The sequence below is a fragment of the Pistacia vera genome, unplaced genomic scaffold (genome assembly GCF_008641045.1).
Source record: "Pistacia vera cultivar Batoury unplaced genomic scaffold, PisVer_v2 Contig512, whole genome shotgun sequence".
Classification (NCBI taxonomy): Eukaryota; Viridiplantae; Streptophyta; class Magnoliopsida; order Sapindales; family Anacardiaceae; genus Pistacia; species Pistacia vera.
This window is the reverse complement of record NW_022196349.1, coordinates 847,704-991,072: the sequence shown is the minus strand read 5'-3', so window position 1 is coordinate 991,072 and position 143,369 is coordinate 847,704. Positions and strand designations below refer to the sequence as shown.

The following is a 143,369-nucleotide window of genomic DNA, read 5'->3' as shown; positions in this document are numbered from 1 at the left end:
CTTAATTTGTTAGATTCTTTGAATGCATCTTTACTAATTACTACTATTCAATTCAACTTTGTACGTTCGTATATGCAACTCTACGCTTTTGGGAAAGTTTTTACGTTTCCCATAATTTATATTTTGAAATATTTTGAATTCAAGTTTAAATTTAGTATTTTTCTAGTTGGTTTGAAAATGAAAGTTAAAAAGACACTTATATTAAAAATTAAGTTATATAAACTCTTTGAATGCCAAGATTAGTAATGTTCTATTTCCAAATATTTTTTATCCTTTTTATAAAAATCAGCTTTCCGAAATAAAAATTTTGAAAAATATTACTAAATGCCTATTCAGTTGGAATTTTAAAAAACTCTTTTACCAACTTCCAACATAAAGCTAAAAGAAACACATAGGTTATGATTAAGTTTTAAAATGGCATTTCTTTTGTTAAAATTCAAAAAATATAATTTCAAATTTCAAATTTATACATTTTTACTAAATAAGTTACAAACGAATCCTTCATATACTGGTTCCTCTCCCATTTTAAGTTAAAGTTAGTAAAAAGCCTGTATCTAGATTAAAAAACTTATGTGTTTGCAAGCTAGCTTATGACAATAATAGAGAAACGAAGTTTCCCATTTCTATATCCCAAAATGTTTACAGTAAACCCCAAGGGATTAATTTGATAGTCAAAGAGGTTTGTTCAATTTCTTTACTTCTTCAATTCAAACATTAGGGCCACTTATCAAAATAACATTGTGGTTTATCTAGTCCTTTAAGTTTGTAGAGTGTTCAATGGACATTGAGAACTTGTTGAGGTGCACGCAAGCTAACATAGACATCCCGATTATCAAAAAAAAAAAAAAAGAAAGTTCATAGTGCACGTAAACAAATTTTAAGTTTTTTATGATGCTACAGTTCTATATTAAAAAAATTTCTAATTTTTCTTCAAACTATAATCTATAGATAGATTATACCCCTACTTATTTGTAAGAAGTCAAATTATTTTTCTTATACCTGAGGTGAAAAGCACTACAATTAATTGCAAAACAAGAACAATTAATCATCTTAGCAAATGTATCCCAAACGTGAGCCTGGATGTCTTCTGTGGGGCTCTTAATGAATAATCGAAATCCAAAGTCAGATTGTTCATTAAGAATCCCACAGAAGATATTTAGGCATAAAACTTGTTACCATATATTATATGGAATGATATCATAATTTACATAGTCATCACTAGAAAATTGGTCTCTGTCGACGCAATTTCCCAATGCAGTAAATGTGGTCAGAGTTCTGTTTATCCTCCGATGACATATTACGCCAATGTAGACTACTCTATTGCTTACGCTGCTGACATTGGCAGACGGTGATGGCCCGACGCGTAGCCTACCTTGGCCTTGATCAGCTTCCCCCAACGCCTTTATGCACCAGAGATTGGCCTTTGGCTTTGTTGACCAAAAGGGATGAAAGTGTAAAGCTGTTTAGTGATAGGAGTTTAACAACATTAGCCAAAGTGATGCTGTTTTGTTTAAGATAAGAAAAGCAGTTAATGGTTAGTTCGTTAGTTTCAGCTAAAATGTAAAGAGTATAAAAAGGGAAAATGTTCCCACTGTCAGTAGTTACAAACTCAATACAAAAGACTTTTTGTTCTTCTAATATGTTCTTTTACAAATTCACATGGTATCAGAGCTGTGACTCACGTCAATGGCTAAAGATCCTTCCTCTTCTCAATTGTTTAACAAAACCAAAGATATGTTGCGAGATTCACCAAATCGTACTACCTCTGCTCTTGCTTTGAGCTTACAAGTCATAAACCCTAAGTTGACAAGGAACAATTATCTGTTCTAGAGCTCTCAATTATTATCAGCTGTCGGCTCTCATGAATTGGAAGATCATCTCTTAGGTAGAGTTCCTTGTCCCTCACCAATTTTAATTGATGACTCTGCAATTAAAGAAGAATTAAGTCAAATGAAGGGCGAAATTAAGGTTAGTATTGTGAGTGAAAGACTTAATCCAATTTATGTAATGTGGAAAAGAACAGACAAATTCTTAGTGAGTGGGTTGCTTGCATAAATTTATGAGAGTATGTTTTACTATGTCTAAAAGTGTCGGTTTTCAACTGAAATATGGCTAGCTCTAGAAAATGAGTTCATAACAAATTCCATGGCTAGAGCATTAAATCTTAAAAACTTGGTTCAAACCACTCACAAAGGCAATTTAAGTATTGGAGATTATTTCAAAAAGATGAAAGAAATTGTTGAGAGTTTAGCTGCCAGTGGACTGATTGTGTCAGATGAGGATTTACTTCAATATGTGTTAGGTGGATTAGGGCCTGAATATGATGCTACTATTATGACTCTTACTTCTAGATTAGAGTTCAAAATAGATACTATTACACAACAAGAGGCACAATTTCTACTTCAAAAGTATGAGATAAGGCTTGAAAAGTTCAATTCAGATGATCTTTATAACAACTCAGCTAACATAGCTTTAACTAATAACTCTGGTAGTTTTAATGGCTCTAGTGCAAATGTCCAATCCTGCCAAACACTGTTAAATCAATTGATTTTTTTCTTAACACTATACCGTCACTGGATTCACTTGGTAATCATCATTGTTCACAAACTTATATCACTCCACCAGCTTATACAACTTCACCTACTCAATCCTTTATACCTTACAATTCCAATGGATTCAATCCTAAAATGTTTGATCTTGCTGTTTATGGAAGAGGTAGAGGCTAATGAGGTAATAGAAGGAATAGACCCATCTGTCAAGTATGTAACAAGGTTGGACACTCAACTGTCCAATACTATCATTGATTTTATTCAACCTATAATGGCACTTTACAACAGTCTGTACCTACACCTCAAAGTTATCAAAGTTCCCATTACGTTGATCCATCAACTCAACAGTTTCATAATCCTGTTTTCTCTTATCCTAATCAGTTGAATAATGCTGGCTCACAGCAAATCAATGGTATTGGGATACCCTCTCATCAACATTATGGTTCTCCTCAATAGAACTATAGTCCAATCCTAGTCCTCAGCAAAATTACGTACAGTCCCAACACTGGTTTTTCAAGCAATAACTTCAGTCCCTCTCTAGGATTTGGAGTTCCTAGTAAGCAAATATCAGGATATAGTCAAGCAAATTTTGCTTCCACTAGACCAAGACCTAGAGTTAGAACTGATGTTAGTCCTGCATTTGGACATTTTGCAACATATCACAGTTAGCAATTCCATTCTTAATGTGTTGTTATAACTTTCTCTCCAACTGGTCAACATGGATTCTGGAGCTACATATCTTGTGAACTTTGATCTGAGTCACTTGAATATCTGCAAGAATTATGATGGTGATACACAACTTCAAGTTGGTAGTGGTGAGCATCTCTCTAGATCTATTTCCAATACTGGCCATTCTTATTTTCCTAGTTCACTACATTTTAAATGTTTACATCTTAGGAATATACTTTGTGTAACAAAAATTACAAGAAACCTTCTTAGCATTTCTAGGTTCACAAAAGATAACAATGTTATTGTGGAATTTGATGCTAATTGTTGTGTTGTTAAGGACAAGTCCACAAGAGCAATGTTACTGCAAGGGGGCCTTAAAAGTTCATATCAATTGAACATACTATCTATTCCATCCACTTCTCCTTCCTCCCATGTGTTACCTACCTCTTGTTCACCAGACCAATATGTAGCCCTTACACAGTCTTCTCATTCTTTAGGGAACTCACTGTTTAGTTTACCTAATAGGTCTAGTTGTCATGTGGAGTCTGTTTACTCTAAAAATCCTGGTTCACATTGTAAAGAGTCTCTAGTACATTCAAATACTAGTCAGTCTTCATGCATACAATGTAGTGCACCTAATAAAGCTTATCCTACTTGTAACTTGCAATGTAATTTTCTTGTTAATAATAAACCTAGTTGTTTGCATTCTAATGGTAGTTTTGACTTGTATATTGATCATGATGTGTGCCATATTGATGACTCTTATTCTGATCATGATGTGTGCCACACTGCTGTGAATTACTTTGCCGTTTCCAATGCTAACTACTTTGCTGTCAACAAACATTCCAATTCATATATGGTTTGGCACAAAAGACTAAGCCATCCAAATTCTTCTGTCCTTCACAAAATCACGTCTCTCATTAATAAGTCTTCATCACCCTTACAATCTTCACAATTGCAGAGGTTAGAGCCCTCATTTTGTGATGCCTGTCAATTAAGAAAGTTACATCAAAATAGTTTTCCTCCTTCTCAATCTCATTCCTTTGTACCACTTGATTTAGTTCATAATGATGTGTAGGGTCCTGCCCTTATTTCTTCTGCAGAAGGTTTCAAGTATTATGTCCAGTTTTTAGATGACTTCAACATATTTACTTTGTTGTTTCCTCTCAAAACAAAAGTTAAAGTTAAGTCCATCTTTATCAAATTTTATCACCTTGTTGAAAGGCAATTTGAAACCAAACTAAAGTGTACAATCTGACCAAGGAGAGGAGTACAAGGCTCTTCTTATTCCTTTTCTTAATGAAACATGTATTCAGTTTAGACACTCTTGTGCTTATGTCCACCAATAAAATGGTCAAAGTGAAAAGAAACATAGGTAGATAGTAGAAACAGGACTCGCATTGCTTGCTCAAGCTTACATGCCCTTAAAGTATTGGTGGCTAACATTTGAAACTGTAGCTTTTCTTATCAATAGAATGCCTACTGATGTTCTGAAAAATGAAACTCCTTATCACAAATTGTTCCAAAAATCTCCTTCCTATGAGAGTCTCAAAGTGTTTAGTTGCTCTTGCTTTCCTTATCTTAGGAGTTTTAATAGTCACAAATGCAATTTTTATTCTTCCAAGTGTGTATTTATAGGGTATAGTCTAGTGCATAAGGGTTACAAGTGTTTGAGAAATGATGGGAAAATTTTTATTACTCCTAGTGTGAAGTTCAATGAAACTGAGTTTTCATTCTTCAATAGCCAGTTTGTTGATCTTGTTGTCAATCCTTCCACTGATCTACAAACTAGTCACATCAGTCACACCACACCTTCCTTTCCATGTGTTATCATTCATGGTAAATCCTTCCCAGTTGCTCCTGCCACCGAAGTAGTAACTAGCCTTTAAGACAAGACTGTTCTTAATAACTCAACAATTGGTAATCATTCTCTTTCTCTAGTTTTCTTTGTCATCTCCTACAAACATTACAAACATTGCAGACTCTCAACACCACCAATTTCTTTGCCCTCTCCTACAACCAACACAAACACTACGAACTTTACAACACCACGTGCCAAAAAAAATTCTTCAAACTATTCTTCACTACCCTCACCTTTATCATCAACTCCTCATTCAGTATCCTCTTTACTTGTTATTAACTCAGATTGTGCTCTACCTACTTGTTTACTTGAGGTTGATCTTTCATCATCACAATCCTCTAACATTTCAATGTCTCTGCCTCATTTTATAAATAATTCACATCATATGCTTACAAGAGCAAAAATAGTTGATGGTTTGTTGGAAACAACTACTGGTTTATCTGAAATCAGTACTACAAGAGCAAAAAAGCTGTCGATTTATCTGAAATTAGTGCTACAAAAGCAAAAATAGCTGCTGGTTTGTCTGAAAAAGCTGTTGGTTTATCTAAAATTAGTGTTGACAACTTAGTTCATACAACTTACCTCACTACAGGTCAGACTCTTGTAGAGTCTAAACATACTTCAGTCATTGAAGCCCTTGCTAATCTTACTTGGAAAGCAACAATGTAAGGGGAATTTGATGCCTTTATCCAAAATAACACATGGACACTTGTACCTTCATCTCTAGACATGAATATTGCTAGGAATAAGTGGGTTTTTATAACCAAATTCAATGCAGATGGTACTCTCTAGAAATACAAAGCCAGATTAGTGGCTAAGGGGTTTCAGTAAACCCTTAAGCTGAATTATTTTGAAACCTTCAGTCCAGTTATCAAACCATCCACAATTCTAATTATTCTCACCTTAGCAGTCACCAATGCTTGGGACATTCAACAAATTGATGTGAATAATGCATTTCTAAATGACATTCTCAATGAGACAGTGTATATCAAACAACCAATTGGTTTTGAAGCCACTGATCAACCTTCTTTTGTCTGTAAGTTAAACAAAGCATTTTATGGACTAAAGCAGGCTCCTAGAGCCTGGTTTTACAAGTTGAAAACTGCTCTTCAGCTCAAGGGCTTTCAGAACTCTATCTCATATTCTAACCTCTTCTTTTTCAAACAGTTATCTAGTATTACTTATGCGCTTGTGTATGTAGATGACATTCTTATTATAGGTTCAGACTTTGGTTACATCACTCAACTGATGAAGGACCTTAATGAGGAGTTTGCATTGAAAACTTTAGGTTCTTTAAAGTATTTCTTGGGACTGGGAACAACCAGGACATCTGCTAGTATTCATCTTAAGCAAACCAAGTATGCTTCTGACTTGCTTGTCAAAACCAAAGTGTTAAAAGCTCATGCCTGCTCAACTCTAATGGTTGTTAGCACCATATTATTATCTATTGGTAGTTCTTTATTTGAGAATCCTAGCTTGTATAAAAGCACTATAGGTGCTTTGCAGTATTTGACACTCACTAGATCGACCTGATATAAGCTTTACAGTAAACAAGCTTAGTCGATTTTTGCAAGCTCCAACTTACCTACAATGGCAAGCTTGCAAAAGAGTCTGTATATTAAAGGTACCTTGCATTGTGGACTGCAATGCAAACCAGCTAGCTTTCTACATATTGAGTGCTATGTTAATGCAGACTAGGTAGTAATCCTAAAGACAGAAGGTCAACTAGTGGGTATTCTGTCTACTTGGGGCCAAATTTAATTAAGTGAAGTTCCTTAAAGCAAAAGGTGGTAGCTCTTTCCTCCACTAAAGTTAAATACAGAGCACTAGTTCATACTGCCACAAAAGTAGCATGGTTGCAGAGTATGTTTTCTGAGTTAGGCATCAATCTTCCCATAACCCTTCTCATCTGGTGTGATAATGTGAGTGTAGGGGCCTTAGCAGCTAATCTAGTTTTCTATGCAAGGACAAAACATATCGAAATTGATATATGCTCAGTACATAAGAGAGCAAGTTTTAGCCAAAAAACTGATTATGTAGTATGTTCCATCTAAGCTCTAGATAGTTGGTCTCTTGACAAAGCCATTATTAGCTGCTTAGTTTACTGAGTTAAGATGCAAACTAAATGTCATTACTTCTAATAATTCATCACTCTGAATAGTTCACATTTGGAACTGATTGTGTGCATTAAGTTGATTTGTTTGACTGCCTAGTAAAATGTTTGTCTTGTTGGAAGAAAATGGTGAAATGTTTAGACTATTGGAAGCTACTCAGCTTTGTGTGGTGTAGATGGTGAAATGCTTGGCTTGTTGGAAGGTATTGTATTAAGCTGATTTATTTTATTGCTTGGTAAAATGTTTGTCTTGTTGGAAGAAAATGGTGAAATGTTTGGCTTGTTGGAAGCTACTTAGCTTTGTGCGGTGTAGATGGTGAATTGTGAGGTACTGTATTTGGCAAAATGGTGAACTGGTTTTTCTACTGCCAACTACTAAGTTTGTGCTATTAAAGTGCTGAGTTATGATGTTCTTTACTGATCTGCGTGTTATGTTTTTCCTCACTAATCTGCGGTCAAGTATTGAAAGCAATAACTACCATAGTCATAGTCTTCTTGTGATGCCTTATTGTTGGTATTGTTCAAAGTGCAGTTGTAATTTTTCAAGACTTACTGTTTGGTTTTAGGGGAGATGTTATAAAAAAAGATGATTGTTGTGTTGTTAAAATGCAGCTGTAGTGTCAAAACTTAGACCAGTTTGTTTGAGGGGAGATGTTTACCAAAAGTAACCTAGCAAAACGGGTCCAAACCCGCAGTTGACCCTAAACTCGGAAAAATATATAGGTAGGGTCCATACATTGGACTTGTTTTTGTCAGTCCCATACCGACCCTACCGTTTTTTCCAACGGGTTATGTAGGTTCACCTGCGGGCAAACCTGGCAAAACGGGTCTGGACCCGGGGTTGACCGTACCCGTAATAATATAGGTACGTCCAATTTATTAAACCCCTTTTTTAGACCCGTACCCTACCCGACCTAAAAACAAACGGTTTATACGGGTGAACCCGCGCACCTGTATTTGCAGAAATGAACTTTTTCATTTTTGTTGAATCCCTAATTTTTCACTCCTTCGCCATTCACGCACAGATGCACTCACGTCTCTCACTCTCTCAGTCTCATCTCATCTCAGTCATCTCTGATCTCTCACATCTCTGATCTCTCACTCTCATCTCATCTCTGATTTCTCACTCTCAGATTCTCAGCAACCTTATCGCAGCCGCATCTTCTTCGTCTGAAGTTCAACTGAATCAACTCCCTATCTCTGTGTCTCCATCTTCGATTAATAGTCAGTTCGTCACTCGTCGGCTGGTAATGAATCCCTAACCCCTAATTTTGTGTGTTTGTTTTTGTTTTTTTGACAGATTTTGTGTTTTCTTTTTTGTTTGAATGGTTATATTTGTATTTTAATTTTTGTTTGTGAGATTAACATTGTTACTTGTTACTTGTGATTTTTGGTTTTAATGACTGGCATGTTGCCATGCAGAATGGGAACACATATTCAAGAGAATATTTTGCAGACAGGATGCACGGGTTTGGAGTTTATCAATTTGGGAATGGACATCGGTATGAGGGGGCCTGACATAAGGGGAGAAGGCAGGGTCTTGGTATGTATACTTCAGAATGGTAAGACAGAGTGTGGTCACTGGCAAAATGGGGTTCTTGATGTTCCAAGCACACGAAACACGCATCCTGGACCTCCCTATCCTGTCAACCATTTCAAGGTTCTGAATGCTGTCCAGGTAACTTTGTTTTTTGCCTCCTTGTGAAAATGATGATGTTGTGGAATATCAAAAGATTATTCAGCGCAACACTTGAAGTCTAGAAAATAAAATGCAAGTGTGAAGAGCTTTTTACATGAAGGAGATGACTAAAATTCCATTGCTTCCATTAGTTTTTTGTCATATCATCAGAAAATTGTATCTTAGATTCTAAATCAATCAATGTATAGCAGAAATCTAGCTTGCTAGATCAAATATTTAGAAATACTAAGCATGCCTGTTTGTACTTGGGCATGCTGAGAATTGAGGTTAAATTATGGTAATATGTGTTTTTTGCAAAATTATGTGATTAAACTTAGATTGGGCTGATTCAGATCTGATTAGCATCAAATAGCTTATTACACTTTATGTTCTGTAGGGTAGCTCATGTCTATGCTTTAAAAGTTAGGTTAAAAAGTGAAACATGGTTTGTTACATGATTACACTTAGCCAGAACCACTTGAGCATATGGTTGATTTAGTATTTGCAATGACTTTACATATTGTCAGCCATGATCATACAATATTTGGTGCTTTTTGGCTTTTAACTTATTAACATGTTCTAAGTTGGTGCTTGTGACCCTTGGATGAAATGTTTAAACATTTTTAGTTTATGTTGGAATTATTATAATACTAGTATTCGCCTTTTAAGCAGGAATCACAGCGAGCTGCTGCAAAAGCATTGACATTGCAAAGGTGGACAAAAGAGTGAATAAGCAGTTGCCGCTGCCAATAAAGTAGCCAATTCGGCGAGAGTTGCATCTGTAAAGGCTGTTCAAAATCAAAGGCACCAACTGACACTGATGTATGCCGACTCTTAATCCTTAAAGGCAAATGGTTTCAGAATCACGTTTATGCAATTAACTATAAGCATTTCAGTTTTTTCTTTCATTTTCCAGAAAAAAGAGTGAACATGAGAGCGCTGAGAAAGTGGGATTTTTTCTCCTCTTTCACTACGTTGTTCCTTAGATTTTTGGTGTAGTTGTTATTTTCTTCCATTAGCAAGAGGTACATGCTTGGAACCACATTCCGTCATGAGATAAGATGGCGAATGTGGAGCAAGATGGGGTTCCTCTTTTCTAGCCTGAATAACATGTACATAAGTTGAGAGGTTTGAAAGATGGCACGAAGGTTTTTTGTCGAATATTGGATTATGTATTGTTATTTTAATTAGTATTTATAGTTTATTGACTTATTTTGTTTGTTTATGTGTAATTGTGTATTAGTGATTTGTATTGTTTATTTTGGTGTATTTGTAGTTTTGTATATATGTTATTATTTGTTTAGTGTTATTTATTTATTTTGGTTCATATTTGTTTATATTCTTAATTGAATTGAATTTAGAGTAGTTGATTTAGGGGGTGTAAATGTAAAAAATTAAAACTGTAGGAATTTTGGGTGTAATTGTCATAATTGAAAACTATTAGGGGTAAAAAAAAACTAAAATCTGGAGAGAGAAAAAACGGGTCTACCCGCGGTCCACCCGTACCCGTATAGGGTAGGGCACGGGTGCAAAATATTGGACCCGTATAGATCGACCCGTATAAGGACCCTACCCGTTTACCCGACCGTACCCGGCCCACCCACCCGTTTTGCCAGGTCTACCTGTGGTACCTTTTTTTTTTTTTACTTAAAAAAAAAAAAACCTTTTCATTTTAGGGCAAATTGAAATCGCGAGTTCCCACCATAGACCCAATTTCCATTTCCAAATCCCTAACTTCTCTCCTAGTCATCTTCTTCTCTATTGCATTAAAAAAAAAAAAAAAACCTTTTCATTTTAGGGCAAATTGAAATCGCGAGTTCCCACCATAGACCCAATTTCCATTTCCAAATCCCTAACTCCTCTCCTAGTCATCCTCTTCTCTATTGCAACTCCTTTCTCAAAATTAATCCGACAAACACAGAACGACCATCGCCAGTCTCCACCATCGCTGTCGATTCAAACTCACACTCACCCACTGTCATCAGTCTCCATCGTCGCCGTATCTCCAATAGCCATGTTTCCAAACACCAATCTCCATGTTGCTGCAACTCTACATCACTCATCCAAGGTATGTGTACCCTTATTCCTAAATCCTAACTCATTCATACTGGTCTCTCACTCTCACACTCACCAACTGACCACTATCGTCCTCTACTCTCTTATTTAGCATTCAACCATTCACTTACTCTATCACACTCACTAACTGTAGTCTATGTTTTCAAGATAAGAGCTTCACGAAGATTGTCCAAAGAGTGAAGACCCCTCCTGCTTTTGTTTTGCTCCTCCAAGTGAAGGCTGCCAGTATGTTTAATTTGCTGTTTTGTGGAAACTAATGAGGACTTTCATATATATTATTTTTTGACTTTGGATTTTGAAACATAATATTTCATATGCTTTATTATTTACATTTATTAATATTTGTAGTTGATAATTATAGATGATGATGTGAATGCTGATTCAGATGAGGATCTTGATGTGTCATTGACTACTTCGAGGATTGCGGAATCAAGAGACTCTACTATCACCCCCATTGTGGAATGAACATGAGCTGGACAAGATTTTATCTTATGTTTTTGTGTTTCTTTTTGTGTATTAGTGATGCATGATGATGTATTTCAGTATTTGTTTATGTGTACTAGTAATTATGTATTTGTTTATGTGTACTAGTAATTATGTATTTGTTTATTGTCGTTGGTATTTTTTATGTGTATTAGTGATTATGTATTTCTCTATGGTGTTTGGTATTTGTTTATGTGAATTGAATTGATTTTAGAGTAGTTGATTGTGGGGGTGTAATTGTAAAAACTGAAAACTGCAAGAATTTTAGGGGTGTAACTACAAAAATTGAAAACTAGAGAGAGAAAAAATGGGTACCCATGGGTCCACCCATACCCGTATAGGGTAGGGTCCAAGTCCAATATTTTGGACCTGTATAACTTGACCTGTTTTGGGCCTATACCTGTATTAACCCGACCCCAACCCAGCTCACCCGCTCGTTTTGCCAGGTTTAACTGTCCAAAAGGGATGAAAGTGTAAAGCTGTTAAGTGATAGGAGTTTAATAGTATTAGCCAAAGTGATGCTATTTTGTTTAAGCTAAGAAAAGCAGTTAATTGTTAGTTTGTTAGTTTCAACTAAAATTTAAAAAGTATAAAAAGGGAAAATGTTCCCACTCTCAATAGTTACAAACTCCATACAAAAGACATTTTTGTTCTTCAAATTCTTTCTTTAAATTCCTTTCTTTATTCTCTTATAAATTCACAGGCTTGATGTAGATTCATGACTGTGGGTTCATAGTAAGAATTTTTCTAGTCACTATCATAACAAGAATATACTTTAATTCACATTATTCAAATACTTGAATTTATGATTTCTTTTTATTTCATTATTTTTTAGAATTTAATATAATTTTCTTATTTTTTGTCTCTTAAAAGGAAATTTTGAAAAATCCAAGCTTTTAGGGGAAATTTTGTCATTTATCGGTCAAAATCAGACAAAAACTAACGGCAAGGGTGGTATTGCGTAATACCGCAAATATTGGACCACATGAAGTTCGCAAACCTGAGGGTTACCGAATGGTCTTAATCCCATAAATATTGGGCCCGACCAGCCCAGCCCAGCCCATTTCAGCCCGTCTATAACAATCCATTTTCTTCCTCCCGTACTTCATTCCATAAAATTGAAACCGAACTTTCAATGTAATCTGAAGAACAGAGCCTCAAGAAGAACAAAACATGGTTGGTACGTACAATTATTCCTAATTTTTTTATTAATTCGTAGTTTAACTGTAATTTTAATTAAATAATGAATTTCCTTTTCTGGGTTTAGGGACTCAATCGGAGAGAGATGACAAGGTCTCGTTGGAACTCAGTGAAGAGATTCTTCAAAGCATGGAAGTGGGCATGGCGTTCAGAGATTATGTAAGAATTTCCCAGCTCGTGATGTCGTTTTTTCTGCTATTTGAGTGTCGTTTTGGTGTATTTTATGGGGTTTGTAACTTGTAATAGTGATTATGAACAGAATGGGAGAATTAGTTCAATGGACTTCCACAAAACATCAAGTTTCCTGGTGACTGCTAGTGATGATGAATCCATTCGTCTGTACGATGTTAGCACTGCTACGTAAGTTACTACTTTCGTTCTAATGATTTCGGTTTGTTAAATGTGTCATTCTATGATATTGGACTGGTAATGTTACTAGAAAGCCGTGTTTTTGGTGACGTGAAACGTCATATGCCTAATCTACAAATGCTATATTACTGAATGCATTGTCAATTGTTATGAATTATTGACAAATATTTGGATTCTTTGTTAGATGATGTATTTTCTAATGTGATGTGTAATGTCACTGAAAGAGACTGTGTTCTGCTAAGGTTACTGGGATTTTTCTCTTTGTTATATAGTAATATCCCTATTATATTTATACATATGATAGATGTCTTTAGTGCAATGAAGTGCGTTTTTGTAAAAGGCAGTGAAGAGTAGCTCTTCTGTTATGCAAGAAAAGCACAATGTGAGAATGCTCCGATCAAGTACAATTTGAGAGTACTTGAGTAATCTTCTTATCTAAAAGTGTTTTATGAAAAACAATTATAATTTGCTCATTAAAAATTACCATATTTGCATTTTGATCCTATAAAGTTATTTTAGCCAAATTCTACAAAATATCTGGTTTTGGTTATTTGAAAGTACTTTTGATTACGGCATAGGCATTCCTGGACACAGCCATCATTTTTTTTGATGTTGGCATGTAATGATGAAACCTCTATTTGGTTTTCAGATGTTTGAAGACAATTAATAGCAAAAAGTATGGAGTGGATCTTGTTTGCTTTACCGCTCAACCTACAACAGTAATATACTCATCAAAAAATGGATGGGATGGTATGTTTATTAGAACATGTGTGTATGTCTTAATAGGCTGTTCTGGAACACTTATTTATATTGTTCATTTTATCAGAATCTTTGCGACTTCTTTCCTTGCACGACAACAAGTACTTGCGGTATTTCAAAGGTCACCATGACAGGTCTGATTTCTGATATATGTTAGCATGTCATTTACTCTCAAGTGACTGCTTCTAACTAACATATTGTTCACTGATATTGGCTGTATATCTGTTTTCATGCTTCTAGGGTTGTTTCACTTAGCTTGTGCTCTCGCAAGGAGTGCTTTATCTCAGGTTCTCTGGATCGAACTGTTTTGCTTTGGGATCAACGGGCTGAGAAGTGTCAGGTAGGTTTTGTGGCTCTGTTGGCACATTACTAAATATATGTTAATTTTCAGTTGAATTTATGATCTATCATCCACGTATCAGGGTCTTTTACGCATACAAGGAAGGCCTGCTACAGCATATGATGAGCAAGGGCTCGTCTTTGCAGTGGCTTTTGGAGGATACATAAGAATGTTTGATGCTCGAAAGTATGAAAAGGTTGAAAATTGATATATAAAGGATTTGAGAGGTCTAATCGTTGCATCTACTTTGTCTTCTGATAACAATCATTTAGCTAGTGCTCATTTCTCACAGTTCAAATAATTTTAGGGTCCTTTTGAAATCTTTTCTGTTGGTGGAGATGTATCAGATGCAAATGTTGTGCAGTTCAGCAATGATGGGAGACTTATGCTTCTAACAACTATGGGTGGACATATTCATGTGCTTGATTCATTCCGTGGCACACTTGTGAGTTCTTTTTTATCCTCCTACACTTTAAAATATTTCACATAAATTTCCACTTAATTTAATTGATAAGATCTTAAGTTGGTAGTCCTTGTCACCAGATTTTTAATGTGCCGTTGTTACTGTTGTTTTAGTTGTCTACATACAATGTGAAGCCAGTTTCTAGCAATTCTACTTTGGAGGCATCTTTCAGCCCAGAGGGAATGTTTGTTGTATCAGGTAATATTTCTATTCATTTTTCAGGAGACATTAACTCAGAATAATGTTGTTTGAATATTTCCTTCCAGTTATTTAAATACTTTATAATATGCTTATTGCATTTATGCTGTATATGGTTCTCTAATAAATTCTTTACCATCTTGTCAGTGCTACAAATTATGCATGACTTGAAATGTGGAGCTGCACGCATGTTTTCGTGTAGCTTTCTTATTATATTCATATTCAGGAGTCTTCATTTAAACCCATCCTACTATTCCAAATCTGAACACAAGCATTAGAATGTCAAAATAGAGGGATGGTGGTAGACTAGAGGCACTTATTTTATAATATCATACAAGTCCATCCCACACCATGGACAAACATAAATTAATTACCTGCTGATCTATTTATGCTAATCTGACTTTCTTGGTTTTCGCAGGTTCTGGTGACGGTAGTGTTTATGCTTGGAGTGTACGGAGCGGAAAAGAAGTATGATAAGAAAATTCCTTGATTCTCTTGCCTCTTGGCTTAATACTTTGTTGCTATTCATTGTAACATTTGTTTCTTTTGTTCTCCATCCAGGTTGCGAGTTGGATGAGTACTGAAAATGAGCCTCCCGTCATAAAATGGGCTCCTGGAAATCTAATGTTTGTTACTGGTTCATCAGAGCTATCATTTTGGATTCCTGATTTGTCTAAATTGGGAGCTTATGTTGGAAGGAAGTAATATCAAGCGTAATTGGTGAAACTCCAATCTTACAACTAACAGCCTGATGTACCTTATTTCTGTTGTCTTTTCCCCGTTAACTCTGTTGAGTAACATGTGTACACTGTACAGGAACCTCTGTAATTGCTGGAAGAAGAATTGTCTATAAAATTCTGTTATAAGTTATACCTTTAATATAAGGAACTGTTTACCATGTATCTGTAGATGTATCATGTATGTATTGGTAAATTTTTCAGCAGAAAGTAGCCTTGCACGAGGTGTTCCTGGAATTAATCAAGCTGTTATGTTATCAGTCCGATAGCGTTACCAAATCGGTTCAAGTCATTGGATTGAAATCTGTACCATTGCATAGTATTCTTTAGATCAGTTGAAGTATAATTTTTCTATCTAGATCGGTTATCGAATTATATTCTCTACAACAGTTCACTATGTATGGACTAGTCATTGGATTGAAAGAGGATTCTGTTATTTTTTAAATGCAAGCTAAATAAGAAATGTCTAAGCAGAATTCTCTGAAATGGATAGTCTGTATAACCGATAGTAAGATCAGTAATATACATAGTGCTTCTGTCGTACTTATTCAACTCTTTTGTAGCTCAAATTGCTTCGGCAAATCTGATTAGCCAAGGAGTCAGGATAGGCGACCAAATGCAACCAAATCTGCATAACTTTCTGCAATAGCCTTGTTACCATTCTCTCTATTGTAGCCTCCAGCTACAATGAAAGTACCCTTAAAAGCCATCCTGATAGGAAGTAAACTCTGCAGAATTTCATACTCATCTTCAGTTTTAATCCTCCGCTGCTCGATTATGTGCAGATAAGCAATCCCAAACTTGTTAAGTGCATTGGCCATGTCCAAGCCTAATGCTTCAGGATTCGAGTCAACAGCTTCCATGTAATGTTCATAAGGTGATAGTCTTATGCCAACTTTATCAGCTCCAATTTCATTTACCACAGCTTCAACTATTTCCAGAGTAAAACGACACCGGTTCTCCAAGCTCCCACCATACTTATCAGTTCTGTCATTTACTTTATCTTTCATGAACTGATCGATCAAGTATCCGTTTGCTCCATGGATTTCAACCCCATCAAAACCTGGGAAATTCTAAATTTTTGGTTACAAAATAAGGGAAAAGGGGTTGTTTGAGTTAGGGAAGATGTGAAATGGAGTCACCTGCTTCAATGGCATTACGTGCGGCAAGCCTGAAATCATTAACAATTTGAGGGATTTCATCGGTTCTCAATGAACGAGGAGGTGACCAATCTCCTCCTTCCAGGCCAGACGTCACTCCCTTATTGGTACATGAGATTGGAGCTTCACCATTTGGCTGATATGCTATAATGAAATCGATGTAAATATCCAACAAGGAAAGTAAATCAAGTAAAATAATTTGTTTGTTCTGATTGTTTCCACTCTTTTAGATGTTGGGTTTAAAGTATATATGTACTCTTGCATATCCGAATTAATGATACTATCTCTTTCATCCATGGATGCAAAGAGTTTATGCTGAATCATGTTAAATATTGTGTGTCTCTGTGATGTGATTTTATATCCATGTTATTAATGTCGATATTTCACTACAAGACTTTTAACAGAAGTTTTGATCATACCATAATTCGAGACTCGGCGGACATGACAAATATGGCAAAAGAAGATGCCTCCCTTCTCATGTGCAACTTTCACAATCAGTTTCCAAGCTTCAACTTGCTCTTTTGTCCAAATTCCAGGTGTGTTTGGGTACCTTCGAATAAATTTCTCGATAAAATTAACATCATTTTTTTGTTGAATTAATGAGATTTAAGGGAAAAATAAAGAATAAAAAAATACCCTCGTGCAGTAACAGAGACTCCGGTTGCTTCAGCAATGAGAAACCCACCATTAGTTGTGCGCTGAGAGTAATATAAGATGGCATGAGGATGAGAGTAATATAAAAGGCAAGTTAAAGAAGAAGAAAATCAGGATTTTGGTTAGTCATTAAGGCATTATTGGAAGTTAACCAATTAAATACCAGATTCATGCCGAGAATCTTACAAATTTTTATGTTTTTATATGAAATTCAACTAGTTAATTTTAACACAAGAAATTGTTAGATTGTTAGATTCTGAATGACTGTGTGACCAGAATGCTTTTGAAATCAAGATGCCGACAATCTAACTAGAAATACTATTTATAGTGCTCAATATGTCAACGATATACTGTTTTGGATATAATTTGATTTAAGCTGGTCCATGATGGCAGCTTCATGATAAAAGAAGCCTTAACATCCTGCCTCCAAAAAATAGCAAGTCTTCGTTCAATTTTTTATGGATTTTTATTTTATTATTTTGGATCATTTGGAACGTCCATGCATGGACAATTAAAATCAGCTTATTTGTTCTCTTGTCAAGTACTTTACTGCTATTTTTACTTGGAAAATAACCATAATGAATAAAAAAAATTGGATCCTTTATGAAAGCGGAAAAAAGAATGTTCAGAAGTTACACAGCGATAACTTTTATATATTACACTTGAAATTAATGAAGAAAAAATACAAAACAGAAGTATGCATTCTGGAATGCCACTCTTACTTAAGGCGTCCCTTATTGATTCTAGAAAATGAACCACAATCAATTGAATCAGCACATTTACAATTTACAATTGAAATTTTCAAAAAAATATGAAAGCAATTTAATTAACAGCATAGCATAACTTTCGTATTTGCCCTTCAGAACCAGTAAGAGGGTTGATATCTCCCATCTTTATCATGGCAGCTGCAAAATCAGATTTGAATTTTGTTGGGTTCTTACTATATTCATTAACAATGCTATCAGTAGATCCTCCGCTAAAGAGTACTTGATCTGATGCAAGAAGACCCTTTTTCTGAATAAGATTCTTGAAGTAGTTATTATCGAAAGAATTGGGTGTGACCAATTCAAGCGGTGCAAGATTTGCATTCCCACCGGTAGCTGGACATTGACGTCTTCGAGTACTAGCAAAGCCGGCATCGATATCACTTGCATTGCTATAAATCCTATTACGGAAGGTGAAACATTGTGCTTGTCCAATTGTATGCGAACCTGAAAGAGCGACCATGTCCCTTGCACTCAAACCTTTGGCACCAACACGAAATAAGTCTATCAATGCTATCTCCAAAGCCGGCAGTTCGGTATTAGCTGAGCTTAAACTTGCGGTGGTAGAGTCTCTTCTTCCAAGTTTAACTGTCCATGATGGTCCACCAACCTATTTAATTGTCACTATTAAAAATCCATTTTTCACAAAAGTTGGATGTATATAGTAAGAAAAATGATTTGAAATATATTATACTTACTGCAAATGATCACTCACGGGCTGCAACAGTAAGAATATCTGCACACGAAACAACACCGACAAACTTTCTCCACTTGAGACTTTGCATTATCTATGACTTCGTATCCGCTGAATTCAAATTGGGCAGGGCATTTTTCTCAGTGGTGATTGTGGAGGAATCATTCAACAAGATGGATGCATCACAGCCCTACAATTAATTAACCAACTCTTATAAAAAAATTGATCAAAAGAAACTGCTTAATTCCTCTTCAAGCTTTATATATACTGAACAAAGCAGTCATGAAAATGGAACGAATGAAGAAGCTGCCATCTACGCTCTCGAAATGGCATTCCTAATAGCAGTGCGGATTGTAGTGAGACATTAGGACATGTAAGTCATAGTTGTTGAAGAGAGTTGAGCTTCACTTTGATACAAATAATCAACATATGGTGACAACCATAAACATGTATAACTAATAAATGAAGCCATTTTAATTAGCAACTGAAAGCAAAAAAACTAAATTGGTAGACTGAGAGAATAATGTTGAAAGAGATTTATGGATGGATGAATTAATGAATAATCTTAACGTTAACATGTGTTGATGCTCGTTTAAGCACCAACGAATTCTCAGGTGCGTAACGTTGATTGGCCATTAAATATACGTGAAAATGGATATATAAGCGAAATAAATGCAAAGGATTTTTTTAAGTGTTCGGATGCTGAGGTAGCAAGTCCTACGTCCTGATTTGTATTGATATTAGTGTGGGTTAGGTCGCGACTGCGGGCTCTTACATAAGTTGAAAAAGTAAAAAATGTTTACAGGAGAGAGAGAGATTTCTTGTACGAAAAATGGCCGAATCCCTAATGAAGGGGTCTTCTTCATTATATCAAGCTGAAGCGTGTAATCATCATTAAATCCATGGTTTTGTGATTGTCGATATTATCCGGCTTTACGTCCCATTTTCCTTTTCTAGCTGACTTCGCACGACTTATTACAGGGAAATGGACACGTGTGAGCTCCATATTATTTGCAGGTCTGACGTGTGCGTGTTGCTCTGACGGGAGCAGGTCACCTCACGTGACTTTCCCACGTCAGCCCTTTACCTTCCCAGGCAAATAGAAGCCCCTTAGTTTTTAAGGTTTGAGGAATGAACCTTGGAAACGGAGTCGTATGAGTTTTTGTTGCTCCACCTGAATGGATGAGCTCGCACGGTTCTCCTGGCGAACAGGATCTTGCACAATTCCTAAGCGACCTGACAATCTACAATCTAGCGACCTGGATTTGATGGATACTCCTTCCTGTGCCTCAGAGATTTAACGAACCTGGTTCTGGACTGTCAGGCACCTGCACGCGCTGATGCGTCTGTCAGACATTAATGTATCGGGTGCTGACACGACACCGTTTTGCCAGCATTAGTTGCGCACGCATTCGAAACGACGACTATCATCTCGGCATTTAATGCGACGTGGGGGCGCATTTAATGCGGGGAGAGAGAGTGGGCTGTCGTTTCAGTTTCGAGGGGAGGTAACCGTCGATTCGCATTTCATATATAACTTGCACTTTTCAGATGAGTTACCGAAATTTCCTTTGTTTCGAGTGACAAATCTTCGCAAACCAGAAACCACTATTTTCCAATCGCGCTCTCAGGCAACTGAAACGAGTTTCGACCTCGGTCCTTATCCCAAGGTAGATTCTCTCTCTTTTTTTTTTTTTTTTTTGGATTTGCTTGATTGGGCGAAGGCGTTGAGTCTCCTGTGTTTTCTCCAGAGACGCGACGCCGTCATTGGATTCGAGCCGTGGACGGCGGCTCGAGGTATTGTTAGGGTTTAAAAATTTGTCCCGCCGTCGCACAGGACAAGCACAAAGGCCTAAATGACCGTGTCTGTCGGTGTTGCAACTGGAATGGAATCGTCAACATCCAGACCCGAGGAAGGAGCCGGCTCGTCCTCGGGGGGAGCTCCAAGGACGCAGCCCTCGATGTCTACTTGGTCCTCACCACCGGAGTATAATAGAATAAAGGCAGTTTGACATCGCGAATGGAGGTGTTCCTCGACCACACTAGGCCGTCACGGCGCCCGGCTGAGGCCTTGCCGCGATCTCTGAGGAGATCTTCAAGGGTGGAGGGAGATTCCCTTCCATCCTTTTATCAGGTCGGTCTTGGATCTTTCGGGATCGCACCGATGCAGCTGACGCCAAACGCATACGTCATCGCTGTCGCGATGTATATTGCGTGCTGCGAAAACGGCTTGGTGAGCCGACGGCAGTGGAGCTCGGCATCGCCTATTATCTTAAAAGAGCAGGGATAAGGACTCGTACTATTTGTCTCGGCGACCTACCATTGCCGCGGGGATACACAGCTATCCCAGCAACGCGGGGGCTTACGAGACAAAGTTCTTCTTTTTCTTTTACAACGGCCACTGCCTTTTCAGGACCCAATAGGTTTCCTTTCGTTGGGTTCATTATTGCTCGTTTGATCAGTAGTACGACCTCTTTTCTTTTGCAGTTAATAGAACGACCAGCGAAAACTTGCTCGCCGACCCAAACAGGCTCGTATCCTTTGGAGTACTGGACGAGGAGAGCCGGGACGCGAGGAAGCTTGTGACGATCGCTAACTTGCGGAAGTACGGGTTCTTCAGCGACAAGGCGTCTTTAGAACCCCGGAAGGTAAATATACGGTTCCCCTCTGGTCGGAGAATGATTTCGTTTTCTAACAACTTAAATGCAGGACGATGCCTCCGAAGGAATCCAGGCAGCCCCGCCGAGCACCCTTTGTCTTTCCTAGATCGAGGAGAGAGAGAGAGAGAGAGCGAACTGCTCGCCCAATCCCGGCACAGCCGTTGCAACGCGTTCCGGCTTCCCAACCCCGTCCTGTGCAAGAAGCAACAAGGACGGAACAGGCTGCTCAGGCGCCGACTGCGCGCCAAAGCGGAAGGCTCCGGCCCAGAGGTCGAAAAGAGGACAGATTCAGCCCGAAGAGTCAGAGACTAAATCTGAGGAACAGTCTCTGAGTCGCGCCAGCAACCCAGGAGATCGGCAAGGACCGTGGGCAGGCGGTCGCTGCCGGCAAGGCGAAGGACACACCGTTCTAGCCTCATTGGGGAGTCTGCCCGAATACTTCAGCAATAGTCTATGGCCTGCTCGATTGCGAGCTATCGGACGTCACGACGAATTTGCAGACACGGGCGACAACCTGATGGCCACATCGTTCCAACATCTGAGCAAGGTAAACTAGCTTGCATGAGGATGTCCATGGAAAAATGCGGCTGGGGACCGCAAAGGGGACGAGCGACCTGTAGGAGGAGGTCCGCGAAGCTGAAGCAGAGTTTGGAGTCCGTTGAAGCGGAAAGGACTCAAGCGTTTGAAGCGGCAACAGGTATCTGAACCAAAAGCGCTGCTCAACGAACAGTGGACTTCCGAAAGCAGAGCTCGATCGGCGTGCGAAGGAAGTCAGAGAACTTCAAAGGACAACCGCCAGCTCTCTAAGGAGGTCGGAGAAAAGACCAGGAGCTCCAGGCGACCTTCGCACGGCTCAGCGAGCTAAAGAAGTATAGGGACCTCGAACAAGAAAGGTTGGCTCTCGAGGCTGAGCTCCAGGAGAATTGGGAGAGATCGCTACTCTGACTGAAGAGATGCAGAATCAGTCAGAGGAGATGGAGGAGAAGGCCGCAGACTGGGCGGTCGAGTCCATTTACATCCTGCGAGCAAGGAACCCAGATCTGGATTTGTCCGACCTCCCGGAGGGTTGGCAGATGACCTTGCGGATCATGGCCGAGGAGGACGACCAGGCCGCCACGGCCGCTCAGGGACCCGACCAGGCAAGTGCTTCCGGCTCGAAAGATCCCCCGACCAGCCTTAATGTAATGAATTGTCTTCATTGTAACCGGTCTGGACTTTTTGTTCATAAATAAAGACATTTTTCTTTACAATTGCATTTCGCTTTTTCTATATATGTGCACTTTACATTTGTGATTACATATAGTTCTTATACGCGACAGAACATATGCGAACTGTTTCGAGCGAATAAAGTAATACTTAAAAGAAACTAACAAAACTGAGAGCTGAGTTCGGGATTACTGATAGTATGGCCGGAGGTGCTCGGCATTCAAGCTCGGGGTACCTTGGAGCTGTTCAATCTTTTGAGATGGTAGGTCCCCGGTCTGATCACTTTGTCGACCCGTCGGACCTTCTAGTTAGGCCCTAGTACTCCCCACTTGGCTCTCTGGTCCCGAGGAGAACTTCCTTTAGCACAAGGTCTCCGACCTGGAAGTCTCTTCGCCTCCTTTGAGTCGAAGAACCTTTTCGCTCGCTGCTGGTAGGCTGCTATCCTCAGCGAAGCCTTGCTGCGATGCTCTTCGACCAGATCCAAACTTGCTCTCATCAACGCTTCGTTTTCATTCTCATTGTACAAGTCCCTCCGAAGAGAACCAGTTCCGACCTCTACAGGGTCATTGCTTCGCACCATAGGTTAGCGAAAATGGGGTTTCCGAGGTGGAGGTCCTTGGAGTTGCCTGTACGCCCATAAGACTTCGGGAGATCGTCAGCTCAATTTCCCTTGGCTGCCCTGAGCTTGGCCTTTAGAGTGTGCTTGATGGTCTTGTTGACTGCTTTAACTTGCCTTTGCTTGCGGCCTGGCGACTGAGACAATTTTTTATGGATGCCCAGCTCGTCGCAGAACTGCTTGAACCCTCATTATCGAATGCTTTCCATTATCTGAGATGAAGGTGTGAGGAATTCCGTTAGCGGCATACTATGTTCTTGAAAACGAAGTCCTTAGCTTCCTGATCGGATTGCGCTAGTGGCTCGGCTTCGACCCATTTTGTGAAATAGTCTACTGCGACCACGGCATATTGACCTCTCCCTTCCAACTGGCATGGGGCCGATAAGGTCGATCCCCCACATGAAAACGGCCAGGGGCTAGACATAGTAATCAGCTCGTGTGATGGCTCGCGAATGTCGCGAACCGTTGGCATTTGTCGCACTTCTTGACAAAGTTTGGCATCTTCCTGGATCCGGGCCAATAATTCCTTGGCGAACAACTTTGTTCGCAAGAGATCGACTGCTGTGTGTTACGCAGATCCCTTCATGAATTCCCTCATGATGTAGTCTGCTTCTTCACTGGTTACACATCGGAGGAGAGGGCACTGAACCCTCTCCTGTACAGCTGATCCCCGATAATGTGAAACGAGCGGACCTTACTCGCGGACCCTGCCTCAACCTTGTTGCTCGGCAAGATCCATCCTTGAGGTACTGGACAATGGGAGTCATCCAGAATCTGGGGGAACCACATTCATAGCCTGTTCATTCGACTGATGGTGGAGCATCGAAAAAGAACAGGAATGTTATCAGACCTCAAATCTAATGATGAGGCTATCTTTGCCAAGGCGTCCGCTATAGAGTTGCTCTCCCTGGGGATCTGAGCGATCTCGAAGTGCTTAAACGACCCAGAGAGACTTAGCTTCTTTCAGATAACGGACCATGTTCTCTTCCTTGGCTTGGTATTCCCCTAGAATCTGGTTGGACCAGCAAGAGTCGCTATAACGCTGATCGCGGTTGCACCCATTTCTTTGGCGAGTCCCAACCCAGCGAGCAGAGCTTCGTATTCGGTATCATTGTTGGTCGCCTTAACCTGAACTGGAGGATACCATGGATTCGAGCCCCCTCGGCTCACCAGGAGAAGACCCGCGCCGGCCCTGTTCCTGTTTGATGATCCATCGACGTAGAGGTTCCAGGTCGACAGGTTCTGAATAGTCTCTTGCCCGACTTCGCTAGACTGTGTCGCTTGGGAGATAGGAAAATTCCGAGATGAAGTCTGCAACAGCCTGCCCTTTGATAGTCGACCTAGGCATATACTTTAAGTCGAACTGGCTCAGCTCCATGGTCCATTTGAGCAGTTTACCTGAGGCCTCCGATTTCTGAGGACCTGCTTAAGGGGTAACTTGTCATTACATTGATCGTATGGGCATGGAAGTAAGGTCGCAGCTTTCTGGATGCGACCAGCAGAGCGAAAGCTAGTCGCTCCATTTTCGGATACCGCATCTCGGCGTCCGATAGACGCACTTGCATAATATACTGGCCACTGAGCCTTTTCCTCTTCCCGTATTAAAGTTGTACTGACCGTGAACTGAGACACGGACAGGTAGATGAGCAGGATTCTTGTGGAAGAGGCTAGAGAGGAAAGTGGCTCCCTGAGATGCTCTTATACTCTGGAACGCCTGCTCGCATTCGGGAGTCCACTCGAATTTCTTATTGGCCTTTAGCACATTGAAGAATGGTAAACAGCGGTCTGTTAGCCTTGATATGAAGCGACTAAGTGCCGCTATTCGCCCGTTCAGACTTATGACCTGCTTTTTGCTGATCGGGCTCTCCATATCGAGCAGAGCTTGATCTTTTCGGGGTTTATTTCTATGCCCCGCTGATTGACCATATATCCCAGAACTTCCCTGACGATACCCCGAATGAACATTTGAGAGGGTTCAGCTTCATCCTGTAGAGCCGGAGTGTGTCAAACATCTCAGCAGATGCGTAATATGCTCTGAGGCGACCTGGGATTTGACCAGCATGTCGTCCACGTAGACCTCCATTGTCTTCCCGATCTGGTCGGCGAACATTCGGTTGACTAACCTCTGATAGGTCGCTCCTGCATTCTTAAGGCCGAAGGGCATGACTTTGTAACAGTACAGCCCTCGGTCCATTATGAAGGTTGTATCTCCTCGTCCGGTTTATACTCGGATTTGATTGTATCCTGAATATGCATCCATGAGCTTAACAGCTCGTGCCCCGAGGTGGCATCAACGAGTTGGTCGATCCTTGGTAAGGGAAGCTGTCCTTTGGGCAAGCTTTGTTCAGGTCGCTGAAGTCCACGCAGGTCCCACTGCCATTCGGCTTCTTCACCAAGACCGGGTTAGCACCCAGGTCGGGTATAGAGCCTCGCGAATGGATCCGTTGCAGAAAGGTTCTCCACTTCGATTTTAATGCGGCGTACCGCTCCGGATCCATCGTCCTTCCTTTTGGCGAACCGGCTTAGCTTCACTGCTGACGTTCAGTGAATGGCAAATAACGTTGGGCTGATCCCGACCATATCTGCGTGCGACTAGGCCACATCAATGTTCTCTTCAAGAAGCTTACCAGCTCAGAGGCAAGCTGAGGGTTGAGACAGCTCCCGATCTTTAGCACTCGGCTCGCTCTTTTGGATCAACCGAGATTTCAGACAGATCCTCAACCGGCCGCGCTCGGGGGATTTCCTGAATCCGCGGTTCTATATTATCCTCCGTCGACTAGGCTATGGCTCGATCCGGCTGATCGCCATAGCTTGGCAGGGTGCACACCGCGAAATGCCCTTCCTTTGTCGCCATTTGGACTGATTATACATAGCATTCACGAGATGCGCTTTGCGATCGCTTACCTCCCTATCCCCGTTGGAGTGGGAACTCATCTTGAGATGATAAATAGAGTGACTGCCCGAAAGTTTTCAGTAGAGGTCGCCCTAAGATTCCATTAAGGCGATGGGTAGTCCACGACCAGAATTCTATAACCCTAGTCACCTCGTCGTAGTCCCAAGCGTGACTGGAGCTGGATTGTCCGCTGGGGATCAGGTGATCCGTAAAACCGTACAGAGGCATCGAGGCTGGCTTCAGGTCGGCCTCGGCCAGTTCATTCTATCAAAAGCGGATTTGAACAGAATGTTCACAGCGCTCCCATGTCCACAAGCATTCTGCAGACATATGACACCCTATCAGGGGGTGATCACCAGAGCATCCTCGTGAGGATGGTGCAAGCGAGCTGCCTCCTTCTCGTGGAGGAGATTGGTTCCTCTTTACGGCTTTTTGAGGTCGCTGCGAAGTGTTCATTACCCGATCGGATCGTGGTGCGCTTCGCGAGCATATCTTTCTACGCTCCTCGCGTGTTTCCCGCGTGCGGTCCTCCGAAAATTATGTTAACACTATCGTACCCGCTGCGATCACGGCGCTTTTTCTTTCGCTCCCCTTGGCTTTCTTTTGGAGAGTCGTCAATGTACTCCTTGAAGTGCCCCTTCTTGATGAGCTGTTCGATAGCCTCTTTAGGGCTCGGCATTCATCGGTGTGGTGCCCATTGCCCGATGGTAACGGCAGTACTTTTTGCTGTTTTTGGCCGTAGCAGGGGTTTTCATGGGTTCGGGCTCACCGAGCAGGCTGGCCTCCTGATTTATCGAGGTTCGCGATACGACACATTCAGCGGAGTATATTGAGCCTCGTCGCGGTCGCGACGAGGAACAGGGGCATAGGACTTTTCCTCGTAGCGGGGTTTCTTCCCTTTCGCCGATCGTCAGTGACTCCTTTGCGATCACTCGCCTGTTATCTCCCCGACCACGTACTACTGGAAGTGCCGTGATCACGACGGCGGAGTGCCGCCAGCGAATTCTCTATCCGAGATACTTTTCTGCCAGGTTATAGAACCTGGTGAGGGAAATGTCGTCCTCACCTGCAGTTCTTTCCACAGGTCGTTTGCGGGCGAACTCCGCTATTATAAGGGTTCGGATGGACTCTTCTGGAGCGTGCGCCACTTTGTTGAGTTCCCTGTAGAAGCGGTCAATGTAGACTGCAGGGATTCGTCTCTTTCTTGCCTTATGTTGCTGAGGTAGCTCAAAGGCATTGAAAATTTTCGGTTGGCTTGAAATGCCGCAGGAACTCGTGCTCATCTGAGGCCACGAACTGATCGATCCCGCTGGGAGCGACCTTAACCACCGTTTGGCATGAGAAGTCAGCGTCACGGCAAAACAACGGCATTTCGCGAGGTCGTAACCTGGTGGAGCTCCATCAGGTCGTTGAACTCATACAAATGATCCTGTGGGTCATAGTTTCCATCAAACAGCCGCATATCTGGCATTCTGAACCCTGGTGGAAGTGGAGCAGCTAGCACTTCAGGAGAAAATGGGGATGTTGAGGCGACCTGCGCCTGTTCGTTTTGTTGCTTCCTTAACCTGTCCAGAGCTCGCTGCAACTCTTCAATTTGTGGTAACGGAGCCAACCCAGGGTTGCTTTCACCCATGCGAGCCCGGCCTTCCCTATTGTGGTTCAGGAGAGTTTGGAGGTCGGATCCCTCCTCGCCTCGGCCGGTATTTCCAGCTGCGCTTGACACACGCTGACTAGAGGCGTGTGAAGGTGATGTGTTGTACGGGGCATTTTCACGACCCTCGCGGTGGTACGAACCGCCCCGCGAGGTGTGGGGGCCACCCGCATGGGAACGATCGGGATCGTTCTGCTGGTGGTGATCGGAATCATCGCGCCCAGCATTTTCGCTTGGGTTTACCTGCGACGTGGCATGGGACAGCTCGGGATTTACTTTTTCACCGAGTCTCAGCTTTGCCGACACCCTGCTCGGGGCGCCTTTTGTATTCGCTGGCCCTTGGGAGCTCGTAGGCTTATTTTTTGCCACTTGCTTACCCTTGCGCTTACGCGCTGCAGTGCTCGCGGCACGGGCTATCGCCCTTTGCCGGGCTTTCGCGCGACCTGCAGGCGTTTTTGGCGGTTGTACTGCTCCGGCTGTCGTAGATGACATGCCCTGGTCCAAACGGTCCAACCTCTGGTTGACCGTCTGGAGAGTATTGTCGAACCTCTCCAGGTAGCTTCTGATAGCAGGGTCCAGTTGCGGAGCTGCTGGGGTATTCCCAGCGGCATTTTGCGAAACTGGAGGTATGTTGGAAGGGGTGTCCCTCTGGGCCCGGGGGACTCCCTCGGCATGCTGGTTCACCTGCTCAGGTTCAGATTGGCGGGCCATTATAGCTGCGAGACCAGTAGGTCCAAGATTCTCCTGATGAAGGGCAGACACTAAATCAGCCCTCCTTCTAGCGCCAAACTGTTGATGCTCGGTTTAAGCACCAACGAATTCTCAGGTGCGTAACGTTGATTGGCCATTAAATATACGTGAAAATGGAATATATAAAGCGAAATAAATGCAAAGGGAGTTTTTTAAGTGGTTCGGATGCTGAGGTAGCAAGTCCTACGTCCACTGATTTGTATTGATATTAGTGTGGGTTAGGTCGCGACTGCGGGCTGACTTACATAAGTTGAAAAAGTAAAAAATGTTTACAGGAGAGAGAGAGATTTCTTTGTACGAAAAATGGCCGAATCCCCTTAATGAAGGGGTCTTCTTCATTTTATATCAAGCTGAAGCGTGTAATCATCATTAAATCCATGGTTTGGTGTGATTGTCAGGATATTATCCGGCTTTACGTCCCATTTTCCTTTTCTAAGCTGACTTCGCACGACTTATTACAGGGAAATGGACACGTGTGAGCTCCATATTATTTGTCAGGTCTGACGTGTGCGTGTTGCTCTGACGGGAGCAGGTCACCCTTCACGTGACTTTCCCACGTCAGCCCTTTACCTTCCCAGGCATAATAGAAGCCCCTTAGTTTTTAAGGTTTGAGGAATGAACCTTGGAAACTGAGTCGTATGGGAAGTTTTTGTTGCTCCGACCTGAATGGGATGAGCTCGGCACAGGTCTCCTGGCGAACACGATCTTGCACAATTCCTAAGCGACCTGACAATCTACAATCTAGCGACCTGGATTTGATGGATACTCCTTCCTGTGCCTCAGAGATTTAACGAACCTGGTTCTGGACTGTCAGGCACTCTGCACGCGCTGATGCGTCTGTCAGACACATTAAATGTATCGTGTGCTGACACGACACCGTTTTGCCAGCATTAGTTGCGCAGCGCATTCGAAACGACGACTATCATCTCGGCATTTAATGCGACGTGGGGCGCATTTAATGCGGGGAGAGAGAGTGGGCTGTCGTTTCAGTTTCGAGGGGAGGTAACCGTCGATTCGCATTTCATATAAAAACTCGCATTTTTCAGATGAGGTTACCGAAATTTCCTTTGTTTCGAGTGACAAATCTTCGCAAACCAGAAACCACTATTTTCCAATCGGCGCTTCTCAGGCAACTGAAACGAGTTTCGACCTCGGTCACTTATCCCAGAAGGTAAGATTCTCTCTCTTTTTTTTTTTTTTTTTTTTGGATTGCTTGATGGGCGGAAGGCGTTGAGTCTCCTGGGTTTCTCCAGAGACGCGACGCTCATTGGATTGAGCGGGACGGCGGCTCGAGGTATGTTAGGGTTTAAAAATTTGTCCCCTGCGTCGACAGGACAGAAACAAAGGCCCAAATGACGTGGCTGTCGGTGTTGCAGACTGGATGGAACGTCAACATCAGACCCGAGGAAGGAGCCGGCTCGTCCTCGGGGGGAGCTCCCAAGGACGCAGCCCTCGATGTCTACTGTGTCCTCACCACGAGGAGTATAATAGAATAAGAGGCAGTTTGACATTCGCATGGAGGTGTTCCTGACAACACATAGGCCGTCACGGCCGCCGGCTGATGGCCTTGCCGCGATCTCTGAGGAGATCTTCAAGGGTGGAGGGAGGATTCCCTTCCATCCTTATCAGGTCGGTCTTGGATATTCGGGATCGCACCGATGCAGCTGACGCCAAACGCATACGTCATCGCTGTCGCGATGTATATTGCGTGCTGCGGAAAACGGCTGGGGGGAGCCGACGGCAGTGGAGCTCGGCATCGCCTATTATCTTAAAAAGAGCAGGGATAAGGACTCGTACTATTTGTCTCGGCGACCTACCATTGCCGCGGGGATACACAGCATCCCAGCAACGCGGGGGCTACGAGACAAAGTTCTTCTTTTTCTTTTACAACGGCCACTGCCGTTTTCAGGACCCAAGTAGGTTTCCTTTCGTTGGGTTCATTATCTGCTCGTTTGATCAGTAGTAACGACCTCTTTTCTTTTGCAGTTAATAGAACGACCAGCGAAAACTTGCTCGCCGACCCAAACAGGCTCGTATCCTTTGGAGTACTGGACGAGGAGAGCCGGGACGCGAGGAAGCTTGTGACGATCGCTAACTTGCGGAAGTACGGGTTCTTCAGCGACAAGGCGTCTTTAGAACCCCGGAAGGTAAATTATACTGGTTCCCCTCTGGTCGGAGAATGATTTCGTTTTCTAACGAACTTAAATGCAGGAACGATGCCTCCGAAGGAATCCAGGCAGCCCCGCCGAGCACCCTTTGTCTTTCCTAGATCGAGGAGAGAGAGAGAGAGAGAGCGAAGCTGCTCGCCCAATCCCGGCACAGCCGGTGCAAGCGGTTCCGGCTTCCCAACCCCGTCCTGTGCAAGAAGCAACAAGGACGGAACAGGCTGCTCAGGCGCCGACTGCGCGCCCAAAGCGGAAGGCTCCGGCCCAGAGGTCGAAAAAGAGGAAGCAGATTCAGCCCGAAGAGTCAGAGACTAAATCTGAGGAACAGTCTCTGAGGTCGCGCCAGCAACCCAGGAGATCGGGCAAGGAGCCCGTGGGCGAGGCGGTCGCTGCCGGCAAGGCGAAGGACACACCGGTTCTAGCCTCATTGGGGAGTCTGCCCGAATACTTGCAGCCAATAGTCTATGGCCTGCTCGATTGCGAGCTATCGGAGTCGTACGACGAATTTGCAGACACGGGCGACAACCTGATGGCCACATCGTTCCAACATCTGAGCAAGGTAAACTAGCTTGCGATGAGGATGTCCATGGAAAAGATGCGGCTGGGGACCGCAAAGGGGACGAGCGACCTGTAGGAGGAGGTCGCGAAGCTGAAGCAGAGTTTGGAGTCCGTTGAAGCGGAAAGGACTCAAGCGTTTGAAGCGGCGAACAGGTATCTGAACCAAAAGGACGCTGCTCAACGAACAGTGGACTTCCAGAAAGCAGAGCTCGATCGGCGTGCGAAGGAAGTCAGAGAACTTCAAAGGACAACCGCCAGGCTCTCTAAGGAGGTCGGAGAAAAGGACCAGGAGCTCCAGGCGACCTTCGCACGGGCTCAGCGAGCTAAAGAAGATAGGGAGGCCTCCGAACAAGAAAGGTTGGCTCTCGAGGCTGAGCTCCAGGAGAATTGGGAGAGAATCGCTACTCTGACTGAAGAGATGCAGAATCAGTCAGAGGAGATGGAGGAGAAGGCCGCAGACTGGGCGGTCGAGTCCATTTACATCCTGCGAGCAAGGAACCCAGATCTGGATTTGTCCGACCTCCCGGAGGGTTGGCAGATGACCTTGCGGATCATGGCCGAGGAGGACGACCAGGCCGCCACGGCCGCTCAGGGACCCGACCAGGCAAGTGCTTCCGGCTCGAAAGATCCCCCCGACCAGCCTTAATGTAATGAATTGTCTTCATTGTAACCGGGTCTGGACTTTTTGTTCATAAATAAAGACATATTTTCTTTACAATTGCATTTCGCTTTTTCATATATATGTGCACTTTACATTTGTGATTACATATAAGTTCTTATACGCGAACAGAACATATGCGAACTGTTTCGAGCGAATAAAGTAATACTTAAAAGAAACTAACAAAACTGAGAGCTGAGTTCGGGATTACTGATAGTATGGCCGGAGGTGCTCGGCATTCCAAGCTCGGGGTACNGTCTGCCTTAAGTGAATCCCCTCATCAGTTCTTGTAACCTCTATGCCAAGAAAATATGTGACAGACGCCAAGGTTTTTAAAGCAAATTGGCTTTTTAATTCATGAACCAACTGAAGAATAGCAGAAGTATTGGACCCAATAATCAATATATCATCTACATAGATGAGCACACAAAGAACTTGACATGCATCCTTGAGAATAAAAAAACTCTTGTCAGAGACTGAATTATGGAATCCTTTGACTAGTAAGGCTTGTTTTAGTTTGTCAAAGCAGACCCTTGGGGCTTACTTAAGACCAAAGAGTGCTTTATTAAGCTTATAAACATGTAAAGGATATGCAGAATTCTCAAACCCTTCAGGTTGTTGCATGTAGACAGTTGCACTTAAAGTGTCATTCAAAAAGGCATTATTTACATCAATTTGTTGTATATCTTAGCCATGAGAAACAGCAAGTGTAAAAATAATTCGAATGGTACAAGGTTTGATGACATGCTGAAGGTTTCAAAGTAATCTAAATCAAGGGTTTTTTGAAAACCCTTTGCCACCAACCTAACTTTAGATTGTTGTAGGGAGCCATTAGCATGAAACTTAATCCTAAAAACCCACTTATTTCCAACAACGCTCATATTAGATGTTTTTGGAACAAGAGTTTATGTATGGTTTCTTTATAAGTGCTTTAAATTCATCTTGCACAGTATCTTTCCATTCAACACTAGCTAGAGCTCCAAGAACAGAAGTAGGTTCTGATTGTATGGCTAATGATTTGGATGAAAGCAGGACTGTTGTAGTTGGACCAACAGCTTTTGTTCTAGTTATCATGGGATGAGTATTTTTGGATAAAGAAAGAATATGAGTTGATGGGGTAGGCAATAATTTGGATGATGAAATGAGAGGAGAGGAGTTTGAGAATTGTGATGGTGTTAAATCAACTACAAAAGGACAAGTAGGCAACTTCTCTATAGAGGTTGGAAAGGATGACATATTGGATGGCTAAAAGGATTTCGAAACTGAAGTTTTTGGTTTATAACAAGTAAGGTCAATATCAAGTGAACAAGTTGGTGGTATGGAAGTAGAACTACTAGCTGAGGATCCTAGTGTTTGAGAGCTGGAAAGAGGAGTAGAAGATTCCTATGGTATCTGTGTGTCAGAATTATGTGGAACAAGTGTGGAAAGCTGTGTAGGAAACAACTAATGTGACTTAGAGCTTTGAAAAGAAGAGGAAGAGTGGATACGAATAGATAGAGAATTTTGTTTGTCAAATCCAGTGCAAGGAGTAGCTACAGAACATACATTATTTGGGACGACTTTCTTGTTGGGATCAGTTGTGGTTGCACAGAAATAAAGAGAAAACTAGACACTGGATTGTTGGTACTTTCATGATTGAATTGTTCTGAAGGTGTTATTGGCAAGCTAGAATTAGTAAAAGTGGAACTAAAACCTTTTAAAAAGAGAAATTCTAACTCGTTAAAATGGACATTAGGATTGACAAACATCTTGCCTTTATAATTGATACATTTGTACCCTTTGTGAATGAGATTGTAGCCAACAAAAACACATTTAGAGGAGTGGAAACTAAGCTTATGTTTGTTGAAATCTCTTAGATAAGGAAAACAAGTGCAACCAAAGATTTTAAAAGAAGAATAAACTGGGGGAGTACCAAATAAAACTTCATATGGTGAAAGAAATTTCAAGACAAAGGTGGGCATTCTGTTTATAAGAAACACAGCAATATCAAAAACAAGCCTCCAATAATGCAAATGCATGAATGCATGTGCTAACAATGTGAGACTAGTTTCAACAATATGTCTGTGTTTCCACTCATTTCTCCCATTTTGTTGGTAGACATATGCACATGAATGCCTAAATTGGATTCCAGCAGTAGTAAGGAAAGAGAGTAAGCCCTTATGCTTTTTTCCTTGGTCTGATTACAAGCATTTGAGCTTGCAATTGAATTACCTTTCAACTAAGAGGTGAACTTTAATAAAGACAAATTGGACTTTAGCCTTTGTTCTTAAAGGAAACATCAAAGTGAATCGACTGTAGTCATCAATAAAATGGATGTAATACCTATAACTTTCTAAGGAAACAACTAGAGCTGGTCCCCAAACATCACTATGACCTATTTCAAGTGGCTATGTTGCTCTAGATTATGACATAAGAAAGCTATTTTTGTGCAGTTTGCCCTAATTACAGGCATCACAAAAAGGCAATCGAGACATGCATTCAACATAGCCTTTATGTATATGAGTCATGATTTTGTGTAAGGCTTCAGTATGTGGATGGTCTAACCTATTATGCCAAAGAGACAACTGATTTTTTTTACTATTACTAACTTCAAGAGCACATGATGTGTTATGTAATGAAGTCTGATTCTTACAAGCAGAACTCAACTAATTAATTATGATGCTCACAAGACAACTGATTTTCTTTACTATTGCTAACTTGAAGAGCACATGATGTGTTATGCAATGAAATCTGATTCTCACAAGCAAAACTCAATTGATTATTATGCACAATAGCATTATTGATGTTTTCATTTAAGTCACAGCAAGATAAACAAGAAGAAGACAAATGTGGTGACATTTTATTTGACAAAGATGTGTTACATGAGTGAGATGATGTAAAAGAATCTGAGGTAATAGGACCTGAAGTACAACTGCTATTAGAAGATTTCAACTCAGTCATGATGACATTTTTATTAATAGAATTGGACTCGTTAATGCTTTGCGAAACAAACTCTAAAGACTTATTGGCAACTGAAGTAACAATAGACTTAGGTGCGACAAAATCAAGCTGATTATTAGAACCTACAACATAAGATGGCAAGTTAGGAGGAATGTGCAACTAATATAGACTAGCTTTAAGTCCTCCCTAAAGTAACACTATTCTAGTAGCTTTGTCCTTGACAGTACAACAATCAGAGTCAAATTCGAGTACAACTTTATTGTCTCTAGTGAGTTTTGAAATGCTAAATAACTTCTTAGTAATCCTAGGTACACAGAGTACATTTTTCAAGTAAACACACTTAGATTGCAAAAAAACTGGATAACAAAGTAAAACCAACATGAGAAATGTTTAGAGACTCACCATTGCCCATTTGTAGTTGATCATTACCATCATAGCTCCGGCTGATTGTCAACTGGTTTAGATCTGAGGTAACATGGTCAGTGGCACCTAAATCCATGTACCATGCTAGATCAGGAGGTGTGTTGGGGGTAATGGTTATAGGATTGAATGAATTCATGTTTTGAAAAGGTGCAGCTAAATGAGACGCAAAGTAAACTTGATTTGAGGATTGCATTTGTTGGCTAGGAACCTTGAAGCCTAGCTGTTGAGTTGAGAAGGAAAAATGATTTTGCTGATCAAAAAATTGATGCTATTAACATTGTGAGTTATTACTTCCATCTTGCTGTGAATGAGAGCCATTGGAATTATTAGTGAGATAAAGACCTTGTTGACCACCGATAGAAACACTAGAAGCTGGATGAGAATTGTGATTAAAGTTGCCAGGACTAGTACCAAAGCCTTGAGAAAAACCAGTAGTGAATTGATGTGTAGTCCCATTGTAACTTGAGTTGTATCAATGATAACATTGAATGGTTGTGTGACCTATTTTGCTACTCATTTGGCAGATTGGTTTGCCTCTTCCATTGCTTTTACCTCAACCTCCGCCACTTCCAGCATAACCAAATGGTCTATAAGAAGGAAAGGGTTCATTGAACTAACCAAATTGACTTATAGGTTCAAAAGGATAGTGAGAAACACTCTAATAAACTAGTAGTCCACGAGGTAGAGAATAAACTTGTGAAGGTACATGTAAAGTGTTTTGCAATGAAGTCATGTGGTTTAATGATCCAAGATTTCCAACAGATCCTTCAGTAGAGACTGATGACACTAGTGTAGAATTAGTGAGTAGAGGTTTACTAGTGGTAATACTAAGTGAAGCTACATTCACTAAGCTATGTGGAAAAACCACAAAATTGAATTTCTCAAGCCTTAGTTCATACTTCTACAACAAGAACTGAGCTTCCTATAAAGTAATTGAATCAAACTTGGATTCAATCCTGGAAGTCAAATTAACAAGAACCACATCATACTCTGGTTCAAGGCCATCTAAAACATGCTGCAGCAGATCTTTGTCTAAAATAACCTAACCACTGGCTGGCAAGCTCTCAGCAATTCCCTTCATTTTTTAACAAACTCACTGACACTCATATATGTTACCTTTTTGTGTATTTTGAAGTTTTCAAGTGCAAAGCTCTAGCTCTGGAATCAGTTAGGAACTCATTTTCATGTGCAAACCAGATATTAGAGACAAATTTGCACTTTGACACATGACTGAACATACATTCAGAGATTGACGCTAGGAGCCATGTAACAAGAAACTTATCTGTCTTTTTCTAGGCTACATACGCCAGGTTGATCTTTTCTTTCCCTAGGGTTTCTTTAATCTCATTTTCACTCAATTCATTCAACTCATCAACATCTGAAACAATAAGAGGTTCAAGACATGTAATTAAACTCGTTAGGTGTTCTTTAAGGTCACGAGCTCCTACTGTGGAGAGAACTTGAGATCTCTAGAAACGATAATTGTCCCAGTAATTATCTCTAGTTAATTTTGGACTAATTACTTGAAGACTGGATCTAAAAATTGAAGAATGAGTACTGGCTGAGCTAATAAGCATCTTCTCTGCACTTTTGTTATAGAAATTACTACCAGGAACTTTCGCCATTGACTTATGTCTTCAACTCTGATACCATGTGGAAGTTGCGAGAAGAAAAAATAATCTACGAAAAGTTTAAGAGAATGTGTTTATTTCAATAAGCACAAAAAGCGTGTAATTACAAAGCTTAGCTCACGTTTTATACTAAACTGAGCTAAAGAAGCTTAACAAGAATTAGCAACTATTTACAGTTGCCAGTGTAAAAGGAAAACGACACTGTATACACAACACAAATGAAATATTACAAATTGGTCCTCTAGCTTTGATCTTTGACCAATAAGTTGTTCTCCTATAATTACCTTGTATGTAAAGTAAATACTGAGCAATAATATAACAATGGAGGTAAGCTTGGTTCTAACCCACTGAACCACTTTAAAAATCTCTTTTGTTCTTACTTTTTAGATTCTTCAATCCACTCGTAGCTAATTAATCTTAATCACACATGCATCCTATCCAGTCCGACCATGGTGGATTGGGTATCTCTGGTTGTTGCAGGTTTTTTGTAACAACAAACTTATTTGCATTATCTTTCTTTAGGAGATTGTGAATTTAGGGTCACCTTTTTCAGAAACAATTAAAAAGGGGTCACAAACTCTAAAACTCAATGAAAAGAGCCATTTAACAACCTAAAAATGTTAAATTTAACATCCTTCTCCTGTAACTACTAAAGTACCATCAATTATTATTAAAAATAAAATAAAATTTGTGTTTCCTTTTAAATTAAAACCTTTTTTTATTTGTCATTTTAAAGGAAAAAAAAAACTAAAGATAAAAAAAAGAGTAATCTGCTCACTGCCAGACATGAAGACCTGATGATTTCGGGTTTATAAACAAAATAGGTCTCCTGGATGATTAAAAAGAAACCTTAATTTTTTAATGTGTTTTAAAACCTTTTTTTTTTTTTTCGGTTGCTTTTTAAAAAAGTGACCCCGAATTAATAATTTCCCTTTCTCAAGGTATTCTACTTGAGAATTTTCATCATATAAATATATAAGAGAGCTAAATAATTTTAATTCACATTAATTACAAATAATTAATCACAGAAATAAGTGAAAAAATAATTTTTAAGAACTATAATTTTAATTGGGAAATGGAACTTTTTCTACCTGCTATGGCTAAAACTTGCAACTTCTGGCTGCTCTCACTGCTCCATTGGGTAGACCGGCCAGCGATCTACCCAATGGAGTGGCCGGTGTTGCAAGACGTGCCTTTGGCGATGGGGTTTGATTACCACCAACAGCTAATGTCCGACGACCATCCTGTCGACCAGTTTTAAAGTTTTTTATTTTTATTTTTTTATTATATAATTCACTTAATTTAAAAAATCATTTATAAAAAAATAGAATTTAAGGTAACCTTATGGTGTTTTTTGTAATTAACCCTTTCAAGAACAACTTTTGAATTTAGAAAGCTACAAATATCTGCTTTTGAAATGCTTTAGGGTCCGTTTGGTTTGTTATTTTGGATAGGATTTTGAAAATAGTATTGGGTAGTTGAGTAGGGTGATTATTACGAGGTAAAATTTAAAAATTAACAAAAAAAACTCCCTAGGTTTGCTAATTTAACTAAACACCTCAATATATAAAAATTTTATAAGATGACAAAAACACCCCCACACACCCACAGTGCCAGATTCCGGCCACCACCGCCGGAATCTGGCGTTACGATGCATACCAATCAGATCTGACCGGTCGTGCGTTGATCTGGCCTTTTTTGGCCAGATCTGTAGTTTGTACGTCGTTGTGACAGATTCCGGATACCACCGACGGTGGTTGCCGGAATCTGGCAATTATAGGTCAATAGGGGTGTTTTTGTTAATTTTTAAACTTTTTTCTGGGAGTGTTTAATTAAATTAATAAACTTAAGGGGTCTAAAAATAATTAAATAAAATATAATAGTATTTCCTAAATAATGAAACAAACAGTTATTTTGATAATAGGATTGAGAATAGAGTATGAAATAAAGAACCAAATAAACCTTATTATTAGATGGTTATATCAAGATGGTCTTGACTAGAGAATATATATATATATATATAATGAGAAAAATAGGTGAGATGAGTATCAAGGTGAGTTTGTGGTTGTTGCAGCTTCTCTCATAATTACTTATTATATATATATATATATATATATATATAAAAGTCTCGGCTATATTGTTTGGGATAAATCTTACAATTGACAAAACTCATTCTACTTACGAAAGATATACAAAGATAAAGTCAATGTTCCAAGATTTTCATCAGTATCAAGTTTTATAGAAGCAACAATTAATAACAGCAGAACATGAAAACCTTTCATATATTCCGGATCCCATGCATGCATGCAGCAAAGCTTTTGACTTTTTCGAAATTATAGAACGAACTGAACATTTCTTTTTTTGGCATGAAGCCGCCACCATGGACAGAGCCAAAGCAGTATTTGATTGACAATTTTGTAGCACTATAAATGATAAGCAAAGACTTGAGGTTCTCAATAATCTTAAAATTTTCAAAATGCTTGTCGAGAATCATTTGTTTTTAAGAATATATTTATAATGAGAAAAAATGGTGAATGAGTACCAGTGGGGGCTGGTGACTTCTTCACTCAAACAAAAAGAAAATTCATTAATTTTGCTTACTTTAGGGTTTTAACCAGGCTGTAATTGTGTTTGACCGTATGCACTTACTTTTCCTATATGTATATTAAATTAGTTACAATTTCACTCACATCATTTTCTTAAAATTATATTAAATTACTTAACTTATTCTCCTAACATTAATCCTGTATCCGTAACAATTCTTTCTTGGTTGACCCTATTATCAAATTTCAGTATTCCAATTGTTTAATTTTATAGTGGCTTAAAAAGAAGCTAAATTGCAAAACAGAAGAGACTATAGAAACCTCTTTCCAAATGCACAGAACAAAGTACGGAAGATAATAGCCCAAGTCAAGATAGTTGTATTTATAGGTAAAAGGGGTGTCAACCATTCACCATTCTTGAACTGTCATCATAATCGCCGTTTCAATATGCCTGGAGAAAAGGTACAAATGTTCTCTCACCATTCCCAACTGCCATCATTTCCAATGCCTGTACGCTTGAGGAAGGTGAACAGGCACATCTCCATTTATTGCGCCATCAAAGGGTCAGCTATAAAGACCCTAGATGGACTAAGCAACACAAGCAAAAGATGTCAAGCGTGACATATCTCAGGCAACATCAGACTTGACGAGATAGCCAAAGGTCACCCCAATGGTCGGGCGCCACACTCACACTTCATTTGTCATAAATTGCCAAAGGAAAGTTTTTGAAGCCCAACTTCGACCTCCAAAATTGGAGAGTTAATGTTATGCATGATTTTCCAACTGACAGATTTGTGCCACCTATCCATCCCCCATACTGGGACTTAGCAATCAAGATAATCCCACGTGTCGCTCTCACAACAGATGACTTCACCAATAAGCTCATTAGTATTAGCATGGGTGTTTAGACTTAAGCATGGAGGGGCTAACTAGATTTGGATTACGGGGTTATGCATGTAATCCACACTCTAACAACTCTTAACCACTATCAACTGTGTGTAAAGGAAGGCACCACCTTCTTTTTGGGGATGATTATTCTAGAAGCATAGGAAACTACTTAGAAAGAGTTTTAACTCGTTATTATGTATGTGGAAGTTACGACAAGAAGAAAGAATCTAAGAAAAGTTTAAGAGAATGTGTTTATTTCAATAAGCACAAAATGTGTATTACAAAGCTTAGCTCAGTTTTATACTAAACTTGGTTGAAGAAGTTAACAAGAATTAGCAATTGTTTACAATTGTAAGTGTAAAAGGAAAACGACACTGTATACATAACACAAATGAAATATTACAAATTGATCTTCCAGCTTTGACCTTTAACCAATACTTCCCCTTTAACTATACTACAATTGTCTAGCTTCAAATCTTGGCCTTCTAACCAACATTCCCCCTTAGACCAAGCCACATTGGGCAACTTAAGTCTGCTCCTGCTACTAACAGCTTAATCATTTGAGCTTAGATCTTATTGTTCAACTCTTCTAAGTTTCTGCTTCATAATTCTATTAAGATAAGCTTTGAGCTAAATTGAGCTTTGAGCTTCTTAATCACCACAACTGTACGTCTTTAGTTCCCATCAACTACTTCTAATACTACTGAATTATGCATGAAACATCAGCTGGTAAGCATAGCTAAACCAAGTTGAAGCACTTCACATTTGTTGCTTAGAACATAACTACATATACACAATACTAAATCAACCTTAAAATATAGCTAACCCCTTATTATCACTAAACAAACTTAGAGACCGGTTGGACCAAGCTTTGAACCTTCATTTTTGGCTTCAAAACTGATCAAAAACTTTTTAGAATTGGCTTTAGACTTGATCTAGACATCTAAATTAGTACAAACTGAACTCATCACAAATTCAGGACTAGAAACACTTAAAGCAATACATTTTTACTTCGATCATAGTAAGTTTCTGAATCTATCTCAACCAATAAACTGATCAGTCTTCAGTCATATCAAGACAACTTTACTTCAACCACAGTAATTTATGTTTCAATTCCTAAATGGAGAAATTGGAGTGCCTTTGTCAAAACATTATCTATTTGCAGTTTAGAAGGAGATATATTGCACTATAACCTTCTTAGCTAGAACATAATCTCTTATGTTGTGCATTTGTCTCAATCACTTACATATCACATCAAATTATAGGGTAGAGCTTGATTGCACATCTAATTCAGAGAACACTTTCTAGCCATGTCAACTCAGTTGCTGTTTGTGCTAAGACCCTATACTCAGCTTCATAGATGAAGTGCAACCACCTTTTTCTTGCTGGAACTCCATTGGACTAGATTAGGACCTAGATAAACACAATACCTACTTGTAGATCCCTGTCAGCTAAGTTACTCCCCCAATCAACATCAACATAAACATAACACTCACAACAAAGAGAGGCAACTAGCTTAAGTGAAGACCATGAAATTGGTGCCTTTAGTGTATCTTAACACACGTTTACAAGCCTACCATTGAGTTCTATGGGGGCCTAGAGGAATTGACTCAGTTTGATGACTAATAAACTAATGTTTAGTCTAGTTAAGGTCAAATACTTAGGCTCCAATGGTGCTTCTATAGAATACTCCTTAATAACTCACTATCTAAACAAAAAGTTTAGTCCCACAACCATGGGAGTAAGACAAGAATGAGTATCTTGCATTTTTGTTTTGGCAAGCAGTCAGATATGTCTTAGTCTGCCTTAAGTGAATCCCCTCATCAGTTCTTGTAACCTCTATGCCAAGAAAATATGGACAGACGCCAAGGTTTTTAAAGCAAATGGCTATTTAAATCATGAACCAACTGAAGAATACAGAAGTATTGGACCCAATAATCAATATATCATCTCCATAGATGAGCACACAAAGAACTGACATGCATCCTTGAGAATAAAAAAACTCTTGTCAAGACTGAATTATGGAATCCTTTGACTATGAGGCTTGTTTTAGTTTGTCAAAGCAGACCCTTGGGCTTACTTAAGACCAAAGAGTGCTTTATTAAGCTAAAACATGTAAAGGATATGCAAATTCTCAACCCTTCAGGTTGTTGCATGTAGACAGTTGCACTTAAAGTGTCATTCAAAAAGGCATTATTTACATCAATTTGTTGTATATCTTAGCCATGAGAAACGCAAGTGTAAAAAATATTCGAATGGTACAAGGTTTGATGACATGCGGAAGGTTTCAAAGTAATCTAAATCAAGGGTTTTTTGAAAACCCTTTGCCACCAACCTAACTTTAGATTGTTGGAGGAGCCATTACATGAACTTAATCCTAAACCCACTTATTTCCAACAACGCTCATATTAGATGTTTTTGGAACAAAGTTTATGTATGGTTCTTTATAAGTGCTTTAAATTCATCTTGCACAGTATCTTCCCATTCACACTAGCTAGAGCTCCAAGAACAGAAGTAGGTTCTGATTGTATGGCTATGATTTGGATGAAAGCAGACTGTTGTAGTTGGCCCAACAGCTTTTGTTCTAGTTATCATGGGATGAGTATTTTGGATAAAGAAAGATATGAGTTGATGGGGTAGGCAATAATTTGGATGATAAATGAGAGGAGAGGAGTTTGAAATTGGGATGGTGTTAAATCACTACAAAGGACAAGTAGCAACTCCTCTATAGAGGTTGGAAAGGATGACATATTGGATGGCTAAAAGGATTTCGAAACTGAAGTTTTTTGTTATAACAAGTAAGGTCAATATCAATGAACAAGTTGGTGGTATGGAAGTAGAATCTACAGCTGAGGATCCTAGTGTTTGAGACTGGAAAGAGGAGTAAAAGATTCCTATGGTTCTGTGTGTCAGAATTAGTGGAACAAGTGTGGAAAGCTGTGTAGGAAACAACTTGTGACTTAGAGCTTTGAAAGAAGGATAGTGGATAGAATAGACAGAGAATTTTGTTTGGCAAATCCAGTGCAAGAGTGCTACAGAACATACATTATTTGGGATGACTTTCTTGTTGGGATCAGTTGTGGTTGCACAGAAATAAAGAAAACTAGACACTGGATTGTTGGTACTTTCATGATTGAATTGTTCTGAAGGTGTTATTAGCAGCTAGAATTAGTAAAAGTGGAACTAAAACCTTTAAAAAGAGAAATTCTAACTCGTTAAAATGGACATTAGGAGTGACAAACATCTTGCCTTTAGAATTGATACATTTGTACCCTTTGTGAATGAGATTGTCCAACAAAACACATTTAGAGGGTGGAAACTAAGCTTTAGGTTTGTGAAATCTCTTAGATAAGGAAAACAAGTGTAACCAAAGATTTTAAAGAAGAATAAACTGGGGGAGTACCAAATAAAACTTCATATGGTGAAAGAAATTTCAAGACAAAGGTGGCATTCTGTTTATAGACACAGCAATATCAAAAACAAGCCTCCAATAATGCAAATGCTGAATGCATGTGCTAACAATGTGAGACTAGTTTCAACAATATGTCTGTGTTTCCACTCATTTCTCCCATTTTGTTGGTATACTGCACATGAATGCCTAAATTGGATTCCAGCAGTAGTAAGGAAAGAGAGTGCCCTTATGCTTTTTCCTTGGTCTGATTACAAGCATTGAGCTTGCAATTGAATTACCTTTCAACTAAGAGGTGAACTTTAATAAAGACAAATTGGACTTTGCCTTTGTTCTTAAAGGAAACATCAAAGTGAATCGACTGTAGTCATCAATAAAATGGATGTAATACCTATAACTTTCTAAGGAACAACTAGAGCTGGTCCCAAACATCACTATGACCTATTTCAAGTGGCTATGTTGCTCTAGATTATGACATAAGAAAGCTATTTTTGTGCAGTTTGCCCTAATTACAGGCATCACAAAAGGCAATCGAGACATGCATTCAACATAGCCTTTATGTATATGAGTCATGATTTTGTGTAAGGCTTCAGTATGTGGATGGTCTACCTATTATGCCAAAGAGACAACTGATTTTCTTTACTATTCTAACTTCAAGAGCACATGATGTGTTGTAATGAGTCTGATTCTTACAGCAGAACTCAACTAATTAATATGATGCTCACAAGACAACTGATTTTCTTTACTATTGCTAACTTGAAGAGCACATGATGTGTTATGCAATGAAATCTGATTCTCACAAGCAAAACTCAATTGATTATTATGCACAATAGCATTATTGATGTTTTCATTTAAGTCACAGCAAGATAACAAGAAAAACATGTTAACTTTTATTTGACAAAGATGTGTTACATGAGTGAGATGATGAAAAGAATCTGAGGTAATAGGACCTGAAGACAACTGCTATTAGAAATTTCAACTCAGTCATGATATTTTTATTAATAGAATTGGACTCGTTAATGCTTGCAAACAAACTCTAAAGACTTATTGGCAACTGAAGTAACAATAGACTTAGGTGCGACAAAATCAAGCTGATTATAGAACCTACAACATAAGATGGCAAGTTAGGAATGTGCAACTGATATAGACTAGCTTTAAGTCCTCCCAAGTAACACTATTCTAGTAGCTTTGTCCTTGACAGTACAACAATCAGAGTCAAATTCGAGTACAACTTTTTGTCTCTAGTGAGTTTGAAATGCTAAATAACTTCTTAATCCTAGGTACACAGAGTACTTTTTCAAGTAAACACTTAGATTGCAAAAAAACTGAATAACAAAGTAAACCACATGAGAAGTTTAGAGACTCACCATTGCCCATTTGTAGTTGATCATTACCATCATAGCTCCGGCTGATTGTCAACTGGTTTGAGCTGAGGTAACATGGTCAGTGGCACCTAAATCCATGTACCATGCTAGATCAGGTGTGTTGGGGGTAATGTCATAGGATTGAATGAATTCATGTTTTGAAAAGGTGCAGCTAAATGAGACGCAAAGTAAACTTGATTTGAGGATTGCATTTGTTGGCTAGGAACCTTGAAGCCAGCTGTTGGTTGAGAGGAAAATGATTTTGCTGATCAAAAATTGATGCTATTAACATTGTGAGTTATTACTTCCATCTTGCTGTGAGAGAGCCATGGAATTATTAGTGAATAAAGACCTTGTTACCACCGATAGAAACACTAAAGCTGGATGAGAATGTGATTAATTTGCCAGGACTAGTACCAAAGCCTTGAGAAAAACCAGTAGTGAATTGATGTGTAGTCCCATTGTAACTTGATTTGTATCAATTAACATGAATGGTGTGTGACCTATTTGCTACTCATTTGGCAGATTGGTTTGCCTCTTCCATTGCTTTTACCTCAACCTCCGCCACTTCCGCATAACCAAATGGTCTATAAAGAAAGGTTCATTGAACTAACCAAATTGACTTAGGTTCAAAAGGATAGTGAGAACACTCTAATAAACTAGTAGTCCACGGGTAGAGATAAACTTGTGAAGGTACATGTAAAGTGTTTTGCAATGAAGTCATGTGGTTAATGATCCAGATTTCCAACAGATCCTTCATGTAGACTGATGACACTAGTGTAATTAGTGAGTAGAGGTTTACTATGGTAATACTAAGTGAAGCTACATTCACTAAGCTAGTGTAAAACCACAAAATTGAATTTCTCAAGCCTTAGTTCATACTTCTACAACAAGAACTGAGCTTCCTATAAAGTATTGAATCAAACTTGGATTCATCCTGGAAGTCAAATTAACAAGAACCACATCATACTCTGGTTCAAGGCCATCTAAAACATGCTGCAGCAGATCTTGTCTAAAATAACCTAACCACTATGGCTGGCAACTCTCAGCAATTCCCTTCATTTTTTAACAAACTCACTGACCCTCATATATGTTACCTTTTTGTGTATTTTGAAGTTTTCAAGTGCAAAGCCTAGCTCTGGAACAGTTAGGAACTCATTTTCATGTGCAAACCAGATATAGAGACAAATTTGCTTTGACACATGACTGAACATACATCAGAATTGACGCTAGGAGCCATGTAACAAGAACTTATCTGTCTTTTTCTAGGCTACTACGCCAGGTTGATCTTTTCTTTCCCTAGGGTTTCTTATCTCATTTTCACTCAATTCATTCAACTCATCAACATCTGAACAATAAGAGGTTCAAGACTGTAATTAAACTCGTTAGGTGTTCTTAAGGTCACGAGCTCCTACTGTGAGAGAACTTGAGATCTCTAGAAACGATAATTGTCCCAGTAATTATCTCTAGTTAATTTTGGACTAATTACTTGAGACTGGAGCTAAAAATTGAGAATGAGTACTGGCTGAGCTAATAAGCATCTTCTCTGCACTTTTGTTATAGAATTACTACCAGGAACTCGCCATTGACTATGTCTTCAACTCTGATACCATGTGGAAGTTGCAGAAGAAAAAAGAATCTACGAAAAGTTTAGAGAATGGGTTTATTTCAATAAGCACAAAAGCGTGTAATTACAAAGCTTAGCTCACGTTTAATACTAAACTGACTAAGAAGCTTACAAGAATTAGCAACTATTTACAGTTGCCGTGTAAAAGGAAAACGCCACTGTATACACACACAAATGAAATATTACAAATTGGTCCTCTACTTTGACCTTTGACCAATAAGTTGTTCTCCTAAATTACCTTGTATGTAAAGTAAATACTGGGCAATATATACAATGGAGTAGCTTTTTAAAGATTATTGAGGTAATCTTAATTTTATACCCATTTTGCCCTTAATTAAATACCATTCTGGACACAATTGCCCTCAAATATCTACACAAATAACAATAATCCATACCCCCTACATTTTAGAATTTAGTAAAACACCACAGCCACAAAAAGTTTAAAAGTTAACAAAATACTCCTACCCACCAAAGACCACCGCCGGCTACTAGCCACCACCTTCAGCCACCAGCAATAGTCACCAAATTAAACACAACTGGCGAGATCTAGCCAACTATGTGTCGATTTGACAATTTCTGGCCAAATCAAAGGTAAAAAACGGCCAGATAGCCATAGATCTGACTGGAAACAACCAGAATACATCGTCCATTTATGGCCGTTTTCAACCAGATCCATGACAATCTGACTATTTTCGGCCTTCAACTTGGCTGAAAACATCCATATTCGTGTGGATTTGACAGGAAACAGCCAGATCACCGTGGATCTAGTTGTTTTCGCGGCCAGATCCATAGTGATCTAACTATTTCAGGCCTTCAATCTGGCCGAAAACAGCCAAAACGATGCACAACTAGCATGATCTCACTGGTTGTGCACTGTTTTGGTGACTAACGCCGGTGGCCGGTGGTTGGCGGTGGTCTTGGATGGTTGGAGGTATTTTGTTAAAATTTAAACTTCATTGTTGGGGATGTTTTAGCTAAATTCTCAAATATAAGGGGTTAAAGGAATTTATTTAAATAATAATAATAATAATAATAATAATAATAATAATATTATTATTATTATTATTATTATTATTATTATATTTAAAAGGAAGTGCAATTCAGTAAAAGCCTTTGTCGATAATATTTTATTCTTTCAAACCAAATATCTTAATTATTTATATCCACTAATCTAACTAAACATATTGGTATAACATTCCCCGTAATCTTCAAAGTAATCTATCTCAGATGTAATCATACCTTTTCAACAATAAAACATTTTCCAAACCAAAAGCACCCTAGGAGTTAATGTCGTATAAGGAATAACTCATAGTTAATGTGGCATAGGAATTAGTTTATAGAAAAATGTTTTCTCCTTGTAAATATCAGAATGTATTTATTCTTGTTGTATATAAATACATGAGTGCTTTTTTCTTGACACTCAAGCAATTCACAAATCCATTTCCAAATGTATCAAGAGATTATTAATTTATATATCTAGCAATACCTATGTTTTTTTTTTTTTTAAAGAATTATCTTATAAATTTAGCGAATTATTAATTTACCACATTGGTTTCAAGTTGAGACTGACCAAAAATATTAATTAATCAAGTTTATTAATATTTCAGGTATTAATTTATCGAGGTTTAACTATATTTTGACTCATTTAAAATCATTAACTCATTTGCATTATCTTGTCTTTAGAAGATTGTGAATTTAAGGTCACCTTTTCTAGGAACAATTAAAAAGGGGTCACAAACTCTGAAACTCAATGAAAAGAGCCATTTAACATCCTAAAAAGGTATCACACTCTAGTTCATCTCGCAACTGCCACCACTAGCGGCCAAAAACTAGTGGAGCACAAAGACGCAAGGTCCCAAACTAAAGTAACCCAGGCACACAACCAGGGAAACAGCCAATGGCTAAGAATGAACGACGCTAGGGGGTTGTTCACTCCAAGCGAGCGAAAAATTGAGCCTAGTGTTCCAATGCAAACCCACACCAAGGTTGAACCTTGCATCAGTCAAACGCCCAAAACTGATGTGCCAGTTCGGACCCACATCAAGAAACCTCAGATAAAACTTATTACCCGAGTAATTACAATACCTCATCGTATGCCAGCACACTCGGAAAAGGCAGTCAGGGGAAGCAAGTAATTGATCTTTACACTATCTTGAGCTTGCAAAACACCACGAACCCAAGGATCATAATCGAGGAGAGCGTCTAGCTGAATATGAAGATGATCTACAAACTCCCCAATCACTTCTTTAGGGGTCCTCACCTCGATCCCCAGAAGAGCTGAGGACTCGCCCCTAAGCATGATCCTCTCGACAGAAGACAAAAGGTAGAAGCCCGAAGGTTCCTTCTCCTCCTCCTCCTCCTTCTTTTAGAGGAATTAGTCATCAAGGCCTTCCCTCAGTCGTCGACGCCCCCAAAAGTGCTAGCCCCTGGCTGGCTAGGGGACAGTTCGCCAAAAGGAACAACAAATGAAGGTTTGGTCTGGATTGGTCGGGGTGGGCCAACTGAAAGGTAACCTTGTCGTCACAACCTAAAACCCGACAGGGGAGCATGATATGTGCTTCGCTCGATGGAGGCAGAAGCAACGACTAGCGGGGACTCTCGCTGGTGTAGTTTCCGTCTCACTCTTTAGAAAGGAAATTCTCAGACGACAACATCTGCAAAAAAGGATGAACAGTCTCAGTCAAAACATGCTAGGCGATACATCAACAAAGTGAAAAACAAAATCAAATGAAGGAGGAAGATGAACCTTGTAGTAGGAAATTTTGAAACCTTTGTGGAAATGGCAAAACAGAAGAGACTATAGAAACCTCTTTCCAAATGCACAAGAACAAAAGTAACGGAAGATAATAGCCCAAGTCAAGATAGTTGTATTTATAGGTAGAAGGGGATATCAACCATTCACCATTCTTGAACTGTCATCATAATCGCCGTTTCAATATGCCTGGAGAAAAGGTACAAATGTTCGTTCACCATTCCCAACTGCCATCATTTCCAATGCCTGTACGCTTGAGGAAGGTGAACAGGCACATCTCCATTTATTGCGCCATCAAAGGGTCAGCTATAAAGACCCTAGATGTGACTAAGCAACACAAGCAAAAAGATGTCAAGCGTGACATATCTCAAGGCGACATCAGACTTGACGAGATAGCCAAAGGTCACCCCAATGGTCGGGCGCCACAGCTCACACTTCATTTGTCATACAAATTGCCAAAGGAAAGTTTTTGAAGCCCAACTTCGACCTCCAAAAATTGGAGAGTTAATGTTATGCATGATTTTCCAACTGACAGATTTGTGCCACCTATCCATACACCATACTGGGACTTAGCAATCAAGATCATCCCACGTGTCGCTCTCACAACAGATGACTTCACCAATAAGCTCATTAGTATTAAGCATGGGTGTTTAGACTTAAGCATGGGAGGGGCTAACTTAGATTTGGATTACGGGGGGTTATGCATGTAATCCACACTTTAACAACTCTTAACCACTATCAGACGGTGTGTATAAAAGGAAGGCACCACCTTCGTTTTGGGGGATAGATTATTCATAGAAGCATAGGAAACTACTTAGAAAGAGAGTTTTAACTCGTTATTATGTATGTGGAAGTTACGACAAGAAGAAAGAATCTAAGAAAAGTTTAAGAGAATGTGTTTATTTCAATAAGCACAAAAAGTGTGTAATTACAAAGCTTAGCTCATGTTTTATGCTAAACTTGGCTGAAAAAGTTTAACAAGAATTAGCAATTGTTTACAATTGTAAGTGTAAAAGGAAAACGACACTGTATACATAACACAAATGAAATATTACAAATTGATCTTCCAGCTTTGACATTTAACCAATACTTCCCCTTTAACTATACTACAATTGTCTAGCTTCAAATCTTTGACTTCTAACCAACATTCCCCTTTAGACCAAGCCACAACTGGGCAACTTAAGTCTGCTCCCTGCTACTTAACGGCTTAATCATATTGAGCTTAGATCTTATTGTTCAACTCTTCTAAGTTTCTGCTTCATAATTCATAATTCTGATTAAGCTAAGCTTTGAGCTAAACTGAGCTTTGAGCTTCTTAATCACCACAACTGTACGTCTTTAGTTCCCATCAACTACTTCTAATACTACTGAATTAATGCATAGTAAACATCAGCTGGTAAGCATAGCTAAACCAAGTTAGAAGCACTTCACATTTGTTGCTTAGAACATAACTAAATCAATACACAATAGCTAAATCAACCTTAAAATATAGCTAAACCCTTATTATCAGCTAAAACAAACTTAGAGACCGGTTGGACCAAGCTTTGAACCTTCAGATTTTGGCTTCAAAACTGATCAAAACATTTTAGAATTGGCTTTTGACTTGATCTAGACATCTGAATTAGTAACAAACTGAACTCATCAACAAATTCAGGACTAGAAACACTTAAAGCAAAACATTTTTACTCCGATCATAGTAAGTTTCTAAATCTAATCTCAACCAATAAACTGATCAGTCTTCAATCATATCAAGACAACTTTACTTCAACCACAGTAATTTTATGTTTCAATTCCTAGAATGGAGAAATTGGGAGTGCCTTTGTCAAAACATTATCTATTTGCAGTTTAGAAGGAACATATTGCACTATAACCTTCTTAGCTAGAACATAATCTCTTATGTAATGTGCATCTATCTCAATCACTTACATTATCACATCAAATTATAGGAGTAGAGCTTGATTGCACATCTAATTCAGAGAACAAGCTTTCTAGTCATGTTAACTCAGTTGCTGTTTGTGCTAAGACCCTATACTCAGCTTCAGTAGATGAAAGTGCAACCACCTTTTTCTTGCTGGAACTCCATTGGACTAGATTAGGACCTAGATAAACACAATACCTACTTGTAGATCTCCTGTCAGCTAAGTTACTCCCCCAATCAACATCAACATAAACATAACACTCAACACAAAGAGAGGCAACTAGCTTAAAGTGAAGACCATGAAATTGAGTGCCTTTAATGTATCTTAACACACGTTTACAAGCCTGCCATTGGAGTTCTATTGGGGCCTAGAGGAATTGACTCAGTTTGTTGACTATAAAACTAATGTTTAGTCTAGTTAAGGTCAAATACTGTAAGGCTCCAATGGTGCTTCTATAGAGACTAGGCTCCTTAAATAACTCACTATCTAAAACAAAAAGTTTAGTCCCAACAGCCATGGGAGTAGGATAAGAATGAGTATCTTGCATTTTTGTTTTGGCAAGCAGATCAGATATGTACTTAGTTTGCCTTAAGTGAATCCCCTCATCAGTTCTTGTAGCCTTTATGCCAAGAAAATATGTGACAGACCCCAAGGTTTTTAAAGCAAATTGGCTTTTTAATTCATGAACCAACTCAAGAATAGCAGAAGTATTGGACCCAATAATCAATATATCATCTACATAGATGAGCACACAAAGAACTTGACATGCATCCTTGAGAATAAAAAAACTCTTGTCAGAGACTGAATTCTGGAATCCTTTGACTAGTAAGGCTTCTTTTAGTTTGTCAAACCAGACCCTTGGGGCTTTTTAAGACCAAATAGTGCTTTATTAAGCTTACAAACATGTAAAGGATATGCATATTCTCAAACCCTTCAGGTTGTTGCATGTAGACAGTTGCACTTAAGTGTCATTCAAAAGGCATTATTTACATAATTTGTTGTGTATCTTAGCCATGAGAAACAACGCAGTGTGAAAATAATTCGAAGGGTACAAGTTTTGATGACAGGGCTGAAGTTTTCAAATGTATCTAAATCAGGGTTTTTTGAAAACCTTGCCACCAACCTAGCTTTGATTGTTTGAGGGAGCCATTAGCATGAAACTTAATCCTAAAAAGCCACTTATTTCCAACAATGCTCATATAAGATTGTTTTGGAACAATTTTATGTATGGTTCTTTATAAGTGCATTAAATTCATCTTGCATGCTCTTTCCATTCAACACTACTAAGCTTCAAGAACAAAGTAGTTTCTGATGTATGATGGCTAATGATTTGGATGAAAGCAAGACTGTTGTAGTTGGCACCAACAGCTTTTGTTCTAGTTACATGAGATATTTGTGGATAAAGAAAGATTATGAGTTGATGGGGTAGCAATATTTTGGATAGAAATGAGAGAGAGGAGTTTGAGAATTGTGATGGTGTTAAATCAACTACAAAAGGACAAGTAGCAACTTCTCTATAGAGGTTGGAAAGGATGACATATTGGATGGCTAAAAGGATTTCAAACTGAAGTTTTTGGTTTATAACAAGTAAGGTCAATATCGTGAACAAGTTGGTGGTATGGAAGTAGACTACTAGCTGAGGTCCTAGTGTTTGAGAGCTGGAAAGAGGAGTAGAAGATTCCTATGTATCTGTGAGTCAGAATTAGAGGAACAAGTATGGAAAGCTGTGTAGCACAACTAGTATGACTTAGAGCTTTGAAAAGAAGAGGAAGAGTGGATACGAATAATAGAGAATTTTGTTTGTCAAATCCAGTGCAAGGAGTAGCTACAGAACATACATTATTTGGGACGACTTTCTTGTTGGGATCAGTTGTGGTTGCACAGAAATAAAGGAAAACTAACACTGGACTGTTGTACTTTCATGATTGAATTGTTCTGAAGGTGTTATTGCAAGCTAGAATTAGTAAAAGTGGAACTGAAGCCTTTAAAAAGAATTCTAACTCGTTAAAATGGACATTAGTTGACAACATCTTGCCTTTAAATGATACATTTGTAGCCTTTGTGAATGAGATTGTAGCCAACAAAAACACATTTAGAGGAGTGGAAACTGCTATGTTTGTTGAAATCTCTTAGATAAGGAAAACAAGTGCAACCAAAGATTTTAAGAATATAATTGGGGAGTACCAAATAAAACTTCATATGGTGAAAGAATTTCAAGACAAGGTGGGCATTCTGTTTATAAGAAACACAGCAATATCAAAAACAAGCCTCCAATAATGCAAATGCATGAATGCATGTGCTAAAAAGTGAGACTATTTTCAACAATAGTCTGTGTTTTCCACTCATTTCTCCCATTTTGTGGTAGACATATGCACATGAATCCCTAAATTGGATTCCAGCAGTAGTAAGAAAAGAGTAAGCCCTTATGCTCTCCTCATTGGTCTAATTACAAGCATTTGAGCTTGCAATTAATTACCTTTCAACTAAGAGGTAAAATTTAATAAAGACAAATTGGACTTCTGCCTTTGTTCTTAAAGGAAACATCAAAGTGAATCGACTGTAGTCATCAATAAATGGATGTAATACCTATAACTTTCTAAGAAACAACTGGAGCTGGTCCCTAAACATCACTATGAACTATTTCAAATGTGCTGTTGCTCTAGATTATGACATAAGAAAGCTATTTTTGTGCAGTTTGCCCTACTTACAGCATCACAAAAGGCAATCGAGACATGCATTAACATAGCCTTTATGTATATGAGTCAGATTTTTTGTAAGGCTTCAGTATGTGGATGGTCTAACCTATTATGCCAAAGAGACAACTGATTTTTTTTACTATTACTAACTTCAAGAGCACATGATGTGTTATGTATAAAGTCTGATTCTTACAAGCAGAACTCATCTAATTAATTATGATGCCACAAGACAACTGATTTCTTTACTATTGCTAACTTGAAGACACATGATTGTTATCAATGAAATCTGATTCTCACAAGCAAAACTCAATTGATTATTATGCACAATGCATTATGATGTTTTCATTTAGTCACAACAAGATAACAAGAGAAGACAAATGTGGTGACATTTTTTTGACAAAGTGTGTTACATAAGTGAGATGATGTAAAAGAATCTGAGGAATAGGACCTGAAGTACAACTGCTATTAGAAGATTTCAACTCAGTCATGATGACATTTTATTAACGAATTGGACTCGTTAATGCCTTGCGAAACAAACTCTAAACTTATTGGCAACTGAAGTAACAATAGACTTAGGTGCGACAAAATCAAGCTGAATTAGAACCTACAACATAAGATGGAAAGTTAGGAGGAATGTGCAACTAATATAGACTAGCTTTAAGTCCTCCTAAAACACTATTCTAGTACTTTGTCCTTGACAATACAACAATCAGAGTCAATTCGAGTACAACTTTATTGTCTCTAGTGAGTTAGGTACACAGGTACATTTTTCAAGTAAACACCCTTAGATTGCAAAAAAACTGATAACAAAGTAAAACAACATGAGAAATGTTTAGAGACTCACCATTGCCCATTTGTAGTTAATCATTACCATCATAGCTCCGGCTGATGGTCAACTGGTTTGGATCTGAGGTAACATGGTCAGTGACACCTAAATCCATGTACCATGCTAGATCAGGTGTGTTGGGGGTATGGTTGCAGGATTGAATGAATTCATGTTTTGAAAGGTGCAGCTAAATGAGACGCAAAGTAAACTTGATTTGAGGTTGCATTTGTTGGCTAGGAACCTTGAAGCCTGCTGTTGAGTTGAGAAGAAAAATGATTTTGCTGATCAAAAATTGATGCTATTGACATTGTGAGTTATTACTTCCATCTTGCTGTGAATGAGAGCCATGGAATTATTAGCGAGATAAGACCTTGTTGACCACCGATAGAAACACTAGAAGCTGGATGAGAATTGTGATTAAAGTGGCCAAGACTAGTACCAAAGCCTTGAGAAACCAGTAGTGAATTGATGTGTAGTCCCATTGTAACTGAGTTGTATTAATGATAACATTGAATGGTTGTGTGACCTATTGTTAGTGTATAAGTGTATGCCCTAGAAACCATTCGTGTTGTCGGTTTCAAGCATTTTGTCTTGTATCTATATATATCATAAATAATAGAAGAAAGAGTTCTTCAATTCATATATTTAAATGCTTCCTTTTATCAGTCATGCATTTAAATAAAGTATGTATGAATTGTCCAGATGATTCTTTAATAGGTAATGAATATCGAAAAGGGTTCCTACGGAAGCAATATAAATTTGGGCACTATATTGCACAGTAGGCATATCGGTGCTTCCGAAAGATATCATGAGTTGATATAAGTACGGATACGATGATAGTCATGTCACTGGGCATTGGTATGGATTAATGGTTGGTGAACTGTTTTTCGACCGTGACCAAATAACGACAATCACTTGGAAAAGCATGTAGTCAATGATTTATCGTTTGGTTATATCATGCACGATGTAGTCCTTTGACCTGAGACATTGTAGTCGATCCGATATGGATGCATATGGTTCATACGGTGTATAAGTACGAGACTAATCATGTTTCGTATATAAAGCCTATTTGGTCAGGCTGTGTTCATATGTGGAAACGCCGATGGTCAAGAGGGGATCCATTGACTCGAAAATATAGGATCGGGAGTACCGCTGACTCCATCTGGATTCGAGTTCCTAGACGAACATCGATAAATGTCAGAAAACTGAATCTTTGGCCAAAGTCTATTATTAGTCATACAAAAGTAAGTTTGTGATGACAAGTTTTGGACATATTGATCGACAATTCGGTAGAAGATCGAGTTTAGGATTTTGACGTTCCATGAATCCAACTCGATTAGGATATCTCAAGGGAGGACTTTACCTGCATGGTACGTATGATCTGAAATAGGTTCGATGAAGTATTTCTTCATCGTGTTTAGGGACTATGGCACATTGCTAGAGTTACCATAGTCTTGGGCCTCCAAACAGGTTTCCAGATTCATCCAGAACCGGCTCACGCTAATCCACGGTGGACCTACCATGGTCACACCAATAGCCTTGAGAAGTTAGAAGGATGAGAGAGAAAATGATTATCCGAAGAGGGCTAGCACCTTCTGAGGGTAATAACGGATTTCTATGGTAATAGTTACATAGAAAACTATTTGTGACATTTTAAGTTAAAATGGTCAAGCAATAATTAATTATATTTAATTATTATATCTTAAAGTGTTAAGATTAATGAGATGAACAAAATAACCTTTTAATAGTTAAAGGGTAAAGGGTAACTTTATGGGTTGTCATTGTAAACTAGTTTAGTTTACATGGGCCCTTGAATAATATTGATTATTCAAAGGGTAGCATAATAAATTCGGGGTTCCCTTTTAAAATAAGATTTTATTGGGCTTTGAAGTGAAAAATAATAATTGCAAAATTACCCAAGTATATATAAATGCAAAATGTTGCTTTTTGTTCATAACACACATTGTTCACTCAAAGCAAAACCAAAACTCTCTCTAAAAGCCACGACCACTCTCTAAACCTCTCAATGGGTGTTAAAGTGTGGAGGTCTCATTACTTTGAGCTAATCTTCATCAATCCAAAGCAAGGAGTAGGTATAATCCCTTTTCCAAGCTTTGTTTTTAAAAAACCGTTTTCTTGAATCCATTTTTATTCTTTCTTCTCCATTTCCACCACTCTTCATGCATGCATGCTGTTCTTTCAAAGTATCAGAGCTAAAGCTCTTTGCATGTCGAATTTATAAGCTAAAATGACTTTTCCATGTGTTCATATGTTCATCAAACTTGGTTGAGTTTGCATGTTAGTGATATGGTTCAAAAATGTTTTTTTCATAGTAGACTTTACATGCATGTCTCGGCCATACAGATCAAGGTAATGTTCATTTTTCTTCTCATTCTATATGTTTTGAATGATGATAATGGTTATAATAGCATGCCTTGGTATTGGATAAGTTGTTTGATGTAATAGCATGTTTGATGCATGTGTAGTCTCGGCCATCTCTTTGTTTTGGGAAAACATGTTTTCTCTTGCTCATAGTTTGGGTATGTTAGAATATGATTTAAAGCATGTTTGAATGATGATTATTGCATGAATGTGTTGAAAACTACATGCATGCATATATGTCATTTTCGGCCATGACTAGTTTTGCCATAAAATGTCATTTCATTCATGTATTGATGAATGAGGTTTTAGGAAATGTTGCATGATGATTCATTTAGAAAAATGTTCATGCATGTTCATTTCCATTACTTTGATTAAATGGTTTATGCTTTGACATGCTAAATGTGTTTCTTTAATTTGATTAAAATATGTTTTTGCATGAAGTGTAGCAAATGTTGCAGTGTTTAGTGGTGGAATTTGATGTTAGCATAAAGTTATGGATTATTAATTCTATGATGAATTGTGATATTATGTATGTATGATGGTGGTAATTTAATGTAGATGTTTAATTTGATTAAATTATCTTATACTGCATCATGGCATGGCAAAATTATTATATTTTTGAAATGTAATAATTTGGTTGTTTGAATGGTTTCAAAAATGATATGCAAGATGACATGATTGTCTTTGAGAAGATAAATGTATCATAAAAGGTTTACTTTAGCTAAAAGTAACTTGTGTCATAGAATGATTACTTTTGGAGTGATAAACCCATTTATCTAGCCATGCATGCTTTTGTGAAAAGTATTGAAATGATGCTAATATTAAAATAATTATCATTGGGTGGAATATACAAAAGTGTTTGTGTAATGATTCCTATAAATGTGTATGTTGCATGCCCCAAAGTTATGATTATATTACCACATGAATATATATATAATACTATTAATATTGAGATATATTTATATTTTATATATTAGTGAATATATATATTTTTTTAAATAATTGTTATATTCATGCCTTTAATAATTGTTTATTATTTTGGTATGAATGTTTTATTTATTTATGTGATGAATGAATATTAGATTAGAGGGTTGATCATGGGCGCCATTTGGTTTTCAAAATATTCAAAAGTATTTGTAATATTCTTTTATTAAATGGCTTGTAATAATTAAATTTTATTTATTTATTTTAATCGGGCCTGCGTGCCTAAGATCCAATATGTAATGGAATCGGCTAGACGGGAACCGAAGAGCATCCGAATGACGATCCAATCGAAGATATAGTATTAGGGTAAATAGTTTGCCTTTAGGATGTATTTTCGAAAAGCCCCATGGTCACCCACATCTTTAATTTATGCATATATTGATATGTTGAATTGTTAATTAAACATGACATGCTAAAATGAATTAACTAAAGGTTAAACCTAAATCTCCCCAATTAAAATTATTAAATCCAAGTCTCCCATTGTGGGATAACTAATTCTTTTTTGATATAAATTTTAATATCCCAAGATTTCTATTATGTGAGGGATACAATCTTTATATCTAGAATTAAGTTGATCTTGTTCTTGGATGGATATTTTCACCTTGACCAAGAATTCTATTATGTGAGGACATGATGAAAATGCCATCCTAAGAAAGCACAATGGTTCGGATTTAACTAGCCTAGGGTACCAAGAATTCTATTATGTGAGGTATCCGAAGCTAGGAAGGAATATGAATCAAACCTTATATAGTGATATAAAAGGAAAAGAGTTTCCTACTTATTGACTTAATTAACCAAGAATTCTATTATGTGAGTTAATTGAATTTGATAAGAAATGATTCCCCACTAAGAAATTTAATCCAACGAAAATTTCCGGATGCTATTTAAGGAGTGTAGGACTCGAAAAAAATAGTGGGAGCTAATTTGATTATGCATTAAAAGGTTTAAAAGATTACAAGACACTAATAAAATTACTTTTCTTTGCAGTTTCATCTTTGTGATAAATAATAAAAAATGGCCAACAATGTTCTCCTAAGGATATGGACAATAACATGTTAACCGGACCCAACCTAAAGATTGGCTAAGAAATCTTAGATTGTTCTAGATTTTGAAAGAATTGCTCATGTCCTAGACACCTCTTCCACTTGATATTGGACCGGATGCTCCACAAGCTGAGCTTGATGCTCTTGAAAAGGGGAGAGAGATAGTAGGAGGGCTAAAAATTACATGTTAGCCTCCATGAATAGAGAACTTCAAACTAAGCATAAAGAGGTTTCAATGCTTATGATATCCTCATAGCTCTACAAGTTGTATAGCGAAAATCCAAGAGTGGTTGAGTATGAATTGTGTGCATCTCTCTTTAGCATGAAGTTGAGGGAAAGGGAACCTCCAGCTGATCATACTCTTAAAATGATCAATGGATTGATCGACGAATGGATATGGGGTGGTCATGCTAGACCGCTCAAAGTGAATTTGATTCTACAATCCCTTCCTCCAAGTTATAAACCGTTTAAACTAACTACAATCTCAATAGGATTGAGAGAAACCTCTTCGAACTGCTAATGAGCTTAAGAATTTCACAGACAGAATGTGAAAGGAAAGGACATGAGGATGTCTTTGCTGCCTCCACTAGCAGGGCCAATAAAAGCCCAAAGTGCTACCAAAGAGAGGTCCAAAAATTGGACCCAAGAATAAGACTTCAAGAGCTATGGCAAAGGCAGAGAAGGCCTGCAAAGGGAAAATGTTTCCACTATGGAAAGATGGACACTGGAAGAGGAACTGTCCTCAATACCTAAACAGTCTGAAGAAAGGCAAGGAAAAGCAGGTCGAACCAATGTCTTATGATTAATATGAATTAGTGTTAATTCAGATAGTCATTCCTGGATATTAGATTCAGCAGCAACATCTCATGTTTGTATGTCTATAGGTACTTCAGAATAGTTCTGAGGTGACAAAGGGCGAGATCATTTTGAGGATGGCAAATGGGGCACGAGTTGCAGCCGAGGCCATGGGGACTTCCCACTAAGACTACTTTCAAGACATGTTTTTGATTTGTTTAAAGTATTGTACTTTGAAAAAGCCACAGAAACATCATTTCTATTTCTGCTTTGTGTAAAGCAGTTTATATGTACTGTTTAATGGAAAGAATGTTCAGTACATTTTGGAAATGTTTTAGTTGGTAAAGCTGTGAATACAAATGTTTGTATGTCTTAGAATTGAATGACTATGCTTCAATCAATACCATTTCTAATAAAGAACTCGATTTGAATCAAATCCTAAAATTCTATGGCATCATAGATTGGGTATATAGGAGAAGAAGATTAATACAGCTTGGAGAAAGTGGGATCCTAAACTCATTGGTTTCTGAACCCTATCCAACCTTGAATCATGTCTCCAAGGAAAGATGACCAAGTCTCCCTTAAGAGTAAAGGAGAGCGAGCTAAAGAACTTTAGAACTCATACAAACAATGTGTGTGACCTTAGTACTTTAGCTAGGGGAGGATTTGAATACTTCATTACCTTTACAGATGTATGTCACGATATGGGTATTTGTATATATGAATACAAATATCTGAATCCTTTGAAAATTCAGAGAATTCAAGAATGAAGTAGAAAATCAAACTGGAAAGAGTATTAAAATACTACGATCAGATCGTGGGGTGAATACTTGAGTACAGAGTTTCAAGAGTTCTTAAAAAGAAATGGGATCATCTCACGTTGACTCCTCCTATACACCCCAGCTTAATGGAGTGTCTGAAAGGAGAAATCTTACCTTATTGGATATGGTACGATCGATGGTGAGTTTTACAGACTTACCAATGTCTCTGTGGGGGTACGCTCTCTAGACCGCTGTGCACATCCTTAATAGGGCCCCGTCTAAAACTGTCCAGAAAACACCATATGAGATATGTATGGAAAACGTCCAAGTCTGAATTATATGAAGATTTGGGGCTGCCCAGCTATGTTAAATTGGTTAAATCTGTAGACTGGATGTTAAATCCGAGAAGGTCGGTTTTGGATATCCTAAAGATAGTTTAGGATATTGCTTTTTTCCAAGTGATCAAGAGTTTGGATCAGTAGAAATGCGCGCTTCCTTGAGAACGAGTTTCTTGGAGGAAGGCAGCGTTGGAAAAATATTGAACTCAAGGAAGAGTTCGAAGAGCCAAGAACCGAGATTGCTGAAGATGGAACGTCCATCACGCAACCTTAATATCAGATACTATGGTTCCAGTACGAAAGTCTTCTAGAATGTCGAAACCTCCAGAGAGATATGGTTCCTACATGAGCAAGATTTTGAATCTTACTTAGTGGGAGTAGATGATCATGGTGATGATCCTAGAAGCTCGAAGAAGCAATACTGGATAGAGATTCAAGAAATGGCTGGAAGTGATGGATTCTGAGATAGAATCAATGCATGCCAATCAAGTATGGTCGCTTGTGGATCCACCAGAGGGAATAGTTCCTATAGGTTGTAAATGGGTTTACAAGAGAAGTTGCAAGGATGGGGAGGTAGAGACCTTCAAAGCTCGACTGGTGGCGAAAGGTTATACTCAGAAACAAGGATTGGATTATGAGGAAACCTTCTCGCCATAGCTATGATTAAATCCATCCTATAATGCTAGCCATCGCGCATACCATGATATGAAATTTGGCAGATGGATGTCAAAACAGCTTTCCTCAATGGGTTTATTGAGGAAAACATCTATATGGAACAACCGATAGGTTTTGTATCCTCTGTTGAAAGACATAAGATTGCAAATTGCATCGATCCATTTATGGTTGAAGCAAGCTTCAAGAAGCTGGAACATTCGATTTGACGACATAATCAAATCGTTTGGTTTTGTCAAGAATCCGGATGAGCCCTGTGTATACAAATGGGTTAAAGATCATGCCATCACGTTCTCATATTATATGTAGATCACATACTTTTGATGGGAAATGATATAGGCATGATGACAGAGGTTAAGGTTTGGTTGTCCAAAACCTCTTGATGAAAGACTTAGAAGCGACATATGTCCTTGGCATTCGTGTCTATGAAATATAACGAAAGGGTAATTGGATTTCCCAAATTGTATAGAGAAAATGCTAAAAAGATTTAGCTGGAGAACTCTAAGAGAGGTCTTTTGCCCTTCACTCACGTCTTCATCTTTCTAAGGAGATGGGTCCAAAGACCGATGAAGAGCGGCAGCGGATGCGTAATGTGCCTTATGCTTCTGCCGTAGGTAGCTTAATGTACGCAATGCTATGTACAAGACCTGATATAGCTTATGCTGTAAGTGTTACGAGCAGATATCAGTCAAACCCAGGGGAGAAACATTGGTCGGTTGTAAAATCGATCCTTAGTACTTGAGAAGAACTAAGGATCTAGTTCTGAGTTATGGATGTTCCGAGTTAACATTCAAGGATACTTAGATTCGATTTCCAATCAGATATTGATGATAGAAGTCTACGTCAGGTACATTTTTATATGTAATGGAGGTGCTGTTAGTTGGAAAAGTTCCAAACAGACAACCACAGCTGACTCCCACACAGAAGCTGAATACATTGCTGCTTCGGAAGCACGAAGGAGGCTGTTTGGATGCGAAAGTTCGTAATTGAACTTGGTGTGGTTCCGAACATGGCTTACCCGATAACATATCTGTGACAATACTGGAGCTATTGCACAGGCAAAGGAACCAAGGGCACACCAAAAATCCAAACACATTCAGCGTAAGTATACATTTTGAGAGAATTCGTTGGAGCTGGAGAGATTTGATTCTGAAGACTCCTTCAGCAGAAAATGTAGCTGATCCACTGACTACAGACTGACACTGAAGCAATTGGACCATCATCTGGAAGATGGATTGAGATAACACATCGAATGGCTTTAGTGCAAGTGGATTTGTTAGTGTATATTAGTGTATGCCTTAGAAACCATTCGTGTTGTCGGTTTCAGAGCATTTTTCTTGTATCTATATATCATAATAATAGAAGAAAGAGTTCTTCAATTCATATATGTAAATTGCTTCATTTTTCAGTCATGCATTTAAAATAAAGTATGTATATGAATTGTCCAGATGATTCATTTAATAGGTAAATGAATTATTGAAAAGGGTTCCCTACGAAGCAATATAAATTGGGCAACTATATTGCACAGTAGGCATACCGAATGCTTCCGAAAGATATCATGAGTTGATATAGTACGGATGACGATGATAGTCATGTCACTGGGGCATTGGTATGGATTAACGGTTAGTGGACTGTTTTTCGAACTTGACCAAATAACGACAAATCACTTGGAAAAGCATGTAGTCAATGATTTATCGTTTGGTTATATCATGCACGATGTAGTCCTTTGACCTGAGACTGTAGTCGGATCCGATATGGATGCGTATGGTTCATACGGTGTATAAGTACGAGACTAATCATGTTTCGTACAATAAAGCCTATTGTGTCATGCTGTTGCATATGCGGAAACGAACGATGGTCAAGAGGGGATCCTTGACTCGGAAATATAGGATCGGAGTACCGCTGACTCCATCCAGATTCGAGTTCCTAGACGAACATCGATAAATGTCAGAAAACTGAATCTCTGCCAGAGTCTATTATTAGTCATACAAAAGTAAGTTTGTGATGACAAGTTTCGGACATTTGATCGACAATTCGGTAGAAGATCGAGTTTAGGATTTTGACGTTCCATGAATCCATACTCGATTAGGATATCTCAATGGAGGGACTTTACCTGCATGGTACGTATGATCTGAAATAGGTTCGATGAAGTATTTCTTCATCGTTTTAGGGACTATAGCACATTGCTAGATGTTTATCATAGTCGTTGGGCCTCTGGATAGGTTTCTGGCTTCATCCAGAACCGCTCACGACTAATCCACGGTGGACCTACATGGTCACACCAAATAGCCTGAGAAGTTAGAGAAGGATGAGAGAGAAAATGATTATCCGAAGAGGGCTAGCACCTTCCGAGGGTAATAACGAGATTTCTATGGTAATAGTTACATAGAAAACTATTTGTGACATTTTAAGGATTAAAATGGTCAAGCAATAATTAATTATATTTAATTATTAAATCTTAAAGTGTTAAGATTAATGAGATGAACAAAAATAACCTTTTAATAGTTAAAGGGTAAAAGGGTAACTTTATGGGTTGTCATTGTAAACTAGTTTAGTTTACATGGGCCCTTGAATATTTGATTATTCAAAGGGTAGCATAATAAATTCGTGGGGTCCCTATAAAATAGATTTATTGGCTTTGAAGTGAAAAATAAATAATTGCAAAATTACCCAAGTATATATAAATCAAAATGTTGCATTTTTGTTCATAACACACATTATTCACTCAAAGCAAAACCAAAACTCTCTCTAAAAGCCACGACCACTCTCTAAACCTCTCAAGGTGGTGTTAAAGTGTGGAGGTCTCATTATTTGAGGCTAATCTTCATCAATCCAAGCAAAGGAGTAGGTATAATCCCTTTTCCAAGCTTTGTTTTAAAAACCGTTTTCTTGAATCCATTTTTATGCTTTCTTCTCCATTTCCACCACTCTTCATGCATGATGCTGTTCTTTCACCTATTTTGCTACTCATTTGGCAGATTGGTTTGCCTCTTCCATTGCTTTTACCTCACCTCCGCCACTTCCAGCATAACCAAATGGTCTATAAGAAGGAAGGGTTCATTGAACTAACCAAATGACTTATAGTTCAAAAGGATAGTGAGAAACACTCTAATAAACTAGTAGTCCACAGGTAGAGAATAAACTTGTGAAGGTACATGTAAAGTGTTTGTGCAATGAAGTCATGTGGTTTAATGATCCAAGATTTCGAACAGATCCTTCAGTAGAGACTGATGACATAGTGTAGAATTAGTGAGTAAGGTTTACTAGTGTTAATACTAAGTGAAGCTACATTCACTAAGCTATGGGAAAAACCACAAATTGAATTTCTCAAGCCGTAGTTCATACTTCTACAACAAGAACTGAGCTTCCTATAAGTAATTGAATCAAACTTGGATTCAATCCTGGAAGTCAAATTAACAAGAACCACATCATACTCTGGTTCAAGGCCATCTAAAACATGCTACGCAGTCTTTGTCTAAAATAACTAACCACTACGTGACAAGCTCTCAGCAATTCCCTTCATTTTTTAACAAACTCACTGACACTCATATGTTACCTTTTTGTGTATTTTGAAGTTTTCAAGTGCAAAGCTCTAGCTTGGAATCAGTTAGAACTCGTTTTCAAGTGCAAACCAGATATTAGTGACAAATTTGCACTTTGACACATGACTGAACATACATTCAGAGATTGACGCTAGGAGCCATCTAACAAGAATTTATCTGTCTTTTTCTAGGCTACATACGCCAATTGATCTTTCTTTCCCTAGGGTTTCTTTAATCTCATTTTCACTCAATTCATTCAACTCATCAACATCTGAAACAATAAGAGGTTCAAGACATGTAATTAAACTCGTTAGGTGTTCTTTAAGGTCACGAGCTCCTACTGTGGAGAGAACTTGAGATCTCTAGAAACGATAATTGTCCCTAATTATCTCTAGTTAATTTTGGACTAATTACTTGAAGACTGGATCTAAAAATTGAAGAATGAGTACTACTAACTAATAAGCATCTTCTCTGCACTTTTGTTATAGAAATTAACTACCAGGAACTTTCGCCATTGACGTATGTCTTCAACTCTGATACCATGTGGAAGTTGCGAGAAGAAAAAAATCTAAGAAAAGTTTAAGAGAATGTTTATTTCAATAAGCACAAAAAGCTGTAATTACAAAGCTTAGCTCACTTTTATACTAAACTGAGCTAAGAAGCTTAACAAGAATTAGCAACTATTTACAGTTGCCAGTGTAAAAGGAAAACGACACTGTATACACAACACAAATGAAATATTACAAATTGGTCCTCTAGCTTTGATCTTGACCAATAAGTTGTTCTCCTATAATTACCTGTATGTAAAGTAAATACTGGCAATAATATAACAATGGAGGTAAGCTTGGTTCTAACCCACGAACCACTTTAAAAATCTCTTTTGTTCTTACTTTTTAGATTCTCAATCCACTGTAGCTAATTAATCTTAATCACACATGCATCTATCCAGTCCGACCATGGTGGATTGGGTACTCTGGTTGTTGCAGGTTTTTGTAACAACAAACTTATTTGCATTATCTTTCTTTAGGAGATTGTGAATTTAGGGTCACCTTTTCAGAAACAATTAAAAAGGGGTCACAAACTCAAAACTCAATGAAAAGAGCCATTAACAACCTAAAAAATGTTAAATTTAACATCCTTCTCTGTAACTACTAAATACCATCAATTATTATTAAAAATAAAATAAAATTTGTGTTTCTTTTAAATTAAAACCTTTTTTTATTGAAATTTTTTTGTCATTTTAAAGGAAAAAAAAAACTAAAGATAAAAAAAAGAGTAATCTGCTCACTGCCAGACATGAAGACCTGATGATTTCGGGTTTATAAACAAAATAGGTCTCCTGGATGATTAAAAGAAACCTTAATTTTTAATGTGTTTTAAAACTTTTCTTTTTTTTTTTTTTTGGGTTGCTTTTTAAAAAAGTGACCCCGAATTAATAATTTCCCTTCTCAAGGTATTCTACTTGAGAATTTTCATCATATATATATAAGAAGCTAAATAATTTTAATTCACATTAATTACAAATAATTAATCAAGAAATAAGTGAAAAATAATTTTTAAGAACTATAATTTTAATTGGAAATGGAACTTTTTCTACCTGCTATGGCTAAAACTTGCAACTTCTGGCTGCTCTCACTGCTCCACGGGTAGACCGCCAGCGATCTACCCAATGGAGTGGCCGGTGTTGCAAGACGTGCCTTTGGCGATGGGGTTTGATTACCACCAACAGCTAATGTCCGACGACCTCCTGTCGACCAGTTTTAAAGTTTTTTATTTTATTTTTTATTATATAATTCACTTAATTTAAAAATCATTTATAAAAAATAGAATTTAGGTAACCTTTGGTGTTTTTGTAATTAACCCTTTCAAGAACAACTTTTGAATTTAGAAAGCTACAAATATCTGCTTTTGAAATGCTTTAGGGTCCGTTTGGTTTGTTATTTTGGATAGGATTTTGAAATAATATTGGTTATTGTAGGGTGATTATTACAAGGTAAAATTTAAAAATTAACAAAAAAAACTCCCTAGGTTTGCTAATTTAACTAAACACCCAATATATAAAAATTTTTAAGATGACAAAAACACCCCACAACCCACATGTGCCAGATTCCGGCCACCACCGCCGAAATCTGGCGTTACGATGCAATACCATCAGATTGACGGTCGTGCGTTGATCTGGCCTTTTTCGGCAGATCTGTAGTTTGTAGCGTTGTGACAGATTCCGATACCACCGACGGTGGTTGCCGGAATCTGGCAATATGGTCATAGGGGTGTTTTTGTTAATTTTTAAACTTTTTTCTGAGGGTGTTAATTAAATTAATAAACTTAAGGATCTAAAAATTAAATAAAATATAATAGTATTTCCTAAATAATAACAAACAGTTATTTTGATAATAGGATTGAAATAGAGTATGAAATAAAGAACCAAAAACCTTTTATTAGATGGTTATATCAAGATGGTCTTGACTAGAGAATATATATATATATATAATAAGAAAAAATGGTGAGTGAGTCTCAAGGTGAGTTTGTGGTTGTTGCAGCTTCTCTCATAATTACTATTATTATTATATATATATATAAGTCTCGGCTATATTGTCTTGTTGGATAAATTTACAATTGACAAAACTCATTCTACTTACGAAAGATATACAAAGATAAAGTCAATGTTCCAAGATTTTCATCAGTATCAAGTTTTATAGAAGCAACAATTAATAACAGCAGAACATGAAAACCTTTCATAATTCCGATCCCATGCATGCATGCAGCAAAGCTTTTGACTTTTTCGAAATTATAGAACGAACTGAACATTTCTTTTTTGGCATGAAGCCGCCACCATGGACAGAGCCAAAGCAGTATTTGATTGACAATTTTGTAGCACTATAAATGATAAGCAAAGACTTGAGGTTCTCAATAATCTTAAAATTTTCAAAATGCTTGTCGAGAATCATTTGTTTGTAAGAATATATTTATATGAAAAAATGGTGAGATGAGTACCAGTGGGGGCTGGTGACTTCTTCACTCAAACAAAAAGAAAATTCATTAATTTGCTTACTTTAGGGTTTTAACCAGGCTTGATTTGTTTGACCGTATGCACTTACTTTTCCTATATGTAATTAAATTAGTTACAATTTCACTCACATCATTTTCTTAAAATTATATTAAATACTTACTTATTCTCCTAACATTAATCCTGTACCGTAACAATTCTTTCTTGTTGACCCTATTATCAATTTCATCAGTATTCCAATTTTTATTTTATAGTGGCTTAAAAAGAAGCTAACGATTTAGGATTGGTTCATGAAAACGAAAAAAAAGGGGGAAGGGAATTGGTTTCTTCGAACCAGGGGTATTGTCACATTTTCTGTTTGTTTCTCTGGAAAGTTTTACACTTTTGGTTTTCTCTTCATTCGGTCTTAAGATTCTCAAAGTGCGTAAATTAATACTTTTTTTTTAATTAGATCTTCATTATTAACTTATAGTTAATACTTTAGTAGTAGTTAATCTTCATAATAATTAGAATAAAGACATTAAGAAAAATGGTCTCGATTAAATTATAATCTTAATTAAATTAGTTTTATGTTAATATTTGTTATTAATTGGATTAAAATACGTTGACTCTCTTATATTTATATGATGAAAATTCTCAAGTGGAATACCTTGAGAAATGCTTAAAGAAAAGCAAATGCAATGAGTTGATTATTTTAAATGAGTCTAAATAGAAGGAAAATAATAATTGACCAAGCAAATGCAGATCACTTCTATTAATTATCAACTCCACCCAAAATTTCGACACAATTAATTAGCTGGAACTAAGATTAGACGTCAAAGCGGTATCTAAGCACTTATAAAAATATTAAAACTTCCCTGAGTTTTAGTTTCTACGCAAAAGGTAGGAAAATTACCCTGACCCCCCACGTTTGGAGAATTCCAATATCTCCCCTCATTAGTCATTACCCTTGATTGATAAATTTCTTCCACTGTTTATTACTTTAATCCTATGAACTGGTTTATTATATTTAATCCTATGAAATTCATTGATACAAACCCATCCATTTTATTTCGAAAGAACTAAAAACACCGTGCCCTTAGAGATGTTATGTTTTCATTCCAATGTTAAAATTAAAGTTCCTTCCCATTACTTACCAACTTAAAATTTATTTTTTGTTCCTCCTATGTTATTATTTTTTATAAAATATTAAAATGGTAGAATAACTTCACATAATTTATTATTTATTTATGATTTTTATTTTAATAATTTTTTAAGGAAAATACATAATTTACCAAATTCATTTTTCAATTTAATTTTTTTAATTTTTAATTAAATTTTTTTAAATGTGTGTACCCTTCTTAGAAAAATATAATTGTAAGTTATAGGTTGATTTTGGTGATTGGATATTTGAATAAAGAATTAAGAAATTTGTTAAGTTAGTAATGATGGAAGGTTAAATAAGAGATCAAATAAAATCCTCTATCACATTCAGCACTGAGGAAGAGTTATTGGATAATTCTTCAAATATGAAGGGAGGTTAGAACTAATTTTTTTATTCCATCGAAAATTTAGTTAGGAAATAATGAGGTTTAAGCAAAATAAATTAAATAATAGTGGGGTATTTCTGCATGCGTTTTATTTATACTTTTAGTTTACAGCATCTATTAATTATAAAAAGTTCAGATTAACTGAGAGAAGACTACGAAATCTAAATAAATCAATAATATTTTCCAACTCTCAACTTTCATGCACGCTTTCAGATAATCTTAAAAACCAAAAGAGCCGCCAAAGACTTGCTATACTTTGGAGGCTCAGTACATCCACGGCTTATTTTATTTTGAAGCCGTGGCAAAGCCGCCATCTTGGACCAGCTTGATTCACAACTTTAGAACAGTACTATTTCGTTGACATTGAAGACTATAAATAACATGTTAACATTAAGATTCTCATTCATTCCTTCATCTATCCATCAGTCTCTTTCAACATTATTCTCTCAGTCTGCCAATTTAGTTTTTTGCTTCAGTTGCTAATTAGAATGGCTTCATTGATTAGTTATACATGTACTAGTGTTGTCACCATATTGTTGATTATTTGTATACAAAGTGAAGCTCAACTCTCTTCAACATTCTATGACTCTACATGTCCTAATGCTCTCACTACAATCCGCACTGCTATTAGGACTGCCATTTCTCGAGAGCGTAGAATGGCAGCTTCTCTCATTCGTCTCCATTTTCATGACTGCTTCGTTCAGGTATATATAAAACTTGAAGAGGAATTAAGCAGTTTTTCTTTTGATCATTTTTTTTTTTTTTACTAAGAGTTGGTTAATTAATTGCAGGGCTGTGATGCATCCATCTTGTTGAATTATTCCTCCACAATCACCAGTGAGAAAAATGCCCTGCCTAATTTGAATTCAGCAAGGGGATACGAAGTCATAGATAATGCTAAGTCTCAAGTCGAGAAAATTTGTCCGGGTGTTGTTTCGTGCGCAGATATTCTTACTGTTGCAGCCCGTGATGCATCATTTGCAGTAAGTTATAATATTATTTCTAATCATTTTTCTTACTATATATCATCCAACTTTTGTGAAAAATGGATTTTTAATAGTGACAATTAAATAGGTTGGTGGACCATCATGGATAGTTAAACTTGGGAGAAGAGACTCTACCACAGCAAGTTTAAGCTCAGCTAATACCGAACTGCCTGGCTTTGGAGATAGCCTTGATAGACTTGTTTCGATGTTCGGAGCCAAAGGTTTGAGTGCAAGGGACATGGTCGCTCTTTCAGGTTCGCATACAATTGGACAAGCACAATGTTTCACCTTCCGTAATAGGATTTATAACAATGCAAGTGATATTGATGCTGGCTTTGCTAGTACTCGAAGACGTCAATGTCCAGCTACTGGTGGGAATGCAAATCTTGCACCGCTTGAATTGGTCACACCCAATTCTTTCGATAATAACTACTTCAAGAATCTTATTCAGAAGAAGGGTCTTCTTGCATCAGATCAAGTACTCTTTAGTGGAGGATCTACTGATAGCATTGTTGATGAATATAGTAAGAACCCAACAAAATTCAAATCTGATTTTGCAGCTGCCATGATAAAGATGGGAGATATCAACCTTCTTACTGGTTCTAAAGGACAAATACGAAAGTTATGCTATGCTGTTAATTAAATTGCTTCCATATTTTATTCAAATTTCAATTGTAAACTGTATATGTGATGATTCAATTGATTGTGGTTCATTTTCTAGAATTAATAAGGGATGCCTTAAGTAAGAGTGGCATTCCAGAGATGCATACTTCTGTTTAATTATTATTTATTCTTCATTAATTTCAAGTGTAATATATAGAAGTTATAGTTGTGCAACTTTTGAACATTCCTTGTTTCGCTTTTAAGTAAGATTCAGTTTTTTTATTCATTATGGTTATTTTCCAAATAAAATAGCAGCAAAGTACTTGACAAGAGAACAAATAAGCTGATTTCCATTGTCCATGCATGGAGGTTTCAAATAATTCATTATGGTTATACTCCTGCTTTAGTTAATAAAGCTATTGCTGATGATATTGAATTAAGAAAAATGAACTTTTACAAAAATATTAGCTCTTATCACAGATCCAATTAATGAACATTTGATAAACTTTTTGAAATAACTTGCAGATTTGATAAAGAATTAATGTCAACTTGCAGATATTGCAGAGTTACAACACATAAAATAAAACCCCAACTAAGATAGCATATTAGCTAGTTTTCGATAATCAACTTAAATTTCTATAATCCAAAGACGTTTTGGAGCCAAGAAACCTTGAGAAGGTTTGTTGAAGAGTGACCACGCCAATATTGAGTATTCCCTGAGGATTACCTGATGATCTACGCACATGGAACGCCATAAATCTGTGTCCCAAGGTCTCATTGTTACTGCTGCAACCCTTTTGCATCAAATCTTCAAGCAAAACATTCGCAGAACCAATCCTTTTGTCTTTCTTGAATCTTCGAACCTTATAGATTTCCAACACCATGGAAGAAGTAGAAGTGAACAACTCAGAATCACGATCAATGACGAAAAAAAACTTGTCATTCCAAGTAGGATTTCCGTCGCCATCTTTGTCAACTCTTGAAAAATGCTTTTTTTTAGAATCGATGTATGCGACCACGTAGGTTTGCATCTTTGATGATTTCTTCTCTGAAAGCTGTTGTGCTGACACAAGATTGACCTCCAAAATAGTTGTTTTGACTGAACTCATCTTCAAGAACGGAGAGAGATCGACAACTAGGAGGAAAGAAAGATGTTTGAGGAAGAAGAAGATGTAGGAGTAAGATGATTTTGTCAACTTATAATCAATTAATTAAAAGTAGTGTTTATATCAAACAAGGAAACACGATAGAAATTTGTATAAACAATAAAATAGAGATCTAGGGTTTACGTGATGTCTCTAAAAATCTCAATATTTCGTGTAAAAAAGATTTCCAGATTATTTTAGGATTTCTTTTTTGTTTCAAAAGATTTCAACATTATCTAATTGTTAATTCGTTTAATTCTTTATCAACATTATTCCACCAATAGTATCAAAAGCTTTAGCTATGTCAATTGAAAAATAATCTAAAACTTTCCCTTCACGGCAAAGTTTTGCTTATATATTACCTTAAAAAGAACTACAGGAGTTTCAAATTCTTATTTGAAGATAAAAAATTGAAAACAAAAATAATAATAATAATAACATTACACTTACAAAGTCCTATACAAAGTCAAAGACTTTCATAAATCATTATCCTATACAAAGTCAAAAACTCTCATACGAAATGACGTGGAAACTGAGTTGACACTACCTGTCATCTTATTTAAACCAATTTAATTAATTTATGAACTTAATTTTATTACTGTAATTACCGACAATTTCAACAAACTACTCCTGTCTTATAATGTTTTCACGTTACAATTCCTTTGCAATGCCGAAATACGGAGGCTTGAACCAAAAAAAAAAAAAAAAAATCAATTCTGCGGTGCTTGGCAAGGAAAAAGGAAAAGAAAAGGCCGACTTATGCATACCCAAGGTTTATTGAAAGGACAAGTTGATATCCAAAAGGTTTTGAAACGACAAATAGGTACCTCTTGTCATGTTCTGTTAGTGATTTTGGTTAGATAATAGTGAAAAGACTAAAATGCCCTTGAAAGTTTAATTTTTAGTTTTTTATAAATTTAAAAATTTCTAAAAACCCCCTAGGTTTGCTAATTTGACTAAACACCCCCATATATAAAAACTTTTAAAAATAACAAAAACCCCCCGCCACCGCAGTGCCAGATTCCGACCACCACCGCCTGAATCTGGCGAAAAATTGCGTTACGACACAGACCATCGGATTATGTCGTAACACGTAGATCTTTCATTTTCCGGCAAGATCTGTGGCTGATCTGGCGGAAAAGACCAGATCTACGGCCAGATCTGGCCGTCGAGCCCGGAAACTTGCCTGAAAATTGTGTTACGACACAGACCCATCGATCTGTGTCGTAACACGTCGGGCTGGCGTTTTCCGGCCAGATGTGGATGATCTGGCCGGAAAAGGCCAGATCTGGCCGTCGAGGCCGAAAAAGGCCAGACATAGATCTGGCCTTTTCCGGCCAGATCCGAGGTGGATCTGGCCGGAAAAGGCCAGATCGGTGTGTTACGACACAGATCCGACGGGTCTGTGTCGTAACACAATTTTCCGGCCAGATTCCGGCGGTGGTTGCCGAAATCTGGCACTGCGGGGGTGGCGGGGTGTTTTTGTTATTTTATAAAATTTTTATATATTAGGGTGTTTAGTCAAATTAGCAAACCTAGAGGGTTTTTTAGAAATTTTTAAATTTATAAAAAACTAAAAATTAAACTTTCAAGGGTATTTTAGTCTTTTCACTATTATCTAACCAAAATCACTAACAGAACATGACGGAAGGTATCCATTTATCATTTCAAAACCTTTTGGGTATCAACTTATCGTTTCGACAAACATTAAGTATGTATAAGTCGTTCTCCCAAAAGAAAAAGAAAAAACCTCCACTTGTTTATGGTATTCTCTCATCTATGGTACGAATATCATTTGTTCGTAGAGTTTTAATGGCCCACAAAAGGTTGTTTTAATTTGTCCTCTTGAAAACAAATTTTAAAATTTTATATAATTTGTTATAAATTATGGCTTGTTATTAAAACTATTAAAACAAAAATAAATAGCCAATAATAAATACAAACAACAAAGACATCAAGAAATTTACTATTCTTAAAGAATATTACAAACTTTTTAACAATATTACAAATACCCAGAATAAAAAGAATACAGAAAAACCACAGGGTAAAAACCCTTTACAATAAGATTACGAGGGAAAGATATTTTTGGGATGATCACTTGGCTACTTTATCGTTTATATAGACCTTAATTCTTAACCCCATTCATATTCTTCATTGATGTAGGATTAGTAATTATCCTATTCTTATTGAAACAATAATTTTACGTATAGCAAAGGATTACTAATTTTACTTATTGCGAAGTTGTAAAATTAATTAGTTATTGGGGTTACGAATTAAGGTCTATAAGTAAAATTATCATTTCGAAATCACAATATTCCTGTAATAAATCAAAATCTAATGGCTATTAACTCATTAATTTTTTTTTCTTTTTTCGTCTGAGAGCAGGTTGGACCATCATAGACACTTAAACTTGGAAGAAGAGATTCAATCACTGCAAGCCTGAGCTCAGCTCAATCTGATCGTCCTGGCTTTGGAGATTCTATAGACGGTCTTATTTCTTTGCTCGATAGCAAAGGTTTGAGTGCTACAAACATGGTTGTACTTTCAAGTTTTCACCTATCTATGTTAAATATACGACGTTCACGTCTTTTAAAATTCGGCGAGTTCAAAATTTTGATTCTTTGAAAGGCATTTGTTCGATAATGCAACATGTATAAACCGTTAATACAAACTATATCCTATAATCCGATGTGACAATCCTGCATGTTGAGAAAAATTTACATTAAACAGTCTCCCTAACTCACTATTGGCTGATGTGATCAAACCGTCTAATAAAACAAAGACACGTATTATTAAATTTACTGGATTAATACATGATTAATGCAACTACCATTTCATCTTCAAGCACAGTTCAAACACTGTTACAAAACTATCTTCAATTTTACAATTTACTGTGTCATCAGTGTCATTATAAAACCATCTTCAATTTCACAAACGAGATCAACACAATATATATAAATATGAAAGAATTACGCTTATATGATAATATAAATAGATGCTAGACATGAATTTCTTTTGTTTTTGTACACATTAACTAGAATAAAACTACACATACCGTTTGGTTGCCACTTACAACTATACATAAACTTGGCATACTAAAAACAGTATCACCTTACCCTACGTATAGAGATGCCGTCGGGGGACTTCTAACCTAATAATACCCATATTAAATAGTATTAAAGTTCTAATATGCCCCCTTGTCCATAATGAACATGGTTCAAGTGCTACCACAATCGGGGACATAATCGAAGAATTCAAACATAAGACCCCCCTTTGTCCCTTAGGATATTTTATTAACTTATTACCTAATAGGTAAGGGCTAACGATAGTATTTAAGTTCTAGCATAGACATTTTGCCTCAATTTCCTCAAGAGTGAGTCCTTTTGTCTCCGGAACAATAAAGAATATAAAGATGAGAGACAACACAGCTATCACTCCGAATCCATAAAACAGAACTCCAGCTCCCAATAGTGCCTGCAATAAACTAACTTTAATCATCTTCCAAACAACCAAACATTTTAACAGAAATTGATATTTAGGATATTAGCCTATATTCCGCATATAAACAGAATGCAATCATTTGATCATCTGACTCCCGATGCAAAAAAAATAAGACATTCCCAAAAAAGGCAAGGAAATTTGATTTACCCTTGATAAGATAGCTACATTATTGAAAATTATTCTAATTGAGAATGCAGCAACTGGCCCATATAAACTGATAAACTTGGAAATGGTGAGTAAAAGCAATTTTCAACAATGTACGACAATATTTGATTGAAAAAATAAACTTCAAAGAAGATAGCATTCAAATACAGGTTTAAATTTTAGTACCTTTAGAGGAGAGAATGAAAATGTCACAAGTGCATTTGCGCCAAAATTCACAAGCACTGCTATGCTTAATCCTCGTCCTCTTAGTCGTAGAGGAAAAATCTCTGAAATCATCAGCCAACCAATAGGACCAAAGGATAACTGCAAAACTAATTTCATAAGCCACACTGGCACAAGCTACAGAACTGAAACCTATATCAGATATAAACTATGAAACCCACGAGGACAAAAATGTGAAAAAACTGAGTATTAGATATATAATTAAAAAAATAATGTGTAACATGGTTCAGAATCTTCCCACTATTTTTGTGGCTGAAACACAAAGACCTCCTTCTTTTATTTTGGCTGTTACAGATGATCAACCAGGAGGTACCCTAAAGAAGATGGGAACTATGTAACAGGACAAGGACCATAGACTAATGGCTCCTGCAAATACTAGTCATTTAAAACCAAGCTGCTAATTACATATACCATCATACATCTAGTTCAAACTGATGCTGTATTAATTGCATTTGGCTAAAGGGTTAAATCTTTGTACACCTACGATCAAACTTTCAGCATAAATATAGATGAGAGGGGTCAACTATGTTTCACCAACAAGCATAAAGAGGTCATAGGAAACAGTAACTGTGTCAGTATTAATGCTTTAAACAGTAAAGCTACCCTGTACCTTTCTTGCTCTCTCTCTCTTTGATTTTCTTTTTCTTTTTTCTTCTTTTGCCCTTTACATAAAATAAAGCTGTCCTATTAAGGCAAACTTAAGTGATTAACAAAAGAAAGTAGGGGTAAAAAGAAATTGTTAAACTCATCTAACCATACTAATCATGAAACCACAGTATACAAAAGAGTATTTAGCCTCCTGACCATGAATGATAAAATACAAATGTAAGATATCCCGTTCTTTGGTTTAGAAAATTTGAAGGGCGCAATGACCAATTAGGTCGACATAAACCGCTGAGTGCTTCCCGAGAAAAATCTAAAGCATGGAATCACTAAGGCAAGTAAACTAAGAAAAATCATGAATTTTTCTTATTCACAATCCTAATTCCAGCTAACAAAAGATGTACCAAAGTGATAATTTAGTGATAGTACAAATGCTTTACATCATATTAAAGCCCACATTTCTTGAGATGAAAGTTTTAACAAGGAATGAAATTCCTAATTACCTGATAACACCCTACATACAACAGGAGGGCAACAACAGCTACAGCGGGAGCATCATCAAGGAAAAGGTAATATGATCCCAAAAGGACCAGAGAGACAACCTGTCACACATAAATTTATTAAAAGACTATTGCACAGACTCCTTTAGTTCAAATAAATGAAATTTCCATGCTGCAATAACTCCTACAGGGATAGAATAAGGTAAAAGCAAATCAAGCAGAAACTAGGATCAATCCTATAAATGGGACAAACATAGTTTATAGTAGCCACCTCTTGCCTCATCACACTTACTATTTCAGTATTAGGACAAACAAACATTTTGCTAGAAAATAAAGGACTTACAATCCCTGAAACACCACCAAGAAGTAATGGTCTCCTTCCAAGTCTGTCAACAACTAGAACAGCAACTCCAGTCATAACCAACTATAACAACAAAGAAACATGTCAGGTGTTACCAGAGACAAGGGCCATCAAGAAATTTTGATGGGAAATAAGGTTTATTTGCCAAACAAAAGGGAAGAAGATCAATCACCCTATATACATTTCAAACAAGAAAAGTTTTCTTCCAATCCAGAAAAAGAAAATCAAGATAAAGTTCCATAAATTGTTTAATAGAAGAATTACATAAAAAATCTTTGAAGAGAAGTAATGAAAATTTTAATGCATGTTTACGAGAGATAGAAGTGAAGGAAAACATCATTAAACTAAATTATTAATCATATATTCACCACACTTACGTATCTTCATAGTCAGGAAAATAAGACCAGAACACAGTTTGAAACTTACATAGTACTATCTCAATCAGAAATAACAAAATAAGAATATGCGTAAACAAAAGAAAGCAATATCCTTTCCTAAATAAGATATGATTATAAACACTATAACCAACATTAGAGCTTCCTTTGGCCCCAGACTAATGCTAAATAACTTCATCAAAATGCTTTGCTGAGTAGTGAAAAAATATACCTTCAACAAACCAAGTAGTATTGAGACACGTGTTGCATCAGATGCCGCAGAAAATCCTGCACTCTATAAAATTATACAAGGTCAGGTGGGCAGACGCTTTTTGTATGAGGAACTCATAATTGATGTCAATAAATAATTAGTAAAAGAGGGGAAAAAAGAAACAAAAACAAAAATTAAATAACTACATACCTGAAGGATTGATGCAGCATAATACAGGACACTTGGTTGCCCTGTGATCTGCCAATGGAAGTTGATGAGCAATACAAGCCAAGTGTTGTATAAATAATTCAATACAATTATTAGATAAATTGCATGACAGGGTTAATATATAAATACTAGGGTATTCTTAGTAATTTTTCGTAATAGGTTGCATCACAGAGTATGTCTAAATACAACCATCAAGATGCTTTCAACACTACCTATTTAGATCAATTTTATTTAAAAAATAACATTTTAATAAAAATAAATATTAGTCTCTACGTCAAAGACCTCAATTCACGTTTGTACATAAGTAGATTTTCTTCCATAAATTATACATACTCTTTATCAAATTATAATATTATGAAATCAGTTTTCTATTTATTATTACTTCAATAAAGCAAATCATGTAATTGAGCATGTAAAAGCTTCTTTCTCCTCACATATACTCTTTTTTTCCTCTCTTAAACTACTATATTACATAAACAGTTAAAAAGAACAATCATTCTTCCTTCACAGAGAAAACCTAAGCACAATTAGAAAGACCTAACACAACTTAAGAATACAGAGATTTAGAGGTAGTGCATTAAAAATGTAGGTGTTGAGAGGAATTTTGTAGATTTATATAGACTCGCCTTAGTTTATAATGGTTATCTCCTCATTCAAGATAGTATTAAGGGTCATATGTTATGTAATGCTATTTTGGTGCATAGGATCTTTTACATCAAAATGAGACAAATTTCCAACCATTCATTTATTTCATTTCAAAGGTGTGGAGAGTTGCTTAGTTATACACCATCAAATGTTACTTTTCAACTTTAAAATTTCAACCAATAGATTAGATGGAATGTATGGTTGGGAACTAGTATCTTAACTCAAATTAAAAATTGTAATTTAAAAGATCTCAAAGCATATGTATAATGTACCTGTTGAAACAAAACTAATCCTGCACCAATTGTCAGGGCCTTCAAGCATTTTCCTTGGAACAGTTCCCCTAGTGTGGCTTCTTTTTCTTCTTGAAGATAAGAAAGCTCAACAAGAATCTCATCTACTTGTTGAGGAGCTGAGTCGCCAATAGCTTGACCCCTGAGACGGTACAAGCTATATATTGCCCTTTCCCTTAAATCTTGCATATTTTCTTTTCGCTTTATGGCACATAATAGCAGCCATCTAGGTGATGCTGGCAGCCACCACATTCCTATTCCCATAATCACTGCCAAAGGAGCACTAGCTCCATACATGTAGCGCCAACCAGATACTGTATCAACTAAAAGGCTCCCAATTCCATAACCACCCTGCAAAACAATTTCACAGTGAATACTATTTGCACAGTAAAGAAAAATCAATGAAATATCAAGGGCCACCATGGACCATGGTTATGTGCTGATTTCACTAAAAACAAACTCAAAGACCTCAGAGGTTAGGTTGGAGCACTTACAACCATCCCAAGAACGATGAAGAACTCTTTAAGAGAGATTAGTTGACCACGTATCTGACTTGGAGAAGTTTCAGCAATGTACATTGGAGCCGCATGCATTGCCTAAAATGAATAAGTCAAAAAGTAAATGTTTCATATAAAACTGGCTAATCAAACAAGATAAAGTATAGAAGGTACACAAGTTAGAGAATAATAATGCACATTGAATTAAGAAAACAAAAAAGAATGTGCATATATACATATACGCATTTATGTTTTTATACACCCACACTTGTGTAAATATGTGCATACATATAGTTGTGAATGTTTGTGTGTTCATGTTGTGTGTCCTTCAATGAAGAAACTCTAAAGTTGGACTTACAATGTGGCAATGATTTAACCCAAGACGTTTTAATGAGCATTTATGAGTTTTCTTAGCTAAAGACAATTCCTTGCTCTAAGTTAACACAAGAAAAGCCCAAATGCAAGGATTATAGGGATGTAGTATGCATAAATATTCAGAAATTAAAGCCTAAAACAATTGAGAAAGAGAATGATGTAACCAAAGACAAAAAGCATCACGCATATTACCAATCCAATTCCTATGCCAAATACAAATCGCCCAATCACCATAATAGCTAAGTCAGGTGCAAGTGCTGTCACAAGTGCGCCAACAAGATACAAGATAGCAGCCAAAATCAACTCCCTTCTACGTCCTTCAAAAAAAAAAAAAAATTATAGTTTTAACTTCTGACAGAAAAAGGATGTAACCATCAATTTCAAACTTAAAAGTTCAAAATCCAAAAGAATACTAACCTAGAAAGTCACCAATATTAAATGCCAAAACAGAACCAATCAAGGCCCCATACAGTGATCCACTTGTCTGCAAAACAAGCCACCACAAATTAGAGAGCAAAGAAATACTTGTTTTACATCATTACACCATTAAATAAATTTTACTTTGAGCAAGGAAAGAGCAAAGTACAAATAATAAAGTAGATGAAAAGTAAATAAAAACTAAAATAACGTTTTTTTTTATCAATAACTGTACAGTAACAAAAAGTAACAGTTAGTTAAAAACTTACGATAAGACCAATTTCCACAGAAGATAAGTCGTACCATGAAATTCCGCTTAATGTCGCTGACTGCAGGAAAAGTAATGAGTTAAAAAAGCTTAGAAAAGATGAATTAAAACCAAAGCCATAATGGACTATAAGGTCCAGATAGGATGAAAATGTGATGAATAAACCAATAACCATTGATCAGTTTGTACTACAGGAGCTACATTAAACTAACAAACTTCCTTTAACAGTCATAGACAGTGTACCTCGATAGAAATTGTAGCACAGGAAGTGGCCCCAATATCATAACCATATAGTGATCCTCCAAAAGCTGGAAATAGAAATCTGAAATCATCAAGATATAGTATAAATATGAAATTAGACTCCAGATCATATGCCCGAGCATAAAGTCATCAGTTGGGTAGGAAAAAATCAGATTAAATATTTTTCTCATATCTGTTAGTCTACTAAAAAATGTAGATGAATAAAAAACAACAGTTTTTCATAGCATCATACTTTGATCACAAGCAAGATAACTATCCATTTCAACAAGTTTTATGTATAAACAATTAAATAATCAACAAAGAGAAAAATCAAGAAGCATTAATATATTATCAAAATATATCAAACTTTACTTTTACTTATTAGCACCTTTTTTCTTTTTTTTTTTTTTTTTTTTTCCAGATAACCAATTATCCATTTGTGAGCCTCTAAGACGTTTTTAATCTTTAGGTTTAAAAGTTTGGTCACTTCTAGTAAAATGTTGACGTTGTAGACTTATTCAATAAGCACGCGCCCATTGAGTTCAACAAGCCACAAACTACTAAGAAGAGAAAAAGATCCATGCCTTAAGGATGCACCTACTTCATGTTGACCTCTGCCAATAGATGACAATATGAGGACCAATCTATTCTAAGTCTTTATATCAATTCAATGCATCAAAGTACTTTTGCATATCAGTTTTGTCAGAATTAATCATATTGCAAAAATCTTTAAGAGCCCCAAATCCAATTGATCAATTAAAATTGACGTAGCTTCAACGGGATGGTAATTATAGAAGTGTCCGGTTGAGAACCAAAAGTAAAACTGTAACCTAAACCAGTGAAGAGATCATTTGGTCTAGGAATAAATGAACTTGGTGCCTATCCCCATTTTTTTCTTTTTTCCTGATACTTGTATAGAGCTGTAGCCAATAAGAATACATGGATAATTGACTCTTTTTTTAATAGAACCTAGAACTAGTTAGTCCACTATGTCTTTGTTCGGAATCCCACATTAGAAAGGAAAGGAATGGAGGGGTTAAGTGGTTTATAAGGAATTGGGCACCCTCCCTTGGCAAGCCGGTTTTCCAAGGTGAGTTTTACCCAACCACCTAGGCCCATGACCCAAGGTTTAGGCCAATTCTTGTTGTGTTATTTGGGTCAGTCTTTTCTAATGATACTATGATTTCATCTTTATCCTTGTTATTACTCTCTCAAACAATATCATATCCTCACTCCATTAAAATCTTAATTCTCTACATATTTTCATCAACTTATACTTAACTATCAATTCCAAACCCCTTAATTCACTGCTTCCCTTTCAAATATTGTCCCAACCTGCTGCACATAGGCAAATTCCCTAGCCCTGTCTAGTTCTTTTAGCTCAGCCAAAGGTCACCAAGAATAAAAAAAATTATTAGTTACCCCTCACTTAACCACATTCTCCTCAATAATGCAACCAATAGCAAGTAAATTACATGACCTGGCAAAAATTGGATTCCAAATGACACCAAGTAAAAAAAAATGTTCGTATAGGTTAAAACACATCTATTCTATACATGTTTCCTCCTATTTCCATAGACATAAAATTGCAGCTACTATCAATGCATTTCTGTCCTTTTCGCTATTAAGATTTCTTAAGACTTCTACTTTCATTATAAAATTTCTCAATTGGTAAAAGAAAAAGATATATTGAACTTCAGCATGAACTCCAGTAGTTAAATATACAAGGGAGAGAATCTCCAAATAATATAGATTTCTTGAAACTGTCAGACTATTCTGCTAACTCTGACAGACCAGAGAAGAATCTTTGATTTCACAATTTCATTTTCTTACTAAATCCAGATTAATCCAAATTGATAAGCTAACAGCTAGATTCATACTATAAAATAATGTATTCCACGTACTCAAATGAAATGAGAAACTAGAAAGCTACTTGGAATTTTCAATTTCAAACTGGATCATTACTGAACTTGACCAAATTTTAACATGGTTCACATCATTAAAATGCAAATACTAATTTTGCAAAAAGCACATTTGACCATGATATTGGGAGGTTTATTGCTATATCCATTATATTTCATAATAAATCAACACATAACAATTAAATCTAGAGAGCATCATATAAAACTCACGGGAGAATCGCTGCAGTAACAGAATAGCTTTCAGAAGGATGGATTCCATTAAGAAGTGGCTCTTCTGCACCACCAATCTCTCCAGAAGACTTTCCCACCTAAACAATCATTGCAATAGTAACCTTACAATTTAACTTACAACCCCACATCAAACAAACAAACAAAAATTTCGTTGCACAAATACAGCATAGATAATACAATCACAAAACTTCATCTATCATGCTTCCAGTTATTTTGAACTTTTATCAATACAAACTTGATTCAACTAGCAGAGTTGTCCCCATTAATGAACTAGAAAATATATACTGTCCTTCTCCAACATTTCTTCTACACCAAAAATCCTGCAGACCTTCCTCCCAAATTCGCTGAGTTCTAAACTAAACTAAAGCTTCTCTAACAGTTTCTTAGCAATAAAATAACGCATAAATATAAAAAAATGATAACTACATCAATTTGAATATCCCAAAAATAGTAAAAATCGAAAAATCTTCAAAGCCTATTTTGGTTTCACGAAAGGTAATAAATTTTAGGTTCTCAAACAACAAAATAAGATTCAAGAGCTCCAAATTTACAATGTTTCTCAGTTTCATCTCCAGTAAAAATTTCAATCACACACCAAACTCTCTGTTTGGTAGGTGACAAAATAAAAGTACAATAATCTGAAAATTGAAATCAATTGAGAGATTTGATTGTGTCAAAGTTGCGTTTTATGATAGATTTTGCAGAAGCAACTATTTTGTTAAGTAAAAGTTGTGAGCATTTTCTGAGCAACCAAACATGGCAAAAAGAGGACAGAAGAAAGAAAGGAACCTTTTCAATAGAGGAGAGAGTTGATTGCTCAGGATCAGACGCCATGTCTTGTTGCTAAAGCAAACGCAAGAACAAACTTTGCAGTGGAAGAAGATGACCACTTTCAAATATAAAAAAAAAATGGTCCTGAAATCAGTTTGAATCGTAATTTTGTATTTTTTTGTTTTCTATTAATTATTTCACAGAATCGCTGTTTAAGTTTATAAAGGGCGTACTACATTTATTGCATTTTGAAAGAAAGGGATTGTATTACAAAGGCCAAAATGGTCTTAACAATACCGTAAAAGTTAAATTACATTTTTAACCCTATTAAACAAATAAGCTAAGTACGAAAATACTCACAAATCAAATATAGAAAATACATAAAAAACACAAAAGTAAATTACATATCTACCCCATTCCCCAACCCCCACTCTTCACCTTCCTCCCACGTGCTTTTGCTGCTATACTACCCAACATCACACCCTTTTAACTTTTAATTTTTTATTTTAAGTAATATATATTTTATTTTATTCAAAAAAGAGATTCGATGAAAAAACAAATATTATTTTATTTAAATTTAACATTAAACCTAAAAAAAATGATTTTAAGCTCTTGCTACATAGCTTAAATTATTTAAATTATAAATGATTTAAACTAAAATTTGTAAAAAAAATTGAAATTATTATTTAAGTTCTTTACTTTTAGAAGGTCCTAATACCTTCCATATCTATCTTTAAATACCATTGAATTGACATAAAACAACTATTTTAGATATACTTCATAATATTTCATATAATAATACTCGACGATTAACATTGTTATCAATTAGATTTGAGATGTATCTAAATTATTCCAACTAATTTATGTGGGTCACAAAACAACTATTTTAGTTACGAAACGTGATGGGATTTCAAGTAATGGCTACTTGTTAAAATTTTAAATATTTTTCAAATACCCAAAGAAAGATTAACAAAATAAAATAAAATAAAACTATTATATTTATGATTACGAGTTTATTTATAACATTTTATATAAGGGAATGTCATTTGTATATCATATTATAATACAATTAGCCAATAAAAATATGCCATGTTAATATAAGTAGAGAATATATATATTTTCATTGGTTGATTGTATTGTAACATCATGTATAACATAGAAGTATTTTTCCTTGAGTAATAATAATATTTAATCTTTTTTTTATATATGTTTGTTTAAAACAAAATCAGCTAAATCTCAAAGATGTTTTCAATAGTAAATTTATTTTTAAATTATATGAGTATGCATGGAAATTGGGCTTATATGAGTCCACCAAATATTGGAGCAACTTTATCCTCCACATAAAATTTTTAAGCAAAGTTCAAAGAGTAACTAAAATTATAATCCAATGTTTTAGATAAATAAAGTTAAAAAAAAAATAGTAATTAAAAAGAGATTAAATATATATGATCCAATATTTTAGATGAAAAAATTAAACATTAATAATAAATTTTTTTTTTTTTAGGGTTAATTTTTTTCAGATCCCAAAAGATAATTAAGTCACAAGCGTTTAGCAATTTTTGAAATTTATTAAATACTTTTCTAAAAGTATAAGTCTCATATAAAATACTATGAAACCCCTTAAAAAAAGAATCAAAAAAGGCCATATAAATATTTTCTATGTTTTTAAATCTTATCAATAGTGTTTTTAATACTTTTCGGAAATCATCGTAATGCTTAAAATTTAACTATTCTCAATTACAAATGAAACAAACCCTCATTTTTATATCACGATTCAAACAATAATTGCATTATTATTTAAAGATTAAGATTCATACAATGATTAAATTATAATTTAATGATCAAAGTAGAAAAGGAGGCTTATCTTGGACCCCAAGAATATTTGGTGGTGGAAATGGAAACTTGTCCATCTTTTGCTTCACTAAATTGTTTAAATTGCAAGTGGTCCACAAACTCTCTTATTTCATTATCAATTTGTTTTTTATAATAATCCAAACACAAAATTCATACATTGGTCTTTTGTCATTGCCTCATTAATGTAAAGATCTAGCCACACAACTATGAATAAAATCATACCTGTCAATTTCTAAAGATCTTTCTAGGATTGAATATTTTATAGAATTTTTTTTTTCCCCTCTTAATAGATGTATATACAATCAACTAAAGATGAAATGTAAAGATAACTGTTTTTATGGTTGGATAAAAAATTTAATCAATCAATTAAAGACAGATGGTAAAGAGGGTTGTTTTAACTCGAGGTTGCAAACCTAGTATATCTTTTGAGGAAAAAAAAAAATCAACTTTTAGGCTTAATTTTTTTTAGAAAAAAATTACAAATATAAATATATAAAAGTGTGTTAACATTTTTATTTTATTTCTTTTAGTTTTCTTTATAATAGAATAATCTTTATTTATCATTTACAATATTATATCCATTCTTTTTATTCACCCAATTTAAATTCTAACCTTGATACATTTTTGTTGTATTTATGTGTATATAAATTAGTTTTGAATTATTATTTTTTTAATATTTTTTAGGTAATTATATACAATTATTTTGATTAGTGCCTTCATAAAATATATATCTTTAAGTGAATGAATCATATTTGTTATTGATAATTCTCTTATATCATTGATTTTTTTTTTCTTGTTAATATTTACATTTTTTTTAGTTAAAAAGAAATCTAACACAGTCTAAAAAAGTTGTCTAAATACGTTCTTTTGAATCAATCATAGGGCAAGTTTTTATTACATGCAATGATGTGGCATCTAATGATTGGTTTGTTGCATATATATTCATCATCATAAAATAGTTTTTTTTTTAATAAAATAATATTTCATATTATTTAAAACATGCTTGCTTTACCATTATCTTTCCCTTTTGCTTAACATTTACGAAAATTGGAGAGAGAAAAAAATGACAGTTGAAGTTAGAATTAAAAAAAAAAATTATTAAATACAATCTAAATATAGATTAAAAATTAGACAAAAATTTTTGGAAATCTACTCAATCAATAAATAAAATTCTCACTATTTAATGTTCTTGTCTGGTCTAATCAAGCTAAAAAATAAATGCCCAACTCTGATAATGCATTTTGCAAATGATCTAAATTTGAAAAACAAAAAGCATTTCTTTGTGGCTGCCCCCACTCTCTTTTGTTCTCTTTTGAGCTTTATGAGGAATGCTCTCATATAAGGATGGGTGTTTAACCCGCCCCGGGGACCTGCCCCGCCGTCCGCACATTTATTAAAATTTTATTTTTTTCTTTTATTAGATTTTGTATAAAGTGAGCATCTTATAATTTAAGAATTTAGATTTTAAGTCATGTATCAAAATTTGTAATCATTATTTTGAATTTATTATTGCATATTTTAATTATGAAATAAAAGTTACTTAAGATGAAATGGTATGATTAATATCAAATGTTTTTCAAAACTTTTTATAATATTTAATTAAAAATTTTATTTTTATTTAATGGTTTACAAAATTACAAATTACAAAGGCTTGATGAATTATGTATCTCTAATTATATTAATAATTTCTTATTATTTAAAAATTCAAATTAATAAGTAATTAGATAAAATAATTGATCTATGCTTACCATCTTTGATTATGATAAAAAAATGTTATCAATCTTGCGTGCATTTTTTATTTTGATAGATAGTAATTAACATAAGAAAGTTTTGTAACCATATATATATATGTAAGGAATATGAGCGGGGCAAATTCCCCTGCATGTAGGGGTCGGGATGGAGACGCCTCCATCCCTAATAATTTTAGAGTAATGTTTTGTGCACTAACTAAATTATACTAATCCAAGTACTAATAATTGAAATTAAAATTTTTTTTTTTTTTTTAGTTTTTTAGGAGAACTGACGTGACAATAAGAGAGATCTGTCACATCAGTTAGTACTTAAGTTAGTATGGTTTTGGTTAGTGTACATAGCATTATTCATAATTTTATTAGGCTGATATTAGTCCAATGCTAAATCGATACAAAATTAATGAATAGATTGGGAAATATTGTCCTAATTACTTCTATTGATTCTACTGAAAGAGAACATAAATTAATTAATTTAATGTCAACTCATTAACTATTAACACTACGGAATTCCAGCAGTTGCATAATTTACAGAAAGTACGTAAAAGATTTAAGTTATTGTCTTTTGACACTTTATAATACTCGTGCTACACTGCTATTTATTTGAATTTAAACTTATAACAAATCATGTTGTTTTCAATATTTTTACTCTGATACAAGATCAAGACTTGATTTTGTGATTACACAATCCTGGTTTTTAAGAGGTTAATTCAGCCATGAAATTCAACAAAACATTTTATACATATAATACAAAATTTATACAATCCTGATTTCATTAACTTTGTCTAAAACTAAGCAATTCAATCAGTTTTCAGATTCATAAGAAGCCTTGAAATTTAAAGAGTTTTCATCAAGTCCAACAAATTTTATTCAAATCCTATAAAATCTATGCTTATTCTTCAAACAGATACCAATCTGCATAATATAAATCAAATCTCAAGGCCTATAGTTAAACCTCTTCAGGTGTATAACACATTCTATTATGAGTTCACCCACCACGCATCAGCGTCGAATATTGCACGCAAAAATATGGTGCCCAGGAGCTTTGAAAAAGAAACAAGGAAAAAGAAAAAGAGTTCTTATACTTGTTGAAGATAAGAAAGAAATATGACAATATCATTTGATAATACTTGAAAGTTAGTCCCGACAACCAGTATATGAAGTTGTTAGGCGACAGCTTGTTGGGGTAAACATATGCAAAATCTACTGCTTCAACCAAGTACAAGATGTACTATTCATGGAAATGAGAAGTAATAATTCAGAATGTGCACGAGAACAGAAAGTCGACAAAGAAATTACTGGGTCTTGGTGGGTTGCCAGGATTGGTACCTGGACCAGTCTCTCTGCCCAGGATTGAGGGCATGTCCCTTGGAATGGTAAATATACTCCTCACCCTCTCCGGATAAGTTTTGCTGGTGCTCAACGCCATATCTCTTCGGTTTCAGCATCAGAAGCTGCAAGAAATACATTTTCATTATAAATTTATGCTTTATGGTATTATTTTAAAAAAAAAAATTGGACTGAGACTTGCCTCGTCTCCTGTGTGATCAGTTATGTGGTGGAGCCAACCGTGCCATTCTGGTGGCACCTGAGATGCATTGTAGCGACTCTTCTCGGCATATTCGACCCACCTGTGTCTTCCTGGAGAAGGGGACGAGCATGTTAAAAGCTGTATAGAATGCAACATGAATATAGTGATGACAAATTTGAATATGCTCAGCTTGGCTCCTAAAGAGTGTAATAACTGCCCCTAAATATTTTACACATGTACTAAAAAAAATGAAATTGCATACCCACTTTTATTTTGATCAAACATCAGGGAAGGACAACAAAATTATCTAATATGAAATAAAAATGTCGAAGAAATAAGAGACATTGCTTAGTCGGTTCTTATATATGCTGAACCAGTCCATAAGTTTTGTAAAGAATAAGATCCAGAAAAATGGGCCCGTGCTAGTGAATTGCCAATGTTACATTGGAGACAATGATACAACATTATTATTGAATCATCTAAAAAACACCTAGATCATCATAAGGGGGCATGTAACATGAGTATGTATACATAGCACATGATATGTATACATGGCACATGAAAACCCTTTTCAATTGAAAAAAAGGTCTTTCAGAAAAAAACTCATCATCTTCACACTGAGTATTTTTTAGCAACTCCCTTATAGCAACACAACTACTTAGAAAGGTCCATAAGGTGAAGCAATCTTATTTGCTATTGCATCATATGCAAATAACAAGTTATATTCGTTGATAGTATGCAATAACACGGACCCAACTGAGTAAATATTGTCATATTTAGACTTCAATTAAGTATTCTTAACCTTCATAGAATTGCTTTTGAATTTACAAACATCATTAATCTAAAATGCATCTACTTATTGAAAGGACCCAAAACTTATAACTAGCCTATTGTCATGTACTTAGTTCTTTGTTTAAGTTTCGTGTAACCTTAACATTAGGAGATGGTGTTAAGCAGCCTTACCATTAGGAGAAACTCAATGACTAGAAATAACGGGAAATGAATAGGAAAAAAGTATAGAGAAAATGATAAACTCTATTGGTTGAGTTGTTGGATCCTACACATTACATTTACACAAAATGGAGTGTCCTATTTGTTGGGGTGAACCTCCTAAATGAAATGTCTATATACAATGAATCTTTCATGCCTAAGTTTCCTACAACTTGCATGCTAGTTGGCAATAAGCAGGTCTTGTGATGGCTGCGATGGCTTAAGCATGAGGTGATTACATCTTGACAAGAGGTGGGTGCAGTGGCATGAGGTGGTTGCAGCTTTCTTAGCCATGAAGTTTCTTTAATGGTAAAAAACCAAATAACCTCTTTCAAGCTTTCTTACCCATGAAGAAACTACTTGATAGCTTCTAGGAAATTGTTGTGTAGGTTGCGCATGACATTGTGCAGGGACAAGGGCAAACATTGGGACAAAAGCTCCAACAAACCCCGCAATAATTGTTTCGTCTACAATGGACCTCTCCTTAGCCAAAAAGTTCCTTAGCCATGAAGTTCCCTTAGTGGTGAAGAACCAAATAACGTCCTTAAAACTTTTTACCAACGAAGAAATTGCTTAGTAGCTACTAGGAAGTTGCTATGCAGACTGCCCACGGCATTGTGCAGGATGCTCATGTCATCGAGCAGGCTGCTCGTGACACTCTCCCGCACCTATTGCAACAATGCCTTCGTCGCATTATCATTGTAGCGTTAAATTGAGTCTTGAAATTGCTATAATGACTCATTGATTTCCTAGCTGGCTTCAGTGGCGACTAGTCCTTTCCACTTATACTCCTGGTAGTCTATGGACATGCACAAGGAACCATCCTTCTTCCTCATAAATAAGACTGGTATGCCATAAGGAGCTTTGGAAGGCCTAATAAACCCTATATCTAATAGTTCCCTTAGTTTCACTAGCTCTGGTGGTGTCATGCGGTAAGGACCCTTGGCACGTGGCTTGGCGCCTAGTTCTAACTCAATTTGGTGGTTTATCTCCTTCTTAGGTGGTAGTTCCTTTGGTAGTTCGTTCGGTGAGACATCTGCAAACCCTTCGAGTACTTCTACTACCTATTGTAGCATTGCCTCTTGTGGGCTTGGCTCCTTGTCATCGTATCGCTTAAGGATGGCCAGGTGTCAGGTAGCTTTCCTCTTTCTTCTTGATGTCTTTCTTGAACTGCATGGCCGAGAGTACCGTCGTCTCTGGCTTTATAAAACAGCTGGTGGGCAATAAGCAATCCTGCTCTCCGACCATGATACACATGGTGCTGGCGAAAGGCATGGGAAATGCCTTCATTTGATCCATAAACTCCAACCCGAAGACAACTTGGTAGTCTTCCATTAGCGCGACTGAGAAGTCTATGTGACCGGACCAAGTTCCCATGGTGGTTTTAACCCTTCATGCTACTCCATGGATTAGTTGTGTCGCCGAGTTGACTGGTTTGATGGTGCCCCCTTCTCCTAAGGCTTTAAGGCCTAGCCGGAGTGCTTCGTTCACTAAGACAAAGTTGTGTGAAGCCCTTGTATCTACCATGGCTTTTGTAACCTTTCTATTGATAGCAATGTCAACGTAAAGCCACTTTTGGCTTTACGTTGACATTGATGTCTAGTCATTAAATTCCATTGTAGATGAAACAATTATTGCGAGGTTTGTTAGAGCTTTTGTTCCTACGTTTGCCCTTGTCCCTGCACAAGCATCTTGCACGATGTCGTGGGCAGCCTGCATAGCAACTTTCTAGAAACAGCTAAATAGTTTCTTCGTTGGTAAGAAAGTTTCAAAGGGGTTATCTAGTTCTTCACCACTAAGGGCACTTCATGACTAAGGAACTTCCTGGCTAAGGAACTTCAGTGCTAAGACCATTGTAGCCACCTCATGCTTCAACCATCCCACAATCTGTTTATTGCCAACTAGCATACAATTTGTAGGAAACTTAGGCATGAATGATTCATTGTGTATAAACATTTCATTTGGGAGGTTCCACTCAATAAATAAGACAGTCCACTTTGTGTAAATGTAATGTATAGGATCCAACAATTCAAGCAATAGAGTTTATGATTTTCTTTATACTTCCTTCCTACTCATTTCCCACTATTTCTAGTCCGTGAGTTTGTGTGAATTTAAGGTTGTTTAACACTATCTCTTAGTGCTAAGGCCGCATAGAACTTAGGCAAAGAACTAAGTACGTGACACAATGCTCAAGTGCTCATTCACTAGAGATGTAGGATGTAACAAACTTCCCACCTCATGAACATATGTTTTCATGAGGTTTTGTTACTCCATAACATTAGGCCGTGAGCCCTTTCCAATACCAATTGTAGCAATGCGAACCCAACTAAGTACTATTGTTAGAAGTTCACACAAGTATCCTTCATCCTCACAAATTTGCTTATAGATTTCACACGAATATTCAAATATAAAAATGACTCTACTTGATTGAAGCAAACCATGACTTAAAACTAACTCAAACTATCATTGGCTAACTATGTGGAATATGACACAGTACACACAATACATGTGATTTAGTAGCAAAAGAAGAAAAATATAAATAGTATATAAATTAAGAAGATATAGAAATAGAGAGAGAAAATAAAAGGCCCCCAAGGACTTAGCCTGGTGGTTTACTAGTCACTTTCTTTGGTTGGGAAATAAAAGAATATAAAAACGAAGAAATGGGAGAACTCCAAAAGAATTGTAAAGGAAAAAAGAATCAGAAAAACTATGAGAGAAATAGATCATCTTTATGTAAAAACTGATTCTCATTTTTATTAAACAATCAAGCAAAGCCAACAATAATAATATAAGTCTTTACTTAGAAGCTTATGAAATAGAAACCTTATCCTAATTAAATACAAAATAAAGTCTAAAACTACTCAAAACAAAACAAACTCTAAGATAACTTTGACAAATCGATCCCTAAGATAAATAAAACAAACTACTAAAATAACCTAAAATCTATGCTATTCTTCCTGCATCAACATGTCTATGAATCACAAAACAATTGTTCTTGGAAATAGTACCTTGGCCTGTTGCATGATTACATTGACAATAAAAAAAGGAGACCTTCCTCAAACAATTGTTATAATGTAGTAATAGTTGCAAAAAAAAGGTGAAACCTGATCACAACTTGTTTCAAAAGAATGACCTCTTTCTATTGGGAAAAAGGTTTTCTCTTATGTGAATTAGGTTGCATAAATAGTATTGCCACATGTCCTCCTATGATTGGCAAAGGTTTATTTTAATCGCACAATCAACTTTGTAACTTTCAACAATTGTAAAATTATTACAACTTGCTCATAAAAAGCAAAAGAAAACACTTGAGAAAAATTGAGATGATATTTGGTTCATGATCTACATACAATTTTCAGAAACTAGAATATAATTTGGACATAAGCTCAAATACAACAAAGATAACTCTTGATTGTTTTCATATTTTGAACTATAATTAGTATTTTATTTGAAAACTATTTTATGAAAAATTCCAACTAAACCCATTTTCTACTTAAGATGTTTTGAATCCCTTTTTTTCATAAAGAAAAGTAATATGTTGATTGAAAATAGAAAGCCTCTCGAATTTTCTTTTTCTCCCCAATATTAAATGTGACAACAAATTATATGATGCTTAAAATGCAAGTCTTTTTCTAATAGTCAATCTCTTTCATGTAGTAAAATAACATCGCTGCAGGATTTAAAAATCAATAGCAATGCACAAAATAAAGAAAAATACAAATGGTGTAATCATTCATTCAGATGAAAAAATTTTCTTAAATTTTCAATTAATATTGCCAGTTCAATTATGGCATAAGGCATCAAAGGGAAAGGAAAAAGAAACACTAACCATGTTGAGTGTCTCCATACTTCTCATAATACTTATTACCAAATTTATCAACTCCAACAAGTGTTGCCCCTATATTGTGGATTTTGGTTTGCCTGAATAAATCAAACATACTGTAACTAACCATGCTGAAGATAAAGGGTGATGAAAGATGCAAACAGTAACATTGAAATAAAATATCATGGAAACAAATATATCAAGAAATCAACTTGGACAAAAAACTAATAAAATTTGTAGACCACATATATGGAATTGAAATAAGACGCAAGAATATTCCACCAAATGATGCACAACAAAAGTTCACTTTGCTTTAAATTTGTCACATCAGAGACTGCCTATCACACCCATGCCAATGGCCTTTTTACAAAAATTGGCAAGGTTAACATGGATCTTTTAAAAAGGTAAACAAGAGCACACACGGAACAGTCTTAAACTGCATATCCCAGCCATGATCTTGCACGATGTCGTGGGCAGCCTGCACAGCAACTTTCTAGAAGCAGCTAAATAGTTTCTTCGTTGGTAAGAAAGTTTCAAAGGGGTTATCTAGTTCTTCACCACTAAGGGAACTTCTTGACTAAGGAACTTCCTGGCTAAGGAACCTCAGTGCTAAGACCACTGTAGCCACCTCTTGCCAAGATGCAGCCACCTCATGCTTCAACCATCCCAAGATCTGCTTATTGCCAACTAGCATGCAATTTGTAGGAAACTTAGGCATGAATGATTCATTGTATATAAACATTTCATTTGGGAGGTTCCACTCAATAAATAAGACACTCCACTTTGTATAAACGTAATGTGTAGAATCCAACAATTCAAGCAATAGAGTTTATGATTTTCTTTATACTTTCTTCCTACTCATTTCCCACTATTTCTAGTCCTTGAGTTTGTGTGAATTTAAGGCTGTTTAACACTATCTCCTAGTGTTAAGGCCGTACGGAACTTAGGCAAAGAACTAAGCACATGACACAATGCTCAAGCTCTCATTCACTAGAGATGTAGGATGTAACAAACTTCCCACCTCATGAACATATGTTTTCATGAGGTTTTGTTACCCCATAACATTAGGCCGTGAGCCCTTTCCAATACCAATTGTAGCAATGCGAACCCAACTAAGTACTATTGTTAGAAGTTCACACAAGTATCCTTCATCCTCACAAATTTGCTTATAGATTTCACACGAATATTCAAATACAAAAATGACTCTACTTGGTTGAAGCAAACCATGACTTAAAACTAACTCAAACTATCATTGGCTAACTACGTGGAATATGACACAGTACAGACAATCCATGTGATTTAGTAGCAAAAGAAGAAAAATATAAATAGTATATAAATTAAGAAGATATAGAAATAGAGAGAGAAAATAAAAGGCCCCCAAGGACTTAGCCTGGTGGTTTACTAGTCACTTTCTTTGGTTGGGAAATAAAAGAATATAAAAACGAAGAAATGGGAGAACTCCAAAAGAATTGTAAAGGAAAAAAGAATCAGAAAAACTATGAGAGAAATAGATCATCTGTAGGTAAAAACTGATTCTCATTTTTATTAAACAATCAAGCAAAGCCAACAATAATAATATAAGTCTTTACTTAGAAGCTTATGAAATAGAAACCTTATCCTAATTAAATACAAAATAAAGTCTAAAACTACTCAAAACAAAACAAACTCTAAGATAACTTTGACAAATCGATCCCTAAGATAAATAAAACAAACTACTAAAATAACCTAAAATCTATGCTATTCTTCCTGCATCAACATGTCTATGAATCACAAAACAATTGTTCTTGGAAATAGTACCTTGGCCTGTTGCATGATTACATTGACAATAAAAAAAGGAGACCTTCCTCAAACAATTGTTATAATGTAGTAATAGTTGCAAAAAAAAGGTGAAACCTGATCACAACTTGTTTCAAAAGAATGACCTCTTTCTATTGGGAAAAAGGTTTTCTCTTATGTGAATTAGGTTGCATAAATAGTATTGCCACATGTCCTCCTATGATTGGCAAAGGTTTATTTTAATCGCACAATCAACTTTGTAACTTTCAACAATTGTAAAATTATTACAACTTGCTCATAAAAAGCAAAAGAAAACACTTGAGAAAAATTGAGATGATATTTGGTTCATGATCTACATACAATTTTCAGAAACTAGAATATAATTTGGACATAAGCTCAAATACAACAAAGATAACTCTTGATTGTTTTCATATTTTGAACTATAATTAGTATTTTATTTGAAAACTATTTTATGAAAAATTCCAACTAAACCCATTTTCTACTTAAGATGTTTTGAATCCCTTTTTTTCATAAAGAAAAGTAATATGTTGATTGAAAATAGAAAGCCTCTCGAATTTTCTTTTTCTCCCCAATATTAAATGTGACAACAAATTATATGATGCTTAAAATGCAAGTCTTTTTCTAATAGTCAATCTCTTTCATGTAGTAAAATAACATCGCTGCAGGATTTAAAAATCAATAGCAATGCACAAAATAAAGAAAAATACAAATGGTGTAATCATTCATTCAGATGAAAAAATTTTCTTAAATTTTCAATTAATATTGCCAGTTCAATTATGGCATAAGGCATCAAAGGGAAAGGAAAAAGAAACACTAACCATGTTGAGTGTCTCCATACTTCTCATAATACTTATTACCAAATTTATCAACTCCAACAAGTGTTGCCCCTATATTGTGGATTTTGGTTTGCCTGAATAAATCAAACATACTGTAACTAACCATGCTGAAGATAAAGGGTGATGAAAGATGCAAACAGTAACATTGAAATAAAATATCATGGAAACAAATATATCAAGAAATCAACTTGGACAAAAAACTAATAAAATTTGTAGACCACATATATGGAATTGAAATAAGACGCAAGAATATTCCACCAAATGATGCACAACAAAAGTTCACTTTGCTTTAAATTTGTCACATCAGAGACTGCCTATCACAGCCATGCCAATGGCCTTTTTACAAAAATTGGCAAGGTTAACATGGATCTTTTAAAAAGGTAAACAAGAGCACACACGGAACAGTCTTAAACACATTGGGTGATGGGAGAAGAACTGTGCTTCCAAACATATGCACGTCATAAAATTAGCAAGCACAAAACACTTTAAAGAGAAAACCCAAGGTTTTCTATCACCATTGACTAAATATATCAATATTCAAAAATAAAAACTCAACTGGTCAGAAACAATTATGTGCAGTTTGGATTGGGAATGCAAATCATGAAAAGTTGCATGCAATGATCTTAAATACCATGGTTCTCCTCCTTAATTTTCAGCCTAACTTATTGGTAAATAAAGAGAAAGTTTCCTTATAGTAAACCTGAACTTCAAGCAAGACTACAAGTAGAACTAAGAGAGCTTATCAATGCTAAAAATATAGAGCATCCACAAAGACAACACCGATGTCCTTCCACAGCTTCCTTTGATTTCCAATAAATTCTATTCACGCTTCAGATTCTACAAAAAGCCACATTAAAATTTTAAAAAAATTATTCAATATCATCTTCTACATGCTCAGTCCTATAATATGCCATAAGGAATTCTTTCCTTAAGCATATTACTCTTATAACCATGATATCCACTTGATTTATAATACTTCTGAAAGTTCCAAATCGCAAAAAGTTTCTGCAGCTCCACAAACTGCAGAAAGTGATACACATTGCTCTGGAAATAGCAACCCAGCAGACAAACAAGGTGGAATTATTGACTAGCTTCATACGTTTTAAGTCATTACACTACATATGGGCTCCCCATCAAACCTAGGAGGAATGCACATAGACTACATTTAGGCACAGCTAACTGGGCCATCCATTCATAAAAACTGAAGCATGGGTATATCCTACGATATATTTAAGGAACAAAGCTAAAGCCCTACCATCAATTTAAAGGTTGTTAACACAAACAAAAACTTATACTGTAAGAATGATCAATGTATCAACAAAATTCAAGAATAAAAACTCCTGCTAATGAACAGAAATTTCAATAAAAAAACTGTAACATACATATACATAGTCATCAAAGATAATGAATATCACGTCATATCCTTATAACAAAATGAAATGTCATATCCTCATACAAAAGGAATTCACTATAAAATACAACAAAATGGATGTCGCAGTTACAAGAATAGATGATAGATCAGCCTCCTCCATATATCCAAGAAAAGAAATTATGATTTCTTTTATTCTTTTTTCTCTTAGATTTGCAAAACCACCCATCAGGGCTGTTGTTAACCAATGTTTGTAAGCCTATTCTCAAAATATCTAAACTTTCCGCTGTAGTAATAGACGCATTGATATCCATGTCACGTTTCTTTTGCAGAGACTTAAATATCTACTTATCCTAAGGTTTTTACCAATATTTCTACTAAATACAGTAAAACCTCTCTATAGTCATAATGTTGGGACTAACTAATTTTATTACTATAAAAAGGTTATAACTTAATGGAAGTATAGTTACAAAAATTATAGTTTTGATTTACTGTTTTATAATTCATGTTTTAGTAGTACAGTATTAGGATTTGAATTCATATTTTAGTAATATTAAGATTTCAATACAACGTTTCAATTACCTACTTTTGAAACAGATAAAAGATCGTTTCTTAGAACCAGCAAAAATAAGTGTCATTGATGGAACTGTAAATACAGTTGATGCATGGTCAATTGATGTGAAGCCACAGACAATTGTCAATGGTTTTAAGCGCTGCAAAATTATGACCACTAACGTCAATGAATTATAAGTTACAAATGAAGTGGATGAGAAGAATAAAAGAGTCACTATAGAATTGAGTGATCAGATTCGACAAATTCACTACACTAATCGAATGGATATCAATGTCTTCTTCGATTATCCAAATGAGCAACAAATTGTATATACTTTAACTAAATGAGAAGTCATGGTTGCAATTAGACAATAAGAGAAAGGAGATAATCCTAAGGATAATAGTACGAAAATACAAAAAATCTTGTGCCATGAAGCTTTAAACATGCTTGAGAAACTAAAAATATTTTGGCTTCAACAAGAAGGTATCCAAGCTAACGAGCTATTACGTACTCGTAAGGTAAAAGATGTGATAACAACTCTAAAATATAAATCATTGTCCTAAACAATTTTAAATAAATATTTTATTTAATTTTAAACCTTTAATTTTACATAACATATATTTTTTTGTATATGTTATTTTTTTGTAATATACAAATAATTATTACTATGTGGAGGCAACTTTCCTTAAAGTGGGAATTAGAAAAATTATAACTTATTACAATATAGAGTTTATTCTTATTTATAACTATTCCAAATTATACTATAATTTTTTTATGACTATGTAGAGTTTACTCCTGAAGTATTACTATAGAGAGGTTTTATTGTACAAACATTCAAAATAAATGTTCAATACTTCAATTCTTCGTTAAAGATAGCCTAGAAAAATGCTAATTCATGTTCAGCAGACGAAATCTCGAGAATCAGAAGCAAATAATAAGAAAGACTAACATGAAAACCTCACCACAGCCAACAAAACCATCAAATTTAACGCCTACAAAGCACTTCATTCACGAAATCATCTAAACAACAAAACCCCAACTGAATATTGGCAAAGAAATTTGACTTACAAGAGATTTCCATCAAAAAGCACATTCCTGAAACACACAAATAGCAACAAATTCCGCAATTAATTACAATTTCAAAGATAAAATAACTGGGCAAACACATATACGTGCCGAATCTGAAAATAACTGGGCAAACACATATACGTGCCGAATCTGAAACATTTCACATGAAACGTCGAGATTGATGTCGTTTTATACGAATTTTCTTCAGATTTTTAAGCGTTTTGAGTTGTATCATTGTAAAGTGACAAAAAGAGACTTACAAGAAGCCTGTTTCCTTAAGGTCTCGCAGGAAGGTGCCGAGACCCCTCACTTTGACCGACTTAAAAGCGCTTTTCACTCCACTCGCCATCTCTCGTCTCTCCCGTCTCTCTGTTTCTCGTTCTAGTTATTTTTCGATTATATCATAAATTGTTTTTCTTTTATTCCCTGGTTTTGGCTAAAAATAAATTAAGTTGGGAGATTTTAATAATTTATATAAAAATAAGCCACTTTTAACTTAGATGTACCAAAAAGTCCTTGCACAATATCTTTATTGTCTTAACTATTGTTGAGTATTATTATTTAGTATATGTCTAAGTAAAATAAGAATATTACGTCATTCATATATTTACATATTTTTATATGTTATAAAGATGAACCTCATATCCTATTTAATGATTCTTTGTCTTGAATCAAATAGTGAAGGAATTTTTTTTCTTTATACGTCTCATTTACATTTAATACTCTTATATCTTCAGAGTTTTTTAAAGTATTATTGTTTTATAATTTATATTTATTTTGAAAGTAAGCAACAATGACGGTGGTATAATTCTACAACATTTACCATCTATATATTTACTCCAAAATTAATTAATTAAAATGATAATTAAAATAACGAAAAATATAATTAAAAATAAATATAGGGAAGATAGAATATTATTAAGTGGACTTATAGATTATAAGATAAATTCATTCTATTTAAGACTTTCCTTTTGGTAAATGGTAATTATATAAAGAATAAAAATTACATCTATAGTGTATTTGATTTAGAGAATGTTTTATTATTGAGAATGTTATAGAATTGAAAGATAAATTACCTTAAAAATTACTGGGAATGTTTAGGAAAATGTGTTTGGTTAATTATAATAAGTTTGGTTGAGAGAAATAAATTGGTGGGTATGTTATGTAATTTAATAAATTGCCCTCATTTTTTTAATATGTATTAATATAATATTATTTTTTAATAATTTTTAACTCCCTACGTTTAAGATGTTGCTAAAACACCCTAGCAGCTAAGAAAGTTTAAAACTTAACAAAAACACCCCACCCACCCCAAGCCACTGTCACTATCGCCAGCGGTAATGGCTGTAATAGTGCACGACTTGCCGAATTTGGCCGGCCATATGCTGGAAATGGACAGATCTATTGCCAAAGTTTTGATAATTTGGTTGTCTGGCTGTCGTTAACAACCAGAAGCCGTAGATCTGGCTAGAAACGACCATAATTGATCTGGCCATTTTTGTCTAGATTTACGATGATTTGACAGTTTCCGTCCTAACCCAGCCAATCATGCGCCATTAAGGAGCTGATGTTCGACAATCGACAGTGGTGGCTGGCCATCGGTCATCAACAGTGATGGGCAGATTTGGCCTGGGTAATTTTTTTGAAGTCTAAGGGCATTTATGTCCTAAAAATTTTGTATATAAAAATAAATTAGTTCATTAGTATTTTTGTAAATTGTTTTTAAAACAAGGGCATTATTGTTGAAATTTTTTAATAATTATGGGTAAAATTATAACAAAAATAAGATTAATAAGTAATCTTAAAATACTTAAGAAAATTGAGGTAATCAGATTACCTCCTATATTTCCAACAATAATTATTATTGGTCTTGGGAGATTACCGAGATCTTATATTACGTGATAACCAAACGTGGTAATCAAGTAATATAAGATGACATTACCTCAATAATCTTCCATTACTCCGAATCAAACATAATCTTAAAGAAGAAAAAAACTCCCTAGCACCCCGACCCTAGGATAAAAACCAAGGGAATATTAAATGGTGATCAATGGTATGCTAGACCAATTTTGTGTTGAACCAATATTTTAATTCGTTTATGCAATAATTAGTAAAAATTCTTACATTTTTATTTGGCTCCTTGATTCTCTATTTTTTTTTTCTTACTAGAAAAGGTAAATTACTAGATATTTTCAAACATAACCATCTCGATATTTCATGTAACAAAAATATTAAGATTTTATTTAAAAACCATGTCTTCAACCCATTTCTAAAGCCTTGTTTGGATTAAGAGATTCTAAATGAATGATTTCGTTATATTTATGAATTTGGTAAAATCCTTCGTTTGGTTTAAAAAAAAAAAAAAATATATTGAAATCCTTGGATTTTGGAAAATCCACCACCCTCTAGAATCCTTCATTTTTTAGGGTTTTAAAATCTCACATGGTAGGTGGGATTTCGGCAAATTCATTAATTTTAATAAAATGAGAGATTTTGTTAATATTTTAACTTTTTAATACTATCCTTGTTAATAATTTAATATCTCAGTAATTATCCTTTACTCTAATTAAAAAAAATATATTTGTCGTTCTCTCTTTTTTAGCTCTTCACCTTTATATCATCAACATCTTCAAAGCATATTAGAGAAATTATTTGCAATATATGTATGGTTATGTTAAATGTTTTAATATGAAATTATTCAACTATTCAAGTTATCATAAATGAAGATGGTTGATAATATATTATATTAACTTGGAATTCTATTCTTTTTTTACCAAATCACAAAAAATCATTTATTATAATTGAGTTTCTTTATCAAATATAATTTAATTTGTATTTAATTAGATAAAAGTTGAATTTTTGTTCGTTTTGGGTATTGAGGGTAAAGTTGAAAATTATTTATCAAATCTATGAATTGTATTCATCTAACTAAACATGAGTATAAGAATTTGAATCAACAAACTATATATTTTACATTTAAACCAAATAATAGAATTTATCAAATACATGAATTTTGAATCCATAGATAGTACAAATTCCATAGATCTTAAAATCTTTCTCTTAAGATAATTATTTGAAATTATAGGGATAGATCATCGGCTGTGGCCCAAAACTTGTCCAGCCCATCAGTTTCAGTCAGAACCAGACCTATCAAACAGGCCGACCGCACTTAAACGCACGTGGCAACCGCCCATTGGTCAAGATGACGCCAAACACAAATACATAAACAAACAAATAATTTCCTTCAAAATTAAAATTTTTCTCCACTTTCCTTCATTGAAAATAATAGATTCTCAAAGCCTAGTAAGTAACTCTTGATTTCTTAATTAATCTTAGGTTTTTTACGCTTTCGATTTCATTTTCTTCAATTTAGGGTTTCTCTGGTGATAAATTTTTAATTTTTTGTTCCATTTTTGCCTAATTACTTGCTTAGATTTTACGATGAAAGAATAAGAATCAGGAAATATTGAGAGTAATTTTTAGGTTTTAATTCTATTAATTTTAACTTTCCTTCACTTTCTCGGCAACCAAACAGAAGATTAGCTAGTTCTAGATCGGTGCTTAGATTGAATTGGTGTAATTTTAATTTGTTTGGGTTAGGTTATTGTTGAAAATATGTTTATTGATTGAATTATATTGTGTGACAGCGGCTGTTTCGAAATGGTGAGGCTGCCAACGTACGCGGGGTGTAGTTTAACGCTTACTATAGCTGTTATTTACCATGCTTTTAGTAGTAGAAAACAATTCTATCCTGCTATGGTTTATCTATCAACTTCTAAGATCAGTTTGGTGCTGCTTCTGAATATGGGTTTGGTGGTAATGTGTGTCTTGTGGCAAATGATCAAACGGTTATTCCTTGGCACTCTCCGGGAAGCGGAGGTTGAAAGGTTGAATGAGCAGTCTAGGAGGGAGATCATGGAGATTCTGTTTGCAATTACTATATTTCGGCAGGACTTTTCGGTTTCGTTCCTTGCTATGGTTACTACACTGTTGTTGATCAAAGCTTTGCATTGGTTGGCTCAGAAGAGGGTGGAGTACATTGAGACGACCCCAACTGTCCCCATGTTGTCTCATGTTCGGATTGTTTCTTTTATGGGTTTCCTTCTTCTTCTGGATTCTCTCTTTTTGTATAGTTCCGTTAAGTTCTTGATACAAACACGGCAGGCTTCTGTTTCTCTCTTCTTTTCGTTTGAGTAAGTTATATATGCTCATTCTTTTCTTCTTTGTTCTTCTTATTGTCACCATTACTTTTTAATAGTTCATAAGTGCGGATTTTTTAAATGATAATAATAATATTATTATTATAATTCTCTTTTGTGTACATATACTTATATGCCTGAGTTTAAGGTTATTAATTGGTATAGGCGCATACTCATGACATTGAGTGGTCATGTCTGATAAATATACATCTACGTGCTTGATTTTACCAAAGAGCATGATAGATCTTAGATGATACTTTGAAAGCTGCGTTTAGGGCTTAATGTTTATAACAATTGTTGTTTCCAAAATAGAGGTTGGAGAATGTCAACAAGTTTTGGTTAAAATATGATCATGACATGAAGTGACAACTGGTTCTTTTTATTTATTGAAAGCATAATATGATTTCTTAGGGTTCTATTATAAATAAACTCAAATTGATATTTGAAGTTGATATATATGGACCTGTTTTTTGTCATTGATTGGAGCCTTGGTGATATAAAAGAAAGTTGAAATTTTTCCCTTAGAGCACTTAGTTCTGTTCTATGGTGGTCTGGGTTATGCTCTAGATAAATTTGTTCCTTCTCATAATGTTTATCTTCTTTGAATACCTCAATATTTTTAAGTGACATGTTATTCATGCTTGTTTTGGATTATTTGAGAAATAAGATTTCTTGTTATTTTTAGCTGGTAATTTGGAAAAGCTAAATTAATTTGGTGTTTATATTCGAAATTAGATGAACACAATTTGAACAACAAAAAAATATTAGTGACCCATGTTATGGCCTTATGGGTCACCCATAACATGGATGAAAGGGAATATATTTTTTGTAGTTACATAAGGAATGCATTATTGGTTGTTTTGCATTGCACTAATGACTATAACTTTTGTGTTAGGTACATGATACTGGCAACAACAACGGTGTCGATATTTGTAAAGTATATTTTCTATGTGAGTGACATGCTTATGGAAGGGCAATGGGAAAGAAAGGCTGTTTACACCTTCTACTTGGAACTTATCCGTGACTTGCTTCATTTATCCATGTACCTTTGCTTCTTTCTTGTGATATTTATGTAAGTAATTCATGCGGCTTCAGTTTTTGCTTAATTATGTGTTTTTTATATGGCATTCATAGATTGCATGTGGACTTCACTAATATATGCACACCAGTTGAGATATAAACTTTTTTTCAGTTATTCTCAAGATTGTGTTTGAATTCACACACCTAATGCTACTGTTGGACTATTGTGTCCTATTGGTGCTTGATCCTTAAGTGTTTTCACGAGATTATTTGTTCTTTCACAACTGATGTTTGTTTAATATTGCTTTTATATAAGACTTTTCTGACATATTCATTGTTGCCTCATTTGACTGTAGTACCTATTTGTAAAGGTTATGCTTTTCTTGCATCCTTTCTATGGCTGAAATTGGGCTGGTTTCTGCAGGAACTATGGTGTTCCTTTGCACTTAATTCGAGAGCTTTATGAGACATTTAGGAATTTCAGGATTCGTGTTGCTGATTATGTTCGTTATCGGAAGATCACTTCAAATATGAATGATCGATTTCCAGATGCGACCCCGGAAGAGCTGAATGCGTTAGTTATAATCTTACTTTAGCATTGAGTTTATGATAATATTAATGTAAATCATCATTCTTAATTGCTTCTGGTGGATATGCAGAAGTGATTCAACATGCATTATATGTCGTGAGGAGATGACCACAGCCAAGAAATTAATTTGTGGACATCTTTTTCATGTTCATTGCCTCCGCTCCTGGTTAGAGCGGCAGCATACCTGTCCAACTTGCAGAGCTCTAGTTGTACCACCTGAAGGGGGGGCAAGTACAGCTGGAGGACAACATGGACCAAGACCAGATGCTCATCATGCAGGTAATCAATCCCAGTATTACATGTCATCTGATCCTATTTAGTTTGTTAATCAGTTAATCAATCACTGTATTACATTTTGTCTGATCCTAATTATCTTTATAGGTTCTGATTTCTGGTCTTGATTATAAGCTGAAGTTGTTTGTCTTTCCTTCATGTTGGTGTATAGTTATTGCAATAATAAATAACTAAAATAAAAATAATTAAAAGCTGGAGATTTTTTCTTGGTTTTTACACTCTTAATTAGTTAATTTTGCTGACATTGACTGCTGAAATTGAAAACAGAAAACCTCAGTAGAACATATTGAAAAGTGTGGTGTTTGGGCAAAAGTTTAGTATGTGAAGTTAAAAGCAATTCTTTTACTTGTTTGCTCCTTTCATGTTTGGAAACATGGGGTTTGCTGAAGTCATGCAGTTTTTGGGACTGGCTGGACCACTGGAAAGTGCTCTTCAGTTATTCCTTTGTTATTTCTGAATTGAGGAAATGAATAAAATATATTTTGACCAACTATGTTCTTCTATTCTGAACTCTGAAAGCGTTAGAAACAAATATTTTTGAGTACCTCTGCAATTTTCTTCCCGTCTTTACCTTATGCTTTTCTGGACCAAAATGGATCTTGAGTTTTGATCAATTAAAGGATTATAAATTGAAATGAAATAACAGGATAAAGATAAATAAACCAGCACCATATAAAAAGTTATTTATTTGTTTTTCTCTGGAGGACCAGGATATACAATTCTAACTCTCTTAGGGGATTCTATCTACAAATGATATGTCCTGATTTTTGTTTAATTATAATTTTGTAATGCCCTTGGAAGTTTAGAAGCTTATTGTCCGCACACCTGTGAGGGAGTGCAGATAAATAGCACAGAATGCTTGCTTGGCCAAAAAGTATCTTGATTAGAATAATTTGTTTTTAGATTGGTTGATTTCTCGCAGACTGCCTTTGGCACCTAAAATAGTAGAGCATATATATATTATATAGAGGATGTACATATTACTTGAACTACATCTATAAGCTGTTCAAGAGTTATTTTATGTATTTGGTGTGAAACTCTATACTAATGTGTCATACTCAGTTTTCTTTACTGCAGTGCTTAAGCGAATCTTTTGGCCTTTGAATCTTTGTGGTTGATGGTTTCATTTTATTCATGATGCATATCATTTTAGCCAAGTGGGCAGCATTTGTGTTGCTTGTGCTTTAATTTAGTGAAGCCAACTAATAGATGATTTGGAAAACACTGGCTAATTGTTTTTATCTGGCAACAGGTACAGGCAATTCAACAGCAACCCAGAGTTCAGCTGATGGTTTGGCTGACAATAACTTGAGCCAGCACCAGGCCAGGCTCCAGGCTGCTGCTGCCGCTGCCTCAATATATGGGAAATCCTTTGTTTATCCTTCTCCTAACTCACCAGTGTGGTAGGTGCTGTGGTGCTAGTTAATGTCAACATTTGTATTTGACAACTGATGCATGGTGTCTACCCATTTTTATAGTGTTATAGGATTATCTTGACAATTGGGATAAATGTTCACGATTGTTTGCACACATACACACCCACCAGTCTGCAACTTAGATTGTTGTCAAATTTGTGCTCTGATTGTAAAGTAGAAATATATTTAAATTTTGAATTTGTCAATTGTTAGAGGTTGTCTATTGACTTAGTGGTTTTTCTGGATCTCTAAAGGTTTGGGTTCTGCTTCTATATCCAACTTTATTTTTCCTTTTAAAAATATGTTAGTCCCATTTGCTTGGTGTCACTAGATCTGGGTTTGTGGCTCGGTATTGGTTTGCTACTCCAACTGCTGGTTCCTGTCCAGTGTGATAATTTTATGATGAAATAAAGCAAGAGCTTGAAAAATATCTTATAATGTATGCAGGTCTCCTGGATATGTTGTACTTCCTCAGTCCTATAGGCCACTGGGTGATTCCACCAATGTGGAATCTCGTGGAGAACAAGCTTCCAGTGGACAAGAACAGTTTCAGAATCCTGGTGCATCTACGTCCTTTCCCTTTGCTCAATTTCCACATGGTTTTGTCCCTTTTCAGGCACCTGGTGCTAATGTGACATATGGAGAAAGATTGGAAGCTCAGAAGAAGTTCATCAAGCACCAGATTGAGGTACCATCCCAGCACCAATTCCATGTATTCTTGCTTTCTCATTTGAACCATGCATCTAAGGTTTCAGCAAGCAAGGTATCAGCATTAAATGGTGTTTTAGATGTGCTTATTGTGAGATTTGGAGTACCTGACATACATGAATGGGCATGACATATCATTCTATATTTGGTCATTTTGTTTCCCAAATAGGTTTTTCCGGTTGCATTAGGACATCACCTTTTAATTTAATTTTTCTTTAATTTCTTTGACTTTGTATATAAACTTGTAGTCTTTGAAACGATAACTTTTGCTCTGCCATATTTGGTTCCCCTGCCTTATTTTGCTTAATCTTCTTACAGGTCTTGCAAGACCAGCTCCAACAATTGCAAAAGTTGAAACCGGAGGCAAGTTCTGAGAAGGATTCTTCTGAATTATCAGATGGCAAAGGAAAGACTGTCGCATCTTCTTCATTGCCGGTTTCGGACTGCGGTCGTCACAGTGACAATGAAGAGACAGCTTCATAGTTTTTATTGGCAGAATTCCAGTTGTAATACAGGGAGACTTGAAGAGTTTGGATGTAGAGAAAAGATATCGGGGGACAAGAACAAATATTAGGCGTTTCTTGATTAAAAAATTAATCATCCAAGCAATGTTGTATTGGGTCGGAATCTTTTTTTTTTCCTTTTTTATACTGAACAGTACCTGGAGCCATTTCCAATATGTAAAATTGTCTTTCGCCATTGATGGAAGATGTGGATGCTTTAGTGCTAACAATTGCATACACCTTGTTCCTTATCCATCGCATAGCCATTGTTCATTAATCTGGCAACAATTAATATAATTTTAAAAAATTGTGCTTGCAGAACTTTATTCTTTAAGTAGTTACGTTTTGAAAAGAAAATTTTCCAGGTGCTAACTTAAAAATTTGGTTCTTCATGCCAAGAGTATACTATTATATGCTGGCTGCCGAAAGGTCACGATGAACTTGGGAAGCTCTGTCAATAACAAAGAAGGTTTGAGTATATTACAACTACTGAGCTTATCAAGGAAATTGTATGGTTACAAAGTTTAGTTGTTAAGCTGAGAGCAAAACATGCATAGGCATATTGGAGTTAAAAGCAATATTTTAAAACCCGGATCGGCCCGACCGGTTTAACCGGGACTCAGAAGCTGCAAGGGGCCGGGTTTATATTTTTTCTATTCACCAAAAACCCTAGGATTTGGAAGGATGATTGGCGGACAATTGACGGCCGGCATGTTAGGGCTTTTGAAGAGAAAGTGACGGTGAATGCAATGGTGGTGACGGAGTTGATTTCTGGTAAGTAAATCGATCAGAAATCGAACAAAACTAGCAGCGGCAACAACTGGCTTTTGCTAGCGATTGGCGAGGCTAACGAGGGTGGGGTGAGGTGGGTTTTGCTTAGGAGGAAGAGGGGAGTAATTTCTAGGTAATGGGGAGGGTTGTTGACGCCAGCGTCGATGAGATCTGGCCTGGAATGCCAACGTTGGTGTCAGTGAGATCTGGTCGAATCCAACCTACTTCGGCCAGATCTTGGGTATAATTAAGAGGAATGGGCTCAAGGGATGATTGGGGTTGCACTTGGGGTGTCGTCGCCATTAACCAGTCGCCGGCCGATTTGTATTTGGGGTGTGTTTGTTAAACTTTAAACCTATAGGGACTTAACTGTAATTACTAGGGGTGTATTTGCTGAATTTTAGAAGTTTTTATCAACTGGTTTGACCGTTGGTCAACCCAGGACCCGACAACTTTGCCAGGTTTCACCCCGGGTTGGGTTTTAAAACATTGGTTAAAAGTTTTGCTTAATCTGAGGAGTATTGAATTGAGGGATTGTCTTCATCCAAAAGATTCATACTAAAGAGAATCCTACTGTTATGATACAAAACCAGTAATGGAGCTAAGTTCAAAAATTGCTTGGACTTGTTGAGGTATACTAATTTTGTAGAAGCTCGAAGACATGTAAGCTATTTGATGAAGTGAAAATGCATAAACTCATGCTATCCAAGGTGGAAGATTTGTAAAAATTGGCTCAACATAAGTCAGCTAGGGCAAAATCCAAGCTGAGGTAGGCTTACAACACTTTGTGGCAAAGCTGAGCATGGAATGGCAAAGCTAGGCACGAAATGTGGAAGTTGTGCATGACAAAGAAACTTGAAGCTACTAAGACTTAACTTCTTTCAAACGATAGGAAACTCAAGTTGGACAAGTCAGCTACTAGGTTGTGGGAAAGAAGGTATAATCCAAGTAGGATTTGGAGACTTGGGATTCTTGTTGTTATAGTATTAGAATGTGTAGAGTTTGTGTCTTACTACAAAATAGGCTAGGTCTTTCTATTCTACTGAAACATTGTGAAGTCTTTACAGACTATAAACAAGGGCTTGTAACATAGTTCTAAGGGAGAGCTTAGAGTATATATAGAGACATCGACCTTCTTTTTTGGTAGATAGGCCGAGCCTTTGGGCTGATATTTAATCTATGGCACATGATCTCGAGACTTCCCCACCATATCAGCGTGGGTTCAGGCAAAAACATCCAAGTTGGCCTTTGGAAACTCAACTAGCTGTTCAGACAGTTTTTTGCCGAGGTTGCCCCCAATCTTGAGTGTGTGAGTAGGCTTTCAGTCATCGATAGGGACCTAGCCTAGTTCTCCACAAGGCCGGTTGAAGGCTCTTTCTTGTGAATACGAGGATCAATGGTATCCTGGACTGGTGCAGGCTGTGGCTCGATTCTTGTAATTACCATTGTTTGAGGTCGATTCTCTCTTTGGGCAAGTGTGATTGCTTAGTTGTAAGATTCCCTGGAATCTTTTTGCTACCCTTTGACAATTATAACTCCTATTGGAGTCAGGAACTTCATTGCTTGGCAATGAATTGGTGATGAAACGACAACAGATCTTTGTGAATGACGGCAAAGGAGATCAGGCGAGGGAAGACCAGTAGTTGGGGAGGCCAATTGACGTCAAGGAAGAGCAAAAGTCGTCAGAAAAAGGATGAAACACAATTGGAAGTCGAAACGTTGTCAGTGGTGAGGAATATGAAGCATTATGGTGGTGAAAGTGATGGATGATGACGACTGACGATGGGGAAAGGTGAAGAGTCATCGGAATAGGGAAATGGAAGGTCGCCGGCAATGAAGCTAGGTTTGGGGTGAGCAGCGGTTGCTTTTGCGTGACCTCTCACTTTCCTCTTACAATGGGGATGTCAAATATCAGTTCGGTCCCTACACAGTTTTTTTTTGACAAAATCAACCCCAAATGTAAATGACGCTCTCCAACTTACTCTTTGCTCGTCCTTGAGTAAAGTCAAATGAATTCTTTCATCATCCTCACAAACCACACACAACCATATTCATCAACAATCAAGACATTCATTAAAAGGTAAAGTGAAGAGTTTGAATAGATGAAGTAAACAACACAATCCTAAATAAAGAACTAAAGTTTTTGTCAAGATTTGCCTATCTCCACTCATGCTTCTCAAACACACATCCCATGCTCATATCATATTGTAGAAATGCAATGCAAGACTCCCAAACTTATATACATGCAACATAAAGCTCATTTTCCATACAAGATTTTGATAGATTTTCTTTTTCATTCATTAATTGTTTTCTCTTCTTTTCTTTTTCTTTTTATTGTCTTAACTTCTTAAGCTTTCTAGAAGGTTTGTATAGCGGACTTTATGTCAATCACTCCTAAACCAGATGGCTATAGGGCACTAACTGTAGAACACCCCTCAGACTTACGCACTCGAACCGACTAGGCTACAAGTCAAGACTTATTATTTTTTATAAGACTCATAATCTATATAATGACTTATTAAGCTTTCTAGAAAACCCATGTAACGAGCTTTGGGCCAACCTCTCCCAAGCAATAACTTTAGGGAATTAGGTGTAGAACACCCCTAGAGCTTACTTGCTTGAGCCAACTACGCTTCAAATCAAAACAAGATCACTAAGCAACATTTAAGCACTTTCAAAGACAAAGATTACCATTTTTATGTATACAAGATAATAAATGAAAATTTTCTCAATGGGCATGCAAAGTATGTGAAAGATTTGCATAAACATTAAAACACATGACATTCACACAAAACAGTGTCTAACCACAACTATGGACAAATCTAGCACATAACAGAAACAATAATTCAATATTTAAAACCATGTTGCAACAAACTATTTTCACAAACGTCACAAAACCTTTTAACTAGCACCTCAGTTGTTTCTAAAATGATGATTATGCATGAATTCATGAAAATTTTTAAAATAGCTCACTTTTTCCACCTTTGGATTTACAAGAGTAAGATTCAGCACATTTTCCACAAAAAATTTAAGCATAATCCATTCAACACACATTCTCCACAAAAACACACATCCTCTATTCTCACATCATTAATCAACACAATCAATCAACATACACCAGTCAACACTCCATTCAAAACATACATCCTTCGCAATACACATCAACACATCCTTCACAAAACAAGCTCAATCAATACTCCCCAACTTCAAATGTCATTTTCCTCAATGACTCACAAAAAACAAAATCATTCTCCTCAACTTAGCATTAAGTGATCTCAAATGGCAACAAAAACCAATCCAACAATAACAACATAAAGGGTGGAAAGATACAACCTGAGGAGCAATGACGAGATTATCACCAACAGGAGCTGCCAAGCATGTTGAGGACTATTCAATGACCAGACCACATGAGCACTCAACCACAACACATATATGGAAAATCCTACAAAGACAAAAACAAAAAAGACATTAAAGCAATAAAGAAGTATTTAAAAGGTAGGTTGTCTCCCCTAAGCGCGAAGTTTAAAGTCTTTAGCCACACTTAGTGCACTTAGATGACTATGGTGGTTGAAATATTAGTGGTGCACTACATAACCATCGCAAATAAGAAAAAGGTTCTAATACTAGTGGTGATTCAATTGATTGAAACTTTGGTATCTTAGACAATGATGATAAATACTCAAACATAATGGTCCAGGGCCTACCTACTGAAGTGGACGGGCCATCTAAATATGCACCAACCTCCTGGATTTCAGATGAAGCACTCATACTTACTACATCCTCAACAGATGGCTTCAAACAAGTGTAAACAATGTCCTCAGGCAACAACTATGGAGTATGACCCTCCACTAGACCGTTGATGGACTCAACCATGAAACACTCATTAACATCCTCATACACTGGTCCTAAGCTAGCTTTAAACACATTAAGCCTAAGTTTCCTATTCCCGAATGACACCTCAATCTCAGCTGACCTACAATTAATGCAAGCATTAATAGTTGCTAGAAAGGTCTACCTAAGATAATTGGGGGCATGCTACCACTGCTGGTATATTCCATGTCTACGACAAGGAAATCCACAAAAAAAATATAAGTCTTTAACCTTTACCAACACATTTTCAATCAGGTCCTTAAGCATCTTAACTAAACGATTACCTAACTACAGGATGACTTCGATAGACTTAAGTTTATCTAGATTAAATTGCTCATATACCAAAGTAGGCAATAGATTTACACTTGCTCCTAAGTTAAGGAGTGCTCTCTCAATAGTGATGTTACCTATTACAAGAAATAATAGGAGCACTAGGATCTTTTAACTTTAAGGGAAGGCGATTTGAAACAATTAGTCTTAGGTGTGTGAGACTTAATTCGCCTCTTTATGGACACAAGTCTTTTGGGAACTTTACATAGATAGGAATTTATTTAATGGCTTCTAACAATTGGATGTTAATTTGCACCTGTTTGAATAGCTCAACCATTTCCTCCATCTTAGCATTTTTCTAAGAATTGGGTACATTGTGAGACTCTAAACACTGAGGAAATGGTGCTCTAGGAATATAAGATGTAGGAGATGGTTATTTCTTCCAACTTTCTCCTTAGTTGGTTTATGCACAATTGACTCTAAGGTTGGTTCTCTCTCACCCCTCTCGGTTTGGTTCCTATCTAAATTCTTGTTCTTGCTAACCTTGACATGTAATTCCCTTTTAGACCTAACCAACTCTCGATCACTCTTTAGAGTCATCACAACATTAGCTTATTCATGATACCCCCTTTAATGATGGGCACTATTGGGGTTACTAACAACTTGACTGGGTAGTTGGCCTGACTCCCTCCTATTGACAACTTCAACTATTTGACTAATTTGGGTCTCTAGCTTACTAATGGATTCAGAATGGGAATGTGTCAGCTGGGTACTTTACTCTAATTCACAGAAGCTAGCATTAATGTTAGCATTTTGCTCCTACATGGTCTAGAGCATCTAAACCATCATTGATTCAAGTGAACCGGGCACTAAAGTGGGTTGCTGAACTGGGGGTGGGATCCTAGGTTGGGTAGGTGGTTGGATTGAAGGTAACTCCCTATAATTCCCTTGCTTATTGGAAGAACTATTTCCATATGGCATATTATTGGAGGTATTTTGAGTTGGTTGTGGCTTTCATGAAAATTTAGGGTGGTTATGCCACCCCGGGTTATAAGTGTTCGAGTACAGGTTATTTCATCTCTAGGAGCTTTGTGCAACCTACACTTGCTCCTCAAAAGGATTGAGAATGGGTTCCTCAGCTAGATGGTCAAGTATGGAGTGCATGGCAAAAACATCTTGATTTACCCTACTTTGAGATGATTGTGTAGAGGTATGCTCTTGTATAGATACAAATTTGTCAAATTGATGGGCCAACGCTTGTAGCTTGGAACTAATGTCATCTAAACGTGACACCTCATACAAGCCACCCTTCCTGAATGGCAGCCCTAAGATATGCATTCTAGATGTAGACATGTGGTGCATGAAATTTTCACTTAAGGTCTTGAAGAGTTGTCATAACTCATCTTCGTCCTTGTGCATAAATGTTCTTCCTACCTATTCTTATGCCTCTCAGTCAGTCTATCATAAAAACTATGCACTAATTTCCATCTAGGGACTACGTGATGGGGACACTTCTAAGCATTTCCTTTAAACGTTCCCAACTCTCATAAAATTCCTCGCCATCTAGTTGAGTGAAACTAGTGATGGCTTGTCTTATGCTACTAGTTTTGCCTATGGGAAAATACTTTTTGAGGAATTCCTATTGCATTTGGACCCAAGAGGTAATAGACCCTGCTGCCAAAGAATTGAGCCATTGTTTGGCTCGACACTTTAATGAGAATGGGAATAGAATTAAGTGCATGACATCCTCATTTACATTTGGAAGTTGAACCGTGGATCAAACCTCTAAAACTTTATCTAAATGTTTATAAGGCTCCTAATTTAAGTTCCCATAATATAATGGCAACAATTGGATGACACTAGTTTTAATCTCATAATGTGGTGTTTGGATGTTTGGAGCGTAGATGCATGAGGCTGAGGTGTATGCAGTGGGAATAAAGTGCTAACTAAGAGGCATATGCCTGGGTACTTCGTTATCACCAATCCTATGTGCTTGTTTTTCTATTCTTGCTACAAATGCATTCAATTTCAAGGTTCAACGATAATAACTCTTCATGACACGATCGTTTGGTTTGCATTCATCAATCAAACACACAGGAGGCTACACAAACAACTGCAACAACAATTCATAGAAAAAGAAAAAGAACAAGAACTAAAAGCAATTCCGAGGATTAAAACTCAAAATGCACAAATAAAGAAAATTAAAAACTAATATACTACATGCAAATACTATAAAGCAACTTCAATAAGCACACAAAACAAAATTAAAATTTAATAAAACTCTAACCAACTAAACAAACAACAGACGATCAAATAACTAAAACTAACAATAAAGTAAAAGAAATTAGTACTAACACAAAAATTAAATCCTATGAACAAACACAAAATATGCAACAATAAGAGGCAATACTAACTATGACTAAACTACCACTCTAAAATGCTATCCATTCATGCAAATGATTAATCAAAACTAAAAAGAACTAAACCTAAAAAGATAAAAGAGTTTCACAATTGTTTCACGCTAAAACTTTGCTTCACGTGGCACATTGTAGCATTTCCCAAATTGTAACTTTCCTACACAACAAAGAAAAACATGAATGAATATGTCCTAATGAAAATTAAAGAAAAAAAAAATTTAAAATTAAAATATTTACAAACTCAAAACACACAAGATCAAAAGCTCATTGCTCCACGACAACGAGCCAAAATTTTGTTGAGCCAATCGTCACAGCTAAACAATTAATCCTAATTACCGTAGTTCATAGTAAGTAGAGTCAAATCCATAGAGAGCAAGACTAATGATTTAATGTATATTTAAGTCTAACAAAAGGGAAATTGAGTAATTTGATCAATTAAAAACTAAGAAAACTAATTAATTGCAAGAAATTAAATTTTGCTAACTAAGACACAATAGCACAAATGTTGCCCTTCGAATTTGGCTCAACCCCACGATTAACTCCCACAATTCCTCTACTCACTCTTAGATTTCCTAAACCTACAAGGTTAGGTAAATCGTAAAATGGTATAATCTATCTTGTGTCTCTACTAATTTAATCAAAGATAGATTGGTTAAGGACTATATCTAAGTATAATATATCTTGTCTCTCTATTGATTCTATTAGAGATCAATTTGTTAAAAACTATCATCGATTTATCAAGAATGCTAACAATATAAATCACTAGCTGGTACAAACCAAATACGTACAACATATTAACCTTGTATTATCCAATCAATCAATTGTCACTTTGAATGAATTCCAAGCAAAAATATTGATAAATGTAATATCACTTGATTGCAATCTAACTTGAAGTAATTGAAAGCAATAATCACATTCAACATGCAATTAGTTCAATTTCAACAGGAATCGTCAAAGGACATCAACAATCCAAACACGTCATGTATCAAAATCATGTTAAAGTATTGAAATCACACTAAAATGAAAACAAACATAATTCCAACACAACACACAATGCAAATAATCAGTCCAATATCAATTTCAATCCAGCTAGTCAAGAAATGCAATAAAAAGGAGCTGTGGATGTCAACTGTGAACAGGCAATCGGGAGCTCAGTCGCTCATGTTAGTATTGATGGTGGCTGGAAAGACGAAAAATGGGTTGGTCATAGTGGAAATCAAGTGACCGATAGCTAGAGAGGGTGGTCTGTGGCTGAGGAAGACCAAGGGATGTCAAGGAAGATGAACAGCCACGATGGCGGCAGCATCCGCCAGCAGGTGATGAAATAGGGATCCAAGGGAGTAGATCAGGTGTTAGGGAGTCCAATCATTGTCGAAAAGTGAGCGAAATCATGGTTGGAAGTCGAACGGTCACTGGTGGCACTTGTGATGAAACGACGACGGATCTTCGTAAATGACGGCAAGGAAGATCGAGCAAGGGAAAACTGGCAGCTAGGGAGGCCAATTGACACTGAGGAAGGGCAAAAGTCACCAAAAAAAGGATGAAACGCCGTTGGAAATCGAAACGTCACCGATGGTGAGGAATACGAAGCATCATGATGGTGAGAAGTGATGGATGATAAAGACGGATGATAAAGACAGATGATGGGAGAAGGTGAAATAGAAGGCCATCAATGGTGGAGCTAGGGTTTTGGGTGAGCGGCGACTGCTTTTGCGTGACCTTTTACCTTCCTTTTATAGTGAGGATGGCATATATCAGTTCGGTCCCTACACGAATAAAAAATGACAAAAGCAACCCCAAATGTAAATAACAATTTGACCCCTGAACAGTATGATATAGACAACATCAACCCTAATCAATAAATCACACCCTAATATCAACTTACACCATCTCAAAATTCATTCCAAACATGCAACATTTGTAAGAAAAATTTAGAATTTGATTTTCAAGAATAATTTCATAAATTCTTAAATTGTCTCAATATAATTTCAATTAAATTACAAATGGGGTATTTTTATCACCTAAATAGAGTCATTTTGATGAATCTAACATATACGTTTTCAATAGACATTAGAAATACAAACATATCATGCATCATAATCATATTAAAGCATTGCAATTAAACTGAAACGAAAACAAATACAATCTAAATACAAAATATTTAACCAACTGTCCATTGTTTGGATTCAATCCAACCATTCAAGAGATGTTGTGAAGAAAAACTGTGGTCGTCGATCTTGGTTTGGCCTTCACTGTAACAGGCAACCGGAAGCTCAACTGCTCAAGGTGGTGTTGATGGTGGCTAGAAAAGATGAGAAAGTCGTCATGGTGAAGAATGAGTCATTGGCAACTGTAGAGGGTGATTTGTGGCTGAGTAAGACCAAAAGATGTTGAGGAAGACGAACGATCGTTGGGAAGACAAATGCTCGCGACAGATTCCGATAAGATAATGGTAAATGGGCTTGCGAGAAGGTAGATCGAAGCTGGGGGAAGTCGAATCGGTAGCTAGTGAGGTGGATTATCATCAAAAAATGAAGGAAACACATTGGAAGATGAAACATCGCTGGTGGTGCGAAGATGAACGTTGCGACGAGACGACAAAACGATAATGGAAGATGTTGGTTGGTAGCTCTCGATGATGGGATGAAGAAATCAGTAGCTGGGGAGTCCAACCGTCACTGGAGTTTGCCGAATAATGGAGATGAAGGTCTAGGGTTTGGGTGAGCGGTAACTTTTGGCGAGATGACGACAACTCTTCATGAAACGGCTACGAGGGAGCTCAGCTGAAGGTGAAACTGTCGATTGGCATGGGAAGATAAAGAGCCAATTGGCTAGTCGGTGGCAGCTTAGGGTTTTGTGGTCTACAATTGCCATTTATGGGACCTTTGGCTTTCCTTTTATAGCAAATATGGAAAACATCAATGTGCTCCCTACACAAAGAAAAAGTGACAAAATCAACCCCAAATATAATTATCAATTTGACCCTGAACAGCACAAAAGAGACAAAATCAACCCTGATTAGTAAATCACACCCTAATATCAACTTACTCAATCCCAAATTTCAATCCAAGCATGCAAAATTGTAAGAAAAATTTAGAATGTGATTTCCATGAATAATTTCACAAGCTCCTTTATTGTCTCAAAATAATCAAATTTTAAGTACAAATGGAGTATTTTAATCACTTTAGTAGAGTCATTTTCATGACTCTAACACTTCTCTCCTTATCACCCTTCAAATAAACTTTCATTTTATTGTTTCACTTCTTTTTCTTTTTTTCCTTCTAAAGTTCCAAATAAATTTTTCTATCTTCAATATTTTTCTCTCAATATATATTGTATAAACTACACCAACAAAATATTATTACTTACCATACATGTATTTGTTTAAATATATAAGTCTTCGACTTTTTTACAATATGCTTTTTACAAAACTATTAGAAAATAATAATGTTTTGTTTACAACTGAGTTATATAAACAAACAAAAATTACACAAAAATATGTAAAATGACTATTCTGTTTCTTGTTTTTCATCTGTTTGTATGATTCAGTTGTATGACTCCGTTGTAAGCATAACATTGCTCATTAGAAAATAATCGATCTTGAAAACTCTTCCTTAAAAGCCATTTAACATTAAAATGTTTCAAGTTTTCTGATATTCAAAAGTTCTAAAAAAAAAAGAAGAAGAAAAAGAAAAAAAAAAAAAGAAGCTATCAAGTAAGCGAAGTCATCTTTTTTTTTTTTTTTTCCCCTCTCTATCTCTCTTTATTTTTTTTTTATTTTTTTTATTTTTTATATACTAGAGATTTCTTTTAGATTTTGTTAAATAAACTTTTTGTTTTGTTTTGTTTTTTTTCTTATTCTAAATTTAGTCAATTTGGCTCGAAACACCCAATAAATTTCTTAGAATTGCTTAAAGTCTTGGTCAGCATTAATAATTTGAGCTACGCAACGTGGACAAGAAAACTCGAGAATTGTTTTCAAGTCTGAGTCTCGGTCAACCTATACTTAAATGACAAAAACGAGAGAAGGATCATGCATGCTACATATATTACTCTGTTCTATAAAGTAATTAATATAATAATCATAGGAAGTAGATTTAAAAAAAATTTGAGAGAAGGATCATGCATGCTACATATATTAATTAATTTTTCAAGCCTTGTCAAAATATTTCAATTAAGTTTACATTAACAAGTGGTCTTCATCATATATATTTATATGCAATTGTCACCTAAGAAGAGTAAAATTTACATCATTTGACGTGAAGAATTTGAATAAACATTCGAGAATTGTAGTATCAATCACAAATAATAGTCTTTCCTATGCAGTATTGAACAAAGAACAACTTTAAATACTAAGCACAATTTTATTATTGATTTAAATGATCATAAGATTTAATAGTGCATGAACTCAAGATACATACACATTAACGACTACACTCTAAAATGAAAATGCTCAGAAACTAATGGTTAATGGTCCTGAAACACTTGAAATCAGCATTATTGTCACCGAGGTGAAACACTTGAAAGAGTTACCTCATTGGTGGAGGAAACTTTAATATCTAATGAAGATTGAGGTAAATTCACAACTCTACCAACAGAAAATGCAGGTTCAGTTGGTTTAGGAAGTGTAATTGTATCACTACCCAACATAACTACTACAGATGACATGGTAGGCCTGTCTACTGGATCTTCTTGAACGCACAACAATCCAATATTTATATATTTCAATAGTTCAACCGGAACACACGATTGCGCCAAAACTGGATCCATCAGCTCTAATGCATATTCTCCGCACCATAGTTTCCATGTCTGAAATATTATTCATGTTATAAACTGTTAACTAAGATTATTGGTGTATAATTCGTTTAAGCTAGATCATTGTTCAAATTAAAGATTGAGATAGGGATATACATAATTAAGGAGGCTTTGACCATGTTCTGAAAGATAAAATCCATTATTCTTTTTCCCGCTTACAATCTCGAGTAGAAGAACTCCGAAACTAAAAACATCAGATTTAACTGAAAATAATCCTTCCATAGCATACTCTGGAGCCATATACCCACTGTTACAAATTGGAACAACAAAATAATTATGATTTAATCCAACAAAATAAATCAATGACATTTACATGTTAAAACTCTTTTACAAAAAAACAAAAATTTCTCATACTGTCTAGATTTACTTTAAAAAAATTATCAGATAATTATATTTAAAATTTGGATCATCTTCTTATTTGAACTCATCCAAGAAAGTAAGACAATTATTCTAAGTGGAAGCATTTTCCAGCAAAGAAAGGAAGCAAATCAAAATAGGAAATTATTAATGCACTTACTATGTGCCAACAACTCTGTTGGTGGTAGCTTCATTTTGATTTCTACCAAATATTCAGGCCATTCCAAAGTCTGATATTCTAAGGTTCATCTCAAAATCTAACAAAACATTACTTGTTTTGAGATCTCGATGAATAACTCTAAGCCGAGAATCCTCGTGCAAATACAATAGACCTCGTGCAATGCCATTAATGATACTTTCACGCATTTTCCAATCCAGTTCTGAGCTCCTAGTCGAATCTGAAAATAAAATATAAATTTCGAACATGGCTTCCCATCAAACAGTTATAGCTAGCATTAGAAATTTTGAGATACGAACCAAAGAGGAGGAAATCAAGGCTTTTGTTGGGCATATATTCATAGATGAGCATTGACTCATTCCCCTCTAAGCAGCAACCCAAAAGTCTCACAAGATTTTTGTGCTGTAATTTGGATATTAAAGTAACTTCATTTTTTAACTCCATTATCCCTTGCCCAGAAGTTCTTGAAAGCCTCTTCACTGCTACTTCCTTACCATCCGCTAACATTCCCTGGAAGTAATTAGTAAACTTTCTGTTATAACAATTAAGAAAAAGAAAAAAAAAATTGTTATAACGGAAATTGAAAATAATTATACCTTGTAGACAGGGCCGAAGCCACCTTCTCCGAGCTTATTTTCCTCAGAAAAATTTTGTGTGGCCTCAATTATGATGCCTAATGGAAACAAGGGGAAGTCTTGAGATTCCAACTGCTCCCCTTGTAATAACATATCATATGAATAATCACCTCCAACTCTGCCCTCTCCCAAGCGAAGTAATTGAACTTCGTTATCACTGGTTAAGTTTTCCTCTGCAAGGCACATTTAATTTAACTTGAAAAAACAGGGGAGGAGTAATATATCTCTTGTGAAATTCTTATGACATATGTGACAATTATTATATTAATTGATCGAAGCATATCTACTTTAATCATTTGTTATTAATTTCCCCATATATAATATATTGCTATATATAACAAGACATTCAAATTTCAAAGTTTATGTAAAATAAAATTAGAAGGTTAATTCTTTCTTAGTTCGAAGTTATAAATCAATTACCTTTGTCTCTTTTGTTTCTTCTCCACTGAAAGAAAGAGCCAAGCAGCAGTACTACTATAATTGCTGATCCTGTCGTGCCAATTGCAATCCATAGTGTTTTTCTTCCTTCCAAATTAAAATATTTTTTATTTAATATTCAAATTTATTTAATCCATATTATGACATCATGCACGAGTATTTAATGGTTTTAAATACGAGAATAACCCAAAAAATAAAACAAAATAAAACAAGAGATAATAAATCATGATCATGATAAAACTTACAATTGAAAGAGGTTTCCTTTTAACTGTCTCAGTCTTCTAACAGTAAATGTGAGCTCTAAGAAATTTAAAAGAAAAATAGTATTAAAATCATTTAAGTGATTAGTTAAACAGATTGGAACTCAACCCTAAACTGTATTCTGACTTTACCTTTGGGAGGTGGAGGTGGAGGTGCTTCATTATAGAACGGGTACAGTTCGTATCGTATGTTACAACTTGGAAACAACGATCTCCCTCCTACTCTTAAAGGAAACCAAGGCAACAATGATGAAATTGAATCTCGAAGACAGCTATTGCAATCAATTTTTGATAGGTCCGGTGTGCACTGCACTAGACCATACAGTGTTTGAAACTCGTCAAGAATAACCTTTCTGGTTGCAAACATTTTGGTAGCGTTTATAGCCTCATCCGTTGCTTCGGTCAGCAAGTTAGATACCATCCGACCAAAGTTATCCGTGCCTGTAAAATTATTTATATTAAGCAAGCGCATAGAGGGGTTTTCGCTCACGGTAGAAAAGAAGAACTTGTTTGAATAATGGAAAAGGCACTCATCGTACCATATTATGCTTTGTTCTCCAATAGGACAAAGATCGGTTAAGTTTCTGGTTGCAACATTAACACAGTGTTGGCAGGTGTCCGTATTGACATCGCCGCGGCAAAGAAAGAGGGCATACAACTTGTCAGGGTCATTGCCTGCGGTAGCGTTGTAAAAACCGTTGGAATATTTATCGTTGAGATAAGCATCTCTTGTAAGAGAAGCCAAGAAAAGTTTGAGGTTTGTTTGAAAGGTGCTGTTCAAAGTTATGTTTGGGCAGAAATGGTGAAGATATGTTGGACTAGCTGCCACTACGAAACTCAGCAAGCTTGGAAGAGAGAGAAACACAAGTATGATATTCATGAGAGAATGCGTTTTGATTCTAAGCCTTTTGTTGCTCAATGGAATATATTTGAAAGATCTAAAGAATTTCCCATTTTTAGTACTAACTCACCAATTTCTAAATCATTGGAATACATTGCATCAATGGTCAGATTCCTGCTATAAATTTGTCTTTAAATTGAAATGACTTCGCACCTGTATATGATGTAGAAACAGATGACTGAGATGAGGACTATTCAACCTTTGTCTTAGAAGACGAGAGACTTACTGCACTAGTCAACGGAGCAGATTAAGTCCAGTCAAATTACGTGTTCCTGTGCCTTTAGAAAAATAAAAGAACATCTCGCCATCCAATTTAATCTGTTGAAATTTAAAACAAAGCAATAATATCACAAAACCTAACAATCAGTTGAAATAAAATTTCTAAAAGGGTATCTGCACCAGCGTTAGCCGCAACTCAACTAAATCTTTACCGGCTAGCTAACAATAGCGCACGAGCAAGCAGTAGAGAAACCAGTGTGTGATCAACTGCAGTCACTCCTCATGGACCACCGATTCCAGCTTAAGGCTTTAAAACTGTAAGAGGAGGTTTTTAATAATTGGAAAACAAGGTTTTTGTAGTGCTCGAGCGTCAAAAAATTTATTGTGAAATTTCGTTCATTGGTTTATTTTATTTTATTTTATCTGAAAACTGAATAAAACTGAATTTCTTTAAAATTTGAATGCTAGCATTGTGTTTTATATTTTATGGTTTGATTACAAGTCTTAAGCTATTTTTTTTTAAATAAAAAGATTTGAAAAGTGAAAATTAACATTTTGACATATATGCCCATTTGATGCTAAATATATCATTACTTCAAAATAAATTTTATATAATATTATTTAAGCCATGTTTTAATTTTATAAACTTATAAATTAACATAAATATCTAGTTGAATTAAATTGTTTGATCTAAAACTTTTAACATAAGTTAAAAAAAAAAGGCATATGATAAAAAGTGTTAAAAAAGGTTTTTTAAATGGATATATATGTAATTATTAATATTAACAAAGGACAATATTATCGAAATAATTAACACAAAATATTAACCAGAAAACTGATGTTACGGACAGGTCTTTTTGTGTAATATGTCAAAAGCCTAGACAAAAGGCCAATTTCATATGCCTCAGCGGTACTAAATGGGTTTAACCTTATAAATTTTATTTCATAGTTAACTTTTTATGCATAATCATTTTTAAATTTATTAAATATTTTTTGGCTGGTGATTTAGAAAGTATGCAATTATATAGTACCCTGAACTGGTCCTTAGAAGTAAAGTACTAAACTACTATTTTGACAATTGTAAGTGCTTGGTGAAATTCTACAAGAAATAATTACTCAAAAAACATCGCAGCTATTAATTATACCCCCAATGATGTACAGATAAAAACCAACTAAAGTGGTATCTTTCATTGGCAGCGGCAGCGCATGTACAACAAACAACAAAGGCTAAAAGACTCGGCCAAAGGATGAAATAAAAACATCATGACAAAATTCAATGAAAATGATGGACCAACACTTGTCAAGAGGTAAGCTACTGCCAATCTATTTAATTTATATATGACTTATGACTTTAAAACCTGAACTCTAATTTATCTTATTGAGCAATTAATTGACTTAATTAAATAATTAAATCTCTAACGCTTATCAAGGTTGTTTGCAAGGATTTTTATAGAAGTTCGTTTTCAACGAAACCGACGTTTGGTAGCATTATTTTAATTGATTATTAAAATCTGAAAAAATATAAGCTGTGATTAATCTTTGTCGTTGTCCATACCCACCATGTTCTTGTGAAAATAATAAAAGTATTTGTTTAACTCTAAACATTAATTTTATTTATTTTTGTTGATACTAGATTTTGACACCAACTACTCACACGTGTAAAATGGTAAGTGGGTTTAGAAGTCACACTTGATATGGGAATATCAAATTAAATAATGGGTGAGAAGCAATATTTAAAGAGGTTCAGATGCTCAAAAGCGAATTCTACGTCTACTGCTATTGTATTAATACGAGTAAAGTTAGGTCGCGTTCAGCGAGCTGAGTTACAGTTTAGAGAGAATACAAAGGGAGATAGAGAGAGAGTAAGCTATTTCAGAGTAATATTAGCCAATCCCCACAAATGAGAAGGAATGCCTCTATTTATAGAGGGAGAGTTCAAGGTAATGATTACAAAATCTGCAAGTGGGTAGATGCCGTGCAAATCCTTCTTTGCATCCCATTGGTTACGTGCCCGAGGGATTTCCTTGATTTGTGCAGGGTTTGGACACGTGGGCGATCTCCAACCGCTTGCAAGCCTGGCACTCCCCTACTGCGTTGACAGGAACTATGCCTCTTGCGCCATTACGCGACATGGCTGCACTTGGATGACACATAACCTTCCTGAGCTCTGATTGGCCCTTGCTGACGAGGCTCCACGTCAGCCTTACTTTTCAGGCATAACAGAAGTCCCTCAGTTTTTAAGGTTTAAGGATCGAACCTTAAGAGCTTCATAATTATGCCTCAATTTGACATGTCTCAAATGATGCCTGATCGAACTAACCCGGTGACAAGGAGGTCGCGGTACACATTTTTATGAGTGACCTGAGATGGTCTTCTTCTGCAAAGTCAGCGACCTGGATTAGACCCTACTTAGTGCCGTACCGATGTGCTTCATATCTCGACCAAGGTCCGCGACCTGATAGAACTTAGCATATTTTTACCAAAGACAAGGAATCACATTGTTCCGTAACTAATATGCGACGAAAAGTGTTCTATTCTAACAACCTCTTCAGATGTTATCCGTTGCGCTTGACAGCTAATCCATTAATAAAGTAACATTTATTCTGACAGACGTGTCATGTGCGCAATAAGTGCCAGCTATGCGCATTAAATGCAAGTCATGCTGAAATGACATTCTTTATCAGGGCATTAAATGCGGATGAGAGCGCATTTAATGTGGAGGAGAGAACCGAACTGTCGCTCGGTTATTTCAATGGAGGGAAGCGACGATTGAATTTCTCGAAGTGTGGCAGTTACTCCTTCTCGATGATTGATGACATGTGGTCGCGATTAATGGCGAAAAATGCATTTCGCCCAAGCGTCGCTTGGCTTAGGGAAGACCAATCGCCACTTTCTCCACTATAAAACCCCAAGCTCGTCTTAAGCAATGTCACAACACTCATATTTCCAGAGAAAGTAAAATGCTCTCGCGAGACCAGATTTTCCAATCTCAAGTTGGTGTGCACTTTACGTTTACAGCAAGAAGTTTGATCCACAACCAAGAGGTAAGGAAGATCCTTCAATTACTTTTTTCTTTTTCTGCTTAGTAGATAGCTTATCCAAGCGATAATGGTGGGTGTGAATCTGTTTAATGAACTTTCATGGTGCGTGTTTATGGGCAGTCGAATGGAGAATGCTTTTTTCTTTCGTAAGGAATGGGATCATGCATGCTACATATATTACTCTGTTCTATAAAGTAATTAATATAATAATCATAGGAAGTAGATTTTTAAAAAAAATTGAGAGAATGATCATGCATGCTACATATATTAACTAATTTTTCGAGTCTTGTCAAAATATTTCAAGTTTACATTAACAAGTGATCTTCATCATATATATTTATATGCGAGTGTCACGTAAGAAGAGTAAAATTTATGTCATTTGACGTGAAGAATTTGAATAAACATTCGAGAATTGTAGTATCAATCACAAATAGAGCTGGACATTTGGGACCGGGCCCAAAAGCCGAGCTCCAAAACCCGGTCCTAGGACCGATCCTTGAGAGGACCGGACCTAGGAGGCCTGGTCCCAAAACGGGACCAGGCTTAAGGAGGAAGGCCTGGGCCCTCCTCCAAGTCCCAGGCCTGGGCCCAAAAAAATTTGTATTTTTTCAATATAGTCCCCTACCAAATTACATAAAACCCTTTGTTAATTTTAAAATAAATATAAATTATGAGGGCTAAAATGATATTTTACAAAATTTATTAGAAAAAAAATCTTCCAGGTCTAAAAAATTTATAAAATTTATAAATTTTACCCTAAAAAATACTAAAAACCCCCTATAAAATTTTGTTTTGCCCCCAAAATATAAAAAAAAATTGAGGGGGGAAATAAAATTATCCAAGCCCCATGGGACCGGTCCTAGGACCTGTCCTGGGCCCATGGGACCAGTCCCGACCAGGCCTAAGGCCTAGTCCGAGTCCTGGTTTTTCTCATGGGCCTAGGATTGGTCCCAGGCCCATGAGTGACTGGTCCCATTTGGGACCAGTCCCAAACGGCCCCAGGCTACCCACCTCTAATCACAAATAATAGTCTTTCCTATGCAATATTGAACAAAGAACAACTTTAAATACTAAGCACAATTTTATTATTGATTTAAATGATCATAAGATTTAATAGTGCATGTACTCAAGATACATATGCATTAACGACTAAACTCTAAAATGAAAATGCTCAGAAACTAATGATTAATGGTCCTGAAACACTTGAAATTAACATTATTGTCACCGAGGTGAAACACTTGAAAGAGTTACCTCATTAGTGGAGGAAACTTTAATATCTGATAAAGATTGAGGTAAATTCACAAATCTACCAACAGAAAATGCAGGTTCAGTTGGTTTAGGAAGTGTAATTGTGTCACTACCCAACATAACTACTACAGATGACATGGTAGGCCTGTCTACTGGATCTTCTTGAACGCACAACAATCCAATATGTATATATTTTAATAGTTCAACCGGAACACATGATTGCGCCAAAACTGGATCCATCAGCTCTAATGCATGTTCTCCGCACCATAGTTTCCATGCCTGAAATATTATTCATGTTATAAACTGTTAATTAAGATTATTGGTGTATAATTCGTTTAAGCTAGATCATTGTTCAAATTAAAGATTGAGATAGGGATATACATAATTAAGGAGGCTTTGACCATGTTCCGAAAGATAAAATCCACTATTCTTTTTCCCGCTTACAATCTCAAGTAGAAGAACTCCAAAACTAAAAACATCAGATTTAACTGAAAATAATCCTTCCATAGCATACTCTGGAGCCATATACCCACTGTTACAAATTGGAACAACAAAATAATTATGATTTAATCCAACAAAAAAATCAATGACATTTACATATTAAAACTTTTTGTCCAAAATAAAATTTCTCATACTGTCTAGATTTACTTTGAAAAAATTATTAGATAATTATATTAAAATTTGGATCATCTTCTTATCTGAACTCATCCAAGAAAGTAAGACAATTATTCTAAGTGGAAGCATTTTCCAGCAAAGAAAGGAAACAAATCAAGATAGGAATTATTAATGCACTTACTATGTGCCAACAACTCTGTTGGTATTAGCTTCATTTTGATTTCCACCAAATATTCTGGCCATTCCAAAGTCTGATATTCTAGATTCATCTCGAATCTAATAAAACATTACTAGCTTTGAGATCTCTGATAATACTTTAAGTCGAGAATCCTCGTGCAAATACAATAGACCTCGTGCAATGCCATTAATGATACTTCCACGCCTTTTCCAATCCAGTTCTGAGCTCCTAGTCGAATCTGAAAATAAAATATAAATTTCGAACATGGCTTCCCATCAAACAGTTATAGCTAGCTTAGAAATTTTGAGATACGAACCAAAGAGGAGGAAATCAAGGCTTTTGTTGGGCATATATTCATAGATGAGCACGACTCATTCCCCTCTAAGCAGCAACCCAAAAGTCTCAAAAGATTTTTGTGCTGTAATTTGGAAATTAAAGATAACTTCATTTTTTAACTCCATTATCCCTTGCCCAGAAGTTCTTGAAAGCCTCTTTACTGCTAATCCTTACCATCCGCTAATTTTCCCTGGAATATATTGTAACCTTTCTGTTATAACAATTAAGAAAAAGAAAAAAAAATGGGCTGTTATGTGAAAATGGATCCTGAAATATAACTCTGTTTTTCACTCTGAAAATGGATCCTCAAATTTTTCTTTCATACATTTATTGAAAGGAGAATGAGAGAGAAACAAAAGAAATCATTGTTTTTGGTCAATACTAAATAGTTATACTATTTGTTAGAATCGAGTGACCAATCATTTGTGCAATCAAGATCACAATTCCACAAAATTGAAAATAACTATACCTTGTAGACAGGCCGAAGCCACCTTCTCCGAGCTTATTTTCCTCAGAAAAATTTTGTGTGGCCTCAAGTATGATGCCTAATGAAACAGGGGAAGTCTTGAGATTCCAACTGCTCCCCTTGTAATAACGTATCATATGAATAATCACCTCCGACTCTGCCCCCTCCCAAGCGAAGTAATTGAACTTCGTTATCACTGGTTAAGTTTTCCTCTGCAGGGCACATTTAATTTAACTTGAAAATACAGGGGAGGAGTAATATATCTTTTGCGAAATTCTTCTGACACGTGACAATTATCATATTATTGTCGAAACATATCTACTTTTATCATTTGTGATTATTTCCCCATATATAATATATTACTATATATAACAATGTATCCAAAGTTTATGTAAAATAAAATTAAAAGGTTAATCTTTCTTAGTTCGAAGTTATAAATCAATTACCTTTGTCTCTTTTGTTTCTTCTCCACTGAAGAAAAGAGCCAAGCAGCAGTACTACTATAATTGCTAGTCCTGTCGCGCCAATTGCAATCCATAGTGTTTTTCTTCCTTCCAAATTAAAATATTTTTTATTTAATATTCAAATTTATTCAATCCAATTATGACATCATGCACGAGTATTTAAAGGTTTTAAATACGAGAACAACCCAAAAAATAAATAAATCATGACCATGATAAAACTTACAATTGAAAGAGTTTCCTTTTAATTGTCCTAATTAGAAATATGATAAATTGAGACCCCTTATATATAAAAATTATATCACCCACCATAAAATATGTTATATATGTATCTTGACTGTTTTTTCAATTATGAAATAAATAACGATTTAAAAGAAAACGTTGTGAATTTTATGTTTTTAGTTACATGTATAATTCAAAATTTATTTTCTTTTTGGATTAATTCTTCTGCTAACAGTAAATGTGAGGTCTAAGAAATTTAAAAGAAAAATAGCATTAAAATCATTTAAGTAATTAGTTAACTGATTGGACCTCAACCCTAAACTGATTCTGACTTTACCTTTGGGAGGAGGTGAAGGTGGAAGTGGAGGTGGAGGTGGAGGTGGAACGGAATTGCAGCTGGGCGCGGCTCTCCTTCATTATAGAACGGGTACAGTTCGTATCGTATGTTCAACTTGCAAACAACACTCTTGCTCCTATTTTTAAAGGAGTGAAGGCAAAAATGAAATCGCTTCTTCAAGACATCTATTGCAATCAATTTTTGACAGGTCCCGTGTGCACTGCACAAGACCATACAGTGTTTGAAACCCGTCAAGAATAACCTTTCTGGTTGCAAACATTTTAGATTTGGTAGCGTTTATAGCCTCATGCGTTGCTTCGGTCAGCAAATTCGATACCTCCTGACCAAAGTCATCTGTGCCTGTAAAATTATTTATATTATACATGATCACAGAGTCTTCTACGCTCACGGTAGAAAAGAAGGTCTGGTTTGAATAACGGAAAAGGCACTCGTCATACCATATTAAGCTTTGTTCTACAGCAGGACAAAGATTAGTTATGTTTGCGGTTGCAACATTAATACAGCGTTGGCAGGTGTCCATATTGACATCGCCGCGGCAAAGAAAGAGGGCATACAACTTGTCAGGGTCATTGCCCGCGGTAGCGTTGTAAAAACCGTTGGAATATTTATCGTTGAGATAAGCATCTTTTGTAAGAGAAGCCAAGAAAAGATTGAGGGTTGTTTGAAAGGTGCTGTCCGTGTTGGAAGTTGTATTTGGGCAGATATGGTAAAGATATGTTGGATCATCAGCAGCCGTGACGAAACTCAGCAAGCTTGGAAGAGAGAGAAACACAAGTATGATATTCATGAGAGAATGGATTTTTGATTCTAAGCCTTTTGTTGCTCAATGGAATATATTTGAAAGATCTAAAGAATTTCCCATTTTTAGTACTAACTCACCAATTTCTAAATCATTGCATCAATGATGTAGAAACAGATGAAGACGAGTCTCTATTCCTGCACTAGTCATCGGAGCAAATTAAGTCCAGTCAAATTAGGTGTTCTTGTGCGGTGTGCCTTTAGAAAAAGAAAAGAACATCTCATCAACCAATACAAAAACCTAACAATCTGTTGAAATAAAATTTCTAAAAGGGTATGTGCACCTTTGTAGTGCTCGAGAGTCAAAAAAGTTTTTGTAAAATTTCGTTCATTGGTTTATTTTATTTTAACTGAAAATTGAATAAAATTGAATTTGTTTAAAATTTGAATGCTAGGTTTGTGTTTTATATTTTATGGTTTGATTACAAGTCTTAAGTTATTATTATTTTAAATAAAAGTTTAAATGGATATATATATAATTATCAATATTAACTAAGGACAATATTATCGAAACAATTAACACAAAATATTAACCAGAAAACTGATGTTAGGGATAGGTCAAATGTAGAGGGCAATTACCCAGCCCCTCTACAATTGAGAAATTAGCTAAAACACCACAGTCACAAAAAAGTTTAAAAGTTAATAAAATATCTCTAACCACTTAAGACCATCGTCAACCACTGGCTTTAATTGTTGTGATGGTGTATGATCGGTCGAATCTGGCTAGTTGTGTGTCGATAAGACTTTTTTCGACCATGGATCATAGATCTATGGCTGGAAACGGCTAGATCTAGCGTTTTTATGGCTGTGAAATGACTATAGATCTGGTTGTTTTCCAACAATGGATTCGTGCATGGCCATTTTTGGCTTTGCCGGTACACGATCAGTCATATATGACCAGTCGTGCGCCATTCCATCGACTGCTAGTGGCGGCCTACGGTGGTGGTTGGCTGTTGGCAGTGGCTTCGGGTGGGTGGGAGTGATTTTGCTACAAATTAAAGTTTTATATGGTTGGGATGCTTTAGCAAAATTTCAAATGTAGAGGGTTAAAAAATAATTCAAAAATAATAATAAAACATACTATTATATTAATATTTAAAAAGAGGGCAATTTAGTAATCTATATAACATATCCATCCGTTTATCCTCTCAACCAAACATATTATTCATCAAATTATTCAAATCAACCAAACATATTTTTCAAATATTTTTAGTAATCTTCGAAGTAATTCTTCTTTTCATTAATATAATATACTCCTATAATAAAATATTATATGATCTAAACTTCGTAATAATATTTTTGGTTATTCAATTTGAATACGAAATAGATGGTTGCTAACAAGTCTTCGTCAACTGATAATTATTGACAAAAGAAACGGTACAGCTCATCCATGACAAAATCCAATTAAAATGAAAGGACTAACACTTGTCAAGAGGCAAGCTACTGCCAATCTATTTTATATATTACTTATAACTTTAAACCCTAAACTCTAATTTACCTATTGATTAATTAATTCAAAACTAGTCATATGAATTAGATAAACAGTCAAAATAAGTTTCAACTCTCTAAAATGATACATTTCATAAGAAAATTTTAAATAACAACTTTGAATATTATCTTGTAAATTCTTTTTATTGAGAAAACAAACGGTACAGTTCATCCACAAGAAAATTAAATGAAAAAGAAATGACTAAGTGGGCGTTTGGTTAGGGGTTATGTGAGATTATTGGGGTTAAGTTATCTTATATTACTTGATTACCTATGTTTGATTTGTCAAATAATATAAGATTTCGGTAATCTTCAAATATCAATTGTAGTTACTGTTAATAATACTGGAGGTAATCTGATTACTTTCATTTTTTTAAGTATTGTAAGATTATTTGGATAACCTTTTTTTTTTTTTTTTTTTATTCCTTATTAAAAAAAATTTAGGACAATAATACCCTTATTTTTAAATTTATTTACATGAATCTTGCTTTTACCATTTCACCCCATTTAATTAATTTTTTTAAATAAAATTACCTTTGAAATCAAAACAAATTTTAGCTTACCCAAGCCACCACCCTCACCAACCAGCTGCCGCCTGCCGCCAGCCAAACCACTGCTGTCCACTGCGGGAAGTTGTCGGAAGTCACCTAGAGTTGCCTTGAGCAGCCCACCGTGATCAGGAGGCCCCAATATGGCCGTTTCTAGCTATATTGATGGCTGAAAAGGCCATATCAGGAGTAGATCTGGCCTGATATGACTGTTTTTTGCCATCAATATGGCTAGAAACGATCATATCGGAGCCTCGTGGTCATGGTGAACTACTCATGACAACTTTCGGAGACTTCCGACGGTAGTTTGCAGTGGCGACAGGCAGCGGCATGGGGTGGGGGTGATTTTTTCAAAAATAAAAGTTTTATATAAGTCGGGTGTTTTAGCTGAATCTGAAATGTTGGGGGTTAAAAAAACTATTCAAAAATTAATAATAAAAATAATATTATATTAATATTTAAAAAGAGAGCAATTTAGTAATTTAAATAACATACCCACCATATTCCCCTTAACCAAACATATTAATATAACATACCCATCAACTAACCAAACACATTTTCCTAAAGATTTTCAGTAATCTTCAAGGTAATATAAGATTCTAGTAATTTAACATTCCTTGAACCAAATGCCCCCTAAAAGTTATTTAAAGGTGGGCCACTTCCAATCGATTTCATGCTACAGTAGTTATTTTATATGTAAGTAATACTTTTCAACAGCAAGCACGATGTTATTGGTTGATCATCTTATAAACTTTTTTGTTGAAATAAAATGATAATAAAATTTAATAATACTATTTTTCCACACTTTACCCCAAATTTTACATTCCAAGCTAATGTGTTTTATGTAATTAACATGTAAATAAGATGATGATGCATTGGTTGGGAGGATAAATGGGTGTGTATATTATATAGATTACTAAATTGCGTTCCTTTTAAAATATTAATAAAGTAATATTTTTTGAATCATTTCTTTTAACCACCTACATTTGAAATATTTCTTAAACACCTCAACCATATAAAACTTTAATTTGCAGCAAAATCATCCCTACCCAACCCCAAGCCACTACCAGCAGCCAACCATCACCGTCTTTTGCCATTGACAGTTGACGGAATGGTACATGATTGGTCGTATATGGCCGACCATGCACTAACAAAGCTATTTCTAGCCATGGATCACAATTCCATGGTTGTTTCACCGCTAGATCTATTGCAATTTCACGGCCAAAGATGTGGCCGTGAAACAGCCACAGATCTGGCCGTGAAACAGCCACAGATCTAGCCTTGAAAATGCCAGATCTTTGGCTGTGAAACGGCTAGAACTGTAGCTGTTTCATGGCCAGATTTGTGGCCATTTCATGGCCACATCTTTGGTCGTGAAACGACCAGATCTAGCCGTTTTCGGCCATGGATCAAGGATCCATGGCCAAAAAGGACCTTAACATCACACGACCGGCCAGATCCTGCGGGTCGTGCACCATTACGGCAACTGACGTCGACGGTCGGCAATGGTGAGTAATGGCCAGCGGTGATCTTGGGTGGCTGGGGGTATTTTGTTAACTTTTAAACTTTTTTGTTACTAAGATGTTTTAGCTAATTTCTCAAATTTAGGGGGGCTAGGTAATTGTTATTTGGTATACATTTAAGGACAATTGTGTCCGAAGTGGTATTTAATTAAGGGTAAAATAGGTATAAAAATCGGATTACTTATTAATCTTTTAATAACACCCCAAGGGGAGGTATCATATTACTTTCTACATTACCACCAATAAACACTATTTGTAATAAAAGATATCTGTAATCTTTTATTACTTGCATATCAAATATCGGAATCTTATAAAATAAACTTAGATTACCCTCGTTATCTTATATGCCCCCTATCCAAACGCACCCTTAAAGATAAGAATTGTCTACTCCTACGGGTACTGCAACTAAACCACTTTTTCAGATGGAGAATTGTCTGATAAACCTTCATTGTTGAGTAGAAATGCGAATTCCAGCTTCAGTTTTCAAACTTGCATATCTTTCACTAGAGATATGCAATTAAAGAGATATCTTTCTTTGGCAGCGTTCATACAACAAATAATAAAGGTTAACAGACTCGGCCTAGGGATGAAATGAAAACATGTATAGTATTTTTCAATTTGAACAAGAAATAGATGGCTGCTAACAAATCTTGGTCAGCCGTATAATTATTGACAAAAGAAACGGTACGGCTCATCCAAGACAAAATTCAATGAAAATGAAAGGACTAACACTTGTCAAGAGGAAAGCCACTGCCAGTCTATTTATATATGACTTATAGCTATTTTTTATACTAGATTTTGACACTAACAACTTTACACGTATAAAGTATTAAGGAAATTTTAGAAATTACACGTGAGTTAATTGTGAGAGTTGATTATGGTACTAAGATGATATATGTTTGAAGAAATATAAATAAAAGATAGATAAGATATATTTTTATAGTGGTTCCGATGTTTAAAGCAAATCCTACGTCTGTTGTTATTTTATTATTTTCTGACTATTTTTTTGATATCACCGTTGAGGCGTATAAAGATGAAGTAATGTTTTTTTTACAGAGAAAAATAATGGTCGAAGCTCAAATGTATGTCTAGTTCACATATATCCAACCTTTTTTTTTCATGATGAGAGCCGCTAATTTATACACCTTTGAGCTCAACATATCAAGTGCTTTTGTAAGTTGCCTAGACACATGGAGAACTTTAATTCATTTTGATATTTTATTTTTGTTATGCCTGGGAAATCAAGGGCTGACGTGGAGTCACGTGGCGAAACGTGGCCTGGTCCCGTCAGAACGGTAAGCGCATGTCAGGCCTGCCAAGCGCCCAGGAGCTCCCACGTGTCCGCTCCCCTGCTCCAAATCGCGTAAAATCAGCTTGGGAAATGGGCAATGGGACGTAAAGTCAGATTATGTCCTGACATTCACGCCAACCCAAGGATTTAATTATGATTACACGCATTCAACTTGGTATAAGAACAGGAAGACCCTTTCATTAGGGGGGATTCTCATTTTACATTTGGAACGCTCTCTCTCTCTCTCTCTCTCTAAAAAGCTTTGTATTTACTTTTCAATCATTTGTAAGTCAGTCCGCTTTAGCGACCTGACCCACCATATCAATACAAATCAGTGGATGTAGGACTTGCTACCTTAGCATCCGAACCACTTTAAAAGCTCTCATTGCATTTATTTCATATTCATAATCCATATTCACGTGTGTTCCTTGTCCAATCAACGCTGCGCACGTGTCAATTAGTTGGTGCCTAAATCGTGCATCAACAGTTTGACGCTAGAAGGAGGGCTGATTTAGTGTCTATCCTTCATCAGGAGAATCTTTGACCTACTGGTCCGACAGCAACAAATGGCCCGCCAATCTGAGCCAGAGCAAACTAATCAGCGCGCTGAAGAAGTCCCCTCCAGGGTACTTCCAGTTTCGCAAAATGCTGCGGGGGATATCCCGGCAGCTTCACAACTCGACCCTGCCATCAGAAGCTACCTGGAGAGGTTCGACAATACTCTCCAGACGGTCAACCAAAGGTTGGACCGTTTGGACCAAGGCATGTCATCTACAACAGCTAGAGCGGTGCAACCGCCAAAGACGCTTGCAGGTCGCGCTAAAGCGCGGCAAAGGGCAATAGCCCGTGCCGCGAGCACTGCAGCGCGTAGACGTAAGGGTAAGCAAGTGGCAAAAGGTCAGCCTACGGGCTCCCAGGGACCAGCGAGCACAAATCGTGCCCCGAGCAGGGTGCCGACTAAGTTGAGACTCGGAGAAAAAGTGAATCCCGAGCTGTCCCATGCCACGTCGCAGGCGAACCCAAGCAAAAATGCCGCGCGCAATGATTCCTATCGCCGCCAGCAGAATGATCCTGATCCTTATCATGCGGGTGGTCCCCATACCTCGCAGGGCGGTTCATACCACCATGAGGGTCGTGAAAATGCCCCGCACAATCCATCGCCTTCACACGCCTCTAGCCAGCGTGTGTCGAGTGCGGCCGAAAATGCCAACCGAGGCGAAAAGGAATCCGACCTCTGGACTCTCCTAAACCGTAATCGCGAAGGCCGGACTCGCATGGGTGAAAGCAACCCCCGATTGGCTCCGTTACCACAAATTGAGGAGCTACAACGAGCTTTGGACAGGTTAAGGGAGCAGCAAAACGAACAGGCACAGGTTGCCTCTGCATCCCCTTTTTCTCCCGAAGTGCTAGCTGCTCCACTCCCACCGGGGTTCAGGATGCCCGATATACGGCCGTTTGACGGGAACCATGATCCGCAGGATCATTTGTACTAGTTCAACGACCTGATGGAGCTCCACCAGGTTTCGGACCTTGCAAAATGCTGTTGTTTGGCCGTGACACTCACTTCTCACGCCAAGCGGTGGTTAAGGTCGCTCCCAGCGGGATCGATCAGTTCGTGGCCTAAGATGAACACGACGTTCTTATGACATTTCCAAGCCAATCGGAAGTTTTCGATGCCTTTGAGCTATCTCAGCAACATAAGGCAAGAAAGAGACGAATCCCTGCAATCTTACATCGACCGTTTTCATAGGGAACTAAACAAGGTGGCTCACGCTCCAGAAGAGTCCATCCGAACACTTATAATAGCTGGAGTTCCCCCGCAAACTGACATGTGGAAAGAACTGTAGGTTGAGGACGATGTTTCCCTCACCAGATTTTACAATCTTGCAGAAAAGTATCTCCGAATAGAGAATTCATTGGCGGCACTCCGCCGCCGTGATCACGGCGCTTCGAGCAGTAAGTCTGGTCGGGGAGAAAGTAGGAGAGCTGATCGCAAATGAGACATTGATGATCAGCGAAAAGTGAAGAAACCCCACTACGAGCACAAAAAGTCCTATACACCTGTTCCTCATCGCGATAGGGACAGAACTCAATACACTCCGCTGAACGTGTCCATATCTGTAATCCTTGACAAATTCGAGGAGGCCAGCCTGCTCGGTGAGCCGGAACCAATGAAAACTCCTGCTATGGCCAGAAACAGTAAAAAATACTGCCGTTACCATCAGGATAACGGGCATCACACTGATGAATGCCAAGCCCTAAAACAGGCAATCGAAAAGCTCATTAAAAAGGGGCACTTCAAGGAGTATATTGATGACTCCCCAAAGGAGAGCCAAGGGGAGCAAAAGAAAAAGCGTCGTGATCGCAGCGGATACAGTAGCGTTAATATAATTTTTGGAGGTCTACACCTCGCGGGAAACACGCGAGGAGCGTAGGAAAGGTACTCTCGCGAAGCACATCACGACCCGATTAGGGTAATGAACACTTCGCAGTGACCGCAAAAGGCTCGAAAGGAAGAGCCGATCACCTTCTGCGAGAAGGAAGCAGCTCGCTTGCATCATCCCCATGATGACGCTCTTGTGATTACGCCTCTAATAGGGTGCCATAATGTCTGCAGGATGCTTGTGGACAACGGAAGCGCTGTGAACGTCCTGTTCAAGATCGCTTTCGATAGAATGAACCTGGACAAGGCCGACCTGAAGCCAGCCTCGATGCCTCTTTACGGTTTTACAGGGGATCACCTGATCCCCAAAGGAACAATCCAGCTACCAGTCACGCTCGGCGACTACGACGAGGTGACTAGGGTTACGGAATTTTTGGTCGTGGACTGCCCATCGCCCTTTAATAGAATCTTGGGGCGACCTCTGTTGAGAAGCTTTAAGGCAGTCACTTCCATTTATCACCTCAAGATGAAGTTCCCCACCCCAATGGGGATAGGGGAAGTAAGCGGATCGCAAAGCGCATCTCGCGAATGCTATGTAAAAGCGGTACAGATGGCAGGCAAGGGAAAGGGCATTTCACGATGTGTGCCCCGCCAGGCTATGGCGATCAGCCGGATCGAGCCACAGCCTGGTCCAGCGGAGGATAGCATAGACCCGCGAATCCAGGAAATCCCTCCTAGCGGCCCGGTTGAGGATCTGTCCGAAATTTCGGTTGATCCAAAAGAGCTGAGCCGAGTGTTAAGGGTTGGAAGCTATCTCAACCCTCAGCTCGCTTCCGAACTGATAAGCTTCTTAAAGGAAAACATTGACGTGTTTGCCTGGTCGCATGCAGATATGGTCGGGATCAGCCCGGACATTATTTGCCATTCATTAAACGTCAGCAGTGAAGCCAAACCGATTCGCCAAAAAAGAAAAGCGATGGATCCGGAGCGGTACAACACACTAAAATCAGAAGTGGAGAACCTCCTCCGAAACGGGTCCATCCGAGAGGCTCTCTACCCGACCTGGGTTACCAACCCGATCCTGGTAAAGAAGCCAAACGGCAAGTGGCGGACCTGCGTAGACTTCAGTGACCTCAACAAAGCTTGCCCGAAAGACAGCTTCCCTCTGCCGAGAATCGACCAGCTCGTTGATGCCACCTCAAGGCATGAGCTGCTTAGCTTCATGGATGCGTACTCAGGATACAATCAAATCCTGATATACGGGCCAGACGAGGAGCATACATCCTTCATTACGGAACGGGGGCTATACTGTTACAAAGTCATGCCTTTCGGCCTAAAGAATACGGGTGCGACCTATCAGAGGTTGGTCAACCGAATGTTCTTCGACCAGATCGGGAAGACAATGGAGGTCTATGTGGACGACATGCTGGTCAAATCCCAGGTCGCCTTGGAACACATTGCACATCTCGCTGAGATGTTTGACATCCTCCGACTCTACAGAATGAAGCTAAACCCTCTCAAGTGTTCGTTCGGGGTATCTTTAGGAAAGTTCCTTGGGTATATGGTTAATCAGCTTGGTATAGAAATAAACCCCGAGAAGATCCAAGCTCTGCTCGATATGGAGAGCCCGACCAGCAAAAAGCAGGTCATGAGTCTAAATGGGCGGATAGCGGCACTTAGTCGCTTCATATTGAGATTAACAGACTGCTGCTTACCATTTTTCAATTTTCTGAAGGCCAATAAGAAATTCAAATGGACTCTCGAATGCGAACAGACGTTCCAGAGTATAAAAAAACACCTTGGGAAGCCACCTCTCCTCTCTAAGCCTCTCCCGCAGGAAATCCTGCTCATCTACCTGTCCGTCTCCCAGTTCGCGGTCAGTGCAGCTTTAGTACGGGAAGAGGAAAAGGCGCAGTGGCCAGTATATTATGCAAGCAAGCGTCTATCGGATGCCGAGGTGCTGTATCCAGAAATGGAGCGACTAGCCTTTGCTCTGCTGATCGCGTCCAGAAAGCTGCGACCTTACTTCCACGCCCATACAATCAACGTAATGACTAATTACCCTCTCAGGCAGGTCCTCCAGAAACCAGAAGCCTCGGGTAAACTGCTCAAATGGCCCATGGAATTGAGCCAGTTCGACCTGAAGTACAAGCCCAGATCGACCATTAAAGGGCAAGCTGTTGCAAACTTCATCTTAGAATTTTCCTATCTCCTAAGCGAGCAACAGCCTAGAGAAGTCGTGCAAGAAAGTATTCAGAACCTGTCGACCTGGAACCTCTATGTGACGGGTCATTAAACAGGAAAAGAGCCGGTGCGGGCCTTCTCCTTGTAAGCCCCGAGGGGGCTCGAATTCATGGTATTCTACGGTTTGGGTTTAAGGCGACCAACAATGAGGCAAAGTATGAAGCCCTGCTCGTCGGGTTGTGACTTGCCAGAGAAATGGGTGCAACCGCGATCAGCATTTACAGCGACTCTATGCTGGTCGTCAACCAAATTCTAAGGGAATACCAAGCCAAGGAAGAGAACATGGTCTGCTACCTGAAAGAGGCTAAGACTGCTCTGATGTCGTTTAGACACTTTGAAATCACTCAGATCCCTAGAGATAGTAATTCTATAGCGGATGCCTTAACAAAGATAGCCTCGTCTTTGGATTCAGAGGCTCCATGCAACATTCCTATTCGTTTCGTGGATGCTCCAACTATCAGATCAGCCGAACAGGCAGTAAATGTGACTCAACCGAACTCCTGGATGACTCCCGTTTTCCAATACCTGAAGGATGGGACCTTGCCAGATAACAAGGTCGAGGCAAGGGTCGTGCGAGCAAGATCTGCTCGTTACACACTCATCGGGTACCAACTGTACAAGAGAGGATTCAATGCCCCCCCTCCTCCGATGTGTAACCAGTGAAGAAGCAGACTACATCATGAGAGAAATTCATGAAGGGATCTGCGGTAACCACACGGCTGCTCGATCTCTTGCGAACAAGGTTGTTCATCAGGGATATTATTGGCCCCGGAACCAAGAAGATGCGCACAGTTTTGGTAGGAAATGTGACAAGTGCCAGTTGTTCGCGAACATTCCGCGAGCCCCCTCGCACGAGCTGATAACGATGTCTAGCCCCTGGCCATTTTCCATGTGGGGGATCGACCTTATCGGTCCCATGCTAGTTGGAAAGGGAGGGGTCAAATATGCCGTGGTCGCGGTAGATTATTTCACAAAATGGGTGGAAGCTGAACCGCTAGCCACGATCACGACCAGAAAGCTGAAAGACTTCGTTTTCAAGAACATAGTGTGCCGCTACGGAATTCCTCACACCCTTATCTCGGATAATGGAAAGCAATTCGATAACGAGGAGTTCAAGCAGTTCTGCGACGAGCTGGGCATCCATAAAAAATTCGCCTTAGTCGCCAGACCGCAAGCAAACGGCCAAGTTGAAGTAGTCAACAAGACCATTAAGCAAACCCTAAAGGCCAAACTTGGGGCGGCCAAAGGAAATTGGGTTGACGATCTCCCCAAAGTCTTATGGGCGTACAGGACAACTCCAAAAACTTCCACCTCAGAAACCTCTTTCTCGCTAGCCTATGGCTGCGAAGCAGTGATTCCTGTAGAGGTGGGAACTGGTTCTCTTCGGAGAGACTTGTATGACAAGGTTGAAAACGAAGCACTAATGAGGGCAAGTTTGGATCTCGTTGAGGAGCACCACAGCAAGGCTTCGCTAAGGATAGCAGCCTACCAGCAGCGGGCAAAGAAGTTTTTCGATTCAAGGGTCAAACGAAGAGACTTCCAGGTCGGGGACCTTGTGCTAAAGGAAGTTTTCCTTGGGACCAGAGAGCCAAGTGCAGGGGTACTAGAACCTAACTGGGAAGGACCGTACCGGGTCGACAAGGTGATCAGACTGGGGACTTACCATCTCAAAAGATTGAACAGTTCCAAAGTACCCCGAGCTTGGAATGCTGAGCACCTCCAGCCATATTATCAGTAATCCCAAACTCAGCTCTCATTATAGATCAGTTTTTGATTTTGTTAGTTCCCCTTTTGTTGTAAAGTATTATTCTGTTCGCTTAAACAGTTCGCGTTTATTTTGTTCGCTTAAGCAGTTCGCATTTATTCTGTTCGCTTGTAACAATTCACATGTAATATTGCTTATGTAAAACTGAATTGTAAAGTGCACTTATGTATAAAAGAGCGAGCAGCAATTAAAGGCAAAATGTATTTCCATTTATGTACAATAAATTATTAAGACCCTATCTCCATGGAGTCAAGACTCGTTACACTACGGCTGGTCGGGGGGATCTTTCGAAGCAGGACCAAAACTCCCTGCCTGGTCGGATCGTCGGGTGGCCGCTGCTGCTTGGTCATCTTCCTCCGCCAGAACTCGCAAAGTCTCTTGCCACCCCTCTGGGAGGTCGAAAATATCCAGATTCGGGTTCTTTGG

The 143,369-nt window shown here is 36.7% G+C and overlaps 8 protein-coding genes, 1 non-coding gene and 2 pseudogenes across 10 annotated transcripts; 4 read left to right on the top strand and 7 right to left on the bottom strand.

Moving 5' to 3' along the window:
• The first annotated feature begins 12,545 nt into the window (after positions 1–12,545).
• On the top strand, positions 12,546–15,828 carry LOC116106375 (protein ANTHESIS POMOTING FACTOR 1). Its single transcript, XM_031392731.1, has 11 exons — positions 12,546–12,609; positions 12,697–12,788; positions 12,889–12,989; positions 13,648–13,748; positions 13,825–13,891; positions 13,998–14,097; positions 14,180–14,293; positions 14,405–14,542; positions 14,674–14,758; positions 15,177–15,226; positions 15,320–15,828. The coding sequence occupies exons 1-11, from the start codon at positions 12,603–12,605 to the stop codon at positions 15,461–15,463; spliced, it is 999 nt and encodes a 332-aa protein (XP_031248591.1). The 5' UTR covers positions 12,546–12,602; the 3' UTR covers positions 15,464–15,828.
• A 205-nt stretch (positions 15,829–16,033) lies between these two features.
• On the bottom strand, positions 16,034–17,485 carry LOC116106389 (putative 12-oxophytodienoate reductase 11). The gene is made up of 5 exons (XM_031392757.1): positions 17,473–17,485; positions 17,292–17,353; positions 17,075–17,205; positions 16,638–16,799; positions 16,034–16,558 (listed from the first exon to the last, which is right to left on the bottom strand). The coding sequence occupies exons 1-5, from the start codon at positions 17,479–17,481 to the stop codon at positions 16,095–16,097; spliced, it is 828 nt and encodes a 275-aa protein (XP_031248617.1). The 5' UTR covers positions 17,482–17,485; the 3' UTR covers positions 16,034–16,094.
• A 643-nt stretch (positions 17,486–18,128) lies between these two features.
• LOC116106346 lies at positions 18,129–28,504 on the bottom strand (annotated as a pseudogene).
• Positions 28,505–70,419: 41,915 nt separating this feature from the next.
• On the top strand, positions 70,420–71,825 carry LOC116106380 (lignin-forming anionic peroxidase-like). 2 transcript variants are annotated; one of them, XM_031392739.1, is made up of 4 exons: positions 70,420–70,699; positions 70,787–70,978; positions 71,070–71,235; positions 71,324–71,642. In XM_031392739.1, exons 1-4 carry the CDS (start codon positions 70,484–70,486, stop codon positions 71,548–71,550), a joined length of 801 nt encoding a protein of 266 aa, XP_031248599.1. In that variant the 5' UTR covers positions 70,420–70,483; the 3' UTR covers positions 71,551–71,642. The 2 variants fall into 2 exon arrangements, with proteins under 2 accessions (XP_031248599.1, XP_031248598.1); XM_031392738.1 differs by having other exon boundaries at positions 71,070–71,825.
• Positions 71,826–72,108: 283 nt separating this feature from the next.
• On the bottom strand, positions 72,109–72,768 carry LOC116106313 (16 kDa phloem protein 1-like). Its single transcript, XM_031392667.1, has one exon. It carries the CDS (start codon positions 72,691–72,693, stop codon positions 72,208–72,210), a length of 486 nt encoding a protein of 161 aa, XP_031248527.1. The 5' UTR covers positions 72,694–72,768; the 3' UTR covers positions 72,109–72,207.
• Positions 72,769–75,728: 2,960 nt separating this feature from the next.
• On the bottom strand, positions 75,729–84,746 carry LOC116106371 (D-xylose-proton symporter-like 2). The gene is made up of 14 exons (XM_031392727.1): positions 84,569–84,746; positions 83,759–83,856; positions 81,630–81,708; positions 81,388–81,447; positions 81,119–81,185; positions 80,894–81,018; positions 80,324–80,425; positions 79,812–80,180; positions 78,877–78,924; positions 78,688–78,750; positions 78,064–78,144; positions 77,724–77,822; positions 76,561–76,698; positions 75,729–76,203 (listed from the first exon to the last, which is right to left on the bottom strand). The coding sequence occupies exons 1-14, from the start codon at positions 84,611–84,613 to the stop codon at positions 76,069–76,071; spliced, it is 1,509 nt and encodes a 502-aa protein (XP_031248587.1). The 5' UTR covers positions 84,614–84,746; the 3' UTR covers positions 75,729–76,068.
• Positions 84,747–89,213: 4,467 nt separating this feature from the next.
• On the bottom strand, positions 89,214–100,537 carry LOC116106365 (probable NADH dehydrogenase [ubiquinone] 1 alpha subcomplex subunit 12). The gene is made up of 5 exons (XM_031392721.1): positions 100,380–100,537; positions 100,120–100,146; positions 97,112–97,203; positions 89,684–89,793; positions 89,214–89,606 (listed from the first exon to the last, which is right to left on the bottom strand). Exons 1-5 carry the CDS (start codon positions 100,466–100,468, stop codon positions 89,448–89,450), a joined length of 477 nt encoding a protein of 158 aa, XP_031248581.1. The 5' UTR covers positions 100,469–100,537; the 3' UTR covers positions 89,214–89,447.
• Positions 100,538–103,336: 2,799 nt separating this feature from the next.
• Positions 103,337–109,074, top strand: LOC116106369 (ERAD-associated E3 ubiquitin-protein ligase HRD1B-like). Its single transcript, XM_031392725.1, has 8 exons — positions 103,337–103,422; positions 103,767–104,312; positions 105,214–105,390; positions 105,763–105,912; positions 105,998–106,206; positions 107,474–107,624; positions 108,084–108,324; positions 108,663–109,074. The coding sequence occupies exons 2-8, from the start codon at positions 103,780–103,782 to the stop codon at positions 108,825–108,827; spliced, it is 1,626 nt and encodes a 541-aa protein (XP_031248585.1). The 5' UTR covers positions 103,337–103,422; positions 103,767–103,779; the 3' UTR covers positions 108,828–109,074.
• A 6,178-nt stretch (positions 109,075–115,252) lies between these two features.
• LOC116106397 lies at positions 115,253–115,358 on the top strand. The gene has a single exon (XR_004124313.1). It is a non-coding gene; the product is annotated as a small nucleolar RNA R71 (small nucleolar RNA).
• A 5,296-nt stretch (positions 115,359–120,654) lies between these two features.
• On the bottom strand, positions 120,655–123,279 carry LOC116106345 (cysteine-rich receptor-like protein kinase 8). Its single transcript, XM_031392700.1, is given in 7 exon segments — positions 120,655–120,984; positions 121,087–121,237; positions 121,508–121,745; positions 121,825–122,035; positions 122,122–122,333; positions 122,581–122,649; positions 122,991–123,279. Coding segments are annotated over 7 exon segments (1,476 nt in total). The 3' UTR covers positions 120,655–120,678.
• Positions 123,280–128,164: 4,885 nt separating this feature from the next.
• Positions 128,165–131,423, bottom strand: LOC116106343 (annotated as a pseudogene).
• Positions 131,424–143,369: the final 11,946 nt, after the last annotated feature.

Coding starts and splice junctions, on each gene's coding strand:
- LOC116106313 (XM_031392667.1), bottom strand. CDS start 72,693: ATGAGTTCAGTCAAAACAACTATTTTGGAGGTCAATCTTGTGTCAGCA.
- LOC116106389 (XM_031392757.1), bottom strand. Junction 16,800..17,074: donor CCGCCGAGTCTCGAATTATG/GTATGATCAAAA, acceptor ATTTCATTATAG/CATATCAGCCAAATGGTGAA. Junction 16,559..16,637: donor ACGTAATGCCATTGAAGCAG/GTGACTCCATTT, acceptor AGAATTTCCCAG/GTTTTGATGGGGTTGAAATC.
- LOC116106380 (XM_031392738.1), top strand. CDS start 70,484: ATGGCTTCATTGATTAGTTATACATGTACTAGTGTTGTCACCATATTG. Junction 70,700..70,786: donor TTCATGACTGCTTCGTTCAG/GTATATATAAAA, acceptor AATTAATTGCAG/GGCTGTGATGCATCCATCTT. Junction 70,979..71,069: donor CCCGTGATGCATCATTTGCA/GTAAGTTATAAT, acceptor ACAATTAAATAG/GTTGGTGGACCATCATGGAT.
- LOC116106375 (XM_031392731.1), top strand. Junction 12,789..12,888: donor GCATGGCGTTCAGAGATTAT/GTAAGAATTTCC, acceptor GATTATGAACAG/AATGGGAGAATTAGTTCAAT. Junction 12,990..13,647: donor TACGATGTTAGCACTGCTAC/GTAAGTTACTAC, acceptor TTTGGTTTTCAG/ATGTTTGAAGACAATTAATA.
- LOC116106371 (XM_031392727.1), bottom strand. CDS start 84,613: ATGGCGTCTGATCCTGAGCAATCAACTCTCTCCTCTATTGAAAAG. Junction 81,709..83,758: donor GTTACTGCAGCGATTCTCCC/GTGAGTTTTATA, acceptor TGATGATTTCAG/ATTTCTATTTCCAGCTTTTG. Junction 78,145..78,687: donor TACTACTTGGTTTGTTGAAG/GTATATTTTTTC, acceptor TTGTTGTTATAG/TTGGTTATGACTGGAGTTGC.
- LOC116106365 (XM_031392721.1), bottom strand. CDS start 100,468: ATGGCGAGTGGAGTGAAAAGCGCTTTTAAGTCGGTCAAAGTGAGGGGT. Junction 89,794..97,111: donor GTATGGAGACACTCAACATG/GTTAGTGTTTCT, acceptor CCCCTTCTCCAG/GAAGACACAGGTGGGTCGAA. Junction 89,607..89,683: donor CTGATCACACAGGAGACGAG/GCAAGTCTCAGT, acceptor TATTTCTTGCAG/CTTCTGATGCTGAAACCGAA.
- LOC116106369 (XM_031392725.1), top strand. CDS start 103,780: ATGGTGAGGCTGCCAACGTACGCGGGGTGTAGTTTAACGCTTACTATA. Junction 105,391..105,762: donor TTCTTTCTTGTGATATTTAT/GTAAGTAATTCA, acceptor TGGTTTCTGCAG/GAACTATGGTGTTCCTTTGC. Junction 106,207..107,473: donor ACCAGATGCTCATCATGCAG/GTAATCAATCCC, acceptor ATCTGGCAACAG/GTACAGGCAATTCAACAGCA.